This window comes from Bos indicus, chromosome 6 (assembly GCF_029378745.1).
Source record: "Bos indicus isolate NIAB-ARS_2022 breed Sahiwal x Tharparkar chromosome 6, NIAB-ARS_B.indTharparkar_mat_pri_1.0, whole genome shotgun sequence".
NCBI classification, from domain to species: Eukaryota; Metazoa; Chordata; class Mammalia; order Artiodactyla; family Bovidae; genus Bos; species Bos indicus.
This window is the reverse complement of record NC_091765.1, coordinates 16,208,286-16,337,142: the sequence shown is the minus strand read 5'-3', so window position 1 is coordinate 16,337,142 and position 128,857 is coordinate 16,208,286. Positions and strand designations below refer to the sequence as shown.

Here is a 128,857-nt window from a genome sequence, read left to right as displayed (position 1 = left end):
ATGATAGGAAAAATAAATCAAGCTTGAAGGCTCTCCTGGCTAAAACTGGAAAAATTTAAGCATAAACACAAATAAAGACAGTAATAGTTTATAAACCAATAGAAATCCATGAGTCTTTACTGATAGTTTATAGTAGACAGAAGGTAGATAGATAGATAGGTAGACAGAGATGGGAAGTGAAAGCTCTTCCTTATAGCAGAAAGCTGACTGATAAATCAGGAGTCACCATTTTCTAATCATTATGGTAAAGATTGGTTTGGGTGAGAATCATCAATGGGTCATAAATCCAGGGGAAATTTTTGAGGAGAATTAGGATATTTTCATGGTCTCTAAATGCCTCCCCACAGCTTGCTCACTACTGCAATGGGAAAAAATAGTTACTATGCAGTGGATGAGCAGAATCCTTTGACTGGATAGCAAAATGAATGTCACTGATGGGAGACACCAGACATAACCTGCCCCTATATACCATTTCATGAGAAGGATACAATATCACTTATGTAGTGTTTCTAGATGGGGATCCAATAGACTGAATCTAATCATGAGAAAATAGCAGATAAACCCCAATTGAAGAACATTCTCAGAAATAATAAGAATTATTCCAGATTAAAGGAGAACAAAGACTGAATAACAACTAAATGCAATATATTATCCTGGACTGGATCCTGGACTCTGAAGAGTAAAAGTATATAGGACATTATTGAGATAATTGATGAAACTGGGATAAGGATGATTGATTAGGTAAAAGCAATATATTAATATTAAATTCTCTGAATAGCTATACTAAAGTTATAAAAGAGAAAAAAGTCAATATTTGTGTTCCTTGTTTAGTAACTAAGTCATGTCTGACTCTTTTGGAGACCCCATGGACTATAGTCCACCAGGCTCCTCTGTCCATGGGATTTTCCAGGCAAGAATACTAGAGTGGATTGCCTTTACCTTCTCCAGGGGATCTTCCCAACCCAGGGATTGAACTTGGGTCTCCTGCATTGGCAGGCATATCTTTACCACTGACCTACCTAGGAAGCCCATTTGTGTTCTTAGGAGATGCATATATACTATTGAAGAGTGAAGGAGTGTGCTGTGTTATGATTTATGCAACCCAAACTTCAACATATGTTTGGAGGAAACAAGAGATTGGTAGTGCAAATGTGGCAAAATGCCAGCAACTGGTGAGTGTGGATAAAGGATCTTTTGGAGTTCATTTGCAACCTTATTGTGAGTTTGAAATTGTTTCCAAAAATAAGAAAAATTATTTTTTTAAAAAGGAAAAAAAGAAATACAGGATAGTTGATCAAAGATTAGAATGAAATAGGGAAGAGAAACCCAGCTAAAGCTTCACCTCTGAATTACAGACAGAAATCTGTTATGAAACTATTTTTTCAGCTTGGCAGAGCTTATGATTATCATTTTTCACATGTTCAACCTGAACTAGAAAATACACCAGAGCTTAAGTGAACGTAGGCGATTAGATCAGGTTCCTAAGCTTAAGGAAAGATGAACATTTAAGGAAAAGTAGTGAAAATTGGCAATGGCACCCCACTCCAGTACTCTTGCCTGAAAAATCCCATGGATGTAGGAGCCTGGTAGGCTGCAGTCCATGGGGTCGCTAAGAGTCGGACACGACTGAGCGACTTCACTTTCACTTTTCACTTTCATGCATTGGAGAAGGAAATGGCAACCCACTCCAGTGTTCTTGCCTGGAGAACCCCAGAGACGGGGGAGCCTGGTGGCTGCCGTCTATGGGGTCACACACAGTCGGACACGACTGAAGTGACTTAGCAGCAGCAGCAGCAGTGAAAATTGACTCTGATATTAGTGCAATTTAGGTGAATCTTCAGATAGAATTCAATGGTGCATATATATTATTAGAATATGACTGCTTTAGGCAGGCATTTTTGGTATTTGTTTTAATATGATCTTTGCCATATGTTAGGGTCCAAACACAGCAACTGATTCTCTTTCTTCTGGACAAATGGAGTAGTTTCCTTATCCCAAGGAAATACTTACAAATTCAACATTCATTGAATTCTGTTTCCTTAGGACTCCTTCACCTCCCTTCCCATGCAGCCCTGCCAAGCCTGATATCCTTTTACTTTTAGCAGAATCTTATTTCACTTTAGCAATTTGCACATTTGTAAAGTTGGATACCTAGGGTTTTATTGTTCAAAACCTTGCTCAAGGGGTGTATCCCAGCTTCTTGACTTCTTTAAATATGCATGTGCATCTGTGTGTTCATGCTTATGTGCATACATGACAGTCTGCTCCTAGATAAACTGGCTCTGCGCTACTCTCTTGGAATTCAAATAAAGTTCTTGATGTATGGCTACAAGTTTCTTCATTGTGGTCAAGTTTTAGAGGTCAAACTCTCAGAAGGAAACAACCATGTCTGTCCGTTTGCCAGGTGTTTAATGAGTGTTATGATGACCAGCGAAATTCTTCTGGAGAATAGTTTTGTGATTCTGATATCCACTAATGTATTTACTAAGTATGAGCTATATTACTATCTTTTTCTCAATGGCAGTAAACAAAATCCTTACAAAGGATGATAGAAGATGTACATGTAATACTGAGGAGTGGAGGGGTGTGATGTATTGTGATGTATGCAATCTATTCTTCAATATATATTTCAGAAGAGCAAGAGGTTAATGATGCACATGTGGCAAAATGTTAACAACTGGTGAAGGTGAATAAAGACCATTTTTGGGAGTTATTACCCTGCCAAGAGAACCAAGGTCTCCTTACAGTCCTGTAAATGGCCAAACATTTCTTTATAATTTCAATTTGAAGTGATTTTTTCCTCACTGAGATTGAATATCTATATATTTTGGTCGTCTATATTTCTTTTGTGAATAGCTTATTTTTTGACTTTTACATTTTTCTACTTGGGATTGGTGGTCTTTGCCTTTTTAATTTGCCCAAGAATAGTTAAATATTAAGGATATTAACTGTATATCTTATATATATATATATATATCAGAAAAATTCTTACCTGGCTTTTTATATATATCTTTTAGCTTTATTTATGGTGTTTTGCACAGAGGTTTGTCACATAGTTAAATCAGTCACATTCATACTTTTTTTTTTTTAATTTCTGGCCTTATTATTGTGATTAAAAAGCACCCCCATCCCCAAATTGCATATATATTTTCAAAATGCTCTCCTGCACTTATTATAGCTATATTTTACTTTGAGGTTTTTAAAATTTATTTATTTGTAATTGAAGGATAATTGCTTTACAGTGTTATGTTGGTTTCTGCCAAACATCAACATGAATCAGCCTTAGCTATACACATGTCCCCTCTCTTTAACCTCCCTCTCACCACTCTCCCCATCCACCCCTCTTGGTTGTTACAGAGCCCCAGTTTGTGTTCCCTGAGTCATACAGCAAACTCCCATTGGCTATCTATTTTACATATGGTAATGTAGGTTTCCATGTTACCCTCTCCATACCTCCTACCCTCTACTTCCTCCCCCAACTTTGAGTTTTTAATTTCTAGACAATTTTAATGTATGTATGATATGAAGTAGAGAACAGATATAATACAAATTATCAGTGAATTAATATTAATTTAGTTTTGACTGCAAGGAGATCCAACCAGTCCATCCTAAAGGAAATCAGTCCTGGGTGTTCATTGGAAGGACTGATGTTGAAGCTGAAACTCCAATACTTTGGCCACCTGATGCGAAGAACTGACTCATTTGAAAGACCTTGATGTTGGGAAAGATTGAACGCAGGAGGAGAAGGGGACGACAGAGGATGAGATGGTTAGATGGCATCACCGACTCAATGGACATGAGTTTGGGTAAACTCCGGGAGTTCGTGATGGACAGGGAGGCCTGGTGTGCTGCGATTCATGGGGTTGCAAAGAGTCGGACACGACTGAGTGACTGAACTGAACTGAACTAGTTTTGAAATTTTAAAAATACTCCTTGTAAGTTTATAATAAGAGAATCAGACTATATATGTTTGAAATATAATACATTTATAATAAAAATTAGGAGAAAAAATATAATTGGAAAACCAAAAAATGCACTTCATCTCTGTTTAATCTACCCCGTGGGACAAGTGTGCAACATATTTTGCCATTTAGATGAAAGACATTCTATACATTTCTAAACACTACTGGGGATAAAGGTGCAATGTTTTTTTACCTTCAGCAGTGTTCCCAACCTTGAATGTACATGTGCTAAAAAGTTTTCAGAATAATTTCCCACAAAAGAGAGAATTTAGAAGCTATAAATTTACCTTAGAAGTATAACTATAGAAGCTCGTCTTAGAACTATAACCTTCTACTACTACTTTCTTTTCAGATTCAAAATCAGAGACATTTGTGAGAACTTTGTTAAGTAAAACTTTGGCACAGATGTGGTCATTTTTCATTTTCCTTTTTATAAAGTACTATGCTAATTGTGGATTTTAGATTGATTTGGTAGCTCAGTGGTAAAGAATCCATCCGCATTGCAGGAGACACAGCAGACACAGGTTCCATTCCTGGGTCAGGAAGATCCCCTGGAGAAGGGCATGGCAACCCACTTCCGTATTCTTGCTCGAAGAATCTGTGGACAGAGGAGCCTGGAGGGCTACAGCACATGGGGTTGCAAAGAGTCGGACACAACTGAAGTGATAGAGCGCACACGCAGAGTGATTTTTATTTTCTATATTTGTGAAGAAGTTTTTTTTCTAATGAATACATATTACTTTCATCATCAAAAATATACATTTTATTTTTAAGTTAAAATTTGCATTTATATCATACGATTACAACTTTAAAAAAATATTCAGAAAGAATGCATTTGCTATAAGTTGTTGTCTCCAGATGGTTAGGACCTTAGGCAACTAATTTTTTCCTTCTTGCTGTTTTTTTTTCTATTTCCAAGTTTTCTAGCATAATCATGTATTACTTCTATAGGGGGAAAATAATATATAAACTAAAAATTCATAATGGACCTCTGCAAATCAGCCAATTATTCTTAATAACTTTCATTTTGTAAAACCAATATGGCCATTTAAGTAGTATTCTATTAAAAAGGATTTTATTTTAAACACTTTATTTGATTTAAATTCTTCACAAGTTAATAATGGTCTCTCAAGTGGAGAAAATATATTTTTCCATGTTGATATTTTCATGCAAAGAGTTATAAAAATGAGTTCTTTTGTTCTTTTTTCCTTTGTATTTTTTATTTCCCTCTAAGCCTTTTCTTCAAAGGAAGAGGGGCTGCTAATATGACTGGTGAAAGTCAGACATCAACTGGTCCTGGTCTCCAGCAGCAGCTTTACAAACCTGCTGCTGCTGCTGCTACTAAGTCGCTTCAGTCGTGTCCGACTCTGTGCGACCCCATAGACGCCAGCCCGCCAGGCTCCCCCGTCCCTGGGATTCTCCAGGCAAGAACACTGGAGTGGGTTGCCATTTCCTCCTCCAATGCATGAAAGTGAAAAGGGAAAGTGAAGTCGCTCAGTCGTGTCCGACTCTTTGCAACCCCATGGACTGCAGCTTACCAGGCTCCTCCGTCCATGGGATTTTCTAGGCAAGAGTACTGGAGTGGGGTGCCATTGCCACCTGAGCCCCCCTCATCCTTCCTCCTGTATAGCCAACCTTGTGGATTGGTCGGGACCAAACATCAAGCATGCTATCTGGTCTCCTGTGGTGGTCATATCCAGGCTGGGACAAAAGACAGGTCTCCTCATCTGTGCTCTGGGTGCCTGGGTGGCTGCTGAGGTAGCTGTGGTCTCCCTCTAGCTCATTCTCTTTGTGGATCCAGTTCTTTGTCTGGGTGGCTTCCAAGGCTAGAAGAGGGGAAGCATAAAGCCTCTTTTTGGCTTGAGTCCACTTGGTGTTTGCGAATCCACCTATGCCAGGGCACCCTGTATACTGAGATTTATTTAGCCTTGAATAGTAAGACTCACTGTGATCTCCATGTGAGACTTCCCAGGTGGCACTAGTGGTAACTTTCTGATGGTTGCTCCTAACTGATGGCAAGTAAAGATAGCTAATGTTCGAAGGAAAAAAGAAACACATGATTTTGTTCGCATTTTAAATTTTACCTCCAGTATTATGAATAAATGGAAAAGGCAATGGCACCCCACTCCAGTACTCTTAAGAGCCTGGAAAATCCCATGGATGGAGGAGCCTGGAAGGCTGCAGTCCATGGGGTCACTGAGGGTTGGACATGACTGAGCGACTTCACTTTCACTTTTCACTTTCATGTGTTGGAGAAGGAAATGGCAACCCACTCCAGTGTTCTTGCCTGGAGACTCCCAGGGACGGGGGAGCCTGGTGGGCTGGCGTCTATGGGGTCGCACAGAGTCGGACACGACTGAAGTGACTTAGCAGCATTATGAGTAAAACATTAGGGTTTGGACTCAATGGAAAAACTACTCATGTATGAAATGTTTAGTATGGTAATAGGGCCAAGTCCATATATAAAATTCAGTTTTATCTCTATAAATATAAAGGAGCAACAAACAACTAGAAAATAAAATGAAAAAGCTATTCATTTTTAAAAGCATTCAAAAACATATAATACAAATAAATTTAACAAAAGATTTGTAAAACATTACATTGAAAAGTCAAAAACATTGATGAGAGAAATTAAAGAAAACCTAAATAAATGGAGAAATATGTAATATTCTTAGATTGGGAGGCTTAATATTGTTAAAATGTCAATCTGTTCCCAGTTGATATCTATGCAGTGAATATAGATGTAGAGAAAAATAAACTTCAACCTAATATAATATACAAACAATAATAAAAATGAATCACAAACCCCAACATAAAAGCTAAAACTCTGCAAGTGCCTAGAAGAAAATAGGAGACTATATTGAGAGCTTGGAGTAGGCAATAATTGATAACACAGACAAAAATATAACCATAGAGGAAAAAATGATGAACTGGACTTCATCAAAAGTAAAATTTTTTGCTCATCAAAAGATACTGTTAATCACTAAGTTGTGTCCAACTCTTCTGTGACCCCATGGATTATAGCCCACCAGGCTCCTCTATCCATGGGATTCTCCAGGTAAGAATGCTGGAGTGGGTTGGGATGTCTAGTTCTTGTAACAAAAACCAGATAGTCAGACCATCAGAAAAATTACTGTTAATTAAAGAAAAACACACAACTTAGTGACTAAACAACAACGAATAACAACAAATTGTCAGCTTAGTGTGTAATCTTCCAAAATTTTTTAAAGTGAGAGATGCTTAACTGTACAATACTATACACAAACACACACTCCTAAAATTGCCTTTTCATTCTTATTTTGGAGAACTTTCTATATCACCAGGGATACATTTGCCTCATTCTTCTTTTTATTGCACTGAATTGTATTATATTTTCAGCTGTTATTTGCTTATAATGTTGAACAGAGTAACAGTCTTATGAAATACAGTCGGAGATGTGATTGGGCCTTATTTTAAAAAGACTTAGCAGATTAGTGATGTAATTATGTAAACACAAGCATGATTGAAGGTGTTTGATCTGGGTCATGGAAAGATGAATGTTTTAAGATTAAAAAAAAGATACTGTTAAGAAAATGCACAGATAAGACATGGACTGGGAGGAAATATGTGTAATTCAAAGGTCTGACATACATATTTTCATCTATGTGATACATAGATCAGATTTGCATCCAGGATATGTGTAAAGAACTTCTACAAATCAATAAGAAATTTAAAATACAATAACGATGGGCAAAAGATTTAAATAGAAATACCTTTAAATTTAAAGATACTTAAATATCTTTAAATTTACACATCTTCTCACAAAAGAAGATACATGATCATCAATTGACATCTGAAAATCTGGTCAACATCAGGGAAAGCCAAATTAAAATTGCAATGTGATACTATGTTACACCTACTAAAATGTTTAATATTAAAAAGACTGCCAACACCAAGTGCGAGTGAGGCTGGGGAACAACTGGAACTCACATGCATTGTTTACGAGAATATAAAACGGAGTAGTCACTTTGAAAACATGTTTGGCAGCTTCTTATGAAGTTAAACATATACTTAACCTGTGCTGTGCTCAGTCACTTCAGTCCTGTCCGATTCTGTGCGACCCCATGGACTGTAGCCTGCCAGGCTCCTCTGTCCATTGGATTCTCCAGGCAAGAATACTGGAGTGGGTTGCCAATCCCTTCTGCAGGGGATCTTCCCGATCCAGGGATTAAACCTGAGTTTCTTACGTCACCTGCATTGGCAGGCAGGTTCTTTACCACTAGCACCACCTGGGAAGCCCCAGTATAATTACCCTATGAACCAATGCTGCTGCTGCCGAGTCGCTTCAGTCGTGTCCGACTCTGTGCAACGCCATAGACAGCAGCCCACCAGGATGCCCTGTCCCTGGGATTCTCCAGCCAAGAACACTGGAGTGGGTTGCCATTGCCTTCTCCAATGCATGAAAGTGAAAAGTGAAAGTGAAGTCGCTTAGTCATGTCCGACCCTCAGCGACCCCATGGACTGCAGCTTTCCAGGCTCCTCCATCCATGGGATTTTCCAGGCAAGAGTACTGGAGTGGGGTGCCATTGCCTTCTCCTATGAACCAATAATTAGGTATTAACTGAAAAGAAAATATTCATTCAGCCAAAGCTGGAAACAATCCAAATATCCATCAACAGGAGAATGGATAAACAAATTTTGATCTATTCATACAAAAGAATAGTTCCTGGAGATTTAAACAAAAAAAGAATGAACACACAACAACATGGATGAATACCAAAAGCATTGTGGTGAACAAAAGAAGTCAGACATAAAAGCAAACCTAAGTCCATGAACAGACAAAACTAACCTATGATGATAGAAATCAGAACAATGGTTGCCTGTGGATCTGGGTGGGATTGACTGGAGAGAGCACAAGGGAAATTTTGGCAGTAGCGGAAACATTTTATCTTGGTTGAGGTGTTGGTTTATTGTGTATATATATTTACCAAAACTCATAAGAGTTTATACTTAAAATCTGTTCACTTTTTATAAAATTTTACTTCAATAAAAATAAAAAGTGAATACATCTCTGTGGGGAGTCAGGCTGGGTAAACCAAATGAAAGCAACTTTATTTTGCTTCTCTGGTATCTGAAAATTTTAAAATATATCATTTACTTAAATATTTTCTCTTCACCATCCATTTTGTACATCTTTCCAATTTTAAGTTGTAAACCATGATGATTTTTGTACTAATAATTTCTGTCTGAAGATAAAAAGGAAAGGATCAAAGATATTACTTCACATTTTAATAAATATAAACATTTATATTTATTATATAATTTATATTTATTTATATAATAAGACATATTTATTATATGTAGATAATATAATACATAATTTATATAATACATATATATTTATTTGTATTTTTATTTATGTAATACTTATATTTATTTATGTAATATTTTGGCCACCTGATGCAAAGAGCTGACTCATTTGAAAAGACCCTGATGCTGGGAAAGGTTGAAGGCAGGAGGAGAAGGGGACGACAGAGGATGAGATGGTTGGATGGCATCACCCACTCAACGGATATGAGTTTGAGTAAACTCTGGGAGTTGGTGATGGACAGGGAGGCCTGGCTTGCTGCAGTCCATGGGGTCACAAAGAGTTGGACACAACTGAGAGACTGAACTGAACTGAATAGATAAAAACATAGGAAGAGCCGCAAACTATGGTTTGCATTTTCAATAGTTCTCAGAAAGTAGTTTTAATTATGTGAAATTATATGTAATTTATAGCTTCTCTAGTAATGTTGTCAAGCCATCAAATGCAATGGTGCTTTCTATAGATTCAGCAGAACTGAAGGTCAGGGGGAAAATTCTACAGTTGACCCCTCATATCTGCGGATTCCACATTTGCATATTCAACCAATCCTGCATGGAAAATATTTTGAAAAAAATTTCAGAAAGTTCCAAAAAGCCAAACTTGAACTTGCCTCATGAAGGCAACTGTTTACATTGTATTAGGTATTATAAGCAATCTAGATATGATTTAAAGTATAGGGGAGAAGGTGTGTAGGTTATATGCAAGTATGATGCCATTTTATATAAGGGACTGGGGAGCATCCTTGGCTTTTGGTATCTCAGGGGGTCCTAGAACCAATCCCTTTCAGATACCTAAGGACGGCAGACCTGTGGGTGATAGAAGAGTTCTTTCCATTATCCTTTGACATTCTTAGAAGTTAAAATACCTGAGAGCAATGAAGGAGGGATTGTTGAAGGAGGTCACCAGGAGGTTGTGACCACCAGTTGACCAGAGGCTCTTCAACCCCTCCCCTGCCCTTGGCATGTTATGTTCGGCCCACCGTTCTCACAGCTGGAGCCGTTTCAAGGACACAGCCTTGAGAAAACAATCTGCTATTTAGATCATTTGGATGGAATATGTGACTGAACTCAGTTAAGGCCTCTATATAAAATTTTAAGATTCTATGGGGTAGGTGTGAAGATTTACTCATTTTGTGGACATCCAAGACAAACCTCATAACTAAGTTCCCTTATTAAACCTGCCACCTACCAGTTAGGAGTGGTCTGCCTCTTTCTTTGGCTTCTTCCTGCCCTCCATGTTCAGAGGCCAGTTTTCAAGTTTCTCCCAGGGAAATTCCAAGGCTGCAAGTCAATAAGCGTTCTGAGATTATGGAATTATGCAATCTAAAAGGATATTTCTTTTTTTAATTTAAATTTTGTTGCAGCTTCATAGAATTAGGAATTATATATTGTGGATTGTTAACGCTGTTTTAAAAATAAATACCCAGTTTTGAACAGCCAACTCAAGGTGGCAGAGGATGACATGGTTGGATAGCATCACTGACTCAATGAACATTCAGTTCAGTTCAGTTGCTCAGTCGTGTCCGACTCTGCAACCCCATGAATCGCAGCACACCAGGCCTCCCTGTCCATCACCAACTCCCGGAGTTCACCGAGACTCACGTCCATCGAGTCAGTGATGCCATCCAGCCATCTCATCCTCTGTTGTCCCCTTCTCCTGTCCCCATTCCCTCCCAGCATCAGAGTCTTTTCCAGTGAGTCAACTCTTCACATGAGGTGGCCAAAGTACTGGAGTTTCAGCTTTAGCCTCATTCCTTCCAAAGAAATCCCAGGGCTGATCTCCTTCAGAATGGACTGGTTGGATCTCCTTGCAGTCCAAGGGACTCTCAAGAGTCTTCTCCAACACCCTACTTCAAAAGCATCAATTCTTTGGCTCTCAGCCTTCTTCACAGTCCAACCCTCACATCCATACATGACCACAGGAAAAACCATAGCCTTGACTAGACGAACCTTTGTTGGCAAAGTAATGTCTCTGCTTTTGAATATGCTATCTAGGTTGGTCATAACTTTCCTTCCAAGGAGTAAGCGTCTTTTAATTTCATGGCTGCAGTCACCATCTGCAGTGATTTTGGAGCCCCCAAAAATAAAGTCTGACACTGTTTCCACTGTTTCCCTATCTATTTCCCATGAAGTGCTGGGACCGGATGCCATGATCTTCGTTTTCTGAATGTTGAGCTTTAAGCCAACTTTTTCACTCTCCACTTTCATCAAGAGGCTTTTTAGTTCGTCTTCACTTTCTGCCATAAGGGTAGTGTCATCTGCATATCTGAGGTTATTGATATTTCTCCCGGCAATCTTGATTCCAGCTTGTGCTTCTTCCAGTCCAGCATTTCTCATGATGTACTCAATGAACATAGACTTGGGCAAACTCCAGGAGATAACGAGGAACAGGGAGGCCTGGAGTGCTGCAGTCCATGGGGTTGCAAAAAGTCGGATATGAGTGAGCGACTGAACAACAACAACCACCCAGTTTCTGGGGGCTCATTTCTTCCTCTTGGTCAGAGGAACCATTCTAGATGACTGGAGGCATCTTAGCTGAAAGACGGAACATGGGTAGGACTTAACCTTTTACGTCTTGTTTACCAAGTACTTTTAAAAATCTGATTTCATTTGTTTGAAGCATGGAACTACTTAACCTGTGCATTAAGCATAGGTTTACTTAATTGGATAGTGAGTCCCCTTCTTTTAAAAAAAAAAAAAATTAATAGACATTTTCTTAAAAGCAGATTAAGGTTTATAAAAAAGTTGTGCATAGTACAGAGAATGTCCACATATTGACTTCCCTCCTCTTCCCTCAAGTTTCCCTCATTATTAATACTTTGCATTAATGTGGTCCATTTGCTACAATTAATGAGCCAATATTGATGCATTATTATTATCAACTAAAGTCCTCAGTTTACAGCTCTTGTTGTTGTACATTTTCTGGGTTGCAGTAAAGGTGTAATGACACGTATCCAATATTATCATATCATACAGAATAGTTTCACTGCCCTAAAAATCCTTTGTGCTCCCCCATTCATCTCTCCTTCATCCCAAACCCTGGAAACCACTGATCCTTTTATTATCTCCATGTTGTTTTTGTTCAATCACTAAGTCATGCCCGACTCTTTGCGACCCCATGGACTGCAGCATGCAGTCAATGTTCCTCTGTCCTTCAATATCTCCCCAAATTTGCTGAAATTCATGTTCACTGAGTCAGTGATGCTATCTAACCTTCTCATCCTCTGCCACCCCTTCTCCTTTTGCCTTCAGTCTTTCCCAGCATCAGGGTCTTTTCCAGTGAATTGGCACTTTGCGTCAGGTGGCCAAAGTATTGGAGCTTCAGCTTCAGCATCAGTCGTTGCAATGAGTATTCAGGGTTGATTTCCTTTCGGATTGACTGGCTTGAACTTCTTGCAGTTCAAGGGATTCTCAAGAGTTTTCTCCAGTGCCACAATTTGAAAGCATCAGTTCTTTAGTTCTTAGCCTTCGTTATGGTCCAGCTTTCACATCCACTCATGACTACTGAAAATACCATATCTTTGACTGTACATTTGTTGGCAAAGTAATGTCTCTGTTTTTTAATACGCTGTCTAGGTTTGTCATAGCTTTCCTTCTAAGGAGCAAGCCTCTTCATGGCTGCAGTCAGTCTGCAGTGATTTTAAAGCCCAAGAAAATAAAGTCTGTCACTGTTTCCATGAAGTGATGGGGCCAGATGCCATGATCTTAGTTTTTTGAAAGTCAAGTTTTAAGCCAACTTTTTCACTCTCTTCTTTCACCCTCATCAAGAGACTTTTTAGTTCCTCTTCACTTTCTGCCATTAGAGTGATATCTGCATATCTCAGGTTATTGATATTTCTCCTGGCAATCTTGATTCCAGCTTGTAGGTCATCCAGGGTGGCATTTTGCATAATGTACTCTGCATAGAAGTTAAATAAGCAGGGTGACAATATACAGCTTGGATATACTTCCTTCCCAATTTGGAACCAATCCATTGTTCCATGTCCAGTTCTAACTGTTACTTCTTGACCTGCATACAGGTTTCTCAGGAGTCAGGTAAAGTGGTCTGGTATTCCCATATCTTTAAGAATTTTCCACAGTTTGTCGTGATCCACACAGTCAAAGACTATAGTGTAGTCAGTGAAGTAGAAGTAGATGTTTTCTGGGAATTCCCTTGCTTTTCCTATGATCCAATGGATGTTGGCAATTTGATCTCTGGTTCCTCTGTCTTTTTAAAATCTAGCTTGGATATCTGGAAATTCTCAGTTCACATACTATTGAAGGCTAGCTTGAGGATTTTGAACACAACGTTGCTAGTGTGTGAAATGAGTAAAATTGTATGGTAGTTTGAACCTTCTTTGGCATTGCCCTTCTTTGGGATTGGAATGAAAACTGACCTTTTCCAGTCCTGTGGTCACAGCTGTTTTTCAAATTTGCTGGATATTGAGTGCAGCACTTTAGCTGCATCATCTTTTAGGATTTGAAATAGCTCACTGAAATTCCATCACCTCCACTAACTTTGTTCATTGTAATGCTTCCTCAGGCACTGCCTTTTCCAGAATGCCATACAGTTAAATTCATACAATATTTAGCCTTTTCAGATTGGCTTCTGTCACTTAGCAAATGCATTTATGATTCCCTCATGCCTTTAGTGGCTTAATGTTCATTTCATGTTATTCCTGAATGATATTTCATTGTATACATGTACCACAATTTTTTTTTATCCATGCATCTATTGAAGGTCATCTTCCAAATTTTGGAAATTATGAATAAAGCTGTAGTAAATATAAGTTTTCAACTCATTTTGGTAAAAACCCAGGAGCACAACTGACCTCCTTTTTCAGCACAATTTTTATATCTGTTATTTATATCTTGACAAATTGTAATTTGTCCCCACATAGCTCAGTGAGTAAAGAATCCGCCTGCAATACAGGAGACCTGGGTTTGATTCCTGGGTTCAGAAGATCCCCAGAGAAGGAAATGGCAACCCACTCCAGTATTCTTGTTTAGAAGATCCCATGGACAAAGGAGCCTGGTGGGCTACAGTCCATGGGGTTGCAAGAATTGGACATTTAGTGATTAAACCACTCTTCATAGCTAACTCCTGTGCCTGAGGTCCTAATTTCTTTCCCTTAATACTATTTCAGTTTCTGGCATGTATGTATTGCTAAGAATGCAACACATGTCAACAGTTTTCTTTCTGAAAAATAAGGGAATGTTTTCAAATCTTGTAGGAACTGTCCAGATGCAATTGACCCTTATTAATAGAAATAGCCTGTGTACTCTTTCTGTGGGTGGATATTTAATAGTCATGCCTAACAAAACACATTGTCTTGTCACTTCTGGTTCTGACAGTCATATACATATTTCTTTTGATGAGGTCCTAGACTGATCATGTTGATCAAAACACCCTCTAATGAGGAGAGAATCATGGTTTCAGAATTCACATTCTTCATAAATGTGTAATTTATGAAGGAAAGTTCTGAGCCTTTCTGGTCTTCAGTGTCCTCACTTGTGAAATGGGGCAATAACATCCACCTTGCAAGGTGGTGCTGAGGAATGGAAGTGATGTGAATAAAGCATCTGCGCTTCCTCTATGCCTGACACACTGGAAGCAGTCTGTTGGTGGGGTGGTGATGGCAATGATTAATAACAGTTGTGTGTGTGGCCAATATATATTCCAGGAGAATTAAGTGCTTTGAGCGTCAATAGAGAAATTTCATTTGAAGAGTTAGAATGATGACCGGCACACATAAACATGTCTCTCATAGCCTCCTTTCACCTACTGATGTCCACTCACATTTCAAAATATTCAGAACTGTCCACTTGTCATGAACATCTGATTCTCTCAGGACCTGCCAGCAGAGTTTCCTCTTATCCAGCTGTGTCACCTCAGGATCTATGGATCTAGTAAATAAGCCATTATTGACCTTGTCCTGTCCCAGTCCTGTTAGCATGGCCTTCCTCCTTTTCCATGCCTGTTTGAGGCTTTTAATTACTCCAGGAAACTTTGCTGCATGTTCTGGTCCACAGAATTTGTGAAGTTCCCCTTCTTTCCTGACTCCCCCAGAATACTTAGTGATTGGCCATTCATTAGCTCGTTACTCATACACTCTTCCTTTTGTAGTGGTTAATCAATCTCAGCAAAGTCTTGAACTTAGGGAATATGACCTCCATTTCTTGTGTTCCATGCAGCACCCTGTCACGTAGAGCTCTTTAATGATCACTGAATTAGTTAATTTGATTCAATTGCAGAAACTAAAAGGTGTCAGGCAGCCTCAAACCATAAAGCTTGTATAGCTTTTAGGCAACTGTGAAAGGACATTCATTTGTCCAGGAGAGATTCAGTTTTACTTAGAAGGAAGAATGTGGATTTATCAAATATCTCTGGATGCCCTTTCTAGGTGGATTGCTCTGTCCTATGTGTTTGCCATCTGGGCAACCCGTGGCTGTCTGTGGATGAGCTGGGGTTGACCTTTAATATGAGTCACCAGTCTTCACATCTGCTCTATCCACGTTGACTCCATTATCTCCTAAGGAGCTTACGCTCAACATGAATGGCAACACTAGCCCAAGTGCCACGTAATTTGGAAAGCAAGGCTTTTTACAATCAAAAGTAATATGAGAGATTCAAAATCCAAACAGAATGTAGTTATGGATTAGGTTATACTTGTGTTCATGTTATTCTCCTCTCCCTCCTCCACTAACACTCCCTGTCTTCTAAGTTCCTTCTACTGCTGCTGTTACCTGTGATGATAACAATGTGTTTGCTGGATGGAAAGCTTATTATCAAGGTTAGTAACTCTGATGCAGCATATTTGTAGGATGTTCATTCTGAGTCTTGAGTTTGTGAGTCCAGAAAGCAATGGAATATTCCATGTATCCCCCCACACACAACTCCTGCTGCCCCTGGGGTCTATTTCTCATATAAAAGGTCAGAGCTACCTGGTGGAGGCTAGCTGAAATCAGAAGAATCCTGACTTTCAGAAAAGTGACCTAGTATGTGAGAAATGAGGAGGACATAATTAAACATGAGTAGAAAGACTTGGAGTCATTCCCATTCTCTATAAGTGGTGTTCACTACTGTGACTGTTATTTTTCTGGCTATTGCTTCATCTGTGAATTGACTAGCACTTGGAACACTACCTCTGGGCAACTTAAATGAAAGCTTGTTTTATAGCCTGAAGCAAATTGGCAGAAATTTTCCATTATTCATCAAATCTGTTGTAGATGATTTGACTGAGCCAGATATTTCTGGGTCCTGGGTTCACTCCGGAAGAAATAACTGCTGTTGTTCCAAGTAGAAAGTGTCCAGGAAACTTGAAGCTTTTATTTTCACTAATCTGTGAAAACATAGCCAAATTTGTTTGAGAAGGAACAGCATTTAGAAATGCTGGATTCCCAATGCTTCCCAGATTGTGTGCTTTTTGGGAAGTTAAAATGGAGGAAGTCTCGTTCAGGATTCAGAAGCAGGAGAGCAGGACTCTGACCTGCCTGGACACCTTCCTGCATGCACAGCGAGTCAGGAAATACCTCAGGTAAGGGAGGGAGTGGGTCTTGGAAGTACTAAACCCCTGAGGGTCAGGCCAACCCCTGGGGTCTAAGAAGTCTGACTCACAGGCTGAAACAAACAACATTGTAAAAAGGCTAAGATAAAATCAGAGCTGCATTTTTGCACACAAACTGATAATGATAACAAATTGTGACCTTTGATCTTGAGTGTTCTAAACCCTTTTGATATATTTTTTAAGTATAATTTTCATTTTATTGTCTTTTCAGAAAAACCAGTATTTCTTCAGTCTTTAAGGACTTGGATTCTTCATGGGCTTTGGTGGAGGATGTGAAGCAGCACCCACAGGTCTAAACCAGGGTGCAGGTGTCCTGTTTTCCCAGGCTTCCGGAGAGTGAGTACTGACTACCTTGCTGTGAATGGCACAACTCCCATGGTAATGTAGTTTCACATACAGCTTGGGAAGCAAGTGGGCATCAAAAACACTTGCTTCAGAAATGTCCCTGATGGCTGCGGCCTCTACCATATTCCAAATAGTGAACTTCTTAATGGCCTTATCCTTGGGCACGCAGCAGGCACAGCTGGTGCAGCGAATAGGCTGCATGAGGCCCCGGCCCTTTTTGGCACCATTGTTCCTGCTTTTCTTGGTCATCTTGGAAGTGCAGAGACAAGAACCCTTTGATATTTATTGACATAACTTAAATCAAATTCTAATGAAGCCCTTTTGACCTCTAGCTAACTTTGGGATGCTTCAAAGAGCCCTTGTGTGTGTGTGTGTGTGTGTGTGTGTGTTAGTCGCTCAGTCATGTCTGATTCTTTCCCCATGGACTGTAGCTTGCCAGGCTCCTCTACCCATGGAATTTTCCAGGCAAGAATACTGGAGTGAGTTGCCATTCCCTTCTCCAAGGGATCTTCCTGACTCAGAGATTGAACCCAGGTCTCCCGCATTGCAGGCAGATTCTTTACCATTTGAGCCAACAGGGAAGCCCTCAAAGAGCCTGTAGGACATCCCAAAGAGAGATATTAAACTAGTTAGGTTCATGGGAAATATTGTTAAATGCTCCTTGAAAGGAAAGCAATGACAGACCTAGACAGTGTATTAAAAAGCAGAGACATTACTTTACCAACAAATGTGCTTATAGTCTAAGCTATGGTCTTTCCAGTAGTCATATACAGATGTGAGAGTTTAGACCATAAAGAAAGCTGAGTGTCAAAGAACTAGTGCTTTCAAATTGTGGTGCTGGGGAGACTCTTGAGAGTCCCTTGAACTGCAAGGAGATCAGCTCAGTCAATTCTAAAGGAAATCAGCCCTGAATATTCACTGGAAAGACTGATGTTGAAGCTGAAGCTCCAATACTTTGGCCAACTGATGTGAAGAGCTGACTCATTGGAAAAGACCCTGATGCTGGGAAAGATTGAAGGCAGGAAGAGAAGGGAACCAAAGAGGATGAGATGGTTGGGTAGCATCACTGATTCAATGGACATGAATTTGAGCAATCTTGGGGAGATGGTGAAGGACAGAGGAGTCTGGTGTGCTTCAGTTCATGGAATTGAAAAGAGTTGAACATGACTTAGTGACTGAATAGTAACAAATTGTCAAATGAGCAATAAATCTTCTCAGGTTATGTTGTATGGAATATGTTATTAATATAGGTATTCTAGAAATTATATAGATTTCATAAAGATCTGACATGTCCTGGTAAAACATTATCAGTCATAATTCCAATTCCTATCTTAAAATGTTACACGTCACTATAGTAACCAAGTTACTTTGTCAATTGCATTGTAATCAGACTTTTTAAAAAATAATTTTAAAAATTTACTTATTTTTGGCTGTACTGGGTCTTTGTTGCTGCTTGGACTTTTCTCTAGTTGGAGTGAGCAGGGGCTACTCTTCATTGCGTTGCACAGGCGTCTTATTGCAGTGGTTTTTTCGGTTGTGGAGCATACGACCAAGGGCACTGAGCTTCAGTAGCTGTGGCACATGGGCTCAATTGTTGGGCTTCCCAGGCTCTAGAGCACAGGCTCAATAGTTGCATCGCACGGGCTTGCTCTGAGTTGCTCTAAGGTGTGTGCGATCTTCCTGGATGAGGGATCGAACTCTGAGTCTCCTGCATTGGTGGGTGGATTCTTTACCACTGAGCCACCATGGAAACTTCTGTAATCAGATTTTAAACATGCCTTTTAAAGCCTTTTGTGTCATTATAGAGAGCTATGGGTTTCACTCTGATGCCTTTGCAAAAATACTACCTCTTCAAGATTTTATAGAAAGGATTTCTTAAGATTAAATTAAAATTAACTAGATAAGCAAATTTTGTTATTAACAGTAAACTGGTATTGGACTGGATTTGGTTTTCTCTCTCTGTTAAGGGAAAAAAATGTTTTCTTACATGTGGCTTTTGATAACAGAATATATGGATTTCTTTGCCTTTAAGTGATTTATATATGTTTTTAAAATCTTTTGGTAAATAAATATTATTTCACAATGATCTGTGAAGTTTGTGACACACAAGATAAAGCTCCTTGTGTGTCTACAAAAAATTAACCTTCATCATCAGACTTTTGCTATCCTGATGCCCTTAGGACATGGCAAGAGTCTACTACTAAATCAAGGAATTTAAAATGGGTAGACAATAGCTGTAAATCAAGCAGCCAGGGCTATAGGAAATCCAAGACTGCTTGGTTTTTCCTGGTTCCCTGACAAACATCATTTTTTATTTGATGGGATAAAGCCTTCCCTGGCTGCAGGGTTAATGTCCTCACAAAAAATTTGTTTCACTGAATAGTAAATTCTAGTTTTGTTAATTGAGGTCTATAGTGGGAAGACTCACTTCCCAGATAGTTCCTTTCTGTTATGTTTGATTACTAAAAAGTTTAATTAAATTATTCTAAAGCTCATCTCAGTAATCTATCTTTGGATAGAGATTAGCTTCCCTGGTGGCTCAGTTGGTAAAGAATCCACCTGCAATTCAGGAGACCCAGGTTCTATCCCTGGGTTGGCAAGATCCCCTGGAGAAGGAAAAGGCTACCCACTCCAATATTCTTGCCTGGGAAATGCCATAGTCAGAGAAGCCTGGCAGGCTACAGTTCATGGGGTTGCAAGAGTAGGATACAACTTAGCGACTAAACCACCACCACCCCATGAGCTATACCCAGGGATTATAAAATTACATGTATCTATCAATGAACTATGTGCTAATTAGAGCTTATGGAAAAAATAAGACAAAAGAACGTCCTTGGATTTCTGGAATATGAAATTTCCAGAAGCTGGAAAGAAGTATACCAAGAGTAGTCAATTTGTTGAATTATACACAGTAAGCTGTTGTTGTTCAGTTGCTAAGTGGTGCCTGATTCTTTGCAAGCCCATGAGCTGCAGCAGGCCAGGCTTCCCTGCACTTCCTATCTCCTTGAATTTGCTCAAACTCATGTCCACTGAGTCGATGATGCCATCCAACCATCACATCCTCTTTGGCCTCTTCTCCTTCCGCCCTCAATCTTTCCCAGCATCAGGGTCTTTTCCAATGAGTTGGCTCTTCACATCAGTTGATTCAAGTATTGGATCTTCAGCTTCAACATCAGTCCTTCCAGTGAATATTCAGGGTTGATTTCCTTTGGGATTTACTGGTTTGACCTCCTTGCCATCCAAGGGACTCCCAAAAGTCTTCTCCAGCACCACAATCCGAAAGTGTCAGCAGTATATGCATGCATGTGTGCTAAGTCACTTCAGCCATGTCCAACTCTGTGCGTCTATATGGATCGTAGTCTGCCAGGCTACTCTGTCCATGGGATCCTCCAGACAAGAATACTGGAGTGGGTTGCCATGCCTTTCTCCAGGAGATCCTCCCTACCCGGGAATTGAACCCATGTCTCACATCTCCTGCATTGGCAGGCAGGTTCTTTACCACTAGTGCCACCTGGGAAACCCTGTCAACAGTAGGCTTTAAAAGAAGAAATTTTGACTGATATGTATACACAGATTCTTGGTGAGTAGCCAATGGATTTGCCACTTGGCTTCCCCTATGGGTAAAGAATGGGGCTTCCCAGGTGGCACAGTGGTGAAGAATCTGCCTGTCAAGCAAGAGACACAAGAGCTTCAGGTTTGATCCCTGGGTCAGGAAGATCCCTTAGAGAAGGAAATGGCAACCCACTCCAGTATTCTTGCCTAGGAAATCCCAAGGAGATAGGAGCTTGGCAGGCTATATAGTCCATGTGTTCGCAAAGAGTCAAAGACTTAGAGTTGGATATGACTTAGTGACTATACAAAACAACACAACAACAACTCTTGTGAACAGATTATTCTTGGAAGCCTGACTATAATGTGGATTGTCATTCACACCTCAGTCTTCAGGGATATGCTACAATTAAAAGAAAAATATGAAGAGAAGTGTCCCAAATAGGTTTCTTCACATTTATCTTTTACTTGTAGCATATCCGTGAAGGCTGAGGTGTGAGTGACAATCCACATTATAGTCAGGCTTCCAAGAATAATCTGTCACAAGAGTTGTTGTTGTGTTGTTGTTTAGTCACTAAGTTGTGTCCAATTCTAAGTCTTTGAAACATAAGCCAGACCTAGACTCAGGATACTTTTGCCTTCCTGGCAGACAAGGGCTGTCCTTTCTTAACTTAGACTTTCTATGGACAAAATTTGTGTGTCTGCTAGATTACACAGCACAGATACAGATATAGCTCAAGCCCTGAACACAAATATTATGTGCTGATTTACTTTAAGAGTTGTATCCACCCATTGATAGACTGTGACAAGACTACTGAGGAACTGCTATGTGGACCAACTTCTTGCCTTTGGGGAAACCAACCAACCATTGTGAAAGAACTATCTTCCCTAAATCCTGTAAGAATTTTTTAAAATAGCCCCTCAATTAGTATGTATTGTAACTGATGATATAAACACAACTTCTATATATCAATTAGTAACTCCTTTTTCCAGATGTCTAGCACATTTTTTTAAAAGTTGCTCAGTCGTTTCTGACTCTTTGTCACCCCATGAACTATATAGTCCATGGAATTCTCCAGGCCAGAATACTGGAGTGGGTAGCCTTTCCCTTCTCCAGGGGATCTTCCCAACCCAGGGATCGAACGCAGGTGTCCCACATTGCAGGCAGGCAGATTCTTTACCAGCTGAGCCACAAGGGAAGCCCAAGAATACTGGAGTGGGTAGCCTATCCCTTCTCCTGCAGATCTTCCTGAGCAGGAATCAAACTGGGGTCTCCTGCACTGCAGGTGGATTCTTTATCAACTGAGCTATCAGGGAAGCCCAAAGGTTGGCCCACTGCTTTGGCCAGGAAATGAACCAGGGTCAGCTGCTTGGAAGGCAGCTATGCTCACCACTATACGACCAACGCTGCACAAACACATATCTAACATATGTTGACCATTTATATTGGAGGGGGAACACTTATTACTTTCCCCCCATGAGAACTTAGGTATTATGGACCCAAATATTATTCCCTACTTTGTCTGTCCCTAATATTAGCTTCTTCTTAGAACTGTTATGTAAGATTTTGCAAGGAACCAAAGAGTTACAAAATTTCATAGGTAAACATAATCGTACCTTGATAGAACATTCTGTTGTTACTATCATTGCTGCCAATAAGTTAATGGATGTAGAAGTTGATGTACAAAAGCATATTTCTCATTCATGGTGGGATTTTTTCTTTACTAAATGCCCTACTGCTCAAAAACTGTTTTCTGCATTGCATAATTCATTTCTTATTTCTTTGATCGCTTTATTTCTTTTGACTATCTGGAATTGTTATTTGACTTACAGAATTAAGAAGACTGCCCGTTTTATTTTGCCTTATTCCTATGTTATTTAGCTTAAATTATCCTAAGGCCAGCTGTTAGGGAAATTAAAATGGAGGAAGTCTTGTTCAGGCTTCAGAGGCAGGAGAGCAGGACTCTGACCTGCCTTGGACCTGCCTGGACATTGCCTGGATTCCGTGCCTGCCTACATGCATAGCAAGTCAGGCGGCACTTTAGATAATAAGCAAGGGAGTGGATCTTGGAATTCTTGAGCCCCTAAGAGTCTGGCCAACCCCTGGGGACTCAGAAGTTTTGTGATTCACAAAGTGAAATATATGGCATTATAAAAGTTAAAAAAAAAAAAAACAGAGCTGCATTTTTGTACGCAAACTGATAACGATATCAGATTGCAGCTTGGAATTATAAATGGGGAGTCCCTGAAACTGTAATTTGAAGTCTCATCCATGGGGTGGATACACCCTGGGACTCTTTCCCAACTGGAACTCCAGATTGCTGTTAACAAGAGACTTCCCAGTGCTGTCTAAGTCTGGATGTTCGTCATCCCAATTTGGTGATGTATGTGCTGTTACTTTTCTCTATTGTTTCTATTTCTCTTCTTTTAATGACTGTATGTTGAAATTAAGTCAAATAATCCTCTATTATATATTGAAATTGTATATTTGGGTGTAACAAGTGATTTCTTTTGTTAACGAATCCTTTGAACCTAAAACAAAATAAGAATTTTGGCAAAACATAAACTGGCACTGTGAGCAGGATTTGTGAAACAAAATGCCACGCTTTAAAAAGAAAGAGGTTAAGACTATTCAAGTTTTTATTCCCAGGTAGGAAGATTTGCCTTACTGCTCGCTAGCTACTGAATAGGGCATATCCACTGGATTGTGTGAGAACTGGGACCCCAAATTAAAGCGGGCCAAACTTTTAGAAGTTATTGAATGTTTGCAGCTTGGGCCACCCGAGAAAGGATAAGAATGTACTGCGCTGGGTTGAAGAGGCTGGATCCTCCTCTCTGCCTACCATAAGGTAACAAAAGTAAAACTTCCAGCAGAACAGTGCTATTAGCTTGTTTTTTTTCCAACACTGCTCTATGATAACAGTCCCCTCCTTTCCCTGCGCTCCTGACCCCTCATGATGTTTTATTATGGTCCTGCTGCAGGAAAGGGTGACTATGCATACTGTAACTCTTCATCTGGCATCAGGGATTTCCCTTTGATTTGGAAAGAATACTCTTTCAAATTCCGCTATAAAATATACGGGAGGGAGAAAGATAAAGCTCCAGGAATGTGCACTGGTGTTGACATTCACTCACATAATGAACTGAAGGTCAATTTTCTTTAGTATTGCTCAGATGAATGATCAATTGCTCTAAGTTTGCATTATCAGCAGTGCTATTCATCACTAATTTATACGACATGATTTAATGTTGTCTCCCTCCTGCCAGATGTTTAAAACATAGCCAATATTCAGCAGGTACCTCCAAGCCACCAAAAGCAACTCCATAGCCCCCCTCATGGCTCTTCACCTAGTTTTGCCCGAGATGCTCATGGTGAACAGTCAGGCTGTCTCCTTGGCAGTGGTACCGGTTTCCTGGAGCATGGAATTATTTGCAAACAGAGGCTCACTCAAGTGTTATTAAAGGAGAGGGGTGGAGCCAAAGAGGCTCTAAAAAGGAAAGAGGAATCATTCTACTTTTCAAAATGAGAAACCATGTTTGGGGAGGAATCGTATGTCCTTATTTCATCAAGGGTTGTGTTTGGAACTTTCCACCAATTCTTCCCTATTTTCCTTTTTCTATCCTTGGCCCTACAACTCTGCCTTGTCACAGTGAGGACAGCGGCAGGCCTCCAGTGCATGGCTGTTCAACTCTGTGAAATTTGTCATAAATGTGTCAGATATTTCTTACCAGCTTCCCCAAAACTTAGAGTTTCCCCTCAGGCTGCATTTAGATGCTGTCTTGAGTTGAAGGAGAAGGAGTAAGAGGGCAACAGCAGAGCAACAGAGGAAAAGATACCCCAGAGCTGCAGGCCAACCTGAGTGGACACACTGAGAGTCAGATGTGCCTACCTTGCCCAGGCTGTGCTCAGGCAAAGTCAGCTTCTTTGCTATTGAGAGTTCAAGCCCATCAATATCATGCTGCATTTCCTTGTCATTGTGTTGCTGGTAGTTTTCAAATTTAGTTTTGTTAGCCTCTCAGCCCTGCCGCACTTGAACTGTCCTGAAGGCTCTCCCTCTGGAAATGGGAATTCTACTTGTGCAGGTAAGTAATCTAACCAAAAGGAGTTCACATCTTCCCAGAAACTACCTTCTGATACCTGTTCGTTCCATCTTGTATACTTGGCATTTGTTTCCAATTTGTCTTTGGATGTGTATATTTGCTTCCTTTTTGTTTTCAATGCATGTTTATTTCCTTATTGGCTGTTAGGACTATAAACATCCTATTGGCTATTAGGACTGACTATAATAATTCAAACTATTCTTCTGTGTGTGAGTGAATAGGTCTCATTTTTAACTAGTTGAACATAAACCTCTGTCTTGGTTCTGATGTGAGGAGTGATTACTTAGTTGATCAGCTTTATATGGGAAATTGGGGAAACAGATGACTTTTTAAAAATTTTGAAACTGTCTCTAAGCCATAAATAAAAAACATCATCCTTTGAATAACTTTGTGTAGGAACTAAGAGGTTGCTAAAAACCAGTGAAAAATGGGGAGGGAATTGGGAACAGATGTAATTCCTTCATTGTGAAAGTTAAGCTAAATTTCAAATTAAACCTCCTTGCATTCTCCCTGACAGCTGTTTCTGAGGCTCTGATGCAGTGCCAGTTTTAGTAACAGGTGCATTGTAACTTTGGGAACTGCTAAGAAATGATAATATGCCACAGCCCCTCTCATATTAAATGAGTTCTTAATTAAGAGGAAGTGGGAATTCTACTGAATGCAAAACAGCAATCCTGAGTAAGAATTTATTTTAATCCTTGGTGGCTCTCCAACCTGTTGCTGAAATAGGGCAGTCATTTCCACTCACTAAAGGGCATAAACTGCCCTAATATTCCTTTCTTGTCATTTTACCCTTTTGAGAAGAGGTCTGGCTCCCCAGAAGAGGTAGATTGAGGGAAACAGTAAATTTCCCAGAAGAGAAAGAGAAGCCTCTGGAAATTAGCACAAAATAATGGGAATAAAGGGAACAGTTCTGAACCAAACTGCTGACATTGGGCTCCTGTCCTGGCTCTCCTGTAAAGGAAATTACATGGATGAGGAGGTCAAGTCTCTGTCACCAGGGAGCACTCACTGGAATGGGTGAGCAGAACCCTAGGGTATTAGAAGGCAGGACTGAGTTCTAATTATCTCTGGGTCCCCAGCACCTGAAACTGTCATAGTTTATACTCAGTAAATTCATGGTTTATACTCAGTAAATTCTTGCTGAATGAATGAGTATCCCTGACTTGATAATGCAAGTCCTAAACAATAAAAACAAAAAAGGAATGACAGGGACTTTCCTGGAGGTCCAGTGGTTATTCTCTAAGCTTCTACTGCAGGGGGCTCAGGTTCCATCCCTAGTCTCATTGGGGAACTAAAATTCCACATGTTGTGCAGTGCAGCAAAAAAAAAAAAAAGACAAAAAGCAAAAATAACCCCATGAGCCGGTGACTCAGCTGTTGGAGGCAGAGCTTTTGAACACAGTTTTTGTCGAGCGGCCTGGACCCTCTTTGGGTTGGGAGAAAGTAATTGGCAAGTGACTACAGCCAGGCATCTGCATGGGATGCAAAAAGAGAGTGGGAACCAGTCAAGAAGCAGAAACTTCAGAGAGAAAAAATAAGATGCAAATGAACCTCTGTACATGGCTTTAGAGTCTCAAGGAACTCGCTGCTAACAAGGGACCTACACCTCGTGCTTCTCACTAGTCCCTGCTGGTGGCACAAAAGTGCCTTCACTGAGGCTGGTTGAAGAAATAAACCTGAAGCCCAGGATAGAGACAATGAGTTAGGAGGACTGTGTCACAAAATGGAAGGTTTTAGAGGCAAACATACCTCATTTCAAATCTATGCTACCTAGTTAATACTGGAGCTATAATGGAATATATTGTAATTCCTTGGTGACTCAGTCAAGTAAAGGATCCATCTGCAATGCAGGAGGCCTCCTGCAGCACAGGTGACCAAGGTTCAATCCCTGGGTCTGGAAGATCCCCTGGAGAAGGAAATGGCAACCCACTGCAATATTCCTGCCTGGAAAATCCCATGGACAGAGGAGCCTGTGGGCTGCAATCCATGGGATCGCAACAGTCAGAAATGACTTAATGACTAAACCACAACTACATAGTGGAATATTGCTGAAAAATTATAATACCCCCTTTCGGAATTGTTGTGGGGATCCCATGGGATAATATGGGAAATGCACTTACCACAGAGGCTGGCAGATTGTGCTTAATAAATATTCTCTTGGCTCCATATCTTGGCTAAATCTCTTTGATCAAATCATGTCACAAGATGCCTTATTTGAGCACTGCAGTGACATGGCCCAGACCCCATGGAGGGAGGAATGTCTGGATGTCACTTTGTGACTCTGACTCTTTGCTCCTTCATTCCTTGCAAGTCAAAGGCTTAAAGCCTCTACTTGACACTCCATGTCTTATGTTAGCCAATAACTGCCCAGGTCGCACCCTATGCCCATGCATTTCAGAGGATATTATTTCTCCTTTCTAAATAGATATGGTGCCATCATCTATTTTTCCTCTAATTAGATTTTACTTGCCTTATTCCTCACCCTTGGCATTGAGACAGACCACGTGTGGCCAGCCTGACCCAGGAGGAAGAATCCTTCCTGGTTCTGATTCAGGTAACTTTATGCCATGTTGTCTTGAATGTGACTATGAGCCTGATAAACCAAGTGGTAACAGAGACGTGGGTTTTCTTTTCATTTCTCCCCTCCCCCATGCCTCCTGCTGCTATTGCTTCTTTTTGTTTTTTCTAATCACTGAGTATTCTGTTAACTTCTGTTTGGGCTACACTACAAAAGGAGAGCAATAAGAAAAAGTGCTGTCAAGTGGCCTTTGAACTTCCAAGCCTATTTTCCTTGGAGAATAAAATTTTATTTTATTAAAATAAAAATAAAATAAAAATTTTCCTTGGAGGAGAAATAGCAATTGAAAAGGAACTTTTCCTGTTTGATGTCTCTGCCTGCACTATTTATATGAACTTTCCTGGCTCAGAGGTTAAAGTGTCTGCCTGCAGTTCGGGAGACCTGGGCTCGATCCCTGGGTGGGGAAGATCCTCTGGAGAAGGAAATGGCAACCCACTCCAGTATTCTTGCCTGAAGAATCCCATGGACGGAGGAGCCTGGTGGGCTACAGTCCACAGAGTCAAGAGTCGAACACGGCTGAGTGACTTGACTTTCACTTTCACTTTCCTAGTAAGTAGAGTGACGAAGAAATGCAGGCCAAACCTCAGCACTAGTCAGCCATCTGGGGAGGTCACCTTTAGCAGTAAACAGTGAAATCACTGATTTCAGCACTGGCTAGGGTTTGGTCAGCTTCCCTGTTACGTGCAAACCAGAGTAGTTCCATGATCAAAATCTGGTTTATTTTTTCAGCTAGAGTTATGCAAAAGCTTTTTCAAAAAAAAAAAAAAAAACAAACTGCTCAGAAATTACAGGAATGATCTTTTATGAATACCACATGAATAAAACCATCCCCTAAGTCTTTATGGCAGAAAGTGAAGAGGAACTAAAAAGCCTCTTGATGAAAGTGAAAGAGGAGAGTGAAAAAGTTGGCTTAAAGCTCAACATTCAGAAAACGAAGATCATGGCATCTGATCCCAGCACTTCATGGGAAATAGATGGGGAAACAGTGGAAACAGAGGCAGACTTCATTTTGGGGGGGCTCCAAAATCACTGCAGATGGTGATTGCAGCCATGAAATTAAAAGATGCTTACTCTTTGAAAGGAATGTTATGACCAACCTAGATAGCATATTGAAAAGAAGAGACATTACTTTCCCAACAAAGGTCCGTCTAGTCAAGGCTATGGTTTTTCCAGTGGTCACGTATGGATGTGAGAGTTGGAGTATAAAGAAAGCTGAGCGCTGAAGAATTGATGCTTTTGAACTGTGGTGTTGGAGAAGACTCTTGAGAGTCCCTTGGACTACAAGGAGATCCAACCAGTCCATTCTGAAGGAGATCAGCCCTGGGATTTCTTTGGAAGGACTGATGCTAAAGCTGAAACTCCAGTACTTTGGCCACCTCATGTGAAGAGTTGACTCATTGGAAAAGACTCTGATGCTGGGAGGGATTGGGGGCAGGAGGAGAAGGGGATGACAGAGGATGAGATGGCTGGATGGCATCATCAACTCGATGGACATAAGTTTGAGTGAACTTTGGGAATTGGTGATGGCCAGGGAGGCCTGGCGTGCTGCGATTCATGGGGTCGCAAAGAGTTGGACACGACTGAGCGACTGAACTGAATTGAAGTCCTCAGTGGTTCCCGGTCTTTGAAGGGGTAGTAGAGCTTAGTGGTGAAGTCACTCAGTCGTGTCCGACTCTTTGCGACCCCATGGACTATAGCCCACCAGGCTCCTCCGTCCATGGAATTTTCCAGGAAAGAATACTGGAGTGGGGTGCCATTTCCTTCTCTAGAGGCTCTTCTCAACCCAGCGATGGAACCCGGGTCTCCTGCATTTCGGGCAGATGCTTTACCATCTGAGCCACCAGAGAGCTTAGTGGTAAAGAGCTTCAGTTTTGGAGTCTGCTGGCCTGAGTTCAGATCCCAGTTCTGCTGCTTGTGAATTGTGTGTCTCATTGTCCTCACTGTAAAATAAAGATAATTACCCCTTCTTCCCAGGACTGTTGTCAGGATTGTGTTAAAACATTTGTTTTCAGTTCTGGCTGCATGTTAGAACCACTAATAGGGTTAGCACCTGGGCAATGTGAGTCAGAGTCTTCTCTGGTGGTGGAATCTGGGCATTTTTTTTTTTTTTTATTACCCTCCCTTGGTGCTTCTAATAGGAATAATGGGCAGTCTGGGTTCAGGACCGCTCAGTTGTCACATAACTGAGTAAAGTGCATAAAATGGTAAAGTGCATAAAATGGAGCCTGGCATGTAATGAGCTCTCAATAAGTCTTGTGTGCATGCATGCCAAGTCACTTCAGTTGTGTTCAACTCTTTGCGACCATAGGCACTGCAGCCCACCAGGCTCCTCTGTCCATGGGATTCTCCAGGCAAGAATACTAGAGTGGGTTGCCATGCCCTCCTTCAGGGTATCTTCCCCACCCAGGGATCAAACCCATGTCTCTTGGGTCTCCTGCATTGGCAGGCATGTTCTTTACTACCAGTGCTACCTAGGAAGCCCCTCCATAAATCTTAGCTTGTATTAATATTTTTATTGCAGTTAACGTTATTTTATTGGTGGTAATAGTAGTAGTATTCTCTAAAGCTCCAATACTTTGGCCACCTGATATGAAGAACCAACTCATTGGTAAAGATCCTGATGCTGGGTAAGATTGAGGGCAGAAGGAAAAGGCGATGACAGAGGATGAGATGGTTGGATGACATCACCGGCTCAATGGACATGAGTTTTAGCAAATTCTGGGAGATAGTGAAGGACAGGGAAGCCTGGCATGCTGCAATCCATGGGATCGCAAAGCATCAGACATGACTGAGCAACTGAACAATGACAACAATTTTTTATAGATATGACTTAGTTTCTTCTATAATTAAATTTCTTTTACACATGGAAAAATGCCATGTTGAAAAACTTGCTAATAGTTTTATAGCATTACAATTTGTATTCAAAATAATTTCAACATACATAGCTTGTATTTTTGTGCTCAGAAGAAAAGTTTATTAAAAATACAAAACCATATCAAACTGGTTTGAGTGAGTGCCCCCGTGGAACTGCGGCTCCAGCGATTGTCTTTCTGTGACGTCAACTGATAAAAAATTTCACTGAGTGCAAAGTAAGTCTGCTTGTTAGGCTTCTTGCCAGCGGTCACTTAAACAGCAGCAAAACCAAGCCAGTATGCATTTAAATCTCTTATGTATTCTTTCCTATGTTTGGAACCACTTTTTTAAGATTTGTAAAATTGTTGAGGGCATAGAAAGAAATGATAAATTAGTTCAAGTGAATTTACATTTGGGGGCTTGTCGTGGGCTGTCCCTTTTATTTGACATTCAATTTAGAAGTTGGAAGGTGAGAAATATTTGCTTATTTGAATAGAGCAAGTGTTTCCCATCAAAGGTAAATGGATCCATAATTTGGCTTTAAATTCAAAATCTTACTTTATCATCTACAAATTTGCCTTCATGAAAATCTAGTAACATATTTCCTTATATAGTATAAATGGCTGAGTTTTTTTTTTGTTTGTTTTACCTTCCTTAACCTCCAAACTCCCTTCCACTTTAAAAAAGTTAAAATGTGGACATATGCTCCCAATACAGTTTTAATTATCACTTACGTTAGTTATATACACTATTATTATGAACATTATGAAACACGTTAGAAAACATTTCTAACGTTTTCTTTCCACACAATAATGAACCATCTTACAGTCTCTAAGTGGTACACATCCTACTTGGGAGAGACTGTTTCAGAGAAGTAGTAGAATGATGAAATAAATGTTACATCCTTCTTTATTAGCTCAGCTCCTTTCAGTTAAGCATGAAGAGAAAAGCAAAAGGACTGCTAATTATTTTTCAAGTAAAGGGGGGTTATTTATAGTGAATACCTTTTCTCATAGTGTGTAGTTGTAGCAATTAAAATTGATCTCCCCAGTTGGCTAACTTCATGCCCCAGGATCCCTCTTGCATATGGTAGGGTTGCACTGAAATTCTACCTTAAGGGTCAGAAGAGCAGACTACATCCCTACGAATGGACTGGCATTTCGTAAGTTCCAAAGCTCTATGGCCTGCTGGGGTCATAGTATCTTAGAATTTTAAAATAAAAACCGTCTCATCTCCAGCCCATCTCCCCTCCTTTGTCTTGGAGAATTGCTGGGCAGGGATGGTGACGTGCAAGGAAAGGTTCTGCGTCCACTTGGTCCTTCCGCTGAATCATTGATGCCTCTGTGGCTTGCTTCCCTCGTGTCCCTTTCCCACTCCAGCACCTCATGCCCCTGTCACCCTGTTTCCTTTCTTAAAAGAGCTTTGGGTGTGAGGGTACAGACTTTAACTAAAAACTAAGGGCAAAACAAAAACAAAGTCATGGTCACATCCTGATCCAGCACATCAAACAACTAGAACAAAATGTTTTTCATTCTTCTACTTAAAAGTCATCATTGTTTTATGTGGAAAATACTTAGTTACCAGTTATCTCTCTTAAGTGTGACCCTCCTGCCATGATAGCCACCCCTCTTTCGCTCTCAGTGACCCTTGATCTACATCTGTTTCTCTTATCTTGGCCTCCTTCATCTATTTCAGATGACTTACATCCTTATGTAGAACATTGTAGATATCTTCTTCCCCCAATTCTGTTTTTTAAAAAAATCATATCCTAGGCCTCTGTTTATAAATAATCATTTTAAAACCTTAAATTACTACATAGTACACTGAAGTGTTGTAGTAAAAACAAAATAGATGTTTTTCAGAAGTTCTGGCCACAGATTAAACCAGTCTTTACAATTTTCTTTCCACAATGGGAGAAGGTTAAGTTTGAGACAGAAGAGGAGATCTTGGAGGCAGGACCCAGGTGTTGGGAATACCATCTGAAGAGGAGACCTTTCCTGAACTCTTGGGCTAGGAAGGGGCTGCGGAGTTCTGGGGTTGGAGGAGCCCTTTCTCTGGCCTGGTGGACACAGGTCAGAAATGAGACAGGGCACTGCCATGGAGGAGACCTTCAGAGGTCTGGCCTTAGCCAGCCATTTTAAGGTGGCTTGTTCTTATTTTCTATTAAACCAGTGTGCATGTGTGATCAGTCGTGTCTGACTTTGTGACTCTATGGACTGTAGCCTCCCACGCCCCTCTAACCATGGGATTTTCCAGGGAAGAATGCCAGAGTGAATTGCCATTTCCTCCTCTAGGGGATATTCCTGACCCAGGGGTTGAACCTGAGTCCCCTGCTTTGCAGGCAGATTCTTTACCCCTGAGCCCTCAGGGGAGCCCCTTTCTATTAGTGACTAGTGACTATTAGTCACTAGTTTTTAAAGAAGAGGTTATTAAAAGTCAGAGATTGATCTCACTTGCACTGAGGAAAACAAGAAAAAGGCCAGTCGCACATTTCAGATGAAATGGGAGAATGAGTGCAGGTAGGAGGGACTGTCTTCCATAAGCTCTGTGGCCTCACAGTGTTGTGGGCAGAGTGGGAGGAGAACGGATGAGAGTGCCAATGGGTAAAGCTGAGAGAGGCAGAGTATTGCCCAGTCAGTGTCTACTATTAGGAGAATCAAACAGTTTGGATTACAAACAATTACTATGTCTCCTCTCTTATTTTTATCATTGACTTGTAAGTTCTATTGTATTAATTTATTTAGATTAACTTTACATAGAAAGACACTTACTCCTTGGAAGGAAAGTTATGACCAACCTAGATAGCATATTCAAAAGCAGAGACATTACTTTGCCAACAAAGGTCCATCTAGTCAAGGCTATGGTTTTTCCATTGGTCATGTATGGATGGGAGAGTTGGACTGTGAAGAAAGCTGAGCGCCAAAGAATTGATGCTTTTGAACTGTGGTGTTGGAGAAGACTCTTGAGAGTCCCTTGGACTGCAAGGAGATCCAACCAGTCCATTCTGAAGGGGATCAGTCCTGGGATTTCTTTGGAAGGAATGATGCTAAAGCTGAAACTCCAGTACTTTGGCCACCTCATGTGAAGAGTTGACTCATTGGAAAAGACTCTGATGCTGGGAGGGATTGGGGGCAGGAGGAGAAGGGGACGACAGAAGATGAGATGGCTGGATGGCATTACCGACTCGACGGATGTGAATTTGAGTGAACTCTGGGAGTTGGTGATGGACAGAGAGGCCTGGCGTGCTGTGATTCATGGAGTCACAAAGAGTCGGACACGACTGAGCGACTGAACTGAACTGAACTTACATATCGTCTCTCAATCCAGACAGTTAAAAAATCAAACATAACACCTCAGATGAAAGGAAACAAAAATTCCTTAACTGGAAAATATATCTTCTAAAATCTGTTCAACATTCTTAATATTTTAGTCACTTTGATTATAGTGGAGAAAAATTGGAGAAGAAATTAGTAACTTTCCAATATATGTAAATTACCTAATCTATTTCAGCAGTTATTTTAATGAAGCAGTTTTGTTTGTTCTGAACAAAAAAAGATTCAACAACTAGCCTGAATAGCTAGAGAACTTTTTCAGAACATCCAGGCCAGTTTTAAAGAATGTACTTTTCTTCAAGGAATTTCTCAATATTTTTCAAAACACTCTCAAATTCCATAAAACAGCTTAGTGTTAAGTTGTAGTAATAACTCCAAATTTGAGCAATCCTAGAGCTAAGGAACCAGAGAAGGCAATGGCAACCCACTCTAATACTCTTGCCTGGAAAATCCCATGGACGGAGGAGCCTGGTAAGCTGCAGTCCATGGGGTTGCGAAGAGTCGGACACGGCTGATCGACTTCACTCTCACACATTGGAGAAGGAAATGGCAACCCACTTCAGTGTTCTTGCCTGGAGAATCCCAGGGACAGGGGAGCCTGGTGGGCTGCCGTCTATGGGGTCGCAGAGAGTCGGACACGACTGAAGTGACTCAGCAGCAGCAGAGCTAAGGAACAAAATGTGAGCTTCATTATGTTGTAGTTTCTAATGTTAAAATTAACTTTAAGAAAGAACCAGGAACAAAAATAACAGCAACAACAAAACCTTGACCATCAGAGTGTAATTGTCCCCACTGTTTACTTCTTGCCTCTAGGTCAGTACTTTCATCCAGAATGCTAATACTGCTCACCATGAAGACAGTATTATCTGGATATTAGGTGAACCAGGAATGAAGATTTATTTTGTAGACATTCTTTTTTAACAATAATGTTAATAAATATTAGCTTTGTATATTATCACTCCAGGCATGTCCCCAGCTGTTCCAGTTGTTGGGATCCATGATAAGAAGATGACTGAGATCTGGGCCTGGAGGATGAGTGATGTTTTTGTCAGGTGAGAAGAAGAAAAAATTACTTTAAATAGAAGTGACCTTTATATTTCTTGAAAGGTCTTGCTGTATCAGAAAATATTTTATTTTATATGGCCAATGTTACTAACCTCTGCGGGCAGTTGTAGACTAAAACATAGAAGTATGTTTTTCTTTAGGAGATCTTTTTCCTTAACATCTTCATTCAAAGCTTTCCTTTGATGCTGGAAATTAGTTAATGTGTAGAAATTTCAGTCTCTTTAGCTGAATACAAGGCGGGAATGTCTGTTCTCATCACCTCTTGACCTTTCTGAGTCTGGAGTTTGAATTGGTTGTATGCACCTGTCTTCACTGGATTCTCCCAAGCCTAGCCATGCTAATGTCACTCAGTGTCTGGATTTTCCAGGATACTCCCTGGAGTTTGTGTGAGTGTGACAGTGATTCATGGTGTGCACTGATTTATTTGCTAAGCCCCATCCAGTGTAGACTAGATGAAGGCTTTCAGAGGAACACATTACCTGCCTCCTCACTTCAGGGCTGCCTGTCAGGGTGCTATGGATCAGCTTTGTGTGTAGTAAGTAGACCTCATTCATGAGGTGGTTCTTTTTGTGGACGCTTGGTAGCTAGGATACAGACAGCCCTAACAACCTCAGAGCAGCTGTCTTATTCTTTAGCACCTGGCTTGTCAGTTGAGAAATAGTATTTTATTTCATTCGTTTCAATGCTTTTCTAGTTAAAATTTGAAGAATTTGAAGAATCATCTTGATTGATCATCTTTAAACTATCCTTGAATAAATAGGTCAAAGATGGAAGGTTCTTGAATCTCAACACTGTCATAATATGTGACTGCTGACACCAATCCTCTGCGTTTTGGGTCCTTCCCTAATGAGGTTTCAAAACATGCCCAGAGGTAGAACCTACTAGGGATCTTTTGGTGTTTCTTTCCTTCTCTCTGAAGCTTACAATTATTCTGTTTACTACAGGAACTTAAATTTTTCTTGGTTTACAAGGAAATTACAAAGGTTACTATCATTAATGGTGCTTTACCCAGTGTGTGGAAATGTATGTCTTTTAAGATTCAACCAACGTTGTTGAGAATTTTAAAAGCGCTAAGTGGATTAAAAGTCATTATGTTTTGGAAAACACATTTGAAACAAATTCTGAAATTTTAATATTTCTTGGCTCTTCTAATGAATCATGGCAAAAATTTCATGTAAGAGGGGAAAGAATAAGGTATGTGAAGAAAACTTTCCATTGTGAGCCTCAGCGCATTTAAAAAGCACCCAACAAGGTTCATGTAAGGATAATAGGAGATTGTCTTCCAACATCAAGGTGTTATCTTCTGCAACAGAAAGCTAAACAGAAGCACCTTCTGCATGGATATTCCTCTTTAATGCAGATTATGTTGACACATGTGAAATGACCAGGTTTTTTGCTACTAAAGAGACAGGATAAAGTGCCATTTTCAAACAGAGAATATATTTTAGACAGAGTGAATTTTGGTTGGTGCTTTACACAAGTGGATTGATTTTGTCCCAGGAAAACCTGGAGCTGTTTCAGACAGGTGGTGGTTCCCGTGCCCCACTCGCTTATCGCTTTGCATTGTGTGAAGGAATCCTCTCATGCCTGTCAGTGCACCCTGCCTGGCAGGTCCTGCTAGGCCTCAACTCCTGAAATGGACAAGGTCCAATTATGTAGTTGATATGAGATGTTAATACTTAGCTCACAGGATTGTTGTGAAGACTGAATGAATTTGCGTAAGGTGCTTAGAATCTTGCCTGACACACAGTGTGTTCCCATTAAATATTACCTATTATGCTACCAAACACAGTATGATAAGGCATATTAGAAACACCTTTGCTTTGTAAGTTTTCTAATACCTATTTCTTCAGATTTTCAACAATTCTTAGAGAAGTGTGAAGTTTGCTTCTTGGCATGAGCCAGGTCCTAGCAATCATCTTATCCTGGGTGTTCTCTGGTAGAATATGAACAATGGAAGTGGTAACTTAGGAAATAACTAAATTCCAATACTTATTTTCTTTTTGTTTCTGTCTGTCTAGAAACACTCAGAATGTAGTACCTATGGGCAAATAATTGTTCAACCTTTCGATGTAGGGAATATTGTTGTAAAGGTAGGAGAAGATAATTGTGTTAGTTATAAATAAGACCAATATCAAATTTTTTACCTTTAATAAATTTTTACAGATTTAATCAATTAGTTAATTTTGAGGACTTCTTTAAAAGAGTTGAGCTTTTTTTGTCTTTTGGGAGAGGTTGTTTGTTTTAGGTTATTATTTTATTTTCCTTATCAAAGCTCATAATGACACATTATTGATTTGGTATTTGAAGTTTAGAGAAGCAGAGAGCGGAAACCTTTCATAGAAAATAGGGGTTAAGACGGAAAATATCTATTTACGGTTTATCACAAGCTTAGACTTCTTTACAAAAATGAGGCAAACAGGGAAACTATTGAGTTCTATAGACAGGCAGGATGGGAATTGATATGTTAGATTAGAAAGGATCTTCAAAATCATCTAACTCAACTGCCTCATGTGACAGATGAGAGGTTGAAATCCAGAGAGATGAGGTAATGCATCAGGATCCTAAGAGAACTAGAACTCAGGACCCTCAACTCATTGTACAGAATTTACCAAGAACATGCTGCCCCCCACAACTGATTGTTGAAAGCCCACCAATGTTATGATTTCATTACTTCTTTCTACTGAAAAGTATTAATAGTGTTAATTTGGCTTAGGGAAAGTCCCTTATTAGGTCTCTATATTGAAAGCACTTGGAAAGTAGGACTATGTCCTCATAAATACACCAATACACCAATGAATTAATTTAAATCAACTCAACAAACATGTATTAAACATCAGTTGTATGTTTGGACTGACAGTGATGACATCACTGACTATGCCCACTATCCTGAGGGGACAGTGAGGTTCCCAGCTTAGAAGGTGAGCTGCAGGGTAGGCTACAGTTTACCTCATGACTTATGGGCTTTTATCAAAACTAACTCTTATAAAATCTGACAAGTGCCTTCAAAACCCTCCTGCAAAGGAAGTAAATATGGCAGATAATGCTAATAAACCCAAGAGGATAATGAGGGAAGAATAGCACTGACCCCTTATTCCTTGTTGACTGCATAAGGGATAACAATGTTTAGATTTGACCAAAAAAAGAGAAACTAACAAGAAGGAAGTCTTGGATTTACACTTATTATCGTTATTATTAGTGATAAATCTTGAAACAAGTGAAAATTTGCCTCAAAACATTAGCTAATGAAGCCATCAAGACAAGCAAGATATTTAGTAATGAGAATCCAGAAGGTAAAAATTAACTTTTTGTGATTTTCACAATTATGTTCAAAATTACAATATGTAAGATTACATTTACTAAACTTACTGATAAAATGTTACAAGGCTTCCTTGAGGTTCTTGACTTTATAGCAAAAATGGTACTTGTTCTTCCTGCTTTCCACTACGGTAAAACATGCCTAAAATAATACATGGAAAACCACATAACAACAGATTTAATGTGTTCTTTTGTCAGCAACTACTACTGAGAGCTTCACAGAAAGCATTACTAAAATTTTAAGAAAAATAATACAGTTTGAGAGTAAACGTGTTTCTGATATATCTCAGGTTATGGTATTTTCTAGGGACTACTAGTGAACATTTACTGAGAACTCACTACATGTAGGTGGAGAAGGCAATGGTACCCCACTCCAGTACTCTTGCCTGGAGAATCCCATGGGTGGAGGAGCCGGTAGGCTGCAGTCCATGGGGTCACTAAGAGTCGGGCACGACTGAATCGACTTAGCAGCAGCAACAGCAGCACTATATGTAGGGGAAAATTCTAAGGACTTGGCATGAATTTATTTAGTCTTCAAATAATGAAGTAAATACGATTATCATTTCCATTTCCAGGATGAAGGAACCTATGCACAGAGAGGTTAAGCAATGAACTGAAAGTCACACGGCCGTTATAGCTAATAGCAGAGCCAGTAACGAGTCCACATGGGTGTCTCCAGTGCCAGTGATCTTAGCCACATTTGTGTCACCTCTCTACTTCAGCAATGAAGTGTACAAAGAACTGAGATACCTTTTCATAAGCCAGTAAAAGAAACACGCATCAGAGAAGAAATTGTTTTCAGTAATCAAGGACTTCTTGACTTCTTTATATATTAACAAATATATTATGAAAAAAATAGTTCACCTGTACCCAGGGGCAGTAGAGCCGCTGCATTCACTGGAGCATCAACAAAAATTCTTGGGTGAGATAATAGTGGACCCTTGCCGGGAGCAGGAGCTCCACCCATGACAAAGGTCATGAGGAAGGAGGCTCGGCATACGCAAAGGCGGGATCGAGCCTCAGGAGTCCCCCTGGAAATTCTCGAGCATCTACCCCCAAAACCAGAGTCTGCCTACTTTCTGCTTTGTGCTCTCACCTACACCTCTGACTTTACGGGGGGCTGTCCCCCACTACCTCTCTCTGAAAAAAAGATTTAACTTACAGCTCCAGTTAATAAAGTTCCTGGGTGTGATAGTGTTTCAACCTACAAACTCCTTTGGAAGTCCTCTAGCCTGCCTGAATAGGTTTTTCCGGTCACATGTGATTGTTCAGAGCCTCCCGACTGTGAGAGGCATGAGATGTTCTAAACCGTCTAAATACAGAGTCCTTTGAACTGTTAAAAGATTGATTAGAAATTGTATTGGTGAAGGGTTTTTCACTTGTTGGGCCAATGTTTGCTGCTAAGTCTCCATATCCCTTACCTGCTGTGTCCCTGGCAGTGTATTGATTAATATGATTGGTGTAAGTAGTAGCTTTAATGTTTGTAACCTTGGACCCTTGAGTTAATTCTTGTTATAGCCCACCACACCTTTGCCCTATAGGAATGCAACTTTATCTAATGCTTTTGGAGGGTGGCGCCTGACTTTAGAATAATCACCTTTAGAGAAAACTAAGTTTCTTAAAACGTTAACAGGCCTCCGGGCCAGAAGATGATGCTAATCACCTAAACTTTTGCATATGATAAGTTTGCAGGAAGAAAGCCTGCCTTACTGCGTGACTCTACCCCTTCCCCCATTATCCTCTATGCATAACTTCAGGTATAAAAACTACTTTAGAAAATAAAGTGCGGGCCTTGTTCACCGAAACTTGGTCTCCCCATGTCGTTCTTTCTCTCACCTTCTGGCTGAATTATTCAGCCTCTTTTCTCCACTGAATTTCCTCACTGAGCTATCCTTATTTCAGCCTCTTCTCTCCACTGAATTTCCTCACTGAGCTATCCTTATTTAACCACTCTATATCCTTAATTAACATTTAATTAAGCAATTGTTTCCTGATCCTCGACGACGCCGTCCCTGCTTCGAATTCCCTGGATCCACCGGGGTTGGACCCCAGCAGACCCTACAGTAGAGTCTCCACAGTTTTGCAGGGAAACAGGGCAGCAAAAACACTGAAACTGGAATTGCACAAAATGCAGTGGGATGTCACTGATGTCATTACTCCTATAAAAACAAGGCTAAACTAGATTCTTTATAATACTTTGTAGTGAACAGAGAGTAACCATGAAAATGTTAATATTTGCCCTACATGCTTTCTGCAGAGTATCTGGAAGTAAAGCACTTATGACAACAATCAAATATTGCACATTTTTCTTTAAAAAAGAGACAAGTATTAAAAAAATTTTTTGTACCTTGTCTGTGATAAGTTGGTGTCACAGGTGTGCTACTCAAAAAATAACTAAAACAACAGAAATTTATCCCTCCACATTAAAGATGACAGTCTAATTGGTGAAAAAACAATTTGCTGATTGATGAAGAAAGTGGTTTGAAAACTGACGTTGGAAATGTTTTTTTCCATGTGATTTGGTTGTTGAATCAATGTCAATATGTCATTTATTAAAGACACTCATGTCTGCATTCTTAAAATTACTCCTGTATGCAGAATTTTCCAAACTGTTTTTAAAAACTTCTAAATAAAGGATTTTTCTCCCTTCAATTCCACTTGCTTAAAATATAAAATGCAACACCTGGTTAGTTTATATTTACTGATTAAAATTACAGGAAGGAAGAAATTTGCTAGTCTAATTCAATAAAATTTGTGAATAGCTGATAGATATAATTAAAAAGGCCTATTCTACGATTTTATAAATACAGCCAGTGAAGCATTTTCTTGTATTTGATATAGATATAATTGTGAAATATCCTTTTTGTCTATTACAGTTATCAAAGACTAAATAGCAAAACACAATGAACTTTTAACCAAAATTTTGAATTCCTATATCATATTTACCCTGGAGGAGGGCATGGCAGCCCACTCCAGTATTCTTGCCTGGAGAATCCCCATGGACAGAGTAGCCTGGTGGGCTACAGTCCATGGAGTCACAAAGAGTTGGACACAACCGAGTGACTAAATACATATCATATTTAATTTTTTTCAGTATTTGCAAATGAATCAGAAAGTGATGCATACTCTCAATTTACAACATGCAGAAGGACTTTTGGGACTGTGCAACATCCCCAGTTGGAAATGTCCCACAGAAAATAGAAAATATAAGGGGAAAACTCAGAGAACAGGTCAAGGTGGTGACTTCTAAGTCGTGCTGTGTGTGTGTGTAACATCTGGAAAAACTTCTGATGCTTTAATGTTAAGGGAATGCATTTTAGTCTGGTAGCATCAATCTTTAAATAAAATTGAGCATAGTTTATGCTGATGAGCTGAGGGATAAGCCTGCTTACTTAAGATGAACAATTACCTATAGCATAAGAACCTTCTAACAGTGTTCACTGTTCTTCAAAACGGTATTATTTTTAAAAATATTTATCTATTTTTTTGGCCTTGCCAGGTCTTAGTTGCAGCACATGGGATCTTAAGTCTTTGCTGCGGCATATAGGGTCTTTAATTGCAGCATGTGGGATCAACTTCTCTGACCAGAGACTGAACCTGGACCCCCTGCATTACAAGCAGAGTCTTAACCACTGGACCAGCAGGAAAGTCCCTCAAACTGCATTATCATTAGTTTTTGTAAAAAGTTATACTGAGCTGTGGTATTAGCAGAGTGATAATGGAACAGACTAGAAAGTCCAGAGAGAGACTTACATAAAAATAGTAATTTGATCTTTGACAAAGATGCCAAAGCAATTCAACAGAAAAAGGATAGTCTTTTCAACACAAAGTTGAATTTATTAGACATCTACAAGCAAAATAATTAACCTCAACCTAAACTGCACACCTTATACAAAGGTTAACTCAAAATGGATCATAGCTCTAAATTTAAGATGTAAAAGTTTAAAGCTTTTAGAAGAAAACAGAAATCTTTATGTCCTGGAATTGAGAGGTCTTAGAAATGACACACCAAAGGCATAATATACAAAGGAAAAATTTTGTCAAATTGTATCTCATCAAAACGAAAACTTCTGCTCTACAAAAGGCAATGTCCAGAGGATGAAAACACATGTCATGTGCTGGGAGAAAGCAGTTGCAAAGCATGTGTCTGACAGAGGGGGGTTCCCAGGTGGCTTGGTAAAGAATCTGCCTGCCAATGCAGGAGACACAAGAAACTCAGGTTTGATTCCTTAGTCAGGAAGATCCCCTGGAGCAGGAAATGGCAACCCACTCCAGTATTCTTGCATGGAAAATTCCATGGACAGAGGAACCTGGTGGGCTGGACATGACTGAGTGACTGAGCATACACACACACATCTGACAAAGGGCTTGTATTTAACATATATATAAAAAAAAAAAAACCTTTCAAATTCAATAATAATAAATAATATAATTAAAAATGAGCAAAAGATTTAAACAGATATATTCACCAAAAGGATATAAGGATGATAAATAAGTCCGTGAAAAGATATTCACCATTGTTAATTACTTCAGGCTGAATAGGGACCCCAAATATATCTATGTTTTAATTCCTGGAACTTGTGAATGTGACCTTACATCCCAAAAGGGATGTCACAAACGTAATCTTGAGATAGGGTAATTATTCTGGACTTTTAGGTGGATCCCAAATGTACTCACCAGCATCCTTATGAGAGGGAGGCCAGAATGTCAGAGGAGGAGGAAGATGATAGAAACAGCTGCTGCTGCTGCTAAGTCACTTGGGACAGCAGCCCACCAAGCTCCCCCGTCCCTGGGATTCTCCAGGCAAGAACACTGGAGTGGGTTGCCATTTCCTTCTCCAATGCATGGAAGTGAAAAGTGAAAGGGAAGTCGCTCAGTCTTGCCCGACTCTTAGCAACCCCATGGACTGCAGCCTACCAGGCTCCTCCGTCCATGGGATTTTTCAGGCAAGAGTACTGGAGTGGGGTGCCATTGCCTTCTCCAGATAGAAACAGAGAGACATTCAAAAATGATACGCCAGTGGAATTGAAGATGGAGAAAGGGGCCATGAATGCACGGATTACATTATATATGGGTTGCAATATATTATAGAATTAGGTATAAAAATATCCAGATGATATAGAATCCACTGAAAGGACCCACTTTCTAATTAGTTCCTAGAACACGGATGGATGCAGAGGTCCCAGCCTTTTGGTGAGATGCCTAGAACATGTGACCCAAAGTGGGTGTCTGGACAGATACGAACTACAAGACACTCAACAATGAATTCCTGATGAATTCAGTTCAGGATAAGCATGATATTTAAAAGTTAAACTCTGTGATCAGAAAGACATGGCTTTAAATCTCCAGTTGTTATTGATTGGACATGTGACTTGTAGCAAGTTAATGGCTCTAAACTTCAGTTTCTTCTTTTGTAAAATGAAGATGCCAAGAGCACCTACTTCCTAACATTACACAGTGAAACCAAATACTGTGCTTAATGTGCTACCCAGAGGTAACACTCAAGAGGTTGGCTCTTACTATTATGGTAATAGGCACAACCCACCCTCTTGGAGAATCAAAGTGTATGATAGCACAGGAAAGACTGAGCAACTCTGTTGAACAAATTTAATTTTGTGGAACTTACTAGCCTCAGTTACTGTCTTGAGGACCTGGCAATGGGTTCTCTTTAGCTGATAATTAGCAAGTGGTTGAGGGTCAGGAAGGGGCTATTTTTTGCTTCAGGTGATTTTTACCACCATTCAGGGTCTAGAGTGGCAATCTTCACATTTTTCAGAGCTTTTCTTACAGACTTAAGGTTTTGTAACTGAGCAGGACCCAATGGGACCTTCCTGCAACAGACCTCTCCTCCCCCTTACCCACTGCTTCAGCTCCTCTCTGAAGTACCTACATAACAGATTTGATGCACTTTTCCTGAGTTGTTTTACAGGTATTAATCCCCCCCACCAAATGGAAGTAATTAACTATTTGATGACCATGAGCACATAGCCCTCCCGACACACACCTATTGGTGCCTAAAGGACTGATATTGTTAACCCCTGGGGCACTGTCCAGTTACCTCACCAATCAGAGAATTGTGTGTGAGCTTATCTCACAGTCTGGGACGCCCCCTGCCCCCCCGCCCCCCTTCTATTATAAATGCTTTGCAGAAAGCCATCGGGAGTACAGGGCTTTTGAGCACTAGCTGTTCCAGGCTTTGTATGGCTTCCTACAATAAACACTGTGCTGTCCTTCACCACAACCTGGTATCAGCAGCTGAGCCTTACTGCACACAGGCAAGCAGACCCAAGTTTGGTTTGGTAACAATTTAAGTTCACATCTCTTTTCTCACCTTCCTAGATGTGTTATTATTTTCTAAAAAATTTTATTGAAGTACAGCTGATTTTCAGTGTTGTGTTAATTTCTGCTGTACAACAGTGATTCAATTATACATATATATTTATAGTCTCTTCCATTATGGTTTATCACAGGATAATTCCCCATGCTGTGTAGTTTGACCTTGTTGTTTATCCATCCTATATATAATAGTTTGCGTCTGCTAATCCTGAACTCCCAATCCTTCCCTCTCCACCCCTCCCTCCACACCCCGCCTTGGCAACAAGTCTGTTCTCTGGGTCTGAGGGTCTGTTTCGTAGTTATGTTCATTTGTACTGGATTTTAGATTTCACATATAAGTGATATGTTTCTCTCCTTCTTACCTTGCTTACTATGCTAATCTCTAGGTCCCACCGTGTTGCTGCAGATGGCATTAGTTCACTCTTTTTATGGCTGAGTATATTCCATTGTATCACATCTTTATTCATTCATCTGTTAACGGACATTCCACATCTTGGCTATTGTGAATACTGCTGCTATGAATATATGGGTACATGAATCTTCTTGAATTATGGTTTTCTCTGCGTATATGCCCAAGAGTGGGATTTCAGGATCATATGATAATTTTATGTTTAGTTTTCTGAGGGCCCTCCATACTCTTGCCATAGTGGCAGCATCAATTTACATTCCCACTAACAGTGTAGGAGGGTTCCCTTTTTTCTATACTCTCTCCAGTATTTGTTATTTGTAGACTTTTTAATGATGGCCATTCTGACGGGTATGAAGTGACATCTTTTTCTTTCCTACTTACTTTGCTTTTCTCTAATAATTAGCGATGATGAGCATCTTTTCTTGTGCCCATTGGCCATCTGTATTTCTTCTTTGGAGAAATGTCTATTCAGGTCTTCTGCCCATTTTTTGATTGGGTTGTCTGGGTATTTTTTGTTATTGAGTTGTATGAGCTGTTTTTATTCAATGTATTACTTCTGAGTCAGCCAGCTTCTCTCTCACCTGTCCTGAGTTTTAACCCTAATGAATAAGTTGAGAAGTAAGCTGTGATTTCCCAAAAAGTAAATGTATACCCTTTTAAGTCCTGTAATTGAAAAAAGATGAGGATAGACTTTTAGAGTGAAGTAAAACTTTTGCACTTCATAAGACACAGATAATATTCAAGTCAGCTCCTTGCTGGGGAGAAACAAATCACTCCTATCGGGAGCTTAGGCAGGAGCAGGTGAGGAGGCATCAGGCTTTTTTGCACCAGACCCATCAGTTTAACTGGAGAAGGCAATGGCACCCCACTCCAGTACTCTTGCCTGGAAAAATCCCATGGACAGAGGAGCCTGGTAGGTTGCAGTCCATGGGGTCGTTAAGAGTCGGACACAACTGAGCGACTTCACTTTCACTTTTTACTTTCATGCATTGGAGAAGGAAATGGCAACCCACTCCAGTGTTCTTGCCTGGATAATCCCAGGGACGGGGGAGCCTGGTGGGCTGCTGTCTCTGGGGTGGCACAGAGTCGGACACAACTGAATCGACTTAGCAGCAGCAGCAGCAGTTTAAATCTACATTCTTTTCTCAGGGTGTCATTGAATCCTGCAGATCCAGAGCTCTATTTTCTCTTTTGTCCTGTGAGCCTTCTTCAATCTGTCTCCAGAGAGCAGGAAACCTGTGGTGTTGAGGGCAGGTGACCGTGTGGGCCTGAGAAGACTAAGGTGTCTTGCTAATATGCTTGCCAGTATCCTTGATGTGTTCACTTGGTCCCATGAGCTTTTGCCCCCAAGGCCCAAAGTAGACAGTTGATTCCTCTTCTCATTTACCTGGGTGGGGCCACTCTCCCAAACTTGGAGCAGATGAAGAGGTGCTGGTTGTACAATATTGCTGCCCACCCACCCACCCCAACCCTTTCAATCAAAAGCCCGCTTTTTGTGTTTAACCTCTGTGCTATGGAAGCCCCAGATTGTCGATGTGCTCCAAACATCCTGGACTCCTTTCTAATTCCTGATGATCCCCTACTAATCCCCAGGTTGAGAAGTCAGAGTTTCCATTTGATTTGCTGGGACCTGTTTGCTGTCTTTGGGTTTGTGTTGCTTAGAAGTGATTTCCTATGCACTTTGTTCTCACTGAACTGCACCCAAAATAAACGCTGTAGGCTTTGACATGGGAGAATTTACTTGTTCAAACATGCACACCCTGCTGACACATCCACAGATTGTACCACACAGTCTTAAAAACCACTAACGTATTTATCATTTCCAGCATAGTACAGACTAATGACTATTTCACCAGGACTAATCTTTTAACTTTCTTTTAAATCATATTATAATTCATTTGTACAATACTCAGCCTAGGCTCTGGTTTACACACAACGATGCTGACAGTATAGGAGCGGCATTTGGAGGGGACCAGAATTAAAATCAGTTACTTGAGTAAAATGAAGCTTGTGATGTCTTGACTCATGACAGCCCAGAGCGAGGCAGGACAGAGTGCTGGATTGGGAAGATAGTACCTGAGTTCTAAATCTAACTCTGCCACCAACTGTTGGTGGGACTTTGGGAAGCATCATCAAATTTCTCATCTGAACTAGATCTATGATTTCCACATTCAGTAGGATAAAAGAATCACCTGGATTATCTGTTCAAAAAACAGATTCCTAGTCCTCAGCCCAAACTTACTGAATTGGAATCTCCAGGGAAGTGATCACACAACACCCTGTGTGATTCTTTTGAACGATTTTGGGAAACACCGAGCTAGGTCATGTCTAGGTCTTCTAGTTCTGAGAGCTAGGATGAAGCCCTGGATGCTAGAATTCACCCATGAATGAGAAAAATCTTAAGATAATATTTGTTGTATTTAGTATTTTTATAAATATTTTTTAAAAGCTGTTAAAGTTAATGCTATGGTTTGTTTTATGGATTTCAATGTTTTTCAGATTTCTTTTTTTCTCTTTGATTCATCAAATGTAGTGTATGGCCTATATAGCCCGTGTTGTTATATTAAGGGCAAAGGAGATCAGGATGTAAAAGTTCATTATTATTATTGCTAGTAAAATAACTACCATAGGATAGATTCTGCTTTTATTAATTTGATTGGTCTGCTAGTTTCTTTGACTTTTCCTATTGGTGGAAATATTAAAACAGAATGGAGTCACCCTGGCAGGGCAGTGAGAATATGTTGGAATTCTTTCCTAATTCCCTACTCATCTTTGTGGTTACCTGGTATTGTTATCTAAAGGCAGAGTGGAAGAAGCCTCCCCAATCTCAGTCAGGAAAGATCAAGAAAACCAACCTTTTCTAACCCTGGCTGCAGGGATTGAAATTGTCCCCTGTCTTACAGCATCACAGGTAAGCTCTGTGTGAAGTCAGCTAGAATTTCTACTGAAATTTCCAGAGAAAGGTATCAGATTCCCAAGCAGGTATTGAGTACTTGGGAGTCAGAATGGGTAGATGGTCATCACCTAGAACAGAACAGGGTCTCAGGTATGGGGTTAGGATACAGGGCAAGGCCTTGTAGAAATCAAGGTGTCCAGGGAGGTCCACTACTCAGATTTGGCAAATAAAAATATAGGCTACTCAGTTACTTGAGTTTTGAATTTCAGGTAAGCAGGGAACAATTATTAAAGGTAAAGGATGTCCCATGCAGTATATATGCAATTTGAATTTAATTGGGAGTCCTAAATTTTATGTGGCAATGTTAGCAGGAACAAACTATTTCAGAGCTTTCATGGATGGCATTTCAGTTTTTCCTGCTTCTACCTAGGACTTCTAGGTTTCACCATCTTCTTCTCTGTCTGTAACCTGGAGGCTCTATTCATAAGGTAAGACTAGAGGAGGGAGGGAGAAGGCAATGGCACCCCACTCCAGTACTCTTGCCTGCAAAATCCAATGGATGGAGGAGCCTGGTGGGCTGCAGTCCATGGGGTCGCTAAGAGTCGGACATGACTGAGCGACTTCACCTTCACTTTTCACTTTCATGCATTGGAGAAGGAAATGACAACCCACTCCAGTGTTCTTGCCTGGAGAATCCCAGGGACGGGGGAGCCTGGTGGGCTGCCATCTATGGAGTCGCACAGAGTCAGACACGACTGAAGTGACTTTGCAGAGGAGGGAGAGATCCATTCCCAAACAGTAATATCTGCAATTTTATTTCTAATTTACATAACTAGATTTGACACTCATACAGACCCTCTGTATAATAGAATACAGTAGGTGGTTTCTTTTTGAACATATAATATTCCTAAGCCATGAAGTGTCTTTCTCTTCAAACAGTCATTTTTCTTTTCATAATTTGGCAACATTCATTTCTTACAATCAATTTGTGGAGATGATTTACAGAATTACAGGAATTGTGAACATCTACAGGAATTCTTTATCCTCTAAACAATGATATTTATTTAAAGTATAAAATCAGGACTTAAAAATTAATTCTTCTTGTGTTATTTGTCATGGGGAAGTATTTTGTCTAAATTGGACAAAAAAGCATTGAAAATACACTGGTTTCTTCCCATGCAGGTCTTGTGCCCTTTTTAATTTTTTCCCATGGAAATAGTATCTGTAGGATTGATTTGGAAGGAACAAATTATGAACAATTGGTGGCAGATGCTGGCGTATCAGTGATCATGGATTTTCATTACAATGAAGAAAGAATCTATTGGGTTGATCTACAAAGACAACTCTTGCAAAGAGTTCATTTGAATGGGAGAAGGCAAGAGGTAAAGTACCATTTCCTGTGTCATTTGAGGGATTTTTGAATGGGCTGTCAAAAATGATAAAGCAAAATTTGTAACATTCATATAAATGAAAAGTATTACAATGCAGATATGCATCCAGCACATGTAGGTATTTAATCTGCATCTGTGCTGTCATGCTATTGAACATGCCCATGAATGTGGCATTGATATTCAGAAGTCCCCAAAGGAGAAAGTGAGGATGTCAATGTAATTTCGGAAAGATGTAAGTTTAATAAGCCAGATCACCTTTTTATGATTAAGACAGATTATTTATTTTATCATCATTTTCTATTCTAGTGGTCTTCAGGTGGTGGCAATTTTGCCTCCAGGGGACCTTTGGCAATGTCTAGAAACATTTTGGTTGTCACAACTAGAATGGGGAGAAGAGAGAATGTGTTAGAGGCCAGGGGCACTGCCAACCATCCTACAATATATAGGACAGTCCCCCAAACCGAGAATTATCAGGCCCTAAATATCAGTTCTGTTGAGGTTGAGAAGCCCTGTTTTATCTGTTTAAAATCTGTCATGGGTTTTTGCACCTGAAATTTAGGAAGAAATTTTTTTTCTTCTCAAGGTGTTTGCATGCTGGAAAAAAAAAATAAAGCAGGTGATATAGCAAAATATTTTGGTTCAAGCACTTTTCTTTAATCTTTCTTCTTAATTAGTAAAACCCTTAAATGAGTCCTAATAGAAATGTTTTCTCCTGGAAAGTGAATTGTAGAGAGCAGGTAGCTTCACGTTCAGTATTTATACCCAACACAAAGTACCCACTTTTGCTTTTGTGCTTTTGTTTAATTTTTGTTTTTAAGCAAAATTTTCACCCTCCTAAAGCCTTCAATTAGGTGATAATTTGTTTTATCACATCTCTAATACTTGCTAATCTCACTTTTAACAAAAATGGCTACTCATTACTCTCCAGCCATCTGTAGACTAGCTTCAAAATCTTGAGTTTAAGAATCTGGAGGGTTTACTGTCAGAGAACTGGAAAAAAGCATTAGATGGGAATTTGTGGCAAATCATTAGGAACAGATTGGCCTGAAGCCTAAAATCCACTCATATCAGTCCCTCCTTTGGGTTAAAACATTGCTTATAGAAGATAACCATTAAAAAGCAAATAGTTTACCTGTGTGAATTAATATATTAGCAATTGATTAAATGGATTGGCTAGATTACTTTGTATGAGATGTAGGAATAGCACAGATTCTGGAGACTGATTTCTGCCCAACTCAGTGTTCAGTGACTTCATGTTGGTAGCTGAAAACCACAGATTGTGGGACTATTTCCACCACGGAAATTTGCTGTGGTGCAAACCAGGGCTTCCTCCCATCTCTCACCCTCCACCCTGTTATGTTAAAGGACTGGTTTACTTGCACAGCCTGAAATTAGAAGAGGTTTAGTTAAGTTGTTTTTATCATGAGAAAGCATAAAGAAAAGCCCTGCTATGAGGATCCTGGGGTCATAGCTGGAAGGGTGGGGACTTGTAGAAAGAGCAGGACCTGGTGGAGGAGGTGCTAGAAGAAAAGTGGGGGCCCCAACGTGAAATCCACTTCATGACCCTATGCACAACCTCCAAGGCAGTCTTGCTAGAATTTAGCAAAGCTTGAAATTGGATTCAGGTGAGAATCTGGGAAATTCCACTGGCAAATGGAATTGAATAAACTGGAGAATTCCATGGACGGAGGAGCCTGGTAGGCTGCAGTCCATGGGGTCGCTAAGAGTTGGATATGACTGAGCAACTTCACTTTCACTTTTTACTTTCACGCATCGGAGGAGGAAATGGCAACTCACTCCAGTGTTCTTGCCTGGAGAATCCCAGGGACGGCGGGGCCTGGTAGGCTGCCGTCTATGGGGTCACACAGAGCTGGACACGACTGAAGTGACTTAGTAGTAGTAGTAGTAAGATAAAATTGAAATTCTGCCATTACTGTAGTTAAAATTATTCACAACTATGACTGACTGTGAATAAATTTTCATTTAGAGAGATAATTTTCATTTTAGAAAATTAATTTTCATTTCAAAACTGATATAAATACTATGCCCAGAAATACTCACATGGGAGAATGAATATAGCTGCATCTGAATAATGGCACAGTATCTACCAATAGTTTATCATTTAAATAATTTTGGGAAAGTACAAAAATGAAAGTTACTTAAAACAATAAACCTAGTTATATAAAAATAAACAATTTTGTTGTGAATGGAGAAATACTAATAACAATTTAAAATTTTGGTTTTACAGAAAGTATACAATATAGATAAAAATGTTTCAGGAATGGCAATAAATTGGATCAATGAAGAACTTATTTGGTCTAATCAACAGGAAGGAATCATTACAGTAACTGATATGAAAGGAAACAATTCCTGGGTTCTCTTAAGTGCCTTAAAATATCCTGCAAATATAGCAGTTGATCCAGTAGCAAGGTAAATTCTGTTGGCTTTGGACATTGAAATATATTTCAAAATCTGATGAAAAGTCAAGAAACCATAACATTTTGACTCAACGGGGCCTCCTGATTGAGACAAAGACCCTCTTTTACGGTGCACAAATCCCATTTTCAATAGGGCATTTGCCTGGATTTGGAATCGAAGCAGGCTCCCTCTACCAATAGCATCTTGACTACCAAGGTTTCCCACTAGAGAAGCAAATTCTCCTTCTAACTTGAAATAACATGGAATTGCAATAAGTATTTGTTGAACTGAATTTTCATTCAAATAGTCAAACTCGTCCTGTGCAGACATCTGGGGACTACTGAAACACTGAGAGAGTCAACCATTTAAGTGGCCTGACACTCACTGAAGTGTCTCTGTGATATGTTGGCCCTCAGTTTTATGTTTTGGTCTTCAGAGGTGGCTGCAGCCTTCACAGAGCAGATCTTGGTGGTATGGAAGTGAAGCTTCTGTTAGAGACATCAGAGAAAATAGCAGCTGTATCATTGGATATGCTTGATAAACGGCTCTTTTGGATTCAGTACCATAGAGGAGGAGGTGATCCTCGTATTTGTTCCTGTGAGTATGACGGAGGTTCTGTCCTTTTTAGCAAATATTCCCTGCGGTAAGTTTTGCTTTTGGTATAAAATAAAACACTTGCCATTTGGAGTTTGTGTGATAAATGAATTTTATTTTTGTCAGCTAAACTGGTGTAGTGGTTTAGCACAGATTTGGGGGTCCAAAAGACTTGAGTTCAAGTCCCAGGTATACTATGTATTAGGTGAGTGACTTTGATAGGTTGCATGACTTCTCTCATCCTGCTTCCTTTAATGCAGGTATTGGAGGATGGAGAGAACAGAAGTGTCCACTGAACTGAAAAAGTATCTTGAGATTGAAAAAGAAGGCAGGCCACTCCATACAATCAGTGGATCAGTATATTTTTGGGTAACTTACAGGGTGGGATCAGGTGGACAATGATCCGAAAGCATTTGTAGCTGCACTCCACACTGTGAAGGGGCCACTGAGACAAGTATATAGTTAACCTAGGGTCTAGGAGTACATACTTGGAAACAGGAAGTGCATTCCTAAGTCAAGAGTCATGAAGGAATAACTTAGCCTTGTGGGTGCTGGAAATACAACAGTGAAGGTCCTCATCACTTTTTGGTGACTATCAGAGCATAGAGACTACTCGATCCTAATGATTATTAAACCGTATCTGTTGATTACAAGATGCACTGGAGAAGGAAATGGCAACGCACTCTAATATTCTTGCCTGGGAAATCCCATTGACTGAGGAGGAGGAGCCTGACGGGCTATGACCCATGGGGTTGCAAAGAGTTAGACATGACTTAGCGACTGAAAAACAACAACAATTAATTGCAAAGCCCTTAACAGAAGTTATTTGCTGCACAGTACAGTCCTGAGTAGGGTAGGGTCAGTGGAAAGACAGGAGAAACTACACAGTCCTGATATGTTATCAATTATGCTGACAGCCATACAGTGGGGATAATTTGTTCTTGCCCAGTTGCTAGATCATATCCAACTCTTTGTGACTCCATGGACTGTAGTACGCCAGGCTCCTCTGTTCCCACTATCTCCTAGAGTTTGCTCAAATTCATGTTCATTGAGTTGGTGATGCTATCTAACCATCTTATCCTCTACTGCCCCCTTCTCCTTTTGCCTGTATTCTTTCCCAGCATCAGGGTCTTTTCCAATGAGTCAGCTCTTCACATCAGGTTGCCAAGGTATTGGAGCTTCAGCATCAGTCCTTCCAGTGAATATTCAGTGTTGATTTCCTTTAGGACTGACTGGTTTAATCTCCTTGCAGTCCAAGGGATTCTCAAGAGTCTTCTCCAGCACCACAGTTTGAAAAGCATCAATTCTTCAGCACTCAGGCCTTCTTTATGGTCCAACTCGCATATTCGTACAGGATTCCTGGGAAAACCATGGCTTTGACTATACAGACATTTGTGGGCAAAGTAATATCTTTGCTTTTTAATATGCTATCTAGATTTGTCATAGCTTTCCTTCCAAGGAACAATTGACTTTTTTTTTCCAATTTATTTATTTTAGTTGGAGGCTAATTACTTTACAATATTGTAGTGGTTTTTGCCATACATTGATATGAATCATCCATGGGTCTTCATGTGGTTCCCATCCTGAACCCCTCTCGCACCTCCCTCCCCATCCTATCCCTCTGGGTCACTTTTAATTTAATTTCATGGCTGCAGTCACCATCTGCAGTGATTTTGGAGCCCAATAGAATAAAGGCTGTCACTGGGTTCACTTTTTCCCCTTCTATTTGCTACAAAGTGATGAGACCAGAAGCTATGATCTTAGTTCTTTGAATGCTGAGTTTCATGCCAACTTTTTCACTCTCATCCTTCACCCTTATTAAGAGACTATTTAGTTCCTCTTCACTTTCTGCCTTTAGAGTAGTATCTGCGTATCTGAGGTTGTTGATATTTCTCCCAGCAATCTTGATTCTAGCTTATGATTCATCCAGCCTGGCATTTCACATGATGTACTCTGCATATAAGTTAAATAGGCAGAGTGACAATATACAGCCTTGATGTACTTCTTTCCCAATTTTGAACCAATCAATTGTTCTATGCCTAGTTCTAACTGTTGCTTCTTGACCCACGTACAGGTTTCACGGGAAACAGGTAAGGTGGTCTGGCATTCCCATCTCTTTAAGAATTTTCCAGTTTTTTGTGATTCATTCAGTCAAAGGCTTTACCATAGTCAATGAAGCAGAAGTTTTTCAGTGGGAATAATAGTAGCATCTATTTCTTGAGATTATTGTGATGATTAAGTAAAGAAATAAATAAAAGTAACTGTACAAAAAAGATCTTCATGACCCAGATAATCACGATGGTGTGATCACTGACCTAGAGCCAGACATCCTGGAATGTGAAGTCAAGTGGGCCTTAGAAAGCATCACTACAAACAAAGCTAGTGGAGGTGATGGAATTCCAGTTGAGCTATTTCAAATCCTGAAAGATGATGCTGTGAAAGTGTTGCACGCAATATGCCAGCAAATTTGGAAAACTCAGCAGTGGCCACAGGACTGGAAAAGGTCAGTTTTCATTCCAATCCCAAAGAAAGGCAATGCCAAAGAATGCTCAAACTACTGCACAATTGTACTCATCTCACACGCTAGTAAAGTAATGCTCAAAATTCTCCAAGGCAGGCTTCAGCAATATGTGAACCATGAACTTCCAGATGTTCAAGCTGATTTTAGAAAAGGCAGAGGAACCAGAGATCAAATTGCCAACATCCGTTGGATCATGGAAAAAGCAAGAGAGTTCCAGAAAAACATCTATTTCTGCTTTATTGACTATGCCAAAGCCTTTGACTGTGTGGATCACAATAAACTGTGGAAAATTCTTCAAGAGATGGGAATACCAGACCACCTGATCTGCCTCTTGAGAAATCTGTATGCAGGTCAGGAAGCAACAGTTCGAACTGGACATGGAAAAACAGACTGGTTCCAAATAGGAAAAGGAGTACGTCAAGGCTGTATATTGTCACCCTGTTTATTTAACTTATATGCAGAGTACATCATGAGAAACGCTGGACTGGAAGAAGGACAAGCTGGAATCAAGATTGCCAGGAGAAATATCAATAACCTCAGATATGCAGATGACACCACCCTTATGGCAGAAAGTGAAGAGGAACTCAAAAGCCTCTTGATGAAAGTGAAAGAGGAGAGTGAAAAAGTTGGCTTAAAGCTCAACATTCAGAAAATGAAGATCATGGCATCCAGTCCCATCATTTCATGGGAAATAGATGGGGAAACAGTGGAAACAGTGTCAGACTTTATTTTTTTGGGGCTCCAAAATCACTGCAGATGGTGACTGCAGCCATGAAATCAAAAGACGCTTACTCCTTGGAAGGAAAGTTATGACCAACCTAGATAGCATATTCAAAAGCAGAGACATTACTTTGCCAACAAAGTTTCGTCTAGTCAAGGCTATGGTTTTTCCTGTGGTCATGTATGGATGTGAGAGTTGGACTGTGAAGAAGGCTGAGCACCGAAAAATTGATGCTTTTGAACTGTGGTGTTGGAGAAGACTCTTGAGAGTCCCTTGGACTGCAAGGAGATCCAACCAGTCCATTCTGAAGGAGATCAGCCCTGGGATTTCTTTGGAAGGAATGATGCTGAAGTTGAAACTCCAGTACTTTGGCCACCTCATGCGAAGAGTTGACTCATTGGAAAAGACTCTGATGCTGGGAGGCATTGGGGGCAGGAGGAAAAGGGGATGACAGAGGATGAGATGGCTGGATGGCATCACCAACTCGATGGATGTGAGTTTGGGTGAACTCTGGGAGTTGGTGTTGGACAGGGAGGCCTGGCGTGCTGCGATTCATGGGGTCACAAAGAGTTGGACACGACTGAGCAACTGAACTGAACTGAACTGAAGAGTATTTGGCTTATAGTTTTCACATGCTGGTTAGTTTTTTTTGAATTGTTATGTCCTGTGGTTTGTAAAACATCTATGTTTCATTTGATTTCCTATCTTGCCAGCAACTAATCTAGCTGTCTTTAGCAAGAGCAGAAATTTGGCATGTGAAAGTGACAAAACCAGCAATCCACTCTTTTCCTGTGTCTGTTTTCTTCTGTATTTTATTTTCACCACATGCTGAGTAGCAAAAAAAAAAGAAAAAGGAAAAATGAGATAATGGATCTGAAGCTAAAAATGTATCTTATTAATTCAGATTATGGCTACACAAATACAAATTTAAACTTAATGTTTGTTTCTAACCATAAATGAGAAACGATTAAAAATGTAGGTGATTAAAATTCAGACCATAAGTTGAAGTGAAACTTTAATAAATCCAGGAGGAAATATTCTGCCATTCTTTATGCTTTTCTCCTGTTGTTTTAGGCACAATCTGCTTGCAGAGTCCTTCTTTGGAGATTGTATCTTCTATTCAACATGGAAAAAGAAGACAATTTGGATAGCTAACAAGCACACAGGGAAGGATATGGTTAAAATCACCCTCAACTCGTCATTTGTGCCACCCAGTGGAATTAAAGTGGTTCGTCCACTCGTATAGCCCAAGGCAGAGGGTGATGCTTGGGCATCTGGTGAGTCATCTTTGACCTCAAACAAGGTCCGGCACGTAGTCGCCGCTTCTCCACTTACTCAAGACAGACATTTAGGAATCATCCCTGATTTCTCCCACTACCTCACCCCAATTTTCAGCCTACTGCCAAATCCTTTCCATTTTACATTCTAATTTATCTCAAATGTCCACTTCTCTCTTCTACTGCCACCACCATAGTCCAAACAGCCGGCTTGTCTTATCCGGCCTGTTGGAGCAGCCACTTAATCTTTTCATTTTCTCCTCTTGCTTATAAATGGTAAATCTGATGGGTTAACTCCTCTACTTAAATTCCTTCAAAAGCTCTCCTTTGCAGTTAGATTGTAATTTAACGTGTAACCAGGCCTATCACTATTTGGCCAATTTGATTTAGCATTCTTTCCCTCTCCCCTCATTGGACTCTAACACAAAGCTTCATGTAGTTGCTCAGACACGCCAAGCAAAGGGGCACAGTGGATGTACATATTCAGGCTCAGCTCCCCTTTGCCTCTCAAGGCCCACATTTATCTGCCTTCTGAGCATTTCTACTTGGATTTCTTGCAAGTGCTTCAGGCACAGAAGGAATGACTGACTCACTTACTTTCCCTTCCCTTTTGCCAAGCTCTTTTCCCTCCAGTATCTGGTTGAAGACCTCCAGGTGTAGGCCTTGATGAGTGGCATTTAATCTCCATATCCCTAGGCATAGATCCATCCCTGTGAGATCACTCTCCAACGCCTAGCAATTCCACCACCTACCGGCTTGTGCCCCTTTCGGCAGCTCTCCATCCCTGGGGGCCACTTCATTAGTGTCCCTGACTCCTTCTGCCATGCTGCAGGGGGCATCACCCTTCAAAAAGGAGAACCCAATCTTGTCATTCCTGGGTTAAAACACTCAGTTGCCAGTAATAAAACCCAGTCTCTTTTTTATTGAACTGGTTCACAGGGCCCCTGTTTCTCAGTTTCATTTATCGTCAGGGCTGCAGACATCTTCAAAGTTTTGATTTTTCTCTTACCCTAGGAGGCATGCTTGCTCTCTCCTCCAGCCTTTCAGCATGATTGGGAACACGGTTTCTCCTTTTTTTTGACTGCACGGCTTGCAGGATCTCCATTTCTTGACCAGAGATTGAACCCAGGCTGAGACAGTGAAAGCCATGAATCCTAATCACTATTCCTTGGTGGTTCAGACGGTAAAGAATCCGCCTGCAGTGTGGGAGACCTAGGTTCAATCCCTGGGTCAGGAAGATCCCCTGGAGTAGGAAATGGCAACCCATTCCTGTGTTCTTGCCTGGGGAATCCCATGGAGAGAGAGCCTGGAAGGCTATAGTCCATGGGGTCACAAAGAATTGGACATGACTGAGCAATGAACAATTTCTTTCACTTTCTTTCAGACTACCAGAGAACTCCCTGGGAACACTCTTTCTAATTCACAGCAGTGACTTACTCTTCATCCTCTAAGAAATAGTAATAGCTCCAAAATCTCTTCTTTCAGGAACCCCTTCCCTGACCAGCTCACTGGAGCCTCAGTAGCTCTTTTCAGAAAATAACAGATTTCCCATCACAGAGCACTTATCATGGTTTGCTGTAATTGTCTGACTTCCTCAGCTTCCTCCTATGAAGACAGAGAATACAACTCTCCATTATATTTCCAGTGCCTGCTGCTGCTGCTGCTGCTGCTAAGTCACTTCAGTCGTGTCCAACTCTGTGCGACCCCATAGATGGCAGCCCACCAGGCTCTCCCGTCCCTGCGATTCTCCAGGCAAGAACACTGGAGTGGGTTGCCATTTCCTTCTCCAATGCATGAAAGTGAAAAGTGAAAGTGAAGTCGCTCAGTCGTGTCCAGCTCTTTGCGACCCCATGGACTGCAGCCTAGAGAACATTTAATAAACTGTAGTAGGTAAAAAAAAGAATTAAAAAAACACCCTTTGACACCTTCTTCCCTAAATAATACCACAAGGAACAAGTTCTAAAGATATTTAATATCTGAGTACATGCTGCCTTCCTTACATGTTATAACCCCTACCCCAACTCTTTACCAGATAGTCTTCAGGGGGCTGCTCCCTTTTGTATATTATGAATGAATCCCAGTGTTTTAAATCAATTTTCCTTGCAACAGATCTTTGCAGCTCAGCTCTGTGCTGTGCTTTAGTCACTCAGTCGTGTCTGACTCTTTGTGACTTCATGGACTGTATAGCCTATTAGGCTCCTCTGTCCATGGGATTCTCTAGGCAAGAATATTGGAGTGGGTTGCCATGCCCTCCTCCAGGGGATCTTCCCTGGAGGGTTCAAACCCAGGTCTCCCTCATTGCAGTAAGATTCTTTATTGTCTGAGCCACTAGGGAAGCTCTAGTGAGAGTCTTTTTCAATCTTTTAGACTCTCTTGTGCTTCAGAGACTTTTTTTAAAAATTCCTTAGTTAATTGGTCTAGGTTTCAGGGAAAAAGATCTGAGCTAGGAATAATAGATTTGGGGATCACATAGGCTGCTGAATAGGAGATAAAATAGAGAAATGGCACAGGTTGTAGTGCTCTTAGAAATAATAGGAATAGTCATGACTATAGAATGGGTGCAGAATGATCTGCTCTGGGCTATGTTATCTCATTTATCTCATTTAATCTGAGTATTAGTCGCTCAGTGTCCGACCTTTTGTGACCCCATGGACTGTAGCCCACCAGGTTCCTCTGTCCATGGGATTCTCTAGGCAAAAATACTGGAGTGGGTTGCCATTTCCTCCTCCAGGGGACCTTCCCAACTGTATATAAAGGAGACTTCATTAATGTGCATTAGAGGATACCCCAGGTTAACCTGTTATAGAAAACCGTCTCTTGAGTCTTTAAATTCTATACCAGTTCTATAACTCTGGTTGGCCGATTGTTTGTTTCTTTATCTAGGTTTTAAGCTGAATGATCTGGGACTATTTGTTTCCATCAACCTGATTGTGAATCTAAAGGCACAGTTGAAACGTCTATTTTTCATGCCATCCTCAGAAGAGACTGCTGCAGATCTACTCTATGAGTCTCGTTCTTTTCAGCTTACAATACAAATAGTTTATTATTTTTTTGCAAGCTATGTCTTATAATAAAGCAGTGCTGAAAAATTAAATAGAAGAGTGTGCAGTTGCCATATAGGCTACGAAAATGATTTGCTGGTTGTGATTTTTAAGCTTGATTCTAAATAGATTTATGAAGAATGGCACTTGGAAGACGTGGCTCAAATTTTGCTATTTAAGCTATCTTGAAATTATAGGCTCACTCTCCCTAAAATTTCAAAAAGTGTAGAGCTTAGGCCCTTAAGGGTATAGCAATGATAAAAGCTTTCATAGTCATTTCTAAAAAGCAACGCTTCCTAGTTTTCTGTCTCCAATGGTTCTCTAATATATTTAATCTTAACCACCCCACAAATCATGTGATTATTAGTACATTTTATGGGTTAAAAGCTGAGGTTCAGCAATGTCACAAATGCTTGTTTAAGGTCACACTGGGGTAGACCTGGGCGTTGAACCCAGGCAGACTGACACCATGCTGCAGCCTCAACTTACCCTCGCTATTGTCTATAATTTCATATCTTGGATTTGCCTAACTTGTTCTGGGAAAATCTGTAATTTGGCATATTCTTGTCTATCCATGGCATGCTTGTGGTTAAAAGCTTCAGTTTGCACAGATCAATGGGACCCAGATCTTATTTTTTCTTTTAAAAATGTTTTCTATTCAGGAACTCAGGAATCAATCTCTCTCTCCCTCTCTCTCTCTCACACACATACACAGAGTCTCTCTCTTTCTTCTCTGGCTCTCTGAAAAGAGACTGACTTGATCTCACGTTTTTGTTGTCATGATTAAACCCATGAGGCAACAGTGCTCTTGTGGCTGCCTTGACAGCTGTACAATTACAACCATCCCTCTGTACCCATGGGGATTTGTTCCAGGATTCTCGCCAATATTAAATCCAAGGCTGCAATGGTCCCTTATATAAAACAGAATAGTACTTGCATATTATCTAACATCCTTATACTTTAAATTATCTCAAGACTACTTATCATATGTAATACAATGTAAATACTGTGTAAATAGCTGTAAATGCAATGTAAATACTATGCAAACCATCGCAGGTGCACGGCAAATTCAAATTTTGCTTTTTGAAACTTCACAGAATTTTTTTAAAGAATATTTTCAATCCATGGTTGGTTGAATCTGCAGATGTGGAATGCACAAATATGAAAGGCAGATTTTATATGAATCTCAGAGCCAGTGTGGGAACTTTGTATATAATGTTAATGACATTATTTCAAGTTCAACATTCGGGGAATTTGCAACTATAGTTTTGCTGCTCACAGATGTTCTTTTGTAAAATGTGCAAATAATTCTGCATTCTTCTGTAATTCTTTAAAATGCTGTTTCCAGTTTAAAATTCATAAGAGAATTTCAAGAGCATATTCTTTAGAAAATATAGGACATCTGTCATCAACACTATTAAAATACTTTGCATTCATTTCATGCACAGAAATATTGCTGAATGTCATTAATTCTGAGAGAAGACTTGCTTCTGCCTAAAAATGTACCTGTTTATGAAAGTAGCTAGTGTAGCTAAAGCTGTCCAGGTGCAACTGATTCATTTCGATTATGTGATTGCTAGGGTTTCTACTATAAAACCTTGGGGGTTTTGTGAAACTTCTAGAAAAGAATCATCCTAGATATATAAGTATTTTTTTCATGTAGTTTTTCTGAAATTTAAAAATTGTGGTAAAATACATATACAATTTATTATCTTAGGTTTTTTTTTTTTTTTTACTGTGCCGTGTGGCATGCAGGATCTTGGTTCCCTAACCAGGGATTGAACCCATGCCGTCTGCAGTGGAAGTACAGAGTCTTAACCATTGGGTCACAAGCGAAGTCCCTCATCTTAACCATTTTTAGTGTACAGTTCAGTAGCATTAAGTTCATTTATGGTTTGTGTGTGTGTGTGTGTGTGTGTGTATGCAACCATCACCACCATTCATCTCTGTAAATGTTATCATCTTGTAAAATTGAAACTCTCCACCCATTAAATAACAACTCCCATTTCTGCCTCTCCTCAGTCCCTGGATCCCACCATTCTATTGTTCTTTCTGTTTCAAGGATTTTGACTCCTACTCTAAGTACCTCCTATAAGTGTAATCATGCAGTATTTCTCTTTTTGTGACTAGTTTATTTTACTCAGCACGATGTCCTTAAGATGCATCTGTTTTGTAGCATGTGTTAGATATTTTTTTCCTTTTTAAGCCCGAATAATACCCCATTGCATGTATATCTTCCATTTTACTCACCCATTTATTCATTGATGAATAATTGGGTTTCTTCCACCTTTTAGCTATGGTGAATAATGGTGCTAAAAATGTGGGTATACAAATTTCTTTTGGAGACCCTGCTTTTAATTCTTATGAATTATAGTCAGTAGTGAATTATTGGATCACGTGGTAATCCTGTTTTCAGTTTTCTGAAGGCACATGACACCGCTTTCCACAGTGGCTGCATCATTTTACATTCCTGCTGATGGAGCGCGGGGTTTCCAGTTTCTCCATGTCCTCGCCTACACTTACATTCTCTGCTTTCATATAGTCTAAATGATCAATTTGAGTACCCAGATCTGTTATAGATCTGTTATTTCTTCTAGAAATTTTAGCAAATTATGGATTTCTATAGCTTCCTAACATTTATAGATAGTTATAGATATTTTCTTAATGATAAGGATCACATTTGCAAAGATTACACACCACTGGGGCAAGAATAGGACTGACTTCAGGCAAAGCTGGGTTTTTTAATGCAAGTTTGCCTTGACACCAAACAGCTGCCTTTTAAATACTTTGAATAGCTCTCTATCATTTTTCTATCTTTCTTGCCGTTGTCTCTTCTTGGTGGTTTCCATATGCCTCGCTGTGGCCTCTGTTTATTCTCTGAGGCTTTTCCCTGCCATTTGTTTGTTGAAGAATCCAGATCTTGTCCCTTAGAATTCCCCACATTCTAGACTTTGCAGATTCTATCCTGTGGTATCATTTAACATGATTGTGTATAACCTGGTGGCTTTGGCCTAGAAGCCTGATCAGATTCAGATTTTTTGCGAGAGTACTCTATAAGTGGTACTTCAGGTAGTACTGTGTGCTGCTAGTGACCGGGCCAGAGGGCATGTAGCGGCTGGGTCTCCATTCTCCTTGTGATGCTCAAAGATAGGTCAGGGATTTAGGTGTTACCAGCCTGGTCAGTCCATTGTAGAGTTTCCTCTCAGCCTTTCATATAATGGCTTTACAAGCTATTGATTATCATTGTCTAGAGCCATTTTTTCATTAGAAGCTTGAAGTAATGACATTCTAATTCTATTACTGCTTTATTAGTTGAAGAACGTTTCCAATCAGGTATATGATTTCCCTGAGGAGCATCTTTTATTAAAAAAGGTAAATTAAATGCTTGATTTAATCTTTCCCTTACTTTATCTGTTTTCAGAATAAAGGGTTAGTGTATCCTCCAGAGGTGAACTTTTTATTTTTTTTGTAAAGCATCTTTATAAATTCAAGGATGTAAAAAATATTTGACATGTTTTTATTCATTGCAGTTATCATTTTTACACTCTAAATTATGCCATCTTTCTTCAAGAAGAGTCATGACATGAGGCATCTAGTGGTGGGAAAAGTGACCAGTAACTAACCCTTAGTGGTCTGCAGTGCTGGGCCGAAGCTGTGTCTGGGCTCAGCAAGAAAGAACTCTGGAATCAGGTAGCCACCCTGCCTTGGGTGGAGAGGAGTGAGGGGTGGCAGTGAGGAGATGGGTGGAGGGCTGCATACCATCATAATGTTGTGGGCGGGCCAAGCTCCTCAGAAACAGGTCTAAAATACACAAACACTGAGTGCGCCTTTGGTTAAGGCTCTTCTGTGAGTGAGAGGCATTCATTTTTTAACTGCTCAGAGGCTGTTGATTTGTTTACTTTCTGATTCTTAGGTTTAGATGGATAATGATACCAAGTAGCTAAATTCTGGCTAAGTGATTTTCTACTACAATTAGGAATTGCAATAGCACAGAATAACTTCTTGTTTCTTCCTCTTTCTTTTCTATTAACAAAGAACTCCTATATTATACTGTTTGGGAGGTTTTTTGAGCAAGGTGAGTGAACCATTGATTCAGGAAACTCACTAATGAAATAGACAATAAATAAATAAAACAAAAATCATGGACATTTATAGAAAAATATACTATGTACATATAATTTATATATTATATAAAAATATAGTATAACATCTGTTAATATGTTAATAACTGATATATATCAGTAGATGGTATATATTAATATATAATATCACTAATATAAATGTGTTTTTCTATAAAACCCATTGTTCTATATACACACACATAAGTATACATACATACATGTACATACACACATGTTATCTGTATTAAGGAGATGGGGTGTATCACTAAAGACTGGAATTTGAGTCCCAGTCCTACCCCTTATTATCTATATGTGATCCTTAAGATACTATTTCATAATCTATAAAATGAAGACAATAATTGCTCTACACAGCTCAAGGGCTTGTTATGAAAATATACATGTGGTAATAATATAAATGCTTTATAAAACATTAGTCAAATTTTGTGACCATTGGGGCTGCTAAATATTTAGTTACAAGAATGACTCAAGTGAATGGTTTCAAATGGAAGAGACTGGAAAGGCTTTGTTGATGACGTGAATCTGACACTGAATTTGAGGTTGAGAAAAAGGTGTGATCAGTGGAAAGAAGCAGGCTCGGGAATCCCACATGTGTTGTTTCAAAACCGGCCCAAGGTAAAAATCTATAGTTTGCTTGGCTGTAGCAAAGCTCATGAGGGTGTGCTGGATAGTTATTGAAGGCGCAGGTGGGGGTGGACATTAAATTCCATATTAAGGAGCTTTAATTTGATCTCAAAGGTAATCAGGCTGCACTTGCTGAGCTCCGGGAGGGGTGTTATCTGAGGTCAGCAGCAGCATTCTGAGTGCTGGCTTCAACCTAATTTGAGGCTAAAGCACAGCAGAAGATTAAGGAGATTAAGCAAAATACAGCTCTCAATCCTCTGTTTTGCCACTTCCTAAAATGGCTTTTAGGTGTTGAGTGAATTCAGGTCACATCATTAACACAACCATTCAGAGTACAATAGTGATTGCTTTTCTCGTATGTTCACCATTGAATAATATTGTATATTGTTAATAAGTATCAGTAAAACCATCAGCATTGTGGTATAGTAAAAAGAGTACTGACCATCTGTTTGAGTTCTAACTCTGAGGTTGACTGGATATTCAAGGAAAAACCAAGGAACGGAGTTAAGTTGCAGGTTTCACTAGCACAGACTTTTGTGCATGTTTTCCAGATGTTTGTAGCACCCCTGTGTGGTAAAAGGCACCAGGTTAGGTACTACCTGGACTATAAATGTGAATGGGATACATGCCATATCTTCAAAAGCTTATTGATTAATGAAAAAGAGATACATACATGCACATGCATATACATATATAACTGTGATGATAATGGCACTGTTAATGATAAGAACACACAGAAGAGCAAGTAAGAGGTAATAGAAAAGTACAAGAAGAAAAGAGATAAATAACAATGGATAGATGAAAGAGCAATTTCCTGTACCCTAGACACTCACTGTTTTCCTCAGAAATCAGTTTGAATATCCCTTAACATTTATAAGCAGTAATTAAGGTTTGAGAATCTTTAAACATGTAAACTTAGAGGAATTTACAACAAACATCTGATTCTGTATAGAACCATAATGTTTTTTCCAGTGAGAGATTTCAGGGGCTATCTACTTCAACACTTTTATTTCATGGAAACTGAAGTCAAAGAGATAAAGTGATTTTATATAAAAGCAGAACTGAGACAGAACTCAGTTTTCCCAACTCTTAAGTGCAGTGGTCATCTATCATGCTTGGTTTGGAAAGATTTTTATAAAAGATATTTATAGGAAGCATGATTCCTCAATTTTTTGTTACCTTAAGAAAGTGGTAGCACTTTGGTGGTATTAAAAGGCTGAATCAGACCTTTCTGGATTTTTGTTGATTTTCACTTGTAAATATTATAAAAAGTACAGTTAAGACAATCACATGCTCTTTTTTAGAAATTGAAGTAGGTACATTTTGTCTCCAATATGTCTTTGAGTTTCTGACTTTAATCACTTACTTTAAAAACTGGGGTCATTTGGTTCTTAATTTTCTTAATTAAGATGTTGATATGTGAAGCATGTGGGACCATGAACAATGTAACTAAATGTGTAATTGGCATAAAAACTGTGGACAAGAAACAAAAATTTTGGAATCAATATCCAAAACTATGCCGTGTAAATCTTACCTGACTTGGTAGTATTGCAGTAGTATTAAACAATCAGAAATATTGTGCATTTAACTCTATCAAGAGATCTGAGTAAACAAGTTTAACCAGAGAAATAACACAGATTAGCTAAAAGGAGGTGTTGGTAACTTAGGTGAAAGTGGGGTGTTCCCTTAGCATATTAGGCCAGCATTGCTTAAAATGTGCTGTGAAGAGTCCTACCATCACAGTTGTTCTAGATTCTGGTGAAGATGAGCCTTTTCCTTCATTTATCAGGTCAGAATCTCTAGAAGGTGACATGCCCCCCACGAAACCTCAATGTACATTAGAAACATTTTCAAGGGGACAAGACTATGTTTTCAACATGTGATGCTTTGGGCTTCTCAAGTGGCTCAGGGGTAAAGAACCTGCCTGTCAATGCAGGAGACCTGAGTTCCATCCATGGGTTGGCAAGATCCTCTAGAGAAGGAAATGACAATCCACTCCAGTATTCTTGCCTGAAGAATCCCATGGACAGAGGAGCCTGGCATGCTACAGTCCACGGGGTTGCAAGGAGTCGGACACAGCTTAGTGACGTATGCATGTGTGATGGTTTGTTGGTCAAGGAATGTGTTTAGTGACTTGAAGTAGAAGGAAAGGGGCAGAGTCAGAGTTAGGTGCCATCATTCTAGGTACTAATAGATGAACAGAGACCAGGAAAACAAACCTACATGGAGGACAGCTTAGGCCTCTCGCACTGCCGTGCTTAGGCTCTCGCTGACTGGTTGCTTGTGCTTGTTTCTTTCACAGAAGGCTGGGTTTTCAGTGGTCCTTTCCGTAGGTCCTTGGCTCCTCACATTATTCAGGCTGTCACTGATCTCAGTTATGCCAGGACTCCTGGTCCATGGCCCTAATCCTCTTCCCCTGCCGTCTCCTATTGCCAGGGCTCTGGCCTCCAAAATGAACCTTGAGAGCTGCCCTCAAACTCAAGCTTATCCCATAGTATTTCATAAAGTCATTAAAATTGGCAGAAAAAAAAATGAGGAGCAAATTGTGATAGGGATATATGTGTTGCCAGTTTAGCCCAGGACTCCGATAACCAAAGGTACCAGGTTGGCCATTTGTTGTTCAGTGTGTTTGGCTAATTTAACCCAAACACCTACCTCACTGAGCAGATTTTACTACTCACACTGGGCTATTTTATGAAACAAGAAATGCTGGCAGCAATAAACTCAGAAATTTGAGGATATGACATATAGCAATAGAATATATTGTCTTAAAGATGCTGTTCTTTACATAATGACCCTAAAAATAGATAAATATATAGATCTGACCTGTAAATATACTTAAGAAATTGTGTTCTTAATTTTGTACCTTTTTTGCTTCTTAAACATACTTCATTTTCAGCATTTTCAACAAGAAACAGCATCAGAAAAACAAAAAACATTTGTTTTGTGCCTTGTTTTTTTAAATAAATACATATTTTCATAAAAGCAGGTCAAGAAGATAAAGCTATTAAGTTGTACTTAGTATTTATAACCCAAAGAATGACATTTCCATTTAATTGTATGTCCTAACCTGAGAACTAGGACTTCCCTGTTTGCTAAGACAGTAAAGAATCTGTCTGAAATGCAGGAGACCCGGGTTCAGTCCTTGGGTCAGGAAGATCCCCTCGAGAAGGGCATGGCAAACCACTCCAGTATTCTTGCCTGGAGAATCTCACGGACAGAGCAGCCTGGCAGGCTACAGTCCATGGGGTCGCCAAGAGCCGGACACGCCTGAGCTACTAACATACACACTTTGTTCCTCCTGAGAGCTACTGTGGGAGGAGTACAATTAGAGAAATAAATGGGCTTTGGAATGCTGAGTAATCTGGGCTATGGTTTGACCCTAGAGCAGTGCCACCACTGTGAAACAACACTCCTGCTGATGTCGCAGGAAGACTGGAGTTCTTAAGAACCAGGCAGGGATCATGTACCATCCCTGTCAAAACACACCTCTGCACCAAATTAACTGTCTTCTCTTTTAGATCAGAAACTCTGCAAACTGAAGAAAGGTAACTGCAGTGGCAGCATGTGTGAGCAAGAGCCTAAGTCCCAAGTGTGCACGTGTCCAGAGGGATACACTTTAAGCCAAGATGGAAAGAACTGTGAAGGTAATCTGGTGAGCAAGCTCAGCTCAGCTTAGCCAGTGGCTGGTCTTGCGTGGGTCATCAAGAGCTTCAGTGTGAAACCAAATTCAAATTTCCTCATATTTTCCCCCCAGAAAAGGATGTTATTTTTCCCCCCAATTTTAAAGCCTTTGTAGCACTTTCAGCTCTCCTTTATATCTTCTGTTCCTAGATAAAATACTTTCAGAGGCTACGCAGGGATGAATATAAGGCAGGAATTCTCTGAGTGGACTCCATGGACCTCCATGGGTTTGGTTTGATGGTGTGCAAAATGTCAGTATTGTCAAGTTTTTTAGCTCTCTTAAGAGATCCTCAAAGAGTATGTGATTCCCACATCTCATCATGTAACCGTTTGTTCAGGATCTTGAAAGACTGTGCCAGGGCCGGTTATATTAGGCTTTTCCTATTTTGAGACTCCAGACTCAATGTAATGAACCTAGGGAGAAATGCTGGGTCCCTTCTCCTGGGAGGGCCAGTGAAGTACTGACAAAAAGAATTCAGTGAAATTAGTTGGGATGAGACTTTAGGTAAACCTGGGTTCTTCCTGTTAATTGTGGCCCCCTGCTTACATGGGACCAGTAGATGAGAGCCATTGCATAGAACGGTGATCTGGAAGGCTGGGTTTCAGCCAGAGTAAAACTGCTGGGGAATGTTCCCAAGTTTAGGTAAAGGACCCCTGTCAGCATTGAGAAGGCTGAAGAGCAGAGCGTGGGATGTCTTGTCCTTGTCAAGAACTTTCCATGGGCCTTCCTTAAATGGCTATATCTTTTCAGGGGAAATAGTGCTACTTTATCCCAAGAGTAATTTTGATATGAAAATCTATATTTGAAAGAATAAACTGTGACAGTTTAAATGGTGGCTTTTGGGATAATTGAATTTTCTTTTCTTTTTTTGCTTTCTATATTTTTTTTAAATTTTATTTTATTTTTAAACTTTACAATATTGTATTGGTTTTGCCAAATATTGAAATGAATCCACCACAGGTATACATGTGTTCCCCATCCTGAACCCTCCTCCCTCCTCCCTCCCCATACCATCCCTCTGGGTCGTCCCAGTGCACCAGCCCCAAGCATCCAGTATCGTGCATTGAACCTGGACTGGCGACTCGTTTCATACACGATATTATACATGTTTCAATGCCATTCTCCCAAATCTTCCCACCCTCTCCCTCTCCCACAGAGTCCATAAGACTGTTCTATACATCAGTGTCTCTTTTGCTGTCTCATACACGGGGTTATTGTTACCATCTTTCTAAATTCCATATATATGCGTTAGTATACTGTATTGGTGTTTTTCTTTCTGGCTTACTTCACTCTGTATAATAGGCTCCAGTTTCATCCACCTCACTAGAACTGATTCAAATGTATTCTTTTTAATGGCTGAGTACTACTCCATTGTGTATATGTACCACAGCTTTCTTATCCATTCATCTGCTGATGGACATCTAGGTTGCTTCCATGTCCTGGCTATTATAAACAGTGCTGCGATGAACATTGGGGTACTTTCGCCCCTTGTCAAAGTAGCAAAAACTGTCTTGCTGCAGTCAGTTATAGCAGGCAGAGGTGTGAGATACCCTACTTATTGCTCACGTATTAATGATACTACAATTTATTTCCAAAAATTACCTTCTGACTGTTTTGCTGTTGCCACGGTGTAGATGTCAGTGAGTGTGCTTTTCGGAATCATGGCTACACAGATGACTGTGAAAATATCCCTGGATCCTATTACTGCACATGCCCTGAGGGATATGTCCTGCTTCCTGATGGGAAATGGTGTCACCGTAAGTCACAAGTGTTAACTACTTTATTCTCTCCATTTTCAGGGTTTATAATATGTCTATGGTCTGGCTTGGTGGCCTTTGATCAGTAGTATATATCAGAATTAACTTGGAGTTTTATCTTGGTTTGTTTTTTAAAAACATAAGTGACTAGATGCTACCCAAGACTTGTTAAATCAAAACCTCTATTAAGCATGTACTTATATATTTTACTGTTTATCTATTTTATTATATTTCATTATATATAGCTAAAAGATAAGCATATAAAAATATAATCATAGTACACTATTACATCTAAAAAACTGTTTTCAAGTTATCTTAAAAATATTTTTAAGTAGTTGATTTATTTGACTAAATATGCAAACAGGTTCCTTGTGTTGTGTTAGCAAGTATTTACTGAAGAAACTATATTTTTTTTCCTGCAGAATTTCTCATACTCTGGATTTTATTAAACATACTTCTACGATGTCCCTGTCTTCTGAACACTTGTAGCCAGATCTGCAGTCTTAATCAGATTAGACTTTGAAATTTTGACAATAATGCTTCATTAGTATGTTTATACTCCCATCAGGAGACACATAACATCTGGTTGTTTCACTTTTTGACATTTGTTCTAAACTGTGGGCAGTTTTACTGAAGAAAAAATATGCACGATTTACTTTTCACCAGTCCGTTCTGGCGTTCTTCTAGTGATATCAGAATCACCTGGGTCAATAATAGCCAGCGTGCATGTTGCCAGCCCTTTTCAGTCAGTCCCCACCAAAGTCCTCCTGCCCAGCATCACTAATGCCAATAGAAAGACACCTAGTTTGGTTCAGCAGCAAAGGAAAGCCTTATTGATCAGAGATTGGAGAAATGTGAGCTGACCTGCATAGTTCTGGCTCCCCCAATAGGCAGGGCTGCTTTATAGGGTTCTCAATAGCAGGGTAGGGGGTAGAGTTTCCACTGGGCCTCCTGGCTGCGGTAGTGCTCACACTCCAGCTCTCTCTGCTGGTCTTAGGGTTTGTGTACATGGCCTGTCTCTACCATGTTGAATTGAGCTACTGAACACAGTGCTTTTGCGTGAGGTCCCCTGCAGTCCAGGGAGCTGCAGTATCAGGCATGCACAAGGCCCCCTGTGGGCAACTGAAAAAAAAAATAGCTCAAAGAAGAGGTTGTGTATGTGCTCAGTTGCTAAGTCATGCCTGGCTCTTTGCAACCCCATGGACTGTGGTGCGCCAGGTTCCTCTGTCCGTGGGATTTTCCAGGCAAGAAAACTGGAGTGTGTTGCCATTGCCTTCTCCAGGAGATCTTCCCAACCCAGGGATCAAACCCACATCTCTTGCTTGGCAGGTGGATTCTTTACCACTGTTCCATCTGGTAAACCCAAAGAAGAGGTTAGACCTTATTACCTAGATTCTTTCTTACCCCCCCAGCACCTCCAAGGACCCCTGTGGGCTTTACCAGTGACATACATGCTGTGGATTTTCAACATTCTGCTCCCAATTCACTATCACTGCCACTGCAGTGGTGGCCACCAGTTTTGACCAACATGGTATAGTACTCTATTTCAGATTTCCATTTGTTTCGGGCATTTGGCATTTGTTGGTAAGGATGACTGGTTTCTTCTTACCTTATCTGAACATTTTCAGAGTCTGCTTGTACCTGCAGCACCGACTTTCCACTTGTTATAACAGGTTGGAGCCTAGAACTGATCTACTTCAGCAACTTTTTTGTCTTCTTTTGGATCACCATCTTTCTGCCATAGGTGCGGGACTGCCCCTAACCAGAGCAGCTGCCACAATGACTGGGAGCAAGAAAGAGCCTAGTCATCTTTCAGGGAATGGTTGTAGCAGCCGTGAACACTCATTTCCTGGTTCCACTATTTTATCAAGGGATTTGAATGGTGATATCTAGTTCTTATATTTCTTTTAAATTATTAATTATAATACTTTTATAAAGAAAATGTACTCTCATTAACTATTTGGTTACTTCAAGTTACGATTCTTACAGATAAGGCAGTATAAATCTTGGATTTTTTTTTCTTTATTTAGAATAATGGCTTGGTTCTTTAACACCTTTCAAAGGTGCCTGATGGATTTTTTAATTTTATTTTTTATTGAAGTATAGTTGGTTTGCAATATTATTTTGTTTCAGGTGTTCAACTAAGTGATTCTCTTATATATGTATATGGGCTTCCCTGGTGGCTCAGACAGTAAAGAATCTGCTTACAATGTAGGAGACCTGGGTTCGATCCCTGAGTTGGGACAACCCCCTGGAGGAGGGCATGGCAGCCCACTCCAGTATTCTTGCATGGAGAATCCCATGGGCAGAGGAGCCTGGTGGGCTACAGTCCATGGGATCCCAAAGAGTTGGATATGACTGAATGACTAAGAATGCTCTTCTATTATAGTTTTTTGGGTATTGAGATATGAAATACAATTCTCTATATTTTCTGTTTATCTATTTTATATATGGTGGTATGCATCTGTTAATCCCATGTTCCCAGTTTATCCCTACCCACCCTCCCCCTTTGGTAACCCTAAGTTGTTTTCTATGTCTGTGAGTCCGTTTCTGTTTTTCAAATAAAATCATTTGTACTATTTTTTAGATTCCATATATCAGATCAGATCAGATCAGATCAGTCGCTCAGTCGTGTCCGACTCTTTGCGACCCCATGAATCGCAGCACGCCAGGCCTCCCTGTCCATCACCAACTCCTGGGGTTCACTCAGACTCACGTCCATCAAGTCAGTGATGCCATCCAGCCATCTCATCCTCTGTCATCCCCTTCTCCTCCTGCCCCCAATCCCTCCCAGCATCAGGGTCTTTTCCAATGAGTCAACTCTTCGCATGAGGTGGCCAAAGTACTGGAGCTTCAGCTTTAGCATCATTCCTTCCAAAGAAATCCCAGGGCTGATCTCCTTTAGAATGGGCTGGTTGGATCTCCTTGCAGTCCAAGGAACTCTCAAGAGTCTTCTCCAACACCACAGTTCAAAGCATCAATTCTTCTGTGCTCAGCCTTCTTCACAGTCCAACTCTCACATCCATACATGACCACAGGAAGTGATATCATATGTTTGTCTTCGTCTGAATTACTTAGTATGATAATCGCTAGGTCCATCCATGTTGCTAAAAATAGCATTATTTCATTCTTGTTTATGGTTGAGTAATATTCGATTGTATATACATCTCACATCTTTATTCATTCATCGGTTGCTGGACACTTAGATTGCTTCCATTTCTCGGCTATTGTAAATAGTGCTGCTATGAACATTGGAGTGCATGTATCTTTTTGAATTAGAGCTTTTGTTTTTTCTGGATATATGCCCAGTAGTGGAGTTGTTGAATCATATGGTAACTCTACCATCTGAGCCATGTAAAGAGTTGGACATGACTGAACGACTAAGCACACACATGGTAACTCTAGCTTTAATTTCTTAAGGAACCTCCATACAGGCTGCATCAATTTATATTCTCCCCACCAATGCTTGTTGTCTTTTTGTTTTGTTTATGGTATCCTTTGCTGTGCAAAAGTTTGTAAGTTTAATTAGGCCCAATTTGTTTATTTTTGTCTTTATTTCTTTTGCCTTAGGAGATGGACCTAAGAAAACATTGATGCGATTTATGTCAGAGAATGTTTTTCCTGTGTTCCCTTCTAGGAGTTTTATAATGTCGTATCTTATATTTAAGTCTTTATGCTGTTTTTATTTTTGTGTATGGTGTGAGGGAGTGTTCTAACTTCATCGATTTACACGTGAACACCACTTGCTGAAAAAACTGTCTTTTCCCCATTGTACATTCTTGTTTCCTTTGTGAAAGACTAATCGACCTTGGGTGTGTGGGTTTATTTCTGTTCCATTGATCCATGTCTGTTTTCGTGCTAATACCACATTGTTTTGATTACTGTGGCTTTGTAGTATTTTGTCGAAAATCTGGAGGGATTATGCCTTCTGCTTTGTTCTTTTCCTTCAACACTGCTTTGTCAATTCTGGGTCTTCTGTGTTGCCAAGTAAATTTTAGGATTATCTGTTCTAGTTCTATGAAAACCACCATGGGTAATTTGATAGAGATCACAGTAAATCTGTAGATTACTTTCAGTAGATTGGCCATTTTAACAATATTGTTAAAATTCTTCCAATCTAAGATCATGGGGTATCTTTCCATTTCCTTGAATCACCTTTGATCTTCTTTATTAATGTTTCATAGGTCTTGGCGAATAAGTCTTTCACCTCCTTGGTTAGATTTATTCCTACCTATTTTTTTTCCCTGATGTAATTATAAATGGGATTGATTTTTTTTACTTTCTCTTTCTGATATTTCATCATTAGTATAAACAAATGCAAGAGATTTCTGTATATTAGTCTTGTAACAAATTTATTTATCAATTCTAATATTTTTTGTGTGGTGTCTTTAGGGTTTTCTATATAAAGTATCATGCTATCTGCATATATTGACAGTTTTACCTCTATCCTCCCAATTCAGATACCTTTTATTTCTTGTCTGATTGTTGTGGCTAGGACTTTCAATACTGTGTTGACTAAAAGTGGTGAGAGAGAGCATCCTCTTGTTCCATATTTTAATGGGAAGGTTTTCAGCTTCTCACCACTGTACTGGCTGTGGTTTGTCATATCTATTGAGATATGTTCCTTCTATATCCACTTTTTGCAAGAGTTTTTATCATGAATGGATACTGAATTTTATCCAATGCTTTTTCTGCATCATGTGATTTTAGTCCTTTCTTTTGATGATGCGGTGTATCACATCAATTGATTCGCATACAGTGAACCATCCTTGTGACCCTGAAATGAATCCACCTTGATCATGGTGCATGATCCTTTGTGTGTGTTGTGGGACTCAGTTTGCTAATATTTTCTTGAAGAGTTTTGCATCTATATCCATCAAAGATACTGGCCTGTAACTCTTTTTTGGTAGTGTCTTTGTCTGGTTTTGGCATCAGGGTGATAGTGTCTTCATAGAAGGACTTTGGGAATTTTTTTGTAAGTATCATTATGAACTCCTGAATTTTTAACATTTTTTATATGTTTCAATCCATTGCAGCTGTTATGCTTACCAATGAGCAAATTGTTTCCTGTTTGGCTGATGGGAGGCTCTCCAAATGGATTCCAGATCCCAGCAGTCTTCAATAGTTTTCTCTACCTGGCAGGACATGTTTTCCTGTCTTGTCTTGTATGTATTATGTTCTAGACCTAGAATCAGCAATCTCTCAGGGCTACTGCTTCCTTTTAATGACAAATTGTATTTAGATAACATAATTCTCTACAAAGTTAGTTATTGTTTTGAGGGTTTCCGGGGCATCAAAATTAGGAAAGCACTTTTTAAAAAGAGGAATATGAGTTTATATGGATATTCTCAATTCAAGTTTAGGATTATATGCTCACATAACTTCTTACAGGTTTCTTGTTGAATCTACTAACATAGGTAAGTAGAAACAAAGGTTTAAAATGATGTGGGAATTCCCCAGTGGTCCGGTGGTAAGGGACTTGGTGCTTCTATTGCCACAGGGCCTGGTTTGGCCCTGGGCTGGCAACTAAGGTCCTAAAAGTCACAGTGTGGCCAAATGTATATATGGCCTAGTACTGCTTCACAGACGATAAAGTGTCATATGTCTTATCAAATGAGGCACAGAATAAAGGATGAATGGCAATGAATTTCTTGGAAATTACCCACCACTTTTGTGATTGTTTGTGGAACTTGCCCTTCTAATGCTATATGGTTTACACACGAGCAGCTGTACTTAGGTACGTGATGTTAATATGTTACAGAGTTCATTATATGCCAAACAGGACACATATAATCTCACTTGATTGTCCAAAACTTCTAGAACTTCTATGGTATATATTTTACATTTTAATGTTTGATTTACTTAGAATTTATGTTGATGTGTGGTATAATACAGGGATTTAATTTTTGCCCCAAATCTTTCCTCATTTATTTACATTTACTGGATGATATCCCACATGCTCAGTGACTTAAAATAGCTTTATCACATACCGTATTCTTATCTGTACTTGAGTCTTTTCTAAAATGAACTTTCTATCTGATTCTATTATCCTCATGATCTATTCTTACACACTACCAACTGTTTTAATTATTGTACCTTTATGATACATGTTGATATTTATTTACTGCCTCTCATTCTCTTCTTTCATCTAAAGATAGTCACACGATGTTTTAATTTTTCATACCCATATAACTTGTTTTCTAGGTGAACTTGAGAATCATTTGCCCAAATTCTATCTAAAATATTTTGGAATTTTGATGACTAATAACTTAAAAATAATGTTTGACAGAAAAGAAGCTTTGAGGAAACGAATCATTTTTCCAAAATCAGAAGTCTTTCATTAATTTGCTTTAGGTTTGGAATTTTTTCTTTATTTTTATATCTCCATTACCATAGCAATTCATACATGTTCAGTCTTTATTTAAGTTACTCTTTTCAGGAGATCGTTTTTTTGTTAGCAACCGATTTTACCAAATTTCCATAAATCTGATTTAACATTAATTTTGACCTTATTTTTCATTCATTAGAGTTAATTTCCTGCCCAAGCAATGTGTCTGAATGCAGTCATGACTGTGTTCTGACATCAGACGGTCCCATATGTTCCTGTCCTGAAGGCTCAGTGCTTGACACAGATGGAAAGACATGCAGTGGTAAGCTTGTTTACCTATTGTTTGAAAGCATTTATTTTCTGACACCTAAAAATCACAACTACTGACAAAGGAAAACATATTTCCCAACATTATACATTGAAATATATTTACATAATGGATTAACATATGAATTTAACTAAGATTTCTGTTTGTTTCTTGTTTTTAGAGAGCATAGTGTAGTAGCTATAAGCCAGAGCTTTGAAGCTAGACAGCTCTGAGGTAGTAGTATCAGTTCCTAGCAGTATTGTTCTGGACTAGTTACTTGCTTTCTTTTGTCTCAGCTTGCTCCTCTGTAGAGGTTAATGATACCTGCCTCCAGCATTAAACAAGATACTGGATATGGAGTGCTTGGCCTGTTCTATGTACCTATGACTGTCTCCCTACTTTCATCTTCATAGAGACTTTAGTATGTAGAGCGAAGGTTATAACTCAAAGTTAGCAGATGAGTTACGTGTAATTTTTTTTAAACAAAAAGGGCAAAAGAAGTCAAGAGTCCGAAAATGTGAGGGAGAAAAAAATATGTTAATCAGTATTCTTGCCTGGAGAACCCTATGGACAGTGGAGTCTGGCAGGCTACCGTCCAGATAGTCTCAAAGAGTTGGACATGACTGAAGTGACTTAGCATACATGCCAGATTTAGACCAGCTGCCAAACTCATCAAAACATGCTACTTATTCCAGCCAGCTACCAGAGCACTTGTTCACAAACTCAGTGATAGATCAAGAAGGCAAGGGGCACTGGGAAGGTTTAACGTTCACGATGTCAGGTTATAGGGAAATATAGAGTACAGTGACATTTTCCTCCTAATCTCTGAAAAATAAACTTGATTGTAACAGTATGAATGACAGTTACAATGGAAATGGTCTTAAAAATCAATGTATATTTGGTTCACCTCAATATTTTGAGGAAAAATTTGTGTATTCTTGAGTGGCATAGCATCATTACCAAGGAGCTGCTTTTTGTAGGCTGTTCATCACCTGATAATGGGGGATGTAGCCAGCCCTGCACCCCTCTCAGCCCCGTATCCTGGAAATGTGGCTGCCTTCCTGGACAAAAAGAGCCATAGACCTTCAGGCTAGTGCTGTGAACATTCAAAAGTGCGTCTCTGGGAAAAGGTTATGTGAAAAACAGCATTTAATTTAGAAAGTATTAAATTGCTTTTGGCTTCTGCATAGGCAGTTGAATTTTTTTTTTTTTTTTGAAATTGAAAACAGATCACATAAGTATAAATAACATAAGTTATCATTGTATAAATAATAATTGTGTGTTTGAGAAACATTTTAAAGTTAGTTAACATTAAGCAAAGATTTGCTATAATGTCAAGTATGGCATTTCAGTATATATGAAAGTCATAACCAGAATAAGAACAGTCTTAAAATGCTTTATAGTTAAGAGGCATTTAATAAATATTTGTTGATTGATATGATTTTCATCTCTCCAGTAAATGTAATAATCATAATACTTTGACAAGTTCTGTCCTTTCCATGACAAAATTAAAGTTGTGTGCTCCAGCTATGTTTTCATCTTCTAATATTACATCCCTCATGTCCTTCAATAGCCTTGGAAATCCTGGATTTATCCCAAATTGACATAATCTCTCCTGAGGTTCATTATGCCTGTAATCTGGGGTAACGTAAGTGATGAACCTGAAGAGCTTGCTTTACTCAGACTCCAATAGTCTTAACTTCTCAGTAATATAGCTAATGTGAGCTCTGAAATTATGAGGGATCTTGTTATTAACTCACACAGTGTTACCTCCATTTGAAAAGCATCCAGTCCAGAGAAGGGAATTTATTTGGACATGAATCAATACAATCTAATAATATTAATGTTTCAATATGTGTGACTCAGGAGATTACAGCATAAGACTTGCATCATTTAGCTGAGATATTTGTTACTTAATACTGTGTCTTTCTAGAAGTAATTTGCATTTTAAAAGCAGATACATAGGGAGGAATCTGGTGATAAAATTCTGACCATATGTCAACTCATGAAAAAGGCAGTCTTTTTGCCTGTTTTAACGTACCACAGTGCTGGTGGGAAATGAAGAAAACAAGTACTGCAGGAGTTAAGGAAGAGGGCACAATGAATGGAAAGAGTCCGAAGGGCTTTGTGGGTTCCAAGGCTTATTTTAAATGTTGCCATATTCAAATTTGGTTATTAGGACCACCACCATTTTTGCTGTTTGCCAGTTCTCAAGACATTCGATACATGCATTTTGATGGAACAGATTATGGAACCCTGGTCCACCAACAAATAGGATAGGAATGGTTTTTGCCCTTGATCATGACCCTGTGGAAAATAAGGTATGGTTTTGCTACTTGAACAGACGTGGCTGTGCTTTAAGGACAGAATAGAGGATTTTTATCATAAAAGATAACTTGGGCTACTTGAAAATCTGCTACAAAGCTTGGAATGATTAGGCAAAGAAAAATTTAAATGGTCACTGAAACGTCACTTGAGAAAATTTTAAGGGTGATTCTGTTACCATAAGCTGTGTAGCTCAGTTGGTAAAGAATCCACCTGCAATGCAGAAGACCCAGGTTTGATTCCTGGGTTGGGAATCTGCCCAGGAGAAGGAAATGGCAACCCAGTCCAGTATTCTTGCCAGGAGAATCCCATGGGCAGAGGAGCCTGGCGGGCTATAGTCCATGGAGTCACAAGAATCAGACATGACTTAGCAACTAAACAAGCAACCAACCCTGGTCCTTGCTACGATTCAGCTTTAGGGATGATTTAAACAGAATCTGAGGTTTAGCTTCTTCTTTGGAGGTGAGAATGGGAAGCTAGCACAGTACCATATGCACTGGGGGAGTGCCACAAATTGGTTTCGATTTATTTATGTTTTGGGAGAAGTAGGAGTTTGGGATGCAGCATAGTAAGTATGGATTACTAATTTGCATTTAATACATGGCCTTAAGGGGAGGAGGGCTTTCCTGGTGGCTCAGATGGTAAAGAATCTGCCTGCGATGCAGGAGACCCAGGTTCTATCCCTGGGTTGGGAAGATCCACTGAAGCAGGGAATGAAGCTACCCACTCCAGTATTCTTGCCTGGATAATTCCATGGACAGAAGAGCCTGGTGGGCTACAGTCCATGGAGTCACAAAGAGTCAGACATGACTGAGTGACTAACACACATAGGGAAGGAATTTGGTGACCTCCTGATCATGAAAATCAAGAAACATAAGTCTTATAGTCCACGTGTGAATGGCAATGTAGGATGTTATTTACATAATTTTACATGAAGTGTTTTTGTATAAACATTAGAATTTCTAAATTATCAACCCAATCAGCTGTTTGGTCTTTAATTTCTTAGTTATCTTTGTGCTAGATTAGAATGTGCTTGAAATGACATGTTATAGTGTTTTTTTGAAAATTAATCACCCAATAATGATGAAGTTATATAGTTATTAACCTCCCTTCGTAATGATTTAGTATTCACAAGCAGAGACATTACTTTGCCAACAAAGGTCCATCTAGTCGAAGCTATGGTTTTTCTAGTGGTCGTGTATGGATGTGAGAGTTGGACTGTGAAGAAAGCTGAGTGCTGAAGAATTGATGCTTTTGAACTGTGGTGTTGGAGAAGACTCTTGAGGGTCCCTTGGACTGCAAGGAGATCCAACCAGTCCATTCTAGAGGAGATCAGTCCTGGGTGTTCTTTGGAAGGAATGATGCTAAAGCTGAAACTCCAGTACTTTGGCCACCTCATGTGAAGAGTTGACTCATTGGAAAAGACTCTGTTGCTGGGAGGGATTGGGGGCAGGAGGAGAAAGGGACGACAGAGGATGAGATGGCTGGATGGTATCACCAACTCGATTGACATGAGTCTGAGTGAACTCCGGGAGTTGGTGATGGACAGGGAGGCCTGGTGTGCTGCAATTCATGGGGTCGCAAAGAGTTGGACATGACTGAGTGACTGAACTGAACTGAACTGATAATGATTTAGTTATTACTAGATGGTGCTTTTGTTCCTAGAATTTTTAAATTTTGTGCTTCTACCTAGATGTCCATCAGCAGGTGAATGGATAAGAAAGCTGTGGTACATATACACAATGGAGTATTACTCAGCCATTAAAACAAATACATTTGAATCAGTTCTAATGAGGTGGATGAAACTGGAGCCTATTATACAGAGTGAAGTAAGCCAGAAAGAAAAACACCAATACAGTATACTAACGCATATATATGGAATTTAGAAAGATGGTAACACTAACCCTGTATACGAGGCAGCAAAAGAGACACTGATGTATAGAACAGTCTTTTGGACTCTGTGGGAGAGGGAGAGGGTGGGATGATTTGGGAGAATGGCATTGAAACATGTATAATATCATGTATGAAACGAGTCGCCAGTCCAGGTTCAATGCAGGATACACGATGCTTGGGGCTGATGCACTGGGATGACCCAGAGGGATGGTACAGGAAGGGAGGAGGGAGGAGGGTTCAGGATGGGCAACACATGTATACCTGTGGCGGATTCATGTTGATATATGGCAAAACCAATATAATATTGTAAAGTTAAAAAATAAAATAAATAAAAATAAAATATCTAAAAAAAAAAATTTTATGCTTCTGTTTTTTTCTGATTTGAAGCATTCTAGTAAATGGCCAAAAGAGACAGAGTGAAGTAAATTGATTCTGTGTTTAATTGATATGGATTGGTGGCCAAATATAACTATTTTTGCAAATAGAAGTATTACAATTTAACACTAGCAAATAGTTATTTCTTTTCTATGAACTGAATCTATGAAACTCCATAGAAGAATTATATTAACAGGAAAAAAATTAATAGAATCAGTTCAAGACTCGTTTATTACCAAATTATTTTCCCACACAGCCAGTAATTTTTACAATGAGGTGAACAAGAAAACCTAAAATGAACTCTAAGTCATATGGCTTATGCATGTTTTTTAATTTCTCTGGTCAATGGTCCCATCTTCTTGCTTTTCAAACTGTGATCCTTGAACCAGTGACATCAATATGACCTGGAGTTTTTAGAACTGGAGATTCTCAGGCTCCAACCCTGACCACTGAGTCAGAATCTGAATTTTAACAAGATTCCCCTGATGATTCATGTACACATTTAAGCTGGTGAAGCAGAGCACTAGCAGAATTATTTTTTAATATAAGAAGTACCCATTTTTGAATTATGGAATAGAACCTTTTCTATTTTATCCAGAAAGATGATAGCTCATTATTTAATAACTATGTTATGAATATTCTCATTATTGATGAGTTTATATGCACTGGTCATAACAAACACCCTCTTCCAACAACACAAGAGAAGACTCTATACATGGACTTCACCAGATGGTCAACACCGAAATCAGATTGATTATATTCTTTGCAGCCAAAGATGGAGAAGCTCTATACAGTCAGCAAAAACAAGACCAGGAGCTGATTGTGGCTCAGACCATGAACTCCTTATTGTCAAATTCAGACTTAAATTGAAGAAGTAGGGAAAACCACTAGACCATTCAGGTATGACCTAAATCAAATCCCTTATGATTATACAGTGGAAGTGAGAAATAGATTTAAGGGCCTAGATCTGATAGATAGAGTGCCTGATGAACTATGGAATGAGGTTCGTGACGATTGTACAGGAGACAGGGATCAAGACCATCCCCATGGAAAAGAAATGCAAAAAAGCAAAATGGCTGTCTGGGGAGGCCTTACAAACAGCTGTGAAAAGAAGAGAAGCAAAAAGCAAAGGAGAAAAGGAAATATATAAACATTTGAATGCAGAGTTCCAAAGAATAGCAAGAAGAGATATGAAAGCCTTCTTCAGCGATCAATGCAAAGAAATAGAGGAAAAAAACAGAATGGGAAAGACTAGGGATCTCTTCAAGAAAATCAGAAATACCAAAGGAATATTTCATGCAAAGATGGGCTCGATAAAGGACAGAAATGGTATGGACCCAAGAGAAGCAGAAGATATTAAGAAGAGATGGCAAGAATACACAGAAGAACTGTACAAAAAAGATCTTCACGACCCAGATAATCACGATGGTGTGATCACTGACCTAGAGCCAGACATCCTGGAATGTGAAGTCAAGTGGGCTTTAGAAAGCATCACTACAAACAAAGCTAGTGGAGGTGATAGAATTCCAGTTGAGCTATTCCAAATCCTGAAAGATGATGCTGTGAAAGTGTTGCACTCAATATTCCAGCAAATTTGGAAAACTCAGCAGTGGCCACAGGACTGGAAAAGGTCAGTTTTCATTCTGATCCCAAAGAAAGGCAATGCCAAAGAATGCTCAAACTACTGCACAATTGCACTCATCTCACACGCTAGTAAAGTAATGCTCAAAATTCTCCAAGCCAGGCTTCAGCAATATGTGAACCATGAACTTCCTGATGTTCAAGCTGGTTTTAGAAAAGGCAGAGGAACCAGAGATCAAATTGCCAACATCCACTAGATCATGTAAAAAGCAAGAGAGTTCCAGAAAAACATCTATTTCTGCTTTCTTGACTATGCCAAAGCCTTTGACTGTGTGGATCACAATAAACTGTGGAAAATTCTGAAAGAGATGGGAATACCAGACCACCTGATCTGCCTCTTGAGAAATTTGTATGCAGGTCATGAAGCAACAGTTACAACTGGACATGGAACAACAGGCTGGTTCCAAATAGGAAAAGGAGTACCTCAAGGCTGTATATTGTCACCCTGTTTATTTAACTTATATGCAGATTACATCATGAGAAACGCTGGACTGGAAGAAGGACAAGCTGGAATCAAGATTGCCGGGAGAAATATCAATAACCTCAGATATGCAGATGATACCACCCTTATGGCAGAAAGTGAAGAGGAACTCAAAAGCCTCTTGATGAAAGTGAAAGAGGAGAGTGAAAAAGTTGGCTTAAAGCTCAACATTCAGAAAATGAAGATCATGGCATCTGGTCCCACCACTTCATGGGAAATAGATGGGGAAACAGTGGAAATAGTGTCAGACTTTATTTTTTTGGGCTCCAAAATCACTGCAGATGGTGACTGCAGCCATGAAATTAAAAGACACTTACTCCTTGGAAGGAAAGTTATGACCAACCTAGATAGCATATTCAAAAGCAGAGACATTACTTTGCCAACAAAGGTCCGTCTAGTCAAGGCTGTGGTTTTTCCTGTGGTCATGTATGGATGTGAGAGTTAGAATGTGAAGAAGGCTAAGTGCCGAAGAATTGATGCTTTTGAAGTGTGGTGTTGGAGAAGACTCTTGAGAGTCCCTTGGACTGCAAGGAGATCAGCCCTGGGATTTCTTTGGAAGGAATGATGCTAAAGCTGAAACTCCAGTACTTTGGCCACCTCATGCGAAGACTTGACTCATTGGAAAAGACTCTGTTGCTGGGAGGGATTGGGGGCAGGAGGAGAAGGGGAGGACAGAGGATGAGATGGCTGGATGGCATCACTGACTCGATGGATGTGAGTCTGAGTGAACTCTGGGAGTTGGTGATGGACAGGGAGGCCTGGTGTGCTGCGATTCATGGGATTGCAAAGAGTCGGACATGACTGAGTGTCTGATCTGATCTGATCTGATCTTATGTATATATGTGTACTCACCGTTAATATTCTGCATATGCTATCATTAAATTGTCAGCCACTCATAGCAATTTTTTATTCTTGTACCTGTTTGATAGTCTGCATACTAAACTGAAAAGGCACTTTGTACTTGCAGGGTATATTCTGTTGAACAAAATTGATTATTTAAAATGAAATTGTATATTGTTAGAGATGAAAGGAACTTTAGCAAATATCTCATCTGATTTTATCATTTTTATAGCTGAGAAAATTGAGATTAAATGACTTAACCATGCGCACTGTTATTGGAAATGTAAATTGGTACAACCACTGTGGAAAACAGTATGGAGAGTTCTCAATAAACTAAAAATACACCCAGCAATATAACCCAACAATTCCACTCCTGGGTATATGTCAGAAAAACACAAATATACTAATTCAAAAAGATACAGGCACCCCAATGTTCATTGCAGCATTATTTACAATTGCCAAGATATGGAAGCAACTGAGTATCCATCGACCGATGAATGAATAAAGACATAGTATAAATATATAAAACAATGTAATACTAATAAGCCATCAAAAATGAAAATTTGCCATTTGCAACAACATGGATGGATATGGAGGGTTTTATGCTAAGTCAAATAAGCCAGACAGAGGAAGAAAAACACTATATGATATAACTTGTATGTGGAATCTAAAAAAATACAACAAACTAATGAATATAACAAAGAAGAAGCAAGCTCACAGATATAAAACAACAAACTAGTGATTACCAGTAGGGAGAGGGAAGTGGGGAGGGGCAATACAGGGGAAGGGAATTAAGAGGTTTAAACTATTATGTAGCATGTAAAATAAGCCATAGGATATACTGCACAACACAGGGAATAGAGCCAGTATTTTATAATAACTATAAATGGAACATAAACTTTAAAAATGGTGAATCACTATATTATATACATGCAACATATAATATCATACATCAGCTATACTTCAATTTAAAAAATATATAAATAAGTAAAATGATTTAACCAAGGTGATCAAACAAATAAATGCCAAACAGGGACATGAAGCCTTGTGCCCTGACTTGCAGTGGCGTGGAGTCCTGTGGATCAAGCCGTGGAAGATAAAGCTCAGCTTACAGCCCCCATCAAACTGCTCATCTTTGCTCCCTTTCAGGCTGTAGCAGCCATTAGAGTTTAAATATGAAGGCTTTGTTATTCACCAGTGATCAAAGATGAGCAAATTACCTGGAATATATATATATATATATATATATATATATATATATATATATATAAAATTAATGCACTTGATAGCATTATTCCCATTTTGCCAATAAGGAAGCTGAACTTCTGAGACTCTGAGTAATTTACCTAAGTTTATACACATCTGGGAAGCAGCAGAGAGAGAGTTCAGTTCTAGGTGCATCTATCTCCAAAGCCAAGCTCTGAATGATTATACTGTATGATACAAAGATTTACTAACTCTGTTTGTATATATTCCACGTTACGTTTTTAAACATATCAGACTGTATGCCTGTGTTCTCTTTTGTTGATATACTTTACCCATACAGTCCTGAAGTGGATAGAAAGAGCTAATATGGATGCTTCCCAGCGAGAAGGCTTATCGAGGAAGAAGTAGGTTTACCAGAAGGTCTTGCTGTTGACTGGATTGGCCATAAACTCTACTGGACAGACAGAGGGTATGTTTCCTCTTTTGTTGCTAAGTCACATGGCATGGGAGTGATGGGATATGTAGTACAGTTGGCCTCATTCTTCACTTGGAAAACAGGAAGATATTGCTGGTCCCCTGACTGGCATCAGAGGAAGATGCCCCCAGTGCTGTCCACAGTCCCTTCCTCCGCTCCCCACCACCAAGCAGGACCTTCCTGCTTTCATCAAGATTGTATCTTTCATTAGGGTGAATGTTGAGGACCAAGAAAGCAGCGTGTGTTTTTGCACTTTAGGGTGTTGTAATCAGAGAAACGCAAAGCCTGTCTGGATACAATCCGCACGCTTTTTCTGAGGATCTGCTATGGGTTAGCTGTTACCTAGGTGGCAGGGAAGATACACAGGAGCATGAGGAGCTCCATGTTTCCGGTCAGCTTAGTGTAACCAGGGAGACAAAGGGCATATACAGAGGAAAAAGTAATGCAAACCCTTGGTCTGAATCTCAGTACAAAAAATGTCATAGGTCATGCATAAATAATTGCCAAATGAAGGTGGGTACTCCCAGAGGGGGCTCTGGAACAGGCTTCGGGGATCAACTTCCCCTTCATTTTATGGGTTGCGGGGCAGGGGGAAACTAAGCCTCATAAAGCTAAGTGATTTATTCAAACCCACATGTTGGCTCTTTTAAATGAGTGTGAAGGAGGGAGCAAGTACTTCACACTGGAGTTGGGAGGAAAGTCTTCTTCATGGGGGAGAGATGGTGTGTTTTCTCTTTGCTGGGAGATAGCAGGACCAGAGAGAAGCTGTGGTGTGTCTGCCCTCTGGGCACACCGCTCTTGGGGCTGCAGGAAGCATTGCTGCACTTGAGTGTGTGTGTGTGTGTCCTGCGTGAGCCCCAGGAACAGTTGGGGTGGGGAAGAGGGAGAGAAAAGAAGTGGCTGCGTCTCTTGTGTTTGCTAATGAGAGTCCACTTCCTGCTTCTGAGTGAGAAAGAGCCAATCACAATACCTCACGGGAGAGTCTTAGAGACTCTAGGCTCTGGGACACTGTCTCAGAGGATCTTAAAGCTATAGAGGGACCTGGCAGCCAACTCAAACCGCTGGCACCTCTGCAACCACATTAAAGTAAAACAGAGAATGAGCTGGGATTTCGCCTCAACCAGTTGTCCCAACACAGAGGAAGAAGTCCCAGGGAGTGGGTTTAAATGCTTCAGGGCAGGTTTTCCATGTCCCAGAAAATCTCTTTTGGCCTGGATAACCCATGGGAAACAAACGGGCTTTTAAAAATGAGCCAGATGTATGATGTGGTGCTCAGTTATGAATAATACGGTATTTCTGTCCAGACCGAGTATATTTTAATTAATTTGTTCACTTATTTGCTTATTCATTTAGCCATACCTTCATCCCATTTCATTATTCTTTTTGTATTTATTCATTTATTGAATAATTGAAACGCACCAGATACTGCACTAAGAGCTTCGTATCCATATTGACACCCCAAAAGATAAGTTTTCATATCCCCAACTTAAACATTAAAAAAATTGAGAATCAGAGAGGTAAAACAACTTTCCCAAGGTCAAGCAGCCAGCAAGTATTGGATCTGGAATTTGAACTCAAGGGTGACCATTTCCGAAACTTTTTAATAATCTTAAAAATAATATGTTTTTAATAATCATAGGTACGTGCTGCCTCCAACAACCAGGGTTGATTAAACATGCTTGACCCAGAGTCCTATAACAAGTGAAAATCAACTTCAGTTGTAATAATGATAAAAATCATAATAATGGTCTTCTCAGTTTTGAACCTACTTAAAAGGACATTTAAAATGTTACCTGTGCATAATGACAGAGCTTGTACACGGCTGTTCTCGGAAACGTTGATCAGGACGGCAGATGTCAGCCACTTTTGGACTCTCTAAGGATGCTGGGTCTCCTCGCGTTTCTCACATCCTCATGGCACCTCTAATTGTACGTGTTTGATTAGTAGTACTATAGTACCCACTGCCAAGGCAGTGCCTTCAGGAGATAGACAAGCACCACCCTATCAGACCTCAAATTCCCTAGTTCATTGACTTGAGTAATAACAAGCCCTTCTCAAGTCCTCTTCCCTCTAAAGGCAGCTGCTAAGAGAAAACCTTTAATTTGTCTGGAAATGAGAGGTTTATAGTTTGAAAACCTTGATATTAGCTAGAAATTTGATTTGTGGTATTAGATTATATAGTAACTCTTAACCAAGTAAAAAAAAAGCAGAATGGATGCTTATGGTTTATATTGGCTTAGGAGAAGACAGATTCATATTAACATCTAACTGTAGGAAGGAAGGAAGTTGGTAATTCCCCTGGCAATGTTATTATTTAGTGATAAGGGGTCCCGATTCTGATACTAAGATTCTTTACTAAGTCAGATCCTTAGTAAAAAGAATCAGGAAGAAAACAAAGTATCTGTTTGCTCATCTTTTTGAGTCGACAAAAACCACTATAAGGTAAGAAAATCACTCTTCTAGAATTCTGGATGGACAGCTCTTGCCCTGGAAACAGGATGGATTTAGGTCAGGGTCCCCAACCTTTTTGGTACCAAGGACCAGTTTCGTGGAAGACAATTTTTCCATGGACCAGGGGTGGAAGGATGCTTCTGGAATGATTCAAGTACATTACAGTTATTGTGCACTTTATTTCTATTACTATGAGATCAGCTCTGCCGCAGATCATCAGGCAGTAGATCCTAAAGGTTGGGGACCTTTGGTTTAGAGGATCCCAGTGGTGGCATTGAGACCAATTAGATAACGACTCTAAAAAGAAAGATGTTCCACTCGATTGAGGGTTATGCTTGAACTCATGTGAACCCAAATGTTCGTCCTTGTCTTTGCTTTCTCATGACCAACACTGGAATTCAAGATATGCTTTCTGGCTGAATCAAGCAGAAGTGTGTTTTGGGTGACCCCCTTGGGGAGTTTTGAGAGCAAATACCAGCCGTCCTGCCTGAGACAGCTCCAGAGTCAGGAGCTTACATCTGTATAAATTCTCACCCCCTCACTCCTGCTCAAAATAGTGAGAATTTAGAGATGATAAAACAATGAGATCAGAACTGACAGCTGTGTCTCCTCTGGTCACAAGCAAGCGGCTTCAGAATTCCTTGCCTCCTACCCAGGGCACAGGCACAGTGACAGCTGGGACTGAGTGAAGTTGACACATTGAGTTCAAAAATGCCTTCTGCCTAGCAGTGCCCTTCCTACAACCCCTTCATCTAGGAATAAAGTGGCACTGCAGTACAAATAATTTCCAACTACCCACTGCTCTAAGCTGATTTTGTTTGCAAAGTTTGCAAAGCGTACTTGCCCCAGCCCAGGCCCTGAACCAGTGTTATCTTTGTCTCCCTCTTGCATATGGCATGTGAGGAAGAAGAAATCAAGCCCCTTCCCCTGTCTAGAAAGGGCACTCGAGCAAGCCCCTGGAGAAGATCTCCTTAGCGTTTGTTCTGTAGGACAGGGAGGAGGGAATGATCCTGCCCTGTGTTTCTGGGCAGGTCTGTTGTGTGCACACACTGCCCGGAAGAACAAGGGCTAGGCCTTTCCAGATGCTTATTGAATGAAATATAGCTATACTTTCTAGGTTGCAGTGGGGAAACTGGGCAAGCAGGCCTCACATGGAAGGGAAGGGAGGTTCTTTTTTATCCCTTCTGTTTGTGATCCTGCCTGTTCCAGGGAGCTGCTGGGGCTCATGGTGCCCTCCAAGCCATGGCCCTGAATCTGCCAGCTGCATTCTTTTTTGTTTGCTTGTTTTCTTTATTTTTAATTGTAGAATAATTGCTTTACAATGTTGCATAGGTTTCTGCCACACAACAGCATGAATCAGCCATACATGTACACATGTCCCTTCCCTCTTGAGATTCCCTCCCACCTCCCACCCTATCCCACCCTTTGAGGTTGTCACAGAGCACCAGGCTGAGCTCCCTCTGCTATATAGCAATATCCCACTAGCTAGCTATATTACACATGTTAATGATGTTGAAGCTGAAACTCCAATACTTTGGCCACCTGATGCGAAGGGCTGACTCATTTGAAAAGACCCTGATGCTGGGAAAGACTGAGGGCAGAAGGAGAAGGGGGCGACAGAGGATGAGATGGTTTGATGGCATCACTGACTCAATGGACATGGGTTTGGGTGGACTCCGGGAGTTGGTGATGGACAGGGAGGCCTGGCCTGCTGCGGTCCATGGGGTCACCAAGAGTCAGACACGACTGAGCGGCTGAACTGAACTGAATGTATACATGTCAATGTCCCTCTCTTGATTTGGCCCACCCTCTCCTTCCCCCTCTTTGCCCACAAGTCTGTTCCCTGTGTCTGTGTCTCTGTTCTTCCCTTGCATATAGGTTCGTCAGTACCATCTTTCTAGATTCCATATATATGCACAAATATACCATATTTGGGCTTCCTTGCTGGCTCAGATGGTAAAGAATCTGCCTGCAGTGTGGGAGACTTGGGTTTGATCCCTGGATTGGAAAGATCCCCTGAAAAAGGGAATGGCAACCCACTCCAGTATTCTTGCCTGGAGAATCCCCATGAGCAGAGGAGCCTAGCGTGCTGCAGTCCATGGGGTTGCAAAAAATCAGACACAACTGAGCGACTAAGCACAACGTACGATATCTGTTTTTCTCTTTCTGACTTACTTCCCTCTGTGTCAGTTGCATTCTTACACATTCCGTAATATAATTCCCTCTTTCTCTTTTTCTCTTCCCTCCTGGCCTCCCTCCTGGCCCCCTCCCTCCCCCTCACTCTTCTGTGGATCTTTAAGCTCTTTAAGGACAGAGCTGGGTTTTGTATACTATTGTGTCTCCAATGCTTAGGGCAATCCCTGGCACACATTAGGTGCTTCGTAAATATTTATTTGATAATAGAGATTTGTTTGGCAAATGGAAAAACTTAGAAAACAGAAGTTTTCTCCCCAGCCAGATTCCAAAGAGTTGTTATCATTTTTTAATGTGAAGGGTAGCAAATAATATTTCAATTCTCCCATTTGTCTTAGAATCACACGGAAGAAAATTAAAGTCAATATAACACTCCCCTACCCGTCCTTGTGTTGGCTGACTCTGTGGCCCTGAGAGATCTGCTCTCCCTGCTCCCTAGGGTCTGTGGCCAGAGGCTGGTGGTTCCTCTGGCTCTTACTGGTTTCAGCAGGAGCTGGGAAGTTGTAAAGAGAAGGGAATGGTGGTATTTATTTAAACATCCTGACTTTAACACTGTCGGGCCACTGACATAGCCCCTCTTACCTTACCTTTCACTGCGTATTTTAATAAAGTGGGTTAAATATTGAGAAACTAATTAAAACATTGTGTCTAAAAAAACAAAAAAAACAAACCAGACTATGAGAGTGTTTCTCCTGACTCGTGCGTGAGAATGTGTATGTGCTTGTGCGCGTGTGTGATAGGGTAGTTTAGAATGCCTATTTTGCTCTTCAGTAAGCAACAGGGAAAGTATTTTTGTTTAAAAAGTAAAGTTGGTGTAACAAGCCCCTTTACATGCATTTTAGGAAATCTCTCATTGAAGGGAGTGATTTAAATGGAAAGTATTGTGAAATAATCATTAAGGAGGGCATCTCTCAGCCACGAGGAATGCTGTTCATCCAATGGCCAAGTAAGTAATTGTGAAACTAAGGCCCTTTTTTTGCAGAGATCATAGAACACTTCATGTTTGATGTGCTAGTGTCCAAAATTTGTCTTAAGATCTCAGGTAATCAGTGGAATCAGAAACCAAGAAAATCCATGAGATGTGTTCAAGTGTTTGGAAATTATATGGCTAGCGTGACTTCCTCCTCCTTTTAATGTCTTTTGATTTACTTTTCTTGTATAAAATTTTATTGTTTAGAAAACCCTTCATTTTAAGCAAATTCAATTTCTTTTTGAAAAGAAATGGGTGTGATTCATTAATCAATGAGGCATAAGCCCACTACACTCTGTACTTTCTTTAAAAACTATACTATTCCCTGAGAGGATGATATTTGGATTGCATGGCTTATGAATTCTCTTCAGAAAAATCATGAGTTGCAGTGATAGGTCAGTCCTAGATTTAGAGAATAGGAAAGAGAAATTGTGAAAGGTTAGAAGGCTCTGGGTGTTAATTGTGCTGCTGCTGCTACTGCTGCTAAGTCGCTTCAGTCGTGTCCGACTCTGTGCGACCCCATAGACAGCAGCCCACCAGGCTCCCCCGTCCCTGGGATTCTCCAGGCAAGAACACTGGAGTGGGTTGCCATTTCCTTCTCCAATGCAAGAAAGTGAAAAGTGAAAGTCGCTCAATTGTGCCCGACTCTTAGCGACCCCATGGACTGCAGCCCACCAGGCTCCTCCTTCCATGGGATTTTCCAGGCAAGAGTACAGGAGTGGGGTGCCATTGGTTTATGTTTAGAGAATTAAGAGAATAAACAATCCTTCCTAGTTAAAAAATTGAAGATAAAAACCAACACTATTTTATCTATAATGAGAATGTTATGATGGTCTATAGAAAATAGTAAACTGATAGAAAATAGATCATTAATTTGGAGCTAGCCATGTGATTAGAACAGTGAAAAGATATTGAACCATATTGAACTCAAAAAACTCTCAGCACCTGACTCACAGAACTTAAAACTGACCAAGCTAACCAAGTTTATCATATAAAACTGGATGATCGATAAATATGCTCTTCCCTTTATGTTGTCACTTTGCATAACCAGTGAATTTTACATATGTATAGCCAAGGGATAGACTAGCAAGATTCCATTGTCTTTTGCAATGTAAAATACTAATAAGAATATGCACTCAAAAACTTTTGATGTATTTGTGTATTTGTAATATACAATATACTACATTTTAAAAAATGAGTAATTCCTCTTTATCTAATTATCAGAGCTTAAATTCAGCATTTTCGGTCCAAGTTGTTGTACATAGAGAAGATGATTTTTTGATTTTGAAAATCGTTTGTCCAGCATGCAGTGCCATGTTTTCTGTATTCCTTGATGTACCACTTTAGTTTATCCTAAAGTGATTTACACTGATGTTTTTAATAATAAAAGAGTAAAAGAATTTTTTTCCTTGCAAATTTTGTTATATGTTTTCTTGATTAAAGGAGATTATTCTGGACTGATATAGGAATTAATCCACGAATTGAAAGTTCTTCTCTTCAAGGCAGTGGCCGACTGGTTATAGCTAGCTCGGATCTAGTCTGGCACAGTGGAATAGCAGTTGATTACTTAACTGACAAGTTGTATTGGTGCGATGCCAAGCAGTCTGTGATTGAAATGTCCAATCTGGATGGCTCAAAATGCCAAAGACTTCCCCAGAAGGATGTAGGTAAGGCTTTGATTATCTTTTTGCCAGTATGCATGCATGCATGCTAAGTCACTTCAGTTGTATTTGACTCTGCATCCCCATGGACTCCTCTGCCCACCAGGCTCCTCTGCCCATGGGATTCTCCAGGCAAGAATACTGGAGTGGGTTGCTATGCCCTCCTCCAGGGGATTTTTCTGACCCAGGGATAGAACCTGTGTCTCCTGTGGCTTCTGCATGACAGGTGGATTCTTCACCACTGAGCCACCAGGGAAGCCCTGGTAAAGCTTTGGAATGGGTTATTTCTTTAACTTGATTGAGTGTTGATGAATGTTAACACCCACACACACACACACTCACACACATACTCACATACACTCACCACCCCCTCCCCCTCCCCATACACATACCCTTAAACACACGGTGAGAAAGGAATAGAAACAAACAGGCTAACAGATTTCTCCAGGGGCTTATAAGCTATGAAGATTATTTGAACACTGGAATATTAGATTAAAAAACAGTGCTGCGTTATCATTTCTCTTTGCCAAGATTTCTTAAAAGCAGATTGAAAATATTAAATACTTAAAAGTTTCTTAAGAACTTGTTCAGCTGTTATCATTTCTCATGTTTTATAAAATGTCATTTTCACAAGTGATAACATTCCCTTTAGCCATTCTGTACAAAGATTAATAAATTTTCCCTTCTATTATATTTTCAGATTTTACATAGGATGTCATGTATTTCCATAAATAATTTTGAAACACTGTAGATTATGCTATCTGTTAGAAGTACAGATGGTTATGAGATGATGTAACAGTGGGGGATTCATTTTGACAGTATTTGAACTGGACCATGTGGTAAATAAATGCTGATAAAACATTATCATTTGAAATAAGGCTGCAAAATTTGGTCTTTGTATATATTTGGTCTTTGTAGTCTTGCCAGAATATGTTAACTGAAATTCATTCTGAACGTACTGGAGAGCCATTGCATAATTCTTGAGCAGGAACTGTATCTGATAAAATTGGTATATCAGGACAGCCACTTAGGTAACAAGGGTTGGATTGGAATTTGGAGAGAACAGAATGAGTTAGGAGGTTACAACAGTTGTTCAGGCAACAGTTAATAAAAGCCTGAACTAGAACATTGCCATTTAAAAGTAGAATGGAGGATTAGAGTGTTAAGGAAAAAAAAAACCACTGGGAATGAAAAACAGAAGATTTAGTAACAGATTGGATGCCAGAATAAAGGCCAGGGAAATGTTAAAGATGCTTCAGGAATTTTGAAACTGGTTGGTTGAGAAGATGAGAAAACACGGTCTCTCTCTACTAGGAAAGAGCTAACAAAACTAATAATTTGTATAAGGTATTAATTTTTCCCTTTGATAATGAATTTCTAAATTTATATTATAGTACTCTTGCCTGGAAAATCCCATGGATGGAGGAGCCTGATAGGCTGCAGACCACGGGGTCGCTAAGAGTCAGACACGACTGAGCAACTTCACTTTCACTTTTCTCTTACATGCATTGGAGAAGGAAATGGCAACCCACTCCAGTGTTCTTGCCTGGAGAATCCCAGGGACGGGGGAGCCTGGTGGTCTGCCGTCTATGGGGTCACACAGAGTCGGACATGACTGAAGCGACTTAGCATTAGCATTATACATTAAACAGATCAAGATAAATATAATTAAAAATTCTACCTACTTCCAAGCTTCTTAAAAATGGACATACTTCACATGTCTGTAATCATAGGCTTTATCATCCATGCGCCCAACAGATGTTTATAGAATCTTGTAGGAAGTAGAGATACACTGGAGGGTACAGTATGGTTCCTGTGAAGTCACCGAGTCTAGTCAGGAGCCACACATTGTTAAAAAATGAATTTCCCAAATAAGTGTAAATTTATAGCTTCGGTATATAAAGGGATTTGAAAATTCCCTACTAGAATGTAAAGACACCATATTCTAAGCCAAAAAGTATAGCAGATATTTTATAAATAATTTTCATTGCTCTACTTTATGACCAACGCAACTTCCTATTAAATACATTCACAAATACAAATAATTTGGTATGAAAATATCTAAATAACCACTCTCATCATTATAGTGCCACCTGCCGGTTTTTAAATGGTAGCATCTCAATGACCAATTCAGGGTTTTTCATTTAAAGATTGAAGGAATTCATTCTTAATTTAACACACAATTGCGGCTCTCCTGTAGACAAAAAATAAGAGATATTATATGTAGTTTGGGGTTTGTGGTGAAAAACTATAGCTAATTCTGACACATACTACAACATAGGTGAATCTTGAGGTTGTTTATTTGCTAAGTCATGTCCAACTCTTGCAACCCCATGGACTGTAGCCCGCCAGGCTCCTCTGCCCATAGGATTCTTCAGGCAAGAATACTGGAGTGGGCTGCCATTTCCACGAGGACGTTTGGCTAAATGAAATAAGCCAGTTACAAAAGACAAATATTGTTAACTTAAGGTATTTATTGAATAGAATAGTCACACTTACAGAAACAGAAAGTAACATAGGGTTTGCAAAGGACTGGCTGGGCAGGGACTGAGAAGTTGTTTAATGAGGATAGATTTTCAGTTTTGCAAGATTAAAAAAAATTTCTGGAAATTGGTTGTACAGCAATGTGAATGTATTTTACACTACAGAAACTGTGGGTTATCTTAGGCTTAGAGGGTAAATGTTGTGTTAGGTATTTTTTTTAATCTCAGTAAGCAAAACAAAACAAAAGTTATGTAAAAAGTTCCCTTCCTGCATTAATGGCTTTATTTGGAACAAAGGCTAGATACCAAAATGAATCTTAAGGGCCCCCATCAATAAAGATGGGCGCAGACTCATTTCACCAGGACTAATCATTTGAGTTTGCTGCCACTAGAGGGAGACATTCATCCTAGTCCACCACATCCGTTGCTCATTTGCGAAAACGACTGGCCTGGGAAATGTGACTGTATGTGCAGTGATACAAAGCTTCCAAACTTAGGGGCTCTTAGCCATAGCCTCTAAACACTTGAGATAGTATATTAAAACATCTCTCAGCTTACTAAACACTGGAATATTTTATCAGAGCAGTTTCAGTGGCATGGAGAGGTGGGTTTAGTTGAGGTAAGATGGGAAGACCCACTTGGGGGTTGATTAGAGCCATGAATATGGAAGCAGCAGATAATAAATGACTTCCAAAGAACCTGGCTGCAAAGGGTAGGAGAGAGAGGAAAAGAAGAGAGGTCAAGGGGATGAGGGAATTAAGATGGAGAGACCTGGAGATATTAATCAGCTAAAGGAAAGAAGCTGGAGAGATGAAGAGAATGAATAAATGAAAGGGGTAATTGACAGAACAAGGTCCTAGAGTAGGAAAGGAGGTAGGGGTTTGATGCATGGAAATGTGCTGGAGATGGGAATTTGAGGAGACTGTTATTCAGTTACCTTAGATTTTTAAAAAATTTTACAAAAACCTGTGAATTTAGTCTACTACTTATTACTGCCATTCAAAAGACAAGGAACCTAAAAAAAAATTTTTTTAAAGAAAATAAAAATGCCTTATTACTTTATATTACTTTTGGTAAACCATATCTTCCCATTTCAGCTCCAGTGAAGAGTCAAAATACTGCTCACAATATTGCAAAGGGAAAGTTGGCTTCCAATTGGTACTAACTTAGCTTAAGAAGAACGTATTTTTGCAGGGTAGGCAGATATATAGTCATAACAGCAACTTGTTCTTTATTAAAAAGAGTTCCAATTCTAAATCACTACTGGTCATTATGTAAATCAGTAAAAAAAAAAAAATTCTGAAAAAAAAAAAGACAAGGAACTTAAGACAAAGAGGAGGAAAATAACTTACCCAGTCAAGCTCTTTAGTCTGTAAGTAGTGATAGAATCACTGAACACGGGAACATTTCTGCCCGGGTTCCTTCTTCTTGGTGCTATTATGTCAGTCACCCACATTCTCTCACTCTCTGAATGCTGAGTGACAACAGGCTTTGCTAGGACTTCGTACCACCAGGCTCCCCTTCTAACAGGTTTCCTCATCGCGCGGGTTCTCCTTGATGTGGGTGGCTCATTACATTGCTTAGCAGCTTATTAAAGAATTGATTTAGTGTAGGAATTGGGTATTCTTTGTCCTTTGAACAATATTTATGATAAAAACAAGATGTTTGTAATGGATTTGACTGCTTCCAGGTCACCCATTTGCCGTGGCTGTGTTTGAGGATCACGTGTGGTTCTCTGATTGGACTATGCCATCGATAACAAGGATGAACAAGAGGACTGGCAAAAATAGCGTACGTCTCCCAGGCAGCATGCTGAAGCCCTCATCTCTGCTTGTAGTTCATCCATTGGCAAAACCAGGTACACTAGTCTTTCTTTGACTGGCATCTGCAACTATTTAAATTGTTTGATGGCAGGGAAGGGAGGGGGGTGTTGCAATTCTCACTAATTTGGGTAGTTATTAAGATTTCCTGAGACTTGAATTTTGTTTAAATTAAGACAGTCTAGCAATGAATTTGGGCTTTATCCCTCCAAGCTCATCTTTTCTTCTCCTAATTAGTTTTTACTTACTTGTTCCTTTTCAAAGACTTGGGTTAAAGGCACTAAGTCCAGGAGCAGGGATGGGTGGGGAGAGCAGTTTAGAAGCCTGCAGAGGAAGCTTCTACCCACATTGGGCTTTTCCTCACCTCCTGAGAATGCCAGTGAGTAAGCTTCAGCCAGGAGTAGGTAAAGCAAAATGGAAAAGCCACTTGGTTTTCCACTGTAACTCTTTTTTCTGAATCACCCTTTGTCAGTTTGACTGGATGATGAGTCTGGAAATCGGATTCCTATCTTCCCAAATAGCTTCTTGAACAAAAGTACTGGCTAAATTCAATAAATACTCATAAGGTAATAACTTTCTGAGCTTATCTGAGAACCAGTGGCTCTTTATAGGAACTCTCCTGAAATAGCTCTTGATATAAACTCCACTTAGATACAGTGTCTCTCCCCCAAGCTGTATGCTGTACTTTGCATCAGCGGCAACCTTTTCATCTCCAAGCCCATCTGTGAATGCGTGTCTTCTCCCTGCTAGGAGCAGATCCCTGCTTACATCAAAATGGAGGCTGTGAACATATTTGCAAAGAGAGGTTTGAAACTGCTCAGTGTTTGTGTCATGAAGGTTTTGTGAAAGCTCCAGATGGAAAAATGTGTCTGGCTCTTCATGGCCATCGGATATTGTCAGATAATATGACAAACTGTGCAGCTGAATTTTCTTACTTTGGCTCAGGAATATCATTCTATATTGATTCCTGTGCTTGTGCTGATTTTTAATATTTTGTGTTATAAAAAGCTCCCTTACTTTTAGGGGTGCCAACTGTCTGGTTTTTTTTTTTTCTCTCTCTCTCTTTCTGATGAGTTTCAGCTCCTCATTACAAATTAAATTCAACTGGCCTCCCTTCCCTGATGGTTCAGACTGTAGGAGACCCAGATTTAGTCCCTGGGTCTGGAAGATTCCCCGGGAGGAGGGCATGGCAACCCACTCCAGTCTTCTTGCCTGGAGAATCCCATGGACAGAGGAGCCTGGTGGACTATAGTTCATGGGGTTGCAAAGAATTGGACACACCTGAGTGATTTTAACTTTCACTTTCAGCTGTAAAATTAATGAACAAAATATAACATTCAAAGTCTTCCAATGCTTCAGCCCCCCATTTATGATATAAGAGACCCAGGTTCGATCTCTGGGTCTGCAAGATCCCCTGGAGTAGGAAATGGCACCCCACCCCAATATTCTTGCCTGGGAAATCCCAAGGACAGAGGAACCTGGTGGGTTACAGTCGATGGAGTCACAAAGAATTGGACATGACTGAGCAGGTATGCACACACAGCTTATTCTTAGAAATAAATGCCAGTATTTTACCAACTCAGGGAATGTTCAAAGACATTTTCTCCAGTTTTATGGCCTCTATTTTAAAGGCAGTCATATACAACTCCCCAGCCACATGACTGTCTTAATATGAAACGAAAAGTGCTTTATAATAAATAAGTTGAGGATACCAAACAAGTGTGGGGAATCCAGACTGACAAGGCTTGTGATCCACATTTTAAACATGAGTTCGAGGAAGAATAGATCTGATATGACAGGTAACCAGAGGTGCTAATTTACTTTCCTTGAATGTGCATCCAGACAAGTAAGGTATATTTGGATTCATCTCTTGACAGACATCTAATAAGAGAGAACCTAAATTTTATTTTAGATGTTTATAAAATTCATGTTTATCCAATTGGCATGATATAAGTTAGGTGACAGATTGACAGCAAATGGATTAATTTATCCATGGACCAGAACTGGATATTTTGGATTTTCAGATCTATTAATTGTTGCCTTAGGATAACAATTCTCAATCTTTTTGATTTCAGGACCTTTTTATGTTTTTAAAATGATTGAAAAACTGAAGGTTTTTTTGTGTGGGTTTTATTTGTTAAGATTTATGACATTAGAAATTAAAACTAAAAATCTAATATCTATTAAAGTTATAGTAATTTATTATATGTGAACATGTTTTATGAAAAGGAAATCTCTATTTTTCAAAATAAAAATATGTAGTGAGAAGCATGGCATTGTTTTACATTTACATTTTTAATGTCTGGCTTAATAGAGGGCAACCAGATTCTCTCATCTGCTTCTCTGTTAAAGCTGTTGCTGTGTTGTTTTGGTTGGAGCCTATGAAGAAAATCTGGCCTCAGACAGACATGGAACTGGAAAAGGAAAGATTGCTTAATAGCCTTTTCAGATGCCCTTTTTGTATATCTTCTTTTGATATTATTTCAGAACTAGACAGATGGTAGTTTCTCAGAGCCCGTTGCAATGTTGAATCTGAAGTCATATCAATGAACTTCTTGTCCTCTGCTATGTTAAAACCCAGTATTCTTGTTTTATATTTTGCATGAATCTTTTGCTATGCATGATTTTGTTGTGTTTTGGTCATTTAAAAATATTGATTGATTTAGTTATGCAGATCTTCTGAGTGTCATACTAATATACCTACAATAATGTTCATGAGTTATTTATCAAACTCATCAGAAAAGTCTTTGAGTGTCTGGATTTTGTCAAAAACTTCTTGTGGAAAATTTTGTAGAATTGTACTTCTTCACTTGAAAACTCCAATCTTATTATTGGCAACAAGCACTGTGAGCTAATTTTCCTTGAAGAGACAGAATAGCTTCATTCATTTTTGAAAACATGCCAAATCCTCAAGTGTTACTGACAGTTTATCAAACATTCTTTCAGGTAAAAATCATGTTCAGTGGAAAAAAGAGGCTAGTTTTAGCTCAAACATCTAAGATAGACATCATGAGTTCAGTGTGTGCAGTCTTTTCTGTGTGCCTCCCATTTCACTATACAGGATATGAAACAGCAAGTAGGCCATAGTCAATAATTTTAATGCTCCATCATGGTTTTTTAAAGGTGAAGCTAGAGTATGTGCGTGCATGCATGTGTGTGTATGTGGCGGTGAAGAGCATGACCACAGTAGAGATGCCGCTAGGAGCATGACTTGATTCATGCTAAGGCACCACACTTTCACCCATCATTGCTTTTGCCCCATTGGTCAACACAGTGAAAATAATAACGGAGTTATCTGCTTTTTATGAAAATAGTTTTGACCTTCTAGGTGGCGTGCAATGAGACCCCAGGGATCCATGGACCACACTTAGAGAATATACAGTGTTTTAGGGGATCCATTTCTCCTGTGTTCTAGGGAGTTGCTTAGGTCCCATGCCTATGTTAAGTTATGGTTTATTTATGCTCTTCCACATTTCTAAATACTGGCAAAGTCAGGCTAAAATAAATGTCTAAAGCAGCCTGAAGGAGAAAGAGTATATATGAAGGCAGGTTGGAGAGGTCAATTTGTCCTCCATAATGGCAAACAGTGATTATGAGCTGATTCTGTGCATAAGGATTTGGGTATTCTACTGTTACCATTTATGCCAGTACCTAAAAGAGTCCTGTCTTTCTGCCTGGCTCTCCCCACCCTCCATCTCACGTGCATGGAGGGAAGCTGAGAGGGCGTGGTGTGGCAGGGAAGGTTTTCTAAGCTAGACCTTGCGAGTTTCTCTGAATCCTCCTACTCTGAGTCTGAACTCATAACCAACAAGCAGCCATAAATATAAATTAACTCAAACATTTCTTAAATCACAGATGGTAAACTAACTGTATCTGTTGTCCTCCCATAGGTAGTGGAGCCAATCTGAGTAGTGAAGTCCTGCCACTGGACGTCTTAGCCGGCAGCAGAGAGCTTGACTATAACATGGCAGAGTCTCAACACCTGCCAGTGGCCGAGATCATGGTGTCAGGTGTGAATCAGGAGATCTTTGCTACAGCTTTGGTTCCAACAGTTTCCTCCTACTCATTTGAAATTCTGAATGATCTCTCTAACTTAATGTTGACTAAGTCTATGTAAAGTGAGTGATGCTAGACTTTGGACTTGAACTTTGGTCCTTCTCTTCCCAAAGGTTTGTCATATTAGATGGCTCCATATTAGACTGGACATGACTTTACTTGATGAAAGTTGTTGGACTTCTTTTTTTAAAAGAAATCTAACTTGGAGGCAAAACTGAAAAATGGGCAAGAACAGACAGGGAGGCCTGGCATGCTGCAGTTCATGTGGTCGCAAAGAGTCGGACAAGACTGAGCGACTGAACTGATCTGATTTGAGTGGATCCTCATCCGTGCCTAGTGTTTTTGGTATTTGACCCATTTAGCATTACTTTCATCATTGTGAAAAGCAGATGGTAATTGATAAGCAAATATAGGTTGGTTGCTTCAGCTGCTCCAGAAAGTCCACAAACAACAAATGTTAGATTTTATTCTTCTATATTGTACACTTATCACCAAGATGCTAAAGAATGTATTCAATATGTAACAACTTTCAGTTCAGTCAGTTCAGTTCAGTCACTCAGTTGTGTCCAACTCTTTGCGACCCCATGAATCGCAGCACACCAGGCCTCCCTGTCTATCACCAACTCCCGGAGTTCACTCAGACTCACGTCCATCGAGTCAGTGATGCCATCCAGCCATCTCATCCTCTGCCGTCCCCTTCTCCTCCTGCCCCCAATCCCTCCCAGCATCAGTCTTTTCCAATGAGTCAACTCTTCGCATAAGGTGGCCAAAGTACTGGAGTTTCAGCTTTACCATCATTCCTTCCAAAGAAATCCCAGGGCTGATCTCCTTTAGAATGGACTGGTTGGATCTCCTTGCAGTCCAAGGGACTCTCAAGAGTCTTCTCCAACACCACAGTTCAAAAGCATCAATTCTTCAGCACTCAGCTTTCTTCACAGTCCAACTCTCACATCCATACATGACCACTGGAAAAACCATAGCCTTGACTAGATGGACCTTTGTTGGCAAAGTAATGTCTCTGCTTTTGAATATGCTATCTAGGTTGGTCATAACTTTCCTTCCAAGGAGTAAGTGTCTTTTAATTTCATGGCTGCGGTCACCATTTGCAGTGATTTTGGAGCCCTGAAAAATAAAGTCTGACACTGTTTCCGCTGTTTCCCCATCTATTTCCCATGAAGTGATGGGACCGGATGCCATGATCTTCGTTTTCTGAATGTTGAGCTTTAAGCTAACTTTTTCACTCTCCACTTTCACCTTCATCAAGAGGCTTTTTAGTTCCTCTTCACTTTCTGCCATAAGGGTGGTGTCATCTGCATATCTGAGGTTATTGATATTTCTCCTGGCAATCTTGATTCCAGCTTGTGTTTCTTCCAGTCCAGCGTTTCTCATGATGTACTCTGCATATAAGTTAAATAAACAGGGTGACAATATACAGCCTTGATGTACTCCTTTTCCTATTTGGAACCAGTCTGTTGTTCCATGTCCAGTTCTAGGGAACCTAATTCTTTTATACTCTGTTCACTCATGAAGCTGCTGCTGCTTCTGCTAAATCGCTTCAGTCGCGTCCACCTCTGTGCGACCCCATAGACGGCTGCCCACCAGGCTCCCCCGTCCCTGGGATTCTCCAGGCAAGAACACTGGAGTGGGTTGTCATTTCCTTCTCCAATGCATGAAAGTGAAAAGTGAAAGGGAAGTCGCTCAGTCGTGTGCGACTCTTAGTGACCCCACGGACTGCAGCCTACCAGGCTCCTCCGTCCATGGGAGTTTCCAGACAAGAGTACTGGAGTGGGGTGCCATCACCTTCGACTCATGAAGGTAGTGGTTTTCAAACAGGGTTTAGCTCAGCCCTAAAGCTCCTGCAAACCCCACCTCTTCTTCATGCTAGGTCTCTGCCATTCAGTCAGTGCAGCTCTGCTTTGAAACATTTTATTTGTTTGTATTTCTGAGTAAATCTTAATTTTAACACAGTATGTGGCTTAAAAATCAATTGGAGAACTCCATATTAGGACTTCATATACACTCAACCACAACTTTTGTTGTTGGCAAACTATAGTTAACAAGGCCCTGGAACCTCTTACCTCTCTTTATAGGAATTTATCAGTGTGATTTTTGATATAATACAAAGAGGTGAATATTTTTAGTAATAATTTTTACAGACTGTTAGTTTTTACCAGATCCTTTAAATGTATTCTCTAATTTAACCCTTATCACAGTGTCTCATTTTACAGATTTGAAAACTGAAACTAAGCTATATTATTAAGTTAATGACTTGACCAAAGATTTTGAAAATTATGACTGAGTAGTTATCAGTAATTCATGTCAAGAAAAGAAGTACTGGAAACATAGTTACGTTAGGAATATTATTCATCTGGTGACTATTTATTTGCCGTACGCTGTGCTATGGGCTGGTGATAGCATGCTGAGCTAAATGCAGCCCCAGCCTCCAAAGTCACAGTCTGATACTGAGACAAACAATATGATAGAATAAAACAGTAGAGATAATAAATATCAGCAGTATGGAGAACCTTCCTCTAAGCTGATAGAAGATATTTTGAAAGCCTAATGTTTGGGGAACTCAAAAACCAAGGTGAATGACAGATGGAAAACTAGGCCCCATGGGTGCAATGAGCAAGTGACAACATGGCCAGAGATGTGGAATACACATATAATAGGCTGTGTTTGGCTTCCTACCTGGAGACTGTAGAACGAACGAAATTGTCCTGGTGAACTGCCTCATCTTTCCTTCCCTGGATTCTATTCTATTTTGTCTTAGCCTGTGAAGTTTTAGTTCTGCCTGTGTGAGGTTAAGAGGTCTTACTTATGTTTTGTAGTGAAATTTTCATTTCAAGCAAGTAGCTATAATAAAAAGAGTTTGAAAACTTTATATTAGATTTTAGGTCAGTATGTTTTTATTCCCCAAAGACACATAATGATATGTGGCAAGTAGATCTGTGTACCACATGGCAAAGCGATTCAATCATAAAAAGTTTCATTGTGAAATTTATTAAAATCACAAATTCTTCTAAATTCATGACTAAAATGTAAAATTCTTAATGTAGCCTGTTGAGCCCTGGAGAAACTAACTTGTGTCTACCTCATGAGCCTTAGTTTGTGCCCTTCTATCCCCGCTTTGGATAGCCTTCTTCCATTACATAGGCCTTGCCTGTAACACGCAGGTGTTGTTTTCTTGACTTACAGTGCTCTTTCTAACCCCCTCCCCACCAAGTCCTGTGAATCCTTCATATCTCAACATAATATGCTGTTTCTCAGAAAGACTTTCCTAGTCTCCTGACCAGGCAATACAAGAGCTGTTTCAGCCCTCTTAGAAGCCAGTATTGTTTTTGACTGTGCTCATTACACATAAACTTCAGTAATTAATCATGTAAGAAAGCAGAACTCTCGTCTATATCCTCCACCACTGTATTTTTGGCCCTCATGAGGATCTGACACATAGTAGGCATTTTGGAGTGAATTAATTTTGTTAGTTTTACTAACAGACTGCAGAGTCTTTTCTAGTGTGATAAGGCTAATTCTGATACAGGCCATCACAATGCTTTTCTCCTTTATCACCCTTATCTAGATATGTATATTTCAAAATTTTCAAAACTTTTTTTTTTAATCACTTTTTGTTCAAGTTCTTAAAACTACCATGTGAAGTAGACTGGATGGAAACTGTCACTGTATTTTAGAGAGGAGGCACGTGGAGCACAGGCATTCGCTCCTTCTGGAGCCAGGGGGTGGCAAAAAGAACTTTGGCTATGGCCTACCCCCCAACTGCAAACGCATGTCCATTGCTTTTCATTGCCTGGGGGATTGAAAGCAAAAGAGAAAGTGAAGTCGCTCAGTCGTGTCCGACCCTTTGCCACCCGTGGACTGTAGCCCACCAGCCTCCTCCCGTCCATGGGATTCTCCAGGCAAGAATACTGGAGTGGGTTGCCATTTCCTTCTCCAGGGATCTTCCCAACCCAGGGATCGAACCCAGGTCTCTCTCCTGCAATGCAGGCAGATGCTTTAACCTCTGAGCCACCAGGGAATCCTGGGGGATTGCAAGTTACCAAGAAATTCCTGAATCATATTCTAATTCCACTAGTGACTTAAAATGTCTGGGGTAATTGGATGCTGTCCACCATACTCTCTGAACAGCCTTGTGATTTGGGAGCTAGTCTTCCAAATAAATGCTGAATCCAATGGATAACTGATTTAGGCTGAACTTATCCACCTCAAAGAGTCACGAGTGACAGGAGGTGACCAAGCAAGCATGAAAGGTATGTATTCCCACAAAAGAAATCTTTTCGCTCAAATAGCCAAGCAAGTCAAATGCAATTACCCGATGTCTACATTCTCATGGGACTTGAATCCTACTTAGATCACTTAACTTTCTTTAATTTATGGGCAACTTTGGAGGGTTTCTTGACCTCTTCTATATTCAGATGAGCAAGTTTACCAGTGAAAAGACAGAAGATAGTTTATATCCTGCTGTGGTATGTCAGATACCCCCAACTCCAACAGAGAGGAGGCATTTGGAGAATGATTTCATACATAAGTAGCTAAAGGAAGAAAAAAAAACTTGCTCATGTTTATGGCTCAACAGGCAACTCTGTTCCCTGGGGCATTTGCATTTCAATGGAGTATGAAATGAAATGATCCATTTACAGCATTTAGTTTGTATGGTTCATGACTCTGTAAAAGTGCCTAGAGGTTTGCAAGTCACGGCATAAATCTTGATAGTAAAACATACATTTTTGACATACATATTCTATTATACATGAAACATAATTTTAGTAAATTGACAGTAAATCTTTTTATGATGAAATCTCTTTGTCATGTTGGTACATAGACCTACTTGCTACATATTATCTTTGGGAGATAAGAATATGTTGACCCTTTCATGATGGTTGGGAATTCTCAAATAAAGCAATGCAATTTAAAACATTTGAGTCCATTTACTCCTAGAAATGTTATAGTTCAAATTTGCAAATTCTTTAAAAAATTATAAATAAGTTCACAGGAGGGTTCTGAACACCACATAATTCTTTAAGACTAAAGATTTGTTGAGAGCATGTAAACAGAAGCATATGGCTTGTGGACCCTTTGATATAGATACAGATTACAGATCAACATGGTATTTCTGTTTGGAGGTTAACCTGTCCCAGAACTTGACAAAAGAAGTTCTAGAATGTTCTGTAGAATGCAAAGCATTAAAGTCTATTTTTTTCCTCTGAGATCTGAAAATAATCTGATAGGGTTCTTACTGTTTGCAGATAATAAAGACTGATGCCATGGGATGCAGTACACGGGCTGAGTGCCTTTCAAAGGGAGCAGATGTCACATGTCAGTGTTTGAAAGGATTTGCTGGAGATGGAAAACAATGTTCTGGTAAGAGCAAAATCCAAATATACATATCTGGAAAATAGTGAATAAAAAAGATTCTCTGATTGTATTGACTCAAAATCTCCAGGAGGATTTATGTTATCCTCAGGTATGAGTAAATTATTTCATATTAGCTAAAAGGTAGTGGATATATGAATAGAAAAAAATGAAACATAGAGTATATGCTCTAGTGCATTGAGTTTATATTAGAATTCCATAATGTATATAGTTGATATTAAGGAGATGAATTTATAATTAGCTTTAGAAGCATGAATTTGAGTTCAAGTCAAATTTATAAACTCCCCAATTCCAAGAAAAACAACTTTTCCCCTCAAAGGCTTAGATCATAAGTTTTAATTTATTAAATAGGCTTTGCTGGATAGGTTTCTTTTTTTAACTTTTAATTTTGTGTTGGAGTATAGCCAGTTGACAAAGTTGTGGTAGTTTCGGGTGTACAGCAGCAGAGAGACTCAGCCACGCATATACATGTATCCATTCTCCCCCAACCTCGCCTCCCATCCAGGCTAGATAGGTTTCTATTTTATTTTGATGGCCATTGTTGTAAATGTTCTTATGGTTTGAAACTCTGGCACAAAGTGATTTACTTACACATACTTAGCTAGTCAAACACTGAGAAATCTGTGAAAATTGATTCAGAAATGAACTTTGGGTCCAAATGCAGGCTTGCATTATGTTTGCAAACAGTACCTGTAAATGGCTAGATGAGTGTATGTAAGATTACACTATTCTTTCCTACTATGGGCTTCCCTGGGTGGCTCAGACAGTAAAGAATCTGCCTGCAATACAGGAGACCAGGGTTCAATCCCTGGGTTGAAAAGATTCCCTGGAGGAAGGGAATGCCTACTGACTCTAGTATTCTGGCCTGGAGAATGCCATAGACAGAGGAGCCTGGTGGGCTACAGTCCATGGGCTCACAAAGAGTCAGACACAACTGAGCGACTAACGCTTTCATTTTCCTACTGTAGTAGTTTATACCAGGATTGCGTGCATATTTCACTAGCTCATTGTTTTGCCTGCAGATGTAGATGGACGTGAGATGGGTCTCTCAGTTTGCCCTCCCACCTCCCCCAAGTGTGTCAATACAGAAGGCGGCTATGTCTGCTGGCGCTCAGAGAGCTACCAGGGAGATGGAATCCACTGTTTGGGTAGGAAAGCTGTGTGTGGAGGGAAGTGGATAGGGGCAAGCCTTGGAGAATCACTGAATGCTGGGTGTGGCAGTTTGAGAAAAGACAGGGTATAACTGCAGTGATACATGTTAAGTCGAAAAGGGGAGTTGTGTGACCTGTTCAAACTGACATATTTCAGTTCTTGGTAAATAGTCAAGTCTGTGCCCTTTGGCCATGACCGCACTACTTAGCGCCTACCCTCTGCAGAGGCTGTTTTCCCCTCTGCCTTTCTAATTCTTTCTCTGGGGGCTGAGTGACATCACTACCTGATCAATACCCCATACTGTGAGCCATCAAGGGGAAAACCGGACAGCGTTTTCTTTGTCACTGAATTTGGCAACTGAACTGTGGTGAACTTCAGAGCTGACATGGGTTTGTTGGAAGTCACTGCTGTGCGTGAAGATTCTATCAGAGGGTTCGCTGGCTGGCTCTTGATCAGTTCAAGCCACTGACATTTAAATATAAGCAGCGAATGATTAAGACCTCTTTCATAATCACCATCCTCTGCCAAGGTCTGGGTGTGGCTGGTTGGGTTGGGAGTTCACTTAGTGGATATCATGTACCATTCCAGGTGCCAGTAGCACAGCATCACTGGACAAGTGAAGACCTGACTTGAAGCCATCCTGGCCCAGTAAAATAGTTATCTCAAGTTTTATGGGGCTTTAAAATGTCTCTTCCAGTGTTTTCTTTTCCTTCTGAAAACATGGAAATCTTTTCACGGTGAAGGGCAGATGCCCTGATAAGAAACTGAAATGGCACGGCTTTCTCCCACACGTTGAGGTTAAAGATGAAATATCAGTCATAACTACCAATTTTCTGGATCTGGTTGATTTAAATCAGACCTTTATCAGATTAGTTTTGTGGAGTCCACAAACATCTGTAAATGCTCTTTTAAGCACATATTTGGCTGTCAGTCAGGAAAATGTCACTGCTCTAATTAAACAGGCTCATAGATAATTTAGACAAACAGGCTTTATATTTCATTTACTTTGAAGAAAAAGGAAGGTATACTTTCTTGGATGTTTAAAGTCAGTATACTCTGGATTCCGACTCTGTTACTCACATACCTCCTTTCATGTAGCAGAGCGTTATGGCCCAGCCTGCCTGAGTGGCATGGAGTCCTCAGGTCACATAGAAACAGTGAGCTTTTTCTCGTTCTCTGCATTGTTCCCCACCTTTAGAATATAATCTAAAATTAATGCAGCTGTGATAAGTAGTGAAGAAAGATGTGCATCATAAGAGAACTAAAAATGAAGTGGGAGTTTAGAATAGGTAGAAATACCTGTTTGAGGTATTGGGAAGGACTTCATGGAGGAAGTATTACTTTGGATGAACCTGGGGGCATGAGTACACTTTATTAGGCATTTGAGTCAGTGGTGCAATGATGGGAGGTGTGGTTGGGGAAGATCAATGTGGCACTGATGCTTAGGAGAGTAGAGGAGAGATGGGATACGGGGAATGTAGGAAGGCTACTCCTCTTACAGCGATGGAAAATTGAAGAGAGGAAGGACCTAAAGGTTATGGTGGTGATAACCAAGAACAGAAAAGATGGGTAGTTGGGAAAGAAAGAGATGATTTCATTTATATCTGTGTTAAAAGGGCAAAATGTTTTATTTAATAGGATCTGAACTTCTAAATGTTTACCTAGAGATAGTTTACCATCTCCAACTTTCCCACGGAGCTATTTGTGCTGGGAAGTTTCCTTTCCTTCCAAGCAGTAAGGAAGCTTCCAGCCTGACATCAGGAGTTTACCTGCATGGGTATGCACCCCAGGGACCCAGTTCATCTCTCTTTCCAACATGGATAATAGAATTTTTGAATCTAAAAATGTACAGAGCTCTGAGAACATGTATCACGACACAAATTGAAGATGCTTCTTTTCCAGAATATTGGGTTTTTCAATTACTATATGAGCCTCTGATCTCCTCTGCACCTCACTTTTCTCTTTCCTACTCCTTTTTCCTGGAGATATTGATGAGTGCCGACGGGGCGTGCACAGCTGTGGGGAAAATGCCACCTGAAAAAATATGGAGGGAAACCACACTTGCACGTGTGCTGGCGACTTGTCTGAGCCTGGACAGATTTGCCCTGGTAGGTTGGTGGGTGGTTTGGATCCAAGGGGAGGGACTTGATTCCCAAAAAATCTCTACTTAAGTGTGTTTTCATTAGAGCTTCAAGAAATCATTTGGTTCAATCAGGCTGGTGAGTTTCCTCTCCTGATTAGATTGATGATAAGGTCGAGAATGAAATGGTCCAAGTTTTCTTAATTTAATAGCATCTGGAATAAATCCTTTTTTATTATTCACAATGCAATATAGGTGAGAACACAGGTGGTTCTCTTTAACTATTCAGTTAATGTCCTGATTTGTAATGTTGATTTTGGGGGCCGCTGGGAGAACTTGGCAGGGCTAGACAGGTTGGGGAGGATGTCTGGTCTGCTGGCATTTTGAATCACTTTCAAGGATTTTAAAGTATTACTTTAAAAAGTCAGTATTTCTTGAGCTGAATGAGAACTTTTTAAATTGTTAATTATAGTCCATTTCTGCTTCCTGAAACCTCCCCCTGCAAAAGCAGTATCTTCTCACCATCAGCACTCCAGAATGGGGAGGGGTGGTCAGAGGGTGGCGGGGGGTTGGCTTCAAAGACACCAGAAGCCAGAATCAGCTTAGTCACTGACAGCCATTTACCCATCTCAGCCCTGCAAGCAGAAAACATCCTGAAAAAGGAAAATTTGGCACTTGTTTGGGGCTCTGGTTTTTCAGTATATTATTTTCTCAAATAATTTGCTCTTCTTAGAGGTATTGAAAAACTCCTAATATTTATGTAGTCAGCTACACACCCTAATGTTTTTCTTTTAAAGAGCAGTGAACCATTAATAAAAGGGACTTTTCCACTTGGGCATCCCCTCTGTTATGGTAACATTTCCTCTCTGTCAAAGTTGCTAGTCCTGTCTTTGAGGGCTCCCCTGAAAGTTAAATTGTGTTTAGAAGCAAGTATCCTGTGGGATAAAATTTTGAGACTCCCAGGGAACTGGGGGTAATTGGCTGTATAGTGGTGGGTGGTTATAAGCCATGAAGAGAGACGGTTGTTCAGTGAGACCCTCTTAAGCTAACTGTTGTTTTACATGGTGTGTTTTTATAGATGACAGATGGCTTTTATAAGAGATCTGTACTCAGGGTTCATATGGTCTTAGGATTGACCATTCTCTTACTTGCCTCCAATATACTTTATATCAAATAGTGCTGAACCTCAAGCAAAATGGGTGACTCCATAGCAAATTCCATAAGGTCTGGTTAAGAAAGTGAAATTATTGTTCCATATGACAAATTGTTCACAGAAACTAGTTCCTGATGTTGATATCTGAAAGACTCCAGTCACTTCAGAAAGTTAAAGAAATGCCTTTGATTCTTCTAGACTCTACTCTGCTGTCTCACCTTGGGAAGAATGGACACAATTTTTTGAAAAAATGTTTCCCTGAATATACCCCGAATTTTGAAGGGTACTGCCTCAATGGTCGTGTCTGTATATATTTTGGCATTGCCAACCTGTTCTCCTGCCAGTAAGTCAAACTATTTTTCTGTAGAGATATGATATTGCAGCCCATAAGTTTTAGTGAATTCAAAAAATTTATATTGAGATTTTTCTATAATTAAACTTTTCCATAGTGAAAAATATATGTAATTTATATATGTAAATCTGGGCTTCCCACATGGTGCAGCAATAAAGAATCCGCCTGCCTGTGCAGGAGAGGCAGGAAACTCGGATTCCGTGCCTGGGTCAGGGAAGAGCCTCTGGAGGAGGAAGTAGCAACCCATTCCAGTATTCTTTCCTGGAGGTGGAGAGAGGAGCCTAGTGGGCTTACAGTCCATGGGGTCGCAGAGTCTGACATGACTGAGCACACACACATGTAAATCTGTTATTTACATATATATATATATATATATATATATATATATAATGTGTGTATTACACTCTTTCTGAATATTTCACACACACCCCAGGTGTCAGTGGCAAATATGAAATTTAAGGAATTGGGTGATTTCCCCTCTGACTTAAATAACTTGCTGTTACTACTGGTACAGTCTGGGAAGTAAACTGAGAGAATTTCTTAAAACTTCTATTTTTTTTTTCTTTTGCATTCATATTTTTAATAAGATTTGAATGCCAAGTTTTTATTAGTATATGTATTACAAATATATTTTCCCAATTCTTTACTGAAAATTTCTTATAATAAAATATTTCAGTGTAGTTAAACTTATCAATCTTTTCTATAAATTTTGTGCTTTCAATGTCTTTTTTTTTTTTTTTTTTATATCCCTCAAAGATTATACTCTCTGGCAAGTTCTTAGAGAACAGCTGTCCTCTGCTACTGGTAAATGAGTTGCCTTCTTGCACAAATTGAGGACCCTGAGGATGACCAGGGTTGGAAAAGTGGGCTATACCACATTCCCTAAAAGTGATAGGACCACAGCTTGAGGAGCCTGCTTGGAGAATTTTATCTTACTTCTATTCTTTTTTTTTTTTTTTTTTATGGTTTGTATCACAGAAATGAAATATATCTCTGCATTTTTATATCTGGTCTGTTTCCTTGTTTCCTTTGTTTCTAACTCGATATAGATAAAAACTTCTATTTTATAAAACTTCTATTTTATGCTAAATAGATGGGGAGCATCAGTGCTACGTTTCTAAATTTTGAAAAGCGTTACATACAGTCACACTGGGCCTCCATTTTTCTCCCTGTACATCCTAATAGTTGGCGTTTGCATTTTTGTTGTTAACAACTGATAAATGCAGCCACGGCTGCCTTTGCTCTGCCTTGGTCACCGTGATGGCTTTGGTGGGTTATGTGTCAGCCTGCTCCCACCATACTCCCTCAAAACCGTGCCCCTCAGTCTTTAGTAAAACCACACCCAGAAGATCTAGTTCTGTATCAAATCTTACTTTTAGTAACTTTCATAATCTGAAGGCAATCTGAGGGAATGGATAGATACTGAAAAATAAATAGGTCTCTTCTGGCTGGCCTCCTGACTCAGTGATAATTTTCTCTGTGGCTAATGATGGAGTGAGAGAGTACGTTGATCCTCATGAGTAGGTGCTATAAGCTTAAAAGCTTTGATTATTAATCATAATTAGTAGAAACATAGTCTAAATTACTAGAATAAATTATATTCTGTGATGAAGAATATGGCCTTGCATTAGAAATCACGTCATCCTGACAAAAATAGTGGGAAATGTTTGTGAATATTAGAAAAAATAACTCAGTCCTAATAGAAATCTGTTTTCATATTCATATTTCATGCCATGGTTTTCTAACCTAAGATAAATTAGTACTTGATGATAATCATTCTTGATTTTGATAATAAGGATCAAATTGTTTTCATCTGTTCATGGCTTTTTATTATTCCCAGTAATGAAATTATGAAAACAAGTATCCTAGCAATGGTTTATGTTTCTCTCTGACACTTTAACTTTGGATTATTAAAGGCATTATAAGAAGAAGAAGGGTACTGCAGAGTTATGTATTGTAGTTAGCACATCAATTTCACTTGGAACTGATAGCACCAATCATTAAATGACTTGTGAACACTCTTTAGCACACTGCTTTTGTTTCTGTCATTAAAACCCGATGAAAATATCATATTCCTCTAATAATATTTTAAATATGAGTTGCTACAAAATGACAATTAAACTGGATCTAACACTTAAATTTAAGCACCTTTAATGGCACCCCACTCCAGTACTCTTACCTGGAAAATCCCATGGACGGAGGGGCCTGGTGGGTTGCAGTCCATGGGGTCGCTAAGAGTCGGACACGACTGAGCGACTTCACTTTCACTTTTCACTTTCATGCATTGGAGAAGGAAATGGCAACCCACTCCAGTGTTCCTGCCTGGAGAATCCCAGGGACGGGGGAGCCTGGTGGGCTGCCGTCTATGGGGTTGCACAGAGTCGGACACGACTGAAGCGACTTAGCAGCAGCAGCAGCAGCAATCAAAAGCAATATTTAAAATATCACCAGAGTTCTCATTAATCTGGATCATAATTTGTTTTTGAATTCTATATCTAATAAAAACATGGATTTGTCAGATATCCAGCCCTTCCATCCTTCCATGCCCCAATGACCTCACCTTGTATTTTTTTAATTCCATAAAAAGAAAACATCTCTAGGGAGTGCTTCTCAGTCCAACGGTTATTAGAAACATCTCACAGGCATCATTCTGCACATGTATACATGAGTGCTAAGTTACTTCAGTCATGTTCAACTCTGTGCGACCCTGTGGACCATGCCCACCAAGCTCCTCTGTCCATGGGATTCTTCAAGCAAGAATACTAGAGTGGTTGCATGCCTTCCTCCAGGGGATCTTCCCAACCCAGGGACTGAACCCAGGTCGTCTGCATCTCCTGCATTGGCAGGTGGGTTCTCTACTACTAGCACCACCTGGGAAGCCCAGAGACTGTTCACGATGTTGTGAGCAGGTTAGTAAAGGAACTTTCTTCCTTCCTTGCTTGGAGGCAATGGAAGCTCCCCTCCCAGATGTAGGAAATCCCAGCTGCCCTGGGGATGCAGAGGATATGAGAACCGGAAGTCTCTACACCACAGGCCTCCTCAGAGGGCCCCTGCTCCGGGGTTCTCAGAGGATTCCAAACCTCTTGAGCACAGAAGAGGTCCTCATTTATTCTGGTTTGGCTCTGAACCAACCCACAGCCTCTAGGGCAGGTCTTCTTCAGCCCAAGTTGCCCAAACTATGGTGCTGTGAAATGTTTCATGAGAAAAGGATCGTGTGGCACAGTTTAAGAAATGCTGCTTACGCTAGCCTTCAATTCTTGATTCATGGTCACCACAACGTGTGAAAAAGTCTTGTTGACCTTTGTTTAGTCCAGAACTTGAAATTGTTTGACCATGGAACCAAGCTTATTCGGCTAGGAAACTTTCTGTTTAATGTAGGAGAAGAATTAATCAAAACCCAAAAAATTAGTGATGTGTGGCCTGCCCTTGTGAAATGCTGGCTGATTGCTCTGGGCCTTATAAGGCTGAAAGGCTTTGATATCGCAGCCTGCTTAACTCTCCAGACTCTTATCATGTGCTTGACTTATTACTTGAGACTTTACGATCTCTGAGAGGATCGGAGGTGTGGCCTGTTAATATCCACCAGTTTAAAAATGGCTGCTAGGTGTTAATAATGGATGTGTATAACCAATGTGTTGTTGTTAAAACATGTGTTGTTAAATGGATGTGTTAAAACAGCATCAGCAAAGCCAGGAATAACTGTATGGTCCTCCATGGTGCTATACTCAGATCGTGCATGCTCTTGCAGAGTCAGAACAGTTTTTCAGAGGTGCATGGAACTGAAAACTCTTTTTGGATGTGGCCCAATGTAGTAGAAAGAATACAGACTTTGAAATCAGAGAACCATTTGAATCAAAACTGCCATTCACTAGCCGTGTGACCTGGTACAAATTATGTAACTCCTCTGCATCTCACTTTCCTCATCTATAAAATGGAAATCTACCATTGAGAACAAAACAAAAGTGCCCAGTGTTCAGCTGCTGAGTCATGTCTGACTCTTTGCAACCCCGTGGATTGTAGCATGCCAGGCTCCCCTGTCCTACACTATCTCCTGGAGTTTGCTCAGATTCATGTCCCTTGAGTCGGTGATGCTATCTAACTATCCCAGTATCAGAAACATAATGTGTATAGCAAACGCTGGTTTCTTTCCCTTCTGTCTCTGAAAGTGACTTGCCAAAGCTCCTATGACTAACTCAAGGTACAACTAGGACTAGACTTGAGATCTCTTCTGGGGCTTGATCCATGCAGGAGATGCATGATTCATCTAAAGCTTGTCCCTTGCTGCCTCTTCCCATCATGGGGACTGATGTCCATTCTCTGTGTATTCATGCCTTCATCTCCTTCTGGAATAAAGTGGGGGCATGGGTATATAGTTAGTGGATCCAGGGCCAAGGGGAAGAAATTCCTAACAAGTGAGCATCACAAAATGCTTAGTAGACTATTTTTAAAGTTTATGCTCTTTCAAAGAATAATTAATTCTACTCAAGATCCTGAGAGGCTCTGGAAGCATGCATTCCCAGTAGATGGCAGCATTGTTTCATTTACTTTCACATAAAAGTTCACAGCCTGTGTTGGTTGCTAATAGTGTTAGTCACTCTGTCCCATCTTGTGTCTTGGACTTCTTGAGACCCCATGGACTGTAGCCCACCAGGCTTCTCTGTCCATGGGATTCCCCAGGCAAGAATACTGGAGTAGGTAGCCATTCCCTTCTTCAACGTATCTTCCCAACCCAGGGATCGAACCCAGGTCTCCATTACAGGCAGATACTTTACCTACTATCTAAGCCACCAGGGAGGCCCCATATGAACAACAGTAATTCCAGTAACAGTTTCACTAATGAACAGCGGGATGTTGGTGAATGCCGCTTTTCCCTCCACTTAGTTTTTCTCTCTTGAAGAAAGTAAGTGTGTGCTTCTTGTTACCACTGAGACCTTTTGGATCTATGACCTTTAAGAAAAAAGTAAGAAAAATGGTTTCCTCTGCTTCCTGTTCAGAGGCTACTCACATTCTTTTATAACCTGGTCTCAAGTAAAAGACTCTGCTTTCAAATTCTTCCTTCCTTTGACTTATATTGATTGCAATCTGGCCAAACATTTGTTTGAAAACTCCCTTTGCTCCTAGGGCAGGGTTGCTTTGTGTTGGTCTTAGAGAGAGGCAGTTCTTCTTTTAACAGAAATTGATCTTTAATCAGTGTTCTGCAGTGCCTTATAGAGGTGGTATGCAAATAACCCCGAATCAATCCCAGGGCCAACAGACCAATGGGGGAAGTCTATGCTGCAGTAACTTGTAGATCAGAGTGCTTTCAACTGACCCGTTTGGCTTCCTGGGGTGTCAGCGGTAAAGAAACTGCCTGCCAGTACAGGAGAGACGGTTCGATCCTTGGGTCGGGCAGATCCCTTGAAGAAGGAAATGGCAACCCATTCCAGTATTTCTTGCCTGGAAAATCCCATGGACAGAGGAGCCTGGTGGGCTACAGTCCATGGGTTTGCAAGAGTGGGACACAGCTGAGTGACTGAACAACAGCAGCAACTGAGCCCTGATGGATTTTCCATAGTCTTCACAAAGTATGAGGCTGAAGTGTAGAGGCTGAGAGATGACTGGCTAGTACAAGAATGTAAGTGTTTCTGGCCATGGCTCACTGCTGACTTCTGTCTGTGTGTTGCCGCAGCTGTCCCATTGGCTACCCTGGGAAGCGAGGTGAGTACATAGACTTTGATGGGTAGGATCCGCACAGTGCAGGCCGTGGGCATCAGTGGAACACCAGCCCGGTGGCTGTCCGTGCGCTGGTGCTGGCTTTCCTGCTGCTCCTCGGGCTGTGCAGAGCTCACTACTACTACAGGTGATTTTGCATCCACTGGAACTTTCCACCTCCTTCAAGCTCCTCCCAGGGGCTCTTGGAGATGAGCTGCTTCTACATACTTATTTCATTTAAAAACTGGAAGAACAGGAAATAGAAAACAAAACAAAACAAAAAATGATCCAGGGTTTCACTGCTCTAAAACATCTGTGGTTTTATTGTTCCTTTCCAGTCTTTGTCCATGGACGTATGTAGTATATTGGGTGGCTATATAACATCATGCATTTTCATATTCCACCTTTTTCTTTTAGCATCACAGGCTTCTCCTTACCCCATCCGCAGCCTGCATAACTAATTTTTCATACATCCTGTCCATTGAGTTGGTTTCCCACAAAATATTAACTTCTGCTCAAGAATATCAGTGTCTTCCCTAAATTGGAAGGAAGTTTCTGATTCTTGGAGTTTGTGTTTTTAATCATCTCCAGTTAAAAGCTCAGAACTGTGGAATAATAGTATTTACATATTTATTACACACAAAAACCCCACTACATTGGGCATCGTATTGTTTGCTCATTTTCCACTTTCTTAAAAAGTAGGCCAGTGTCATCTACTATTTTCAATATTGAAAAGCATTTTATGCACTATTGTAGTTTGTCTGGCTAATTTAGGGCTTAATAAATGCTTTCTGTTCTTATTGTTATGATTTTCCAAGAACTGTAAGCTTCCCCAAGGAGTCCCACATTCCAAACCCTTTTCTATCTTGAGACACAGGATTCACGGGCAAAAATTTGACATTTTAATTCAGTGGTCCATCAGTAAACTTTGTACTTTTTAGCCTAGTGTTCAGTCAATATGTTGGATGTTTGTAGACAGAATACTGAATAATCAGCTGTTCATCCATTGGACAGAATGTCAAAAGAAAAGCAGATGTTTGGCAAATACTGTAAAAAAAAAAAAAATGGAAGGAAGAAACTTAAGTCCACATGTACTATAATTGCTAAGTTTTTTTTTTTTTTTTTTTTCTTATTCTGTGGACTACAACATAATAAGATTCTCTTGGGATCAAATTAAAACTGCCAACTTAAATATTGCCACATTACTGATATATACCAGTAAATACAACTCCAGCACTGAGTTTGTCAGTTAGGTGTGTTAAGCAATTTTCTTTAAAGAGATAAAATCAGTTATTCCTCCCTTTGTATCAGTCTTGCCTGTCTTATTTAGATTAACTGTCCAAACACTATTTGTTTTGTGTATCTCTGAAAAGGCTATTTGTGCAACTAAATTTTTTAAAGTATGGTAGTGTAATTACTTCATGAAACTTGATTTCTTGAAAGGCCTGCTTTGTAAGAAAATCAACAGGAAGTATGTTCCACAAACTATACCTTGAAACTTTGGAACTGTTTATGTTAACCACTTCAATTGTTCTCTTTGATGCCTTTGGTTAAAAATAATAACCCACACAATTTCCCAGTGGGTTCCATCTGTTACATGGAATTCACAGCTCCTGGCATGGGCTTCCAGAGCAGCCCCTATCTTCCTATTGCCCTTCCTCAGATGGGCAGATGGGAAGATCCCCTGGAGAAGGGAAAGGCTCTCCACTCCAGTATTCTGGCCTGGAGAATTGCATGGACTCTAAAGTCCATGAGGTCGCAAAGAGTTGGACACGACTGAGCAATTTTCACTTTCAGATGGGCAGACAGGCCTGTGTGGCTGAGGGTTGCACTCCCAAAGGGAATTGAGCTGCCATCTGCCTTGAAGTAGTAGCGCTGTTTGGGAATCTTGAGGCTGGCTGGTGTCTTCCCCACTGCCTTTCCCTCATTGCCTTCCCTTAGATGGCTGCTCAGATGTGATGCACCAGCCTCTCTCCCTCTTGAGGCTGGGCTCTGAGGACAGGGGTCCCTGTTAGATCTCCTTTCCTTTTGCCCCCTCCCCTAGGGCATGACACCATGCCTAGCATAGACCTGGATGGAGCCTAGGCTTTATATCTGTTGAAAGCAAAACAAAACAAAGCACAACAGGAGAGTTATGAGTTGAGTTTTATCTGGAGCAAAATGAAGACTACAGCTCAGGAGACAGCAGTTCAGATAGCTCTGAGAAACTGCTCCAAAGAGGTAGAGGGGAACGTCAGAATATATGTGATTTTGGTGAAGGCAGGGGGAGGACGTGTGATCAAGTGCATATTTTTTTTGCAGAAGGTTATTGCTAGTCATGAGGAGCAAATATCACCATGAAGAATTTTAGTATTTTTCTAGGTACAAGGAGATGCAAGAATTTGGTTCATAAAATCTTTTCCTGAAAAATTTTTAACTCTCTGAAGCTGTGTCCTGCCAGATTTTCCCAGAGCACAGAGTGCTTCACTTCTGCTCTTCAACCTGAACTCCTTTCAGGGGGTGTTGAAGGTCAGCAGCTTTAGCAGCTCATGACTTAATCCTTATAGAGGTAGATGGCGCATGCCAATTTGTAGCTGGCCCATCACTGTGACCCAGCCCCTGGGCTGCCCTTGGTAGCCACGTGCCTTGGGTACATCACTACTGTTTTCCAACACCACTGGCTTCACTAATAAGATGGAGTTAATACTGTGTGTCACACAATTGCTGTGATAGTGTTTCTATAGGCACTCCCCTCTCTACAAATTCAAAGTCCATTTAAGCAGAGATTTTGTTGTTTTTCCATTGCTTTGTCTCCAGTACTAGCACAAGGCCTAGGATATAGTTAGTACTCAGTCGATATATCCATGAATGCACGCGTGCCTTCCCCTGCCTCCCATGCCCTCCTCCTCCCTTCTCACAGTACCTTGCAAATAGTGAAACAGAATCTGTAAAATAATGCAGGAAAGAAGGCTTTAAAACCCAAAGTTATGCTCCTAGTCTCCTTAATACTTCTCTTCTCTCATGCATCTTAGGTACCTAAATTTCAGTAACATAAGTAATTGCCTGACCATTGTTGAATGGGCTACTGTTTTGTTTTGAGATAGTCTCACATTTTGGCTTTATTGCAGGACTCAGAAGTGGCTACTGAAAAATCCAAAGAATCCTTGTGAAGAACCGAGCAGAGATGTGATCCGTAGCAGGCCTGCAGATGGCGAGGCTGGATGCCTTTTTGCCCCCAACCTTGGGTAATGTAACCAAAGTACATGAAGCAAGAAATTGGCTTTCTATTAATCCCAGTTCATTTTTTCTCGTTCTTTGCTGAGTTGAGAGAGACTGGAACCTATTATAACTTCCAGCTGGTGTTAATATTACCCAACACCACGACAACTGGGAGGTCCTGGGTGGGCAGTGGGGCTGGGGGAACTGTGTCCTAAGTTAATCAGACGAGCTAAACTAGTGCCATGATGTAATGGCCCAAGACGTTTATGGGATCCTTTTTCCTATCATGTACTTTCTTGCTATAACTTAGCTTTTAATATGTTTGTGAAAAGTCTTTCCCAATTTTTAGGTGATCCCTTTCAGATGGATGTCTTACAAACTGAAGATTATGCTCCTAATTTTCTTAAAACTTCTTTTCTTACACACATTTTAAGTCCTTAAACTTCAGCAGCAAAACAGTTTGCCAGCTTTAGCAAATAAAAATACAGAACACCTAGTTAAATTCAGACTAATACTGAAAGTTCAATTTTAAATTCAAATATTCCTAGGTATCCTGTATTTTCCAAAAAGCATAGTAACTGCAAAGTTCAAAATGCTTCATAGATCATCCTCTTCAGTCACTGATCTTAGAACCCTAGAGGGCAGACATGGGACAAAGCTCTCTTGCAACGGTTGGGATTTCCATTTCCAGGATCCTGTCAGAGACACGTTGACTGGTTTAGTGTGTATTGTTGGTATCATTTGTGGCATATATTGTGGAAGAAGCTGGAATATATGGCAGGCCCATGGGGAAGTGAAACCTGTGGGCACATAGAGAAAAGCTTATTAAGGGGGTTTAGAGGGTCAAAGGTATCATTTGGGGTCCTTCCCATATCGCATTTTCCTGCCTCTACCTCATGTGCATTTCAGAGAATAGCTTTCCTGTGGCTGCGCTTTTGACGGACAAGCAACCATCTGTCTCTGCCCGTTGTAGGCATTCAGTGTGTACTTATTTTTTGGTTGAACTTGAGTACAGAAATGCAATAAGAAATAAATTCTGACTTTACTCTTCTACCAACTGGCTAATTTTCAGCAAGTCACTTAACCCCTGTTTCCTCCTCAGGACTCCAAGGCATTTGGATTACATGGGCTGTAAGATCCCTTCTGTTTCTAGTGATTCCCTAAATGTGTGGTTCTGGGTGAACCTAGTTACAGAAATGTCCTCAGATCTTTGAAGCTTCATGTCTTCAAATCCTTAATTACCCTGATTTCATTGTTAGTCTATATGGTACTTCCTTCAGGTTTTAGGTAGCAAGTTTAGTTCATTTTATTTAAATCATAGGAGAGAAGGAAAAACGCAATCTGTGTGTATCTTCTTATTTAAAAACTCAGAGACGCTTGCCGCTGTCGTGAGCAGCGTACGGACACAGGGCCATGGTGAGGGGCTGATCCCCAGTGGTCAGAACCATCTTGACACCAACTGCTGCTGTGGGCATCAGTGAGAATGGGGGGGAGCACCTGAACGAGGAGGAGAAGCAGCAGAAACAAGTTTGGTTCCATCAGCTGCCTTCCCCAACCCAGGCCAGAATCCTGGAACCTAGGTTCTTCTAGCAGAGAGGCATGTGGTTGGAAAATTTGCAGTGCAGAGGGCTGAAGTCTGGCCTGAGCCAGACAACTGAGTGTCATTTCTGCTTTGGCCCAGCTTCTTCATTCATTCATTTCTCCACTCTTCCCCAGTAGCATATTGGACACTTCTGACCTGGGGGGCTCATCTGAGAAAGGTATGATACCTAGCAAAGGTTTGCCATTCCCTTCTCCACTGAGAAAAATGGGCATGTGCCCTTAAACAGTGGGTCATGTATTAATTTTGCATTGTGTTACCGCAGACTATTGATGAGGAGGAGGTGGCAAGGATGCTTAGTGTTATGGAAAATAAGAAAATGAAAATGTGTTCAGGGGATTCACCATTCTCTTACAAATATTTCTTTCTAAGGTAATGCTCAAAATTCTCCAAGCCAGGCTTCAGCAATACATGAACCGTGAACTTCCTGATATTCAAGCTGGTTTTAGAAAAGGCAGAGGAACCAGAGATCAAATTGCCAACATCTGCTGGATCATGGAAAAAGCAAGAGAGTTCCAGAAAAGCATCTATTTCTGCTTTATTGACTATGCCAAAGCCTTTGACTGTGTGGATCACAATAAACTGTGGAAAATTCTGAAAGAGATGGAAATGCCAGACCACCTGACCTGCCTCTTGAGAAATCTGTATGCGGATCAGGAAGCAACAGTTAGAACTGTACATGGAACAATAGACTGGTTCCAAATAGGAAAAGGAGTACATCAAGGCTGTATATTGTCATCCTGCTTATTTAACTTCTATGCAGAGACCATCATGAGAAACACTGGGCTGGAAGAAGCACAAGCTGGAATCAAGATTGCCCGGAGAAATATCAATAACTTCAGATATGCAGATGACATCACCCTTATGGCAGAAAGTGAAGAGGAACTAAAAAGCCTCTTGATGAAAGTGAAAGTGGAGAGTGAAAAAGTTGGCTTAAAGCTCAACATTCAGAAAATGAAGATCATGGCATCCGGTCCCATCACTTCATGGGAAATAGATGGGGAAACAGTGGAAACAGTGTCAGACTTTATTTTTTGGGCTCCAAAATCACTGCAGATGGTGACTGCAGCCATGAAATTAAAAGACGCTTACTCCTTGGAAGGAAAGTTATGACCAACCTAAATAGCATATTCAAAAGCAGAGACATTACTTTGCCAACAAAGGTCTGTCTAGTCAAGGCTATGGTTTTTCCAGTGGTCATATATGGATGTGAGAGTTGGACTGTGAAGAAGGCTGAGTGCTGAAGAATTGATGCTTTTGAACTGTGGTGTTGGAGAAGACTCTTGAGAGTCCCTTGGACTGCCAGGAGATCCAACCAGTCCATTCTGAAGGAGATCAGCCCTGGGATTTCTTTGGAAGGAATGATGGTAAAGCTGAAACTCCAGTACTTTGGCCACCTCATGCGAAGAGTTGACTCATTGGAAAAGACTCTGATGCTGGGAGGGATTGGGGGCAGGAGGGGAAGGGGACGACAGAGGATGAGATGGCTGGATGGCATCACTGACTTGATGGACGTGAGTCTGAGTGAACTCCGGGAGTTGGTGATGGACAGGGAGGCCTGGCGTGCTGCAATTCATGGGGTCACAAAGAGTTGGACATGACTGAGCGACTGAACTGAACTGAACTGAACTGAATAAACCACTCATTCTTCCTATACTTTTTTCAAAAAGAAATATGGTCAAGGAAATTTTTTTTTCTTTTCTTCTCTATATTTCTGAGTTATGGGCTCATTATGTGGAGGGCCCATTTCTGAACCAATGGAGCATAATCAACCAGAGCCTTGGGGCAGCCTCTCTGCTGGGTTACTGATTGGCAGGGAAAGACTTGACCAAACTGTATCCTTCATCCTGGGGCATGGGGTATCTTCTTTTCTTTCCTTTTATCTTTGACCTATTAATACTTTAATCTATCTTTTGTGAAAGTGAAAGTTGCTCAGTCATGTCCGACTCTTTGCGACTTCATGAACTATATGGAATTCTCCATGGAATTCTCCAGGCCAGAATACTGGAGTGGGTAGGTGTTCCCTTTTCAGGGGATCTTCCCAACCCAGGGATCAAACCGAGGTCTCCCACATTGCAGGCAGATTCTTTACCAGCTGAGCCACCAGGGAAGCCCAAGAATACTGGTGTGGGTAGCCTATCCCTTCTCCAGTGGATCTTCCTGACCCAGGAATTGGACTGGGGTCTCCTGCATTGCAGGTGGATTCATCTCTTGTGAATGTGAGCCAATTAACTCTGGTCAGCCTGCATTGCAAGTGCCCAATCAAATGTGGACAGTACAAACAATGACATAAGTAATAATTCTGTTGACCAAAGAGAAATAATGTTGTTTTCTGGGCCTGTCTTTTAGAATTTTGGTTCCCAAGCTGTTCAAGCATGAGAAGACATTTCATGGATCCCTGAAAAATAGTAGCTGCATTTATGAGTGCTTATTAGTCACTAAGGAGCCCAAATTGTTCAGACCTTGGTATCATATTTAGGTGAATTTTATCGACTAAGCACCTACACACATATTTGGAAAGTTGGAGCAGATACATGTAAGAGGCATTATTTATCTGGTCTGGGGGCAACCTTCAGACCTCTTGTAGATTCATGGGTTGCTTATGGAAAAAGTAGTCCCTAGGGATCCATGGCCCAAAAATTGGGATTCCAGAATTAGAATTGATTCTTCAGTAAAGGTATTAGTACTGCCTAGTTGCTTTAAGCAGAGAAGATGATGGCACCCCACTCCAGTACTCTTGCCTGGCAAATCCCATGGATGGAGGAGCCTGGTAGGCTGCAGTCCATGGGGTCACAAAGAGTCGGACACCACTGTTGGACATGACTGAGCTACTTCGCTTTCACTTTTCAGAGAGAGTAGCATAAGACTTCTCACTGAAAACTGAAGCCTTCACTAGCCAGAGAAACAAATTTGATAGGGCCTTCCTTTTGGCTTTCCCCTCCTATAGGATGAACATTACAAAGCCATAGACTTTAATGTATGTTGAGATAATTTATGAATTTTAAGTGTTTTCTGTCTCCCTTTTGTTCTCTGCAGTTCGTGGTTGTAAAGGAACATCAAAACCTCGGGAATGCGAGTCCATCCGAGGCCCTCAAGGAAGGCCTGGCAGCAGATGTTGGCCAGTTTTCCCCCCTGGATCCTGGTGAATGATTATCTTTATCTGGATCTTGAAGTTTCCCTGACTGTGGAAAGTCTCATCTATGCACAGAAGCAATAGTGAAATTGTATAAGCTATGTGAACAACTGGCTGTATTGGAATGCCATAGAGCTTAGAGAAATACATTTGGACCAGATTCCTGTCTTATGTGAGGTTACCACATTCACTCAAAACTCTGGTCACAGAGCAGTCTGCTGGATCCCTTTAAGCAAGCACACAGTGAGTGCCACCTTATTCTGAATTACACTGGAGTTTGAGGTCATCCTTGGGGTTACGGACCTATACTGGCTGCTGTCAGTATGGTTCCAGCGAAATTGCAAATGACTCCAAGAAAATGTGTTTCATGTTCTAGAATAAAGGGTTCTTGTGAATTTAACTTGATCTGGGGATTCTCCTAGGGATTGAGGACTATTTAAGTCTTATTAGGGTCTAGCCCTCAGCCAGATGCCTGGCCATTTGTGAAATCCAGTCAGACCCCTAGAAGAGGGGCCATAAAATCAACTCACATTTTCAGGCTGTTGTGGAGCTCAATCTGCTTCAGGTAGAAATGGAGTTATATATGATTTGACATAATACTTTTACCAAGAGTTGCATTATGATAAGCTTCTTGGGCTTGGGTCTTAGATATATATCATAGTCGTATTTCCTAACTCACAGGACAAGGTTGAATACACTTTGTATCATAAACCTTTAGAAAAGTCTGAAAAAACTTTGAGACAATAGTTTCTCTGCTCATGAGAGGCACTTCAGCCCCTTCATATTTCACTTCAGAAAATATATTTTCTGATATTTGCCCTTCATAAATATGCTGATTACCATTCTCTCCTCCTAGAACTTCCTTGTAGAGAGAACACTGGCTTCTTGTTTTGAAAAACTCACTCCAAACCCTGCTCTCACTCATGTTGCTATGTAACCCAGATTCAGTATGACTTTATTTCCTAATTTGAGGAAGGCTTTGGATACTAAAGTATATTTCAGAATTGAACATTCAAACTACAGCAAATATTTTACATATTATACATATATGTTAATAACATATAAAATATATACTATATATAATATTTATTGTAGTTTTAATATGTGTTGTTAACCTGGATAATGAAAATATTTGGCATTTTCAAAAGTTGCTTAGGGTTTTGTAATTTTTGAAAGCAGTGGAATACCTTACATAGTACTTTTTCTTGAGGAGCTAAAAGCAAATAATTTTTGGGTATGAAAGTAATCTCCTTTAGAGGTACATATAATGTAATTTTGCAAATGAAAGAGTATGGTTAAGCCCAGAAAACACTGAGGACTCAGTTCACTGACTATTTTCAGAAATAAATTAGAGTCTCTCTCTTTTTGCTCATTCTGTTGCAAACAGTTTGGCCCATTCTGTATGAGCCACTCATATACCTGTCTCCCAATATGAGTCATCACATCCCCAATCATGTCTAGCCAGCTCATATATGTTTAATACCTGTTATGAAAGAGCATGTAGAGATTGGAGGTGGGGAGGTAGAGTGGAAAATGAGATAAAAGCTCAGGATTGGCTCTGAACCAATTCTTTGTCTATTCCTGGAAAACCCATTAAACCACAAGCCTTACTAGTAGTGCCTCCAAAGTTACTTATTCATTGACCAAAACCAACATCAACTGGAGCAGGTTAAGGGTAGAATACCATGTCAGGGAATAGGAATGCAACTGCATTTAAAACCTGGGCTCTGTTTTCAAGTCATTTATGGGCCAAATGGAAAGAGAGAGAGTTCACAGAGAAAGCTAAATAGCAATGTCAGGTAGCACAGTCCTTTGAATCATCTTAACTAACCAAAACTATTTTAATTTTTTAAAAATTGGGTTCAGAATGGCTTGAGAATAGGTCCATTTGTATCTCATATTTCAGGTCTACTCTCCAACCACTGTTAGGGTCTCGTTGGCTGGACACTGTAAGTGATGGGAATACTGAAATGCCTTTTTTCTGTTGTATAGCGTCCTTGGAACAGTCATCATGGAGAGCGGAGCCCCAGATGTATACGGGCGCAGAACACGGAGGCTGTATTGCGTCATCCAACGATAGAGGCTCTGGTGACCAGGGGTGAAGTGTAGCTTTCATCTCCTCTCCAAAGGGGCACGGCCCATTGCTGAGGGGCTTGGGACATCCTGTCCTCTCCCATCAGCTCACCCTTTGTGGCAACAAAGATCTCCACACCAAATGGAGCTGACTCTGAAAACTTGAATTAAAAGTAAGATCATGAGGAATAAACCGTATTGATGGATGGTTAATACTTCATCTTTAAAGTAGAGGAAAAATACAGATTTTCCATCTATAATCTCTACAACAAATCACCTACTCAGCGTTGAAGGCAAATATATATTGTGTTTTTTCTTCTTCCTTCAAGTAGTCTTACTGCAGACTTTCAAGTAAAATAAACTGGAGAATTATTTGATATCTCATTAGATACCAAAATGGGGGAAATAGTGCTTTATAAATTGTGTTCAAGTGTTAAATAATAAATACGAATTATTTTCCTGCCCAGAAGAAATCTGGGGTTAAAGCAATCAATCATATGGGTTTGGTCAGTTATAATTTCTTTTATTTGGACAGAACATTTAGCTCAATCTTATGAAGTGGTTAGAATATTAAAATTGTTGTTATAATACATTATAGGCATTTAACATCATCGGTGTGGTCCATGATGGTAATTTTGCAGAATAAATCTTGATAAATTAATGAAAAATCTACTAACTTAGAACCTTATTTCTTCAAAATTACATGGCTTATTTTTTCTATTTTAAAATCTTTGAAGGAAAACTTTTAAACCATTACCCAAGAGATTTCTCTGTTTCTGTCATTACTATCATTTTCCCCACAGAATTTTTTCTTCTAATGAAAATGGTAAATTCCCCCTCTGTATGTTTGCACAAAATTTTTACTTATTTTCAAAATATGAGATTGTAAACAAATTGCCTGATTTATTTTTATTTTGGACAGCAATCGATTTTCTTCTAATTATTTAAATAAAACCAGTACATAACATAAACATCTTATTGTATACCTGGTTAAGTAATAAATTATAGCTTAAGGGGATGTTAGAGTTAAAGCAAAGTGGTTTGACTAGCTTGCTATTGTTATTTTAAGCAAAACATATTTGAAATCTTTCTGTTATAAAATAAAATTTCACAAGGTATTTCAATTAAAGACCATTCTTGGAGCCAAGACATTGTTATTACAAATTATACAACTTAATACAGTTATCTGTGGATCATTTGGGGCTTTGGGTTTTTCAATTTATGCATTAACACTAGTCCCTTTGCTTGTCTTGTCTTTCCTTTCTCTTGAACTCCTTGAACTTTGGTTATACCAGAAGTCAGCATGAAAAGCAGTTGAAGCACATCTCAAGTAGATACTTCTTAAAAGTTTTGGTAAAGATTTCGTGGGGCAAGAATAACTTACGTCAGTTAATTACTCAGCATGACCCTTTCCTCTAGTTACTTCAGATTTTTCTGCATTTAGTTTTCCTATGACAGTTGATAATCTGGAGGATCAGAAGACTTGTCTAATGAGTGAAGAGACCTCAGAAAAACTATAGTTATAATTCTCCCAATGATGCAAAAATCATATTATGAAGTGTGACTATTTTTTCTTCTTCCAAAAGTGAGCATTTTTAAAGCTGTCCTTAGATTACATTGTAGTGTTTTAGCACCTCTTTTAGGATTCCAGTGATAACCAAAGAGATGACATGAGACTATAATAGCCCTTAACATAGCATTTTCTTTAAACTGTTATCTTCAAGC

The 128,857-nt window shown here is 40.0% G+C and overlaps 2 protein-coding genes across 2 annotated transcripts; one reads left to right on the top strand and one right to left on the bottom strand.

Moving 5' to 3' along the window:
- Positions 1–17,087: 17,087 nt before the first annotated feature.
- On the bottom strand, positions 17,088–17,449 carry LOC109560118 (small ribosomal subunit protein eS26-like). Its single transcript, XM_019962112.2, has one exon. The coding sequence runs from the start codon at positions 17,447–17,449 to the stop codon at positions 17,090–17,092; it is 360 nt and encodes a 119-aa protein (XP_019817671.2). The 3' UTR covers positions 17,088–17,089.
- Positions 17,450–24,648: 7,199 nt separating this feature from the next.
- On the top strand, positions 24,649–128,261 carry EGF (epidermal growth factor). Its single transcript, XM_070791070.1, is given in 31 exon segments — positions 24,649–24,832; positions 48,822–49,021; positions 51,279–51,460; positions 51,865–51,890; positions 51,893–52,091; positions 56,359–56,561; positions 67,887–68,012; positions 69,685–69,807; positions 76,335–76,457; positions 77,423–77,504; positions 77,506–77,531; positions 78,622–78,716; positions 78,719–78,763; positions 85,498–85,585; positions 85,588–85,672; positions 91,165–91,241; positions 91,244–91,268; positions 92,736–92,959; positions 97,127–97,294; positions 98,007–98,171; positions 101,147–101,268; positions 106,574–106,688; positions 107,723–107,848; positions 109,838–109,960; positions 111,284–111,428; positions 117,106–117,276; positions 120,236–120,327; positions 120,330–120,352; positions 124,963–125,068; positions 127,052–127,153; positions 127,156–128,261. Coding segments are annotated over 31 exon segments (3,657 nt in total). The 5' UTR covers positions 24,649–24,705; the 3' UTR covers positions 127,299–128,261.
- Positions 128,262–128,857: the final 596 nt, after the last annotated feature.

Coding starts and splice junctions, on each gene's coding strand:
- LOC109560118 (XM_019962112.2), bottom strand. CDS start 17,449: ATGACCAAGAAAAGCAGGAACAATGGTGCCAAAAAGGGCCGGGGCCTC.